The following is a 129730-nucleotide window of genomic DNA, read 5'->3' on the forward strand; positions in this document are numbered from 1 at the left end:
TCTCTCTCTCTCTCTCTCTCTCTCTCTCTCTCTCTCTCTCTCTCTCTCTCTTTCTCACATCCAACACTCAGGATTGAACCTAAAGCCTCATACATGCTAGACAAGTACCATGTCCCTGAGCTGTGTATCCAGTCCTCTTTTTAATTTTTATTTTGAGATAGTCTCTTACTACACTGCCTATGCTGGCCTTGAACTTTGTACCTAGGTTGGCCTTGAACCTATGATTCCTCTGCCTCATTCTCCAGAATAGCAGGATTGCGAGCCTGTGCCACTCCTTTCCTTCCCTGCTCCTTCTTTTCCCCACTCCTCTTCCTACCCCCTGCCCCACCTCTGTGCCTGGAATTGAACCCGTGGCCTTGCATGCTAGGCTAAAGGCTAGACCACCACCACTGACCTATACCCTTACTTTGGCATATAGTGTCACCATATAACAAAGTAATCCCCTGATTATTTTGAGCCTAGATCTCACTGTGTAGCAGGTGCATAGTATTTTGTAGTTCATCTTGACCTTGAACTCAAAATCTTCCTGCCTTAGCTACGCAAGTACTGGGGTTACAAGTCACTAGCTCTGTCAATGGTTAGATCTTCTGTTTATACTTAGGACAGAGCATGGCTCCCTTAGGTCATGGGTCATCACACCAATTGGGGGCGTAGGGATGGAGGGTTTGAGATAATTAGATGTCCCACAGGTAGTGGTCCTTACGTGCAAGATTTCCTCATATTTAGCCTCCATGTCCTCCACGTGGGCACGAAGCTGTGCCAGGGTTCCGTCTTGCTTTCTGAGGGCTTGCTCAGCCTCTTCCCTTGCTGTCTTAGCCTCTCTTTGGCAGGTTTCTAGGGAACAGGGCAGAAAGAAAAAGAAGACAGGACAGTGACACTATATACCAAGAACAGTAACCAAAATACCTAAAGAAGCAGCGTTACAGAGGCTGTTACAGCCGTCCAGGGTCATCTGCTTTCCTGAGGTCTCTGTAGACTTACTGAGGTACATCGGGGGCGTAGAGGGCTTGAGGCAGAAGATGGGTCCAAAGTCTGCTGTTTGTTACTTACACAGTATGGGACAAGTCTCTCTGAGTCGCCATGTCTTAAATGTTTGGCTTCATTTTGTTTGTTTTATTTAAGACGGGATCTTATGTAGCCCAGGCTGGCCTTAAAATCTCCATGTAGCCAAGGATAACCTTGAACGCCATATCGTTTTGCCTCTCCCTCTCAGGGTTGGTATTACAGACTTGTACCACCTAACATGGTTCAGTGTTCAGTTTATCTTTATAAATTTATTTTTAATTTTACATCTCCGTTTTTAAAACAATTTCCTCTTTCTCCTCCTCCCCCTCCCCGCCCCCGTGTGTGTATGTGTGTGTGTATGTGTGTATTTGCTTGTGGAGTCCAGAAGAGGGCATTGGGTTGGATCCCCTGAAATTGGAAGTATAATGTTTTCAAGTCACCATGTGGGTGCTGGGATCAAAGCCAGGCCCTCAGGAAGAGCAGCCAAGGTTCTCAACTATCAAAACCCCTCTTTCTCCAGCTCCTTCTTTATCTTGAGAGGGAAAATGACTTATGCTCCTTATGTTTGCTGTGACCTTAACTGTGAACATGGGTGACAAGGCACCACATACAGAAGGGGCTCAATAAGTGTTGACTTTTATTTTGAAAGAAGGCCAAGGTCAGAGATGGAGTCCCTGTCCTGTATATAAAGTAGCTCATGAATATTTATATCCAAATCAAAGATATTTTACAATAAGAAAACTTTGCAATAGGATGTGATGGCTCACACCTAAAATCCTACAACTCAGGAGACTGAGGCTGGAGGATCACTGTGAGTTCAAGGCCACCTTGGGCTTCTGAGGAATAAAAAAGACTTGGGAGGGGCCTGGAGCAATGGCTCAGCAGTTAAGTGCACTGGCTGCTCCTCTTGCAGAGGACCTGGGTTTGGTGTACATGGCCCACAGCAGCTCCAGTTTCATGGGAACTGATGCCATCTTCTTTTTTTTGTTTGTTTGTTTTGTTTTGTTTTGCTTTGGAGACAGGGTTTCTCTGTGTAGTCCTGGCTGTCCTGGAACTCACTCTGTAGACCAGGCTGGCCTTGAACTCAGAAATCTGCCTGCCTCTGCCTCCCAGGTGCTGGGATTAAAGGCGTGCGCCACCACTGCCCGGCATGATGCCATCTTCTGACCTATGTTTTATTATTTGGTTGGTTTATTGGTTGATTTAGCAAGTAGAAATGTGAGGCTTTCTACCAGGCTTTGAGGATACTGAAGTAAACTAAGTCTAATGTTTTCTGTAGTTTGGTTATAAAAGTTGGCTAAACTAATAAGGAATATGGTTTGCTTAATACAGACAAGGCAGTGAAAGGGTTAACTGCTGGACTTGGGGAGATTAAGCAAAGGGAGAAATGGGGTGACACTTACCTCTCTTTACCTCTGTCTTAGAGGCTTTTTTTTACTTCCTTCTTTTTTAGATTTATTTATTTCGTTATTTTATGTGTATGGGTGCTTTGCTTGCATGCATGTATGTGCACCATGTGGGCGTCTGTGGAGGTCAGAAGAGGACCTTAGCTCCCCTCTGGCTGGAGTTACAGGATGGTTGTGAACCACCATGTGGGTGCTGGGAAGCGATTTCGAATTCTTCGTAAGAACAAGTGCTGTCAACTACTGAGCCAACTCTCAGCGAGGCCAACTCCAGCCCTAACAGAGAGGTTTGTGACACTGAACTCTGTTCAGAGGAGAACTAGGGTGACGGTGACCCTAGTTAAAGCTCAGCCAACAGACTACAGACATCTAGACTAGAGCCTTCAAAGTCCACTCGTCCATGCTGGGTCTCGTTACTGAGCCTGGGAAAGAAGGGGTGAGGATGGGGAGCTACCTAGCTGCTCCTTTAGACCTCTCACTTCCTCTTCCAGCTGCTTGCTTCTGGTCCCCAGCTCCTCTTGCAGGGCTCGACGCTGGCGTCTCATCTCTGAGGTAGGAGCCATAGGCAGCAGGGACCAAGGTAGGGATGGACACATGAAGAGAGGAAATAAAGTTACATGTAGGGAAAATCTCAGCGGAGGAACAGAACTAAGAAACTTGGGAGGAAATAAGACCCCCTCACCCATATCTGTTTAGGGGGGATTTTGGTAATCCACATTTTCCCAGGGATCTATCTTTGGTTCTCAGGACCCTGCCTATGCAGGGCAGGTAGAGACTAGGTATGGCAGCTGGACTCCCTCTTCGTTTCCCTTCCTTGCATTCCCTGACCCTCTTGGTTCCAGGTCCGTCTCCTGCCCACCTGATCAAACATACCTGCATATGCAACCTTCCCTTCACTTTGGGTTCTTTCCAGTTCCGCTTCCAGCCCTTGTACTCTCTGCCTCAGCCTGTCTTCAGAAGCCTTGGCTCGGCGAGCCTCTTCCCTCTGTAGAGCTGTGAACAGTCTCAGAACCCTGGCTGAGGATCTGATAGAATCAATCACCATAGCCTTGAACTATGTTCTTTTTGGGAACTTGGCAGTTGTCAGCCTCTTATTCAGTGTCTCTCACCCCTGGCCCCTTGAAACTCATAGAGTTTTCATTCCTACAGGGTCAATAGCCTCTCCATGTGTTCTGGCTACTAAAAAAAAAAAAAAACAATGGCTTTCCTGAGCTTCTGGTTAGTTTCATGGTAGACTGCTTGCCTAACATGAATAGGGTTGTGATTACACTCCCAGAGTCAGGAGGAGAACAGTTTCTTCATCAATCTTTACTGCCTAGCCCCTCCTCACAATCTTTGTCAACAGAGAATGGCTGGCTTGGTTTAGCTCTGGATGTAGTTCAAACTTCCAGTTCCCCGAGAACCCAGAAATGCCCCATGTGCCGTGGGCTGCATGGCTAGTTCTATGTCAACTTGATACAAGTAGAGTTATCAGAGAGGAGGGAGTCTCAGCTGAGAAAATGCCTCCATAAGATCAGGCTATAGGTAAGCCTATAGGGCATTTTCTTAACTAGGGATTGATAAAGAGGGCCCAGCCCATTATGAGTAGGACCACCCCTTGGCTGGTGGTCCTGGGTTCTATAAGAAAGCAGGCTGAGCAAGCCATGGGGAGCAACCCTTGTAGTAAGTAGCACCCCTCCATGGCTTCTGCATCAGCTCCCGTCTCCAGGCTCTTGCCCTGTTTTGAGTTCCTGTCCTGACTTCCTTCAATAATAAACAGTGCTTTGGGGGCTGGAGAGATGGCTCAGTGGTTAAGAGCACTGACTGCTCTGCCAGAGGTCTTGAGTTCAATTCCCAGCAACCACATGGTGGCTCGCAACCATCTGTAATGAGATCCGATGCCCTCTTCTGGTGTGTCTGATGATAGCTACAGTGTACTCACATACAAAAATAAACCTTAAAAAAATCAAATATTAAAATAAACAGTGCTTTGGAAGCACAAGCCAGATAAACCATCTCCTCCCCAAGTTGCTCTGGCCATGGTGCTTCGTCACAGCAGTGAGCACCCTGGCTAGGACCTGTCATTGCTGCTGTGGCCTGAGGCTCCATGCTTCTTACCTAAGCGGTCCTGAAGCAGCTCCTTCTCTAGCATCACCAGCCTGTGCTTGGCCTCAGCCTCCACACCTGTTGTGGCAAGACCACAGAGTCTCAGGCTATGCTGCTCTCAACACTACCCCATCTTCCTCCCACAATTGTTCTTATGGGATGAAGATCACTGAGTGATGGACGCTCAATGGGAGAATCTGACAAATTCACAGCTGAGTCTTCACTTGTACTTGGTGGGTGCTCAAAAGAAGGGTGTCATAAAATTATGACAAAGGCAAAGGGCTAGATGGGGCTCCAGGGGGAGAGAGGCATTCTCTGGTTCCCCAGCCTGGCAGAATCTGGACTCAAGATTCTGAAGAAGGGCAAGAAAGCTTCATTTTAGCCAACTGTGGTGGCACTACCCAATCCCAGCACTAGGAAGACCTGGAGGATATGTTTGAGGCTCACCTGGGTTCCATAGTGACCCTGTGTCAGAGGAAGAAAAGACAAAACCAAAACAAACACACTCCATCTTGTTGCCCAGGGGGCTTGATTCCCTCTGAGGATCTCTGTGTGGACTGTGGATGTGGACATACAGGGGCACCTTCACCCACTGTGACTCACCAGGACTGAAGTTCTTTTTCTTTGTCCTTGCTCCAGCTTTTCTCCCCTTTCGTTTGGCTTTAGGTGGCATCCTGCCGTCCTGGCGAAGGGAAGACCTTCTATGTAGGTCAGTGTACAGACATGCTTTCCTGATTCTTACACTGAGTTGGGAGTCTCTGGAGCCTCAGAATTCTAGTCTCCCAGTGCATCTTACACTTTCCAGAAGCTTCGATTCTTGGTCTCCTGGGACCCTTAGGGAGGGCTGGGATTGGTGAGGGAGAATAATCCTACGTGTAGCAGTTAGCCTCTTAGAGAAACTTCTGGACCTGGTCCCTTCTCTCTCCCCAACGTGTATACTCTCCCCCTTCCTACCTGCAAGACTCTCTCTTGCTTGTGTGGTGTCTCCCTGGGAAATGACACGCCAGGGGTGGGGGTGGGGTAAAGAGAGACCCAAACAGATAGAGCCTAGGGAGGAGCCTGGGTTCTGGGAGCCAATCCAGGGCGCAAAACTTCCTCAAGAGGCAGGACCAAGAACTGGGATGTTGGGTTTTCTGGAGACTGCACGTTGCCCAGGCAACTGGGAAACATAGGCAGGTGGGTGAGCTAAGTCAGCTCATACAAAGGGAAGCTTCTCTTTTTACCTCCATATCCTAGCTCTAGAGAAGAGGCTTTGGAGCGGAATAGGTATTATTCATGTCTACACAGGCACTGCCTGTGGTCTGGAGACTCTCCAGGCTAGGAATCTAGAAATTTACGATCTGGAAGAACAGTGTTTTACAGACCTAGAGGAAAGGCAGGGACAGTAGCCATCATGGCTACTTTATATCCGGAGGTCTCGCGAACGCAGTGACGTTATTTACTTTAAAACTGAAGGTTTGCTTCAAAAAAGGCCACTATGGTGTGTGAGGGAAACGCATTGTGACCCAGGTAGTTGCAAGTTTTCCACTTAACGGAGCCATGGACTTCAGAATGCTGACCCAGAGAGAGCGGCACAAATTAGGCAGAGTCAGTCATGATGGGTTCGCCTTCATTTTGCTCAGATTGAATTTCTTGGTGTATAAGTTTTGTAGCTCCTGAAACCCCTAGACTTCAGTGGTGTGTTTACAGGCCTTTTTATTTTCTCTCTCCAGTCAATCTTGCCTCCTCCCTCTTATTTCTTTATGAGGTTTAATCTGCAGACAGGTGCAGCCCCCAGACACCCTGCAGCATAAAGTTGGTTAGGGCTCCCTCTAGTGGACTTGCTTGACCTCCTGCATCTCCTAAATTTTGCAGTTTAATTTCTTGGGCAGTGTTGGGTGAGATCCCCTTTACAGGGTGCTTTTTAGGATCTTATGTATAATTAAAATTTGATTGTGGGCAGGGACTATGTATGACTGGTAGCCTGCTACTGCCATCCCTCCAGCTGGGAGAGATCCATCTGGAACTGTGCCATGGCTGGGTACTATAATGTCACCATACATAGAATTTAAACATGCCTTCCTCCCTGTGGATTATGGAGCCTACAGATCCTTTTTAGGCATGTCTGTCTATTCTAGTCCCTGAAAATGTTGGTCAATTGCATATTATCAGAAGCAAATCTGCTGAAACAGCCACAAGATGTGGTACTATAAAATCTCTCTATACAGAGAAACCCTGTCTCGAAAAACCAAAAAAAACAAAATGAAATGAAATAAAAAAATAAAATAAAATAAAATAAAATAAAATAAAATAAAATCTCTCACCTGTACAGAGCAAGCAGAATATTAATGCTGTTTATTTAACCCTGTGGCACTTTAGTTACTGTAGAAAAGAGTGTTTTTATTTTTAATTATATTATATATGTGTGGGTTTGTGAGCACAGTGCTGGAAAAAAAGGGCTACAGGAGAGCATTGGGGCCCCTTTGGAGTTGGAGTTACGGGTAGTTGTGAGTCGCTCATCAGTGTGGTGCTGGGGACCAAACTCGAGTCCTCTGCATGAGCAGTACTCACTTTTAACTGCTGAGCCATGTCTCCAGTCCCATTCTCTGGACATTTTATAGAGTCAAGAGTCCTACTTGTCTTTGTGACGCTTCCAGCCCCTGTAATGTAGGCTGGTGACCCCGTGCACTCTTCCTGGATGTGGAGAAATAGCATTTTTCACTACGCTTTCACGTATTCTCCCTTCAGAATCTCTCCTCCCTTCCCTAGAATACTGTGAGAGTTCCTGCCCTTTCCTTCCCAGGAGCATCCCAGGGACTTCTTTCCCTGAATCGCTGTCACTCGTGTTGGTGCTTGGAAGGACACATTGAGGATGACAGAACACAAGCTACACCTCTGTGTTTTAGGAGACCATGCATTTTACAAACATGTTCAGTCAACCGACTCTCAGGTGCAGGATCAGGATGTGGTTTGAGGTCAAGGTGAAGTGGAGTTAAAAAAAAAAGAAAAGAAAAAAGAAAAGGATGCTGTGTGTCACGTGATGAGCTGGTCCCAACGGAACCCAGAACAGGGATGGCGTTTTGCTCAGCAATTCAGCCCCATCTTTCGAAAACAAACCAAACAAAGCCTGTGAGAAAAAGGCCAGCCCTCCCTTCTCTTTCCATTCACATCAGTTTAGAAGCAACGATAGGAAAGACCATTTCAGCAGACCTCGCTTTCTCTGTTAGATTGGGTGGGGGTGGGGGGGACAGCTGGAGACATACGTCCAGTAGCTAAGGGTACGTGCTGCTCTTCCAGAAGAACCATTCAAGTGCATACACACATTCGGATTGTTAAAATTACATCTTAAAAATTTGTATTGCGTTTAGCGTGTTTGTGCATAGGCACAGTCAATCACAGAGCACATTACACGTCAGAGGACAACTTACGGGAGTTGGTTCTCTTCTTCTTCCGTGTGGCTCTTGGGGATTGAATCCAGGTCATCGGGTCTGGCAGTACGCACCTTTACCAACTAAGCCGTCTTGCTGTCCTTTGGATAAGATCTACCCAAGAGGGCTTCTGTTTGCTTGTCTTTTGAGAAAGGGTCTTACTGTGTAGCTTTGACTGACCTGGAACTCATGTTTCTACCTCTGTTTCTTCAGGGCTGGAATTAAAGGTGTGCTCCAGCCACACCCTGATCTAGACAAGAGTTTTGAGGAGATATATAGGACGGACAATCATTCACTTTTATTCAAATATGAGATTGGTTACTTACACATTAAAAGAAATGTGGCCTCATCAAAGATACAATGGCCTTGACCTACAGCGCAGGTTCTCAACCTTCCTAATGCTGTGACTCTTTAATACAGTTCCTTGTGACCCCCCCACCATAAAATGATTTTTATTGTTGCTTTATAACTGTAATTTTGCTATTGTTATGAATTATAATGTAAATATCTGTGTCTTCCAATGGTCTTAGGTAGTCCCTGTGATCCTCTTAGGTGATCACAGGTTGAGATCCACAGGCCTACAGGAACTATGAGCTGAGCAGAGTGACATACTTGCATAGTCCCAGCTACTTGGGAGGCTCTGGTAGGGGGACACTTTGAACCAGGTATTTAATGTCAGCATGGGAAACACAACGAGACCTGTCTCCAAAAGGAAAAAAAAAAAAAAAAAGGGAGAGTGGGAGAAAAGAAAAAGGAAAGCAGCCATTGCTTAGGACAACGGGATGATAAAAACATTTTTCTGATTGTGTCTCTGACTGCACAGAAAGAATTACATGGAAGAAAGTCTGTTTCAGTGTGGCCCATGCATCTCGCTTTTTGATTTTTACAAGATTGGCCTGGGTTCAGCCAATAAGTGTGAGGCGCCAATCCATGGCCCTGGCCTGAGGCTTTTTCCATCAGTGTGTCTGCAAAAGGTCCAGTCTTCTAGGAGAAAATAGGAGGGCAGCAAAGGCTACTGCAATCCAGAGCCAGGGAGCTACCACCAGGAAGTGGAGAGCCTGTCTACTGCTGATGCCTGGAAGGGTCAAAAAGGGTGATGGCAAAGCTCGGAGGGCTTGTTGGATGGGAAATTGGTCTGGCAAGGTTAGTGGAAACAGGTGGGGTGTGTGTGTGTGTGTGTCCTTCTCAGCAGGAAACACAGCTTTGCAAAGGCCTAGAGATGTGTGGTTCTCAGATTTCTGGAATTAGAAAACTGTGCCCATCTTCTCTGGGCTGGATTCTGAGCTATTAAAAAATACATATAAAACATAGTGTGGTTTTCAGTTCCTCTCTTTGCTTCCCTCTGGGGGAAAAGATCTCCTCCGTCCTTGGCCTCTTCTCTTCTGGTGGACAGACAGGAGGTTAGGGGTATGGAGAGGTCAGGGTATGGGGACTGCCCTCTGAAGATAAGGATGGCACTGCTGACCCCTGCCTGGGGGCCATGACAGGCTTTCAGTGATTGGGTCACTGTCTTTTGTGACTTCTGATAGCTGTCCTTCTCCTAGGATATCAGCACAGGAGTCAGTGTCAAGGTATCCTGATGGATGCTCAGGTTCCTGGCAAATCCTCCACCTTTCTCTTGGTTAGCAGAGAGATGGCAGCCTCCGGACATCTGAGCCAGCAGTGAGGGTTCTGGAACAGAAACGACACTGAGATTAGATGCAACTCTTGGTGATACTGTGTATATAGCAAATTCTGATGGGCACTTAACAGCTACATTTACAGTTTACGTCAGAGTTTTGCTGGGTTTCAGATTGCCTCCTCCTAGTGATTCAGTGCCGGTGCTCGGTGGACTCACTCTTGGAAATCTTTATTTTAATTTTTAACTTTGAGACGAGGTCTCTCCGGAGCCCTGGCTGTCCTGGAATTCACTCTGTAGACTAGGCTGGGCTCAAACTCAGAGATTTGACTGTCTCTGACTCCTGAGTGCTAGGATTAAAGGCAAGTGCTTCCCCTGCCTGGCCAACTCAACTGATGTTTGAAGAATGATCTAGGTCTTAGAAGCATCCTCCAGGTAGAGGGAACACACTCAGCGATGGTGAAGAAAAGGTTGCTGTTGTATTGTGTGACTTGGTAAGTTATCCAGCACAGGATCTATGTATCATAGGGTAGTATACAGTTTAAGTAAGACTGTGACTTGATTTTATTACAGATGCAGCAGTGGGGAGGGTTTAAAAGCTTGGTTTGAGCCGGGCAGTGGTGGCGCATGCCTTTAATCCCAGCACTTGGGAGGCAGAGGCAGGTGGATTTCTGAGTTTGAGGCCGGCCTGGTCTACAGAGTGAGTTCCAGGATAGCCAGGGCTACACAGAGAAACCCTGTTTCGAAAAAACAAAAACTAAAAAACAAACAAAAAACAAACAAACAAACAAACAAAACCCCCTTGGTTTGTGTGTGTGTTTCTGTCAGGCTACACTTTAGGAATCTTATGGTGACAGGATGAAGTGACAGTGTCAGTGCGGAGGATTTCAATAGTCCAGGGGAGTTAGAAGGAAGGCCTGCAACTAGGGAGGGGCACAGGCCTTACAAAGTTTTGATGGTAATTTTAGAGCGATGCCTAGATTTTTCTTTCCTTTTCTTTCTTTCTTTCCTTCCTTCCTTCCTTCCTTCTTTCTTTCTTTCTTTCTTTTTTTTGTTTTTTGTTTTTTGAGACAGGGTTTCTCTGTGTAGTCCTGGCTATCCTGGAACTCACTCTGTAGACCAGGCTGGCCTAGAACTCAGAAATTCGCCTGCCTCTGCCTCCCAAGTGTTGGGATTAAAGGCGTGCACCACCACTGCCCGGCTAGATTTTTCTTTGGTAGATTCTTGTATTTTTTTTTTCTAGGTAGAAAATGATAAAGGTCTGGGCATAACAGTGCATGTCTATGATCTCAGCACTCAAGAGGCAGAGGCAGGAACATCTTTGTAAGTTTAAGGCCAGCCTGCTCTACAGAAACAGTTCCAGGACAGCCAGGTCTACATAGACCCTGGCTCAAAACAACAACCCCAAACCCAACACCACCAACAAAACTAAAACAAAGAAACCGATAAACGGGCAGTCTGTTGGCATGAAATGCTAAAAACGGTTCAAAAATGTCTTAGGTAAAGATGATTTGCAAACCAAAGTTGTGGGACTGAATAGTTCTGCAGTTCAGTGACAGTTTTCTTCAAGAACTGGATAAGCTCAACAACCTACAGAGGTTTGGTGGCAGAACTGAGTACTCAATGACTCCAAACGGTTTTGGAGGAAAAAAAAAAGATTAGCAAATCAAGGCAGGGTATTTTCTTCTTCTTTGGAGAAGAAGTTCCTATTTTCAAAGTTCTTCTAGTGAAGTCTGAAGATTAGGGAAGTGAAGGTGACCGGGAGCTGAATTTCTGTTCCCTGTGTGCAAGTGGCCGGCGCTCACAGCTGTCTCACAGCCTCTGAGGGCGGGGCCTCGTGCTGGCAGGGCACTCCGCTGAGCTATAGAATATCTTTAAAGTACATATTCAGTTCCCAGAAAAGGAATTACTCTTCAGAAAGAAAAAGATCAAAAGGAAGTTACTTGTTTTTTTTTAAAAGGTTAAAAGGTCTGGAAGAAGCGCTTGAGACGCGAGTGTCCCTAACCTAAAACCTTTCTGGGACTTAATCAGTCTGCAAAACGTGGCAGCACCGGAATTCCCAACCTTTGATGGTTATAAACACCAAGGAGATTTTTTAATCCCTGCACTCGGGAGGTAGACGCATGGGTATCTCTGTGAGTTCAAAGCCTCTCTGGTCTACACAGCAAGTTTCAGGGCAGCCTAGGCTACATGGTGAAACAAGATGGTGGAGTAGGGATATAGCTCAAGGTGGGGTGCTTGTCTAGGATGTGTGAGGTCGTAGGTTCAATTCCAATCACCACAAAAACCAAACCAAACCAAACCAAACCAAACCAAACCAAACCAAACCAAACCAAACCAAACCATAGCCGGGCAGTGGTGGCGCACGCCTTTAATCCCAGCACTTGGGAGGCAGAGGCAGGAGGATTTCTGAGTTCGAGGCCAGCCTGGTCTACAGAGTGAGTTCCAGGACAGCCAGTGCTACACAGAGAAACCCTGTCTCCAAAAACAAAAAACAAACAAAGAAACAAAAACCCACTAAGGGGTAGAAAATGAACGTTGGCTTTCCTTCTCCATCTTCCCACAATATGAGGCAGATAACTTGAAGCTCAACATGACTCCTTCCATCCCTACCTGTCTTGATGCGAGCACAACCATGACTCACTCCCAGAGGCAACAAGCCCAAGCCAACAAAGAACATGGACGGCAAGGCTTCTCTTCTGCTTAGTGCGCAGGTTCTACCTTGGACCCCACCTCTTTCCTCCCACCCCTCGCTCCTCCGGCAGAGGGCGCAGGCACTGAGGTTTCCTTTGGGCTCCGCCCCGGGAGGCCACGCCCCGTCGCGGAGAGTCGGGGCGGGGAGCAGTGGGCGCGGAAACTTGGTCGAGGCTTTCCGGGAGCCGCTGGGCACGCGGGTGCGCGCGAGCTCGTGCGCCAGTTGGAGGGTCGCTGCGGCGTTCCGGGCTTGCTCGTCTCCGGCGCGCGCGCCCGCGTTGCGCTGTCCGCGCTCGGGCTCGCGCCCGCGTCCGCGTCCGCGCAGGGGCGCGCCTCCGGGCGGGCGCCTCCCTCTCACTCCCTCGGCTGCGAGCGCCGGCGGTGGCTGCCGGAGAGGCCCCTCCTTCTCGCCCCGCTCCATTCCCTCGCTCGCGGCCGAGCGGGCTCCCGACCCTCCGCTGGCCATGGCCGGCAACGTGAAGAAGAGCTCGGGCGCCGGCGGCGGCGGCTCCGGGGGCTCGGGAGCGGGCGGCCTGATCGGGCTCATGAAGGACGCCTTCCAGCCGCACCACCACCACCACCACCTCAGCCCGCACCCTCCCTGCACGGTGGACAAGAAGATGGTGGAGAAGTGCTGGAAGCTCATGGACAAGGTGAGCGGCCTGCGGGCGCGCGCGGCGCCGGGTGGGCGTGGGCGGTGGGGCGAGCGCGAGGGCTGCCGTTGGCAGTTGGGAACGTTTGAGGTGTGGGGGAGCCAGACAAAGTGGGGGGGGGGGGGGGGGGAGGGCTGGTCACCGCGCCACCCGGGCGGAAGTGCGATGGGGGGTGCGGAGCTTGGGGATGTGGGTCGCCGAGCGGGCCCCGGAGGTGGGCCTGAGGGATGTGTGTTGGATGGATCTGCCGGCTGGGGCTCCGGGTTGGAAGAGGAGTCGCCCAGGGTCAGGAGGTGGCCGGGCTGACTGCGGTCAGGGTGAGTTTATAGGGTGTTTTTTTTTTTTCTCATTAAGATGTAGCACACAGATCAAAGAAAAGAGGTGGGTTTTTAAATGGTGGTAGGGATGGAACTTCCCTTCGCCGCTAAGGATGGCTTAAGTTTTTTGTCTTGCAAAGTGTTGGATGTAATCCGTTGCTGCTGCCGAGATAGGCACTGGTTAAACCACAAGTTCTGGTTAGAACCATTATCTTTCGAAAGGTGGACTGGCTGGGCGAGCTCAATTGCAGTCTGACTTCTACAGAACTTCCTCCTCGCACTCGGTGCTTTTCGCCGGGTTGTAGTGTTTGATTTTTTTTTTGTAACGGGCCTACCTGCTTATTATTTCAGGACCCCTTTGATAGCAGTTATAAAATCAGGTGCGGGGGTGGGCTTCCTTATGGGCTTGCCCTTTAGGTCTGTCATTCAGGAGAATCTTACTTCCTTACGGTTGTGCCTGTAGGTTGTAGTCTTGTAGTTGGCCCCAGTCCTTAAAAGTGAACACACAGTCTTGTTTTCACATTTTGTTGGAAGTCAGTGCTCTGTTTCCTTCATTTTTACCAGTTATTAATTTTTCAATATTCCTATTGCAGACAAACGTGATTAGGAGCCCCCGGCATGTAAGTGGATGGTGTTATTTCCTCCGGGGTAAATTTGGTTTTCTTTGGTTCCTCTCTGGGCCTAGGTTCCTCTTCTGTAAAGTTCTCTATGGGTTGTTTTGGACTACAAACAGCCAGTAAAATTATTACGAAGCACTTGGCCAACGGAACTGCTATATAAATACTTAATAAGTCCTGTGTGAGAATTAACACTCTTGCACTGCATACCAGTGGTTTCAGAGCCACTTTTCCAGGGCTGATTTTTTTTCCCTACATTAAGTAATTTGAATTGTGGGAGCCTCTCCTCCTTGGTCCCAATTGGTATTGCAGTTAATGGCATAAGTATGCTGATTATTTTGGTGTTGTGGGACTGACTTTATTGGAAATTAAAAAACCACCATAAAATATGGTGATATCTTGTTTTTCTTTTTAAAAATTTGTATCTTATTGTATTACTTTGGATATTTTGTGTGCATGTATGACTGTGTACCGCGTGTATACAGTGCCCTGGAGTCCATAAGATGTTAGAGCCTCTGGAACTGGAGTTGTGGATGGTTGTGAGCTACCTACCGTATGGGAGCTGGGAATTGAACCTGTGTCTTCTGCGTGAACAACAAGTGCTTTAACCACTGCACAGTCTCTCCAGGCCCAGTATACCCAAGGCTGCCTGGAGATGCCAGGAAATGAATCCTTGTTTTTGTTTGTTTGTTACTCATTTTACATCCTGCACACCACTGCCCTCCTCCTGGACATCCCCTCCCCCAACCTCCCCCTTCCCTTCTTCTCTGAGCAGGTGGGTGTCACCCCTCGGTATTCCCCAACTCTGGCACCTGAAGTCTCTGCAAGGGTATCTTTCTCTCCCACTGAAGGCAGCCAAGGAGCTATGAATTCTGGGGATGCTGCCTTTTGTGATCAGGCAGGAACCCTGAGTGACAGGGACGCCAACCCACCCACAAAACTTTTGACCCCAACATTCATCCATGTTTGTTTCTTGTGACAGGCTTTCACTATATCTCTCAGGCCAATCTGGAACTCACACCAGTCCTCCTGCCTCAGCCTGTCATGTGCTGCTTAGATCCATGCAATGACATCTTTGCAAAAATATTGTCTTTACAATCTGAGGTTTGTGGGTTTACATTTTGGAAGCTTAGCTGTTGGGGACTCCTGGTAGAGAAAAAGAGTTTCATTTCTAGTTAGTTTCCCATATAGGATGTGTGAGTGGGTTCACTGTATTGGAGTGATCCTGATTAGTGACTTCCGTAAAATAAGGAGCTTTAAAACTATGTTTCTGCTAATGACAGATAGATTATAGCTGGTCACATTCTACACAGCAGTCCAGTAAACCCTCCCTTATTCCGTTGTATGCTCTTTTTGTTTTTCGAGACAGAGTTTCTCTGTGTAGTCCTGGCTGTCCTGGAACTCACTCTGTAGACCAGGCCGGCCTCGAACTCAGAAATCCCCCTGCCTCTGCCTCCCAAGTGCCGGGATTAAAGGCGTGCGCCATCACTGCCGGGCCATCGTATGCTCTTATCACTCGAGAGTATTGAAATTTGAGTTTTTCTAGGGATGTTCAATCACTTTCAGTCTCAAAGTTTTGATTGAAACTGTTTAGATTTTGGTCATTTCAAGGACAGCAGGCTTCTAGCTTTACCATTCTAGTCTAGGAAGGCAGGATGTTTTATTCTTCAGTGCTTGTCTCTTGAGGATGGTTTCAGCAGTGTGTCCTATAACAACACTTCACTAATTGTGCTGAAATGAAAGCCCAGTCCTTTCCCAACTTAGGCCTGCAGCTTTGTACTACTTTTCAGACTTCCATTTTTTCGTAATCCTTCCGGATTGTTACTTAATATCTAGTACTTGCAAGTTGCAAGATTCCTTTACCCTTGATGTTTTGGGGTTTCTTTTTATTTTATTTTTTTAAAGATTTATTTATTTATTTAATGTATATGAGTACACTGTAGCTGTCTTTAGACCCACCAGAAGTGGGTATTTAGATCCTATTACAGATGGTTGTGAGCTACCATGTGGTTGCTAGGAATTGAACTCAGAACCTCGGGAAGAGCAGTCAGTGCTCTTAACCACTGAGCCATTTCTCCAGCCCCTTTACTTTATTTTTTAAGGTCTTTTAAGAATATACATTATTGTGGCTGGGCGGTGGTGGGGCACACCTTTAATCCCAGCACTTGGGAGGCAGAGGCAGGCGGATTTCTAGTTCGAGGCCAGCCTGGTCTACAGAGTGAGTTCCAGGACAGCCAGAACTACAGAGAGAAACCCTGTCTTGAAAAGCCAAAAAAAAAAAAAAAAAGAATATACATTATTTTGGGTGTATGTGTGTGGACTTTTTATGCATTCCATAGCCCGTGTGTGGCCATCTAAGGACAGCTTGTGGGAGTCAGTCACTACCTCCATCAAGTGAGTCCCCTCGTTACCACTTACTGCCCCTCCCCCGTCTTTAATTGGGGTCATTTTACCTTTTTGTTTCATATGTATGCATGTTTTCCCTGTGGGTATTCTGTGTATGCAGCTCATGTGTGCCTGCTGTCTATGAGAGGGGCAGGAGGAGTCCGACTCTCCTGGAACTGGAGGAACAGCCTGATGTGAACTCCGGTGCAGGTGCTGGCAACTGAACCCAGGCCTGCTGCTAAGAGTAGCCAGTGCCCTTAACTGCTGAGCTATCTCTGTGGCTCCTCATTGCATCTTTCTGACTGACGTGTGAGATTCTGTAGCTGAGTCCTGAGTCATCACTTCATCCCTGTTTTGTTCTTGTGAAGATTAGGTGTGTGTTATTCCAGCCTGCTCGTCACCAAGCTAGCCCTGGGGACCGCTGGTCTTCTCCTTCCTCCAGTTTTGGATGTCTGCTGCTGATCTAAGCTGTGGGCTCTGCTCAACACAGGCCCACGTGAGACTTAAGCTTGTTGGGAAAAAAAAAAGATGCTTGTGTTAGAATGCCCTCTAAACAAAAATAGATATGAGCACGGTTTTTGTTTGTTTGTTTTTTTTTTGGTTGTTAGCTCCCCCCCCCCTTGTTTTACCCTGTTATTGTAGTAAACATTTGCAGAATTATTTCTCTGTAAACAAGCTGGCTAGTACTTCAAAGACTAGGCAGAGAAGAGAGAATGGAAAGAAGTTTCAAATGGTCTTAACATGTAAAATTTAAATCACCAAGATATTTAATTTAGAGAGATGTAAAATGCCATTGTAAAAGTACAGCCGGAGTTGTCAGACATTTCTGGTAAAGGGAAAGATAGTAAATGTTTTGGTCTTGCTGGTTAGCATGCTTAATCCCAAATCATTTGTTGTTATTTTAAGGTTTTAAACTTAAAAAACTATTCTTAGCTTGGAGATTTTTCTGAGGAATATGCAGTCTTGCAGGCCATAATTTTCTCCTCTAAAGTGGTAGGTTCTTAGGTATCACTGTAGCCCAGGCTGTCTTAGAACCGTTGTGTAGCCCAGGCTGGCCTTGCTTGAACAGCAGCCCTCCTGTATTACAGGCAGGCATCCCATATGTAGTTTTCAGTTTTTTGAGATTAAAAGAAGTATTTTCAAATAAGGCTGGTTTGGGGGCAGTGAGACGGCTAAGCAGATAAAGGAAAGACCCTTGCTGCCTGTCGAGTTAGTCTGACGACCGACTGTTGTTTGAGCCTAGGATGCACAAGGTGGAAGGAGACCCAAGTCCTGCACGCTGTTCTTGGAACACGGCACACATACAGGCACACGTGCACACGCTCAATAATACAAATGAAGAAAGTGATTTCCTTTCCTTATGCCATCTTTCCTCGGCCCTACCTGCTCCCTGCTCCAAAAAGAACGTGGGGTAAATTAGTATATTTGGAAGTTAAATGTCTTTAGTGTTTTCACTGGACTCGTTGCCCTTCCCGCCTTCTCTCTGTTACCTCCTTCCATGCATTTGCTCGCTGAGTTCCAGGCAGGTGCTAGGTATTAGGTTCACATGCTCGCTCCGGGGGATTGGGAGTGGTAAGGGTCTCCTGAAGTGGTCTCTCCAGAGAGACCTGGGGTCTCTAAGGTTTTAAACACAAGACATAGTTGTTCTCAGTTTATCTTAGTCTCTGAGGCTCTTGGGCGTCTATCCCTGCTGGTTTTTTTTTTTTTTTTTTTAAAGATGTGCTCTAAACCTGGAACTTATATAAATCTGTCTGTCTCCATTTACCAAATGTTGGAATTAAATGCACACCACCACAGCTGGTTGGCTTTCCTCTTGAACCTCACTGTGAGTATTTTTGTTTGCACACTAGATTGACCTCCCATTTTGTATGATTCTCCTGCCTCAGGCTCCTGACGGTCACGGTTATAGCCGTACATGGGCCACCATGCCAGGCAACCTCTGAAGCTTGTACACTCCACAAGGAAAGCAGCAATAAGTTAAGGAAGCTAATCGGCTGTTACACTGTTCAGTCAGGGGATCTGTACAGTAGCAGGTACTCTGTAGGTTTTTGCTAAATTAAATTACTCATATCTAAAGGAATTAACTCAAAGGAAAAGGCCTGTGGGTGGGAATTAATTAATTAGCTGATTGATTTATTTTGCTTTGTTGTGGAAGAATTTATTTTAGCCACACTAAGTTTATTTCTTGTCAAAGCTCTTTATTGGTGTCATCCTTGTTTTATAGTTAGGGTCAGAGGTTAAATAATCTCCTAACTTGGAATCCAGGGTTAACCTATTTCCTAAGGCTTCAAAAGTTCTTCTGTTTACTTCCTTCTCAGGCATACAACAAATTCTTAATCACAGAAGCCATTACAGTGGTGCTAAAAGGGATATTTGTCAGTCACAGCACCCATAGATAATGCTGGCCTCACAAGATAGTCATGGAGCACTTACTTAACTTCATGGGACAACACGCTACTGTCGTGATGGTGCTGACACAAACCCCTCTGTGAGGGCAGTCACATAGAATTACTCCAGTGTGTGATACTTGGTAATGATGACAAATGACTGTGACTGGTTTATGTATCACGTTACTAGACTATATTTGATTATTTTAGTGTCTGTGTTCCTTCTAGTGAAAGTTAACAAATGGTATGCAGTGTCACGCTGGAAGCAGCCTTGTAGATGCTGTATTTACAGCCACTCTTACTGAGTGAAGAGTGAGCATCTTGACTAGCTATGTCATCTAGGTTTGTTTGAATAGGTACATGCTAACGTTCAAACAGCAAAATAACCTCCAGATGCATTTCTAGGAGAATCGCGATTGTGTTTACAGAGAGACCTAGGTTCTCAAGGATTCGTCTCAACCTGGCTCTCATTTGTTCTGTGTGAAGCTGTCATTCTCAGTTGGTAGTAAGGTAGTGTTTAACTAGTGCCACTCCATGAAGTCGAGGGTAGCTCCTCTCCAAGAAGTCTCACCATATGGCTTCAGCTGGAGTGGAGCTCTGGAACTCACTGTAGTTCAGGCTGGCCTTGAACTTTTCAGTCCTCTTACCCATGCCTCCCAAGTGCTGGGATGGCAGACATGTCAGCTATGCCTGGCTTCTGGCAGCTATTTTAAAGTTAGAGTTAGTGGTTCTTCAGATTATTTGTATTGGTTACTTTGTGTGGTGAACATGGATGAGTGTACACAGTATTTTCCCATTATGCTTAATTAATGTCGTCTGTGTTGGCATTTATCATTCCCAGGATAAGGGGAAGAGATGAAACAGGGACTCTTTGCTGCCAGGCTGGTTTTGAAATCCAAATGATCTTTTGCTTCACACCACTTCCTGCCCTCTCAGGTACTCGGATCGTAGGTGCATGCAGCCCTACCCAGCACTTTTTCCCATTTTTACTTTGACTTTTTTTCAAGACAAGGTTTCTATGTAACGCTAGCTGTCCTTAGAACTTGATACCAGGCTGGCCTTAAAACTCAGAGATCCTACTGCCTCTGCCTCCCCAAGTTTGGGATTAAAGGTTTGGGCCACTATTCCCAGCATATCACTTGTACCTTTTATTTTTTACATTTTTTTGATTTTAGAGAGAGGCTTACATTTCGTAGCTCAGCTTGGCCTCGAACCTTCTGATTCTTTGTCTTTCAAGTGCTGGGGCTTTAGATGTTTGCCACCATGCCTGGAAAACGTGCTCTTTTGTTTATGTGTAGGACTGCCCCAGAGGAAATGAGATTCTTCATTTACTCCACATGTATGCGATTTGAGGCAATTAAATATTTTATATGACATGTTCAAGTTTGAAAGGTCAGAAATAGGATTAAGGGCCTGGAGAGATGGCTTAGTGGTTAAGAGCACTGGCTGCTGTGTCCCAGGACAGGAGTTTGAGTCCCATCACACACATGTCTTTAACTTTATCTGATGTCCTTTTCTGGCCACCATGGCACTAGGCATGCACTCTGTACACAGGTGAATAGGCAGGCAAAACATTTGTACATACAAGATAAAAAATATTTTAAAGTAGGTTTAAATCAAGGCTATACTTTTTGATGGCTCTTACTATAGAAAAATTTGCTTTTGATGTGTGGTTAGCTGGCTCTGTACATACAATAATAAAGTGGTAAATCATGATCACATTGGTCCCTGAGTCTTTCCCCTTAGAATTCATGTTGTATTCAAACATAAACTGTGAAAAAAATTATTTCCTTAATGATTAACCTGGAACATTCAAAGAAAAGCAGATTGAGTTTTAGTTTGAAAACAGAGCCTAAATTTTAATCACGGTTTCTAAAGAGGTTGTTAATTCTGATGTCCATTAGGTTTGTTAGGAGGGGGATTGTAACAAGCAAGTCATTGTGAAGTGTTTTCGTGATTAGCACATTTTGTGCTGGAAGGAAATAGGTGGGAGTTGTCGGCTGGGAGCACTGGAGAGCTGCCCCAAGCTGTCCCCCAGTGTGCCTTCCCACAGCAGCTTCCAAAAAGGGGAGAGGGTTCTAATAACGACATTTGTGTCATGTCCCTGGAGACGCAGGCACAGCTGAGAGCGGTGGCGTCACTACTTACACATGGCCGTCAGAGTCAACAGCGATGGGCTGGGACTGTAGCTCACTCAGTGTGTTCACTCAGCAGTGTGCTCACTCAGCATGCTCAAAGTCTTGGGGTCCACCAGGGATGGGGTGGCGGTGTGGGGACAGGACATGATAGCAGTGGTAACACAGGACTCAGGAGTGACTCTGGATCTTTTTACTCTGGATCTTTTGGAATGGCTGATGCCAGAGGACCTGAACTTACTGATGACTGGCTCCGATTCCTCCAGGTTTGGTCTGCATGGAAGGCAACTTTGAACAAGGCTAACCTGCTGGTGCCGCATTGAGTAGGATAGGGTCCACATTTTTTGTTTTTGTTTAATTTTAGGGATAGGATCTTATGTAGCCCAGGCTGGCCTCACACTTTGAGCAGTCCTTCCACTGAGCTCTCGAGTGTTAGGTTTCTAGGCGTCGAGGTACCATCCTCAGGACTGCTTCCTTCCTTAGATCTGTGTTGAACAGCTGTGTGGCTCTATAGCACTTTTTTGAGAGAGAAAAATAGAACTGATGAATCATAAAAATGCATAGAAGAAAATGTAGAAGTCCTCGTTACTCTCACACTCCTAATGAACACCCTCTCTAGAAGTATCTAGAGTTCATCCACCTCTCTAGAAGTATCTAGAATTCATTCCCCTCCCCCCCATCCTGTTTCCCAAGTGGCTCTAAGAGATTTGCCAGAGAGCATCATATTTGAGACATTTACTGCATTTATTGACTTATAAACAGTAAAGATTTTAGCATTTGGTTCCTTTTATTTTTCTCCTCTTCTAGTACTGGAGATGAAAACCAACGTTTCGAGAATACTGTGTAAATCCTGTCTAGCCGAAGATTTACTCCAGACCAACAGTGACACCACACAGGATCAGTAATTAGTCATTCTTTATATCTTGGAGTCGTTTATAATTTCCCATCTTTTTTATAACTCAAGAATCTTAAAATACTGTGTCTAATAGCTTAATGTACTAAACTTTTTTTTTTTTTTAATAAGTCTTTCTGTTTGTAACTGTGTGTGTGCATGTGCTTGCAGGTCAGAGGCAAGCCTAGGGGGTCATTCATTCCTCAGACTCTTTCCACCTTTTCTTACCTTCTGGAACTGGCCTTGTAGGCTAGGCTAGTTATCTTACACAATCCCAGATAGCCCCAGGTACTTCCTCTTTCTTCCTGCCCAGTGCTGGGATTACCCCTACGTGACATTACACCTGTTTTTGTTGTTGATGTTCTCAATGTGGATTTTGGTGGCTTGAATTAGGTCTTCATGCTTGCAAGGTAAGCACTGTACCAACTGAGCTGCAGTTCCTTTCCTGATTTTCAAGTGGCTCTCGAACTGGTGGACTGGTGAACTAGTGCTCCTCAAAGTTTAAACAGGCGTTTAGAGGGCTTGTTAATGGGAGAATCTGGTAGGTCTGGGGTGGGGCCTGGGAGGGGGGTTGTTAATGGGAGAATCTGGTAGGTCTGGGGTGGGGCCTGGACTCTGCATTCCTGACCCCACAGTCTAGTTGGCCTAAGGATCACACTTGATGTAGCAAGACTCTATACCACAGTTGCTTTTATTTAGAAAAGCTTGATTTATTTATTTATTTTTCTTTTTGTTTTTGTTTTTTTTTCTTTTAGGTTTTTCAAGACAGGGTTTCTCTGTATAGTCCTGGCTGTCCTGGAACTTACTCTGTAGAGCAGGCCGGCCTCGAACTCAGAAATCCGCCTGCCTCTGCCTCCCAAGTGCTGGGATTAAAGGCATGCACCACCACTGCCCAGCAAATTTTCTTTTACAAATTTGCTACATTTCTGAGGTTTTCCCATGTCTTCATGTCTCTAAAAAAGCTTTCAACAGACTGTGTGAAATTTTATGATATGGGTAAATTTGTTTAGTCTCTGCTTCCTGAGTTGTGGGATTTAAGATGTATACTACCACGTCTGGCTATTTTTAGGTTTTAATATAGGGAACAGTTTCTGTCTTGACATAAGGTTTCACATTTAGAGGTAGCCTTAAAACACTGGCTCTTGCCTCCAGTTCCTAGGCACTGGGATTAGAAGTGTAAGCTACCACTCCTGACCACGTTTCTAAGAATTTTTTTTATCTTTTTAACTTTAAATTTTTTTTTGTTTGTGTTTGTGTGTCAGTATGAGTACATGCTTGTGTATGTTGTATGTTATATGTTTACACACAAACACATAAATACACACACATGTACACATGCCCATTCATCTTTAATTCCAGGAAGCAGAGGCAAGCGGATCTCTGTGAGTTCAGAGCCAGTCTGCACAGAGTGAGTTCTAGGACAGTCAGAGCTATGTAGAAAGACCCTGTGTCAACAACAACAACAAAAAAAAGATGGGGGCTGGAGAGATGGCTGGGGGCTAATTAAGCTGATTGGCTGCTCTTCCAGAGAACCTGGGTTCAATTCCAATTCCTGTTCTGGGGGACCTGACACCCTCACACAGACATACATGCAGTCAAAACATGAATATATATAGAAAATTTAAAAAATTATTAAAAAAAACAGTACACACACATATTTCTACATGTACACACGTGTGTTGGCACTTTTTTATTTTTTATTTTTTGGTTTTTCGAGACAGGGTTTCTCTGTATAGCCCAGGCTGTCCTGGAACTCACTCTGTAGACCAGGCTGGCCTCAAACTCAGAAATCTGCCTGCCTCTGCCTCCCAAGTGCTAGGATTAAAAGCTTGCGCCACTACCACCGGGCAGTGTTGACACTTTTTTACAGTCACAGTTTTATCAAATGGAAACTCGCACCCAAGTGTTGGAGAGTGAAGATAGTTCAGTACTCACATTTAACAGTCGTGATGTGTGTGAGTGTGGAATGGGCTCTGAGGACTCTCTCAGCGATCTTGAGCCAGACTTAATTCCTGAGGAGACAAGAGGATTGGGAATAGAACTTCTTTAGTGCCCTAATCTGAAGTTGCTTTTTGAGAGCATCCAAAAGGTTTGCTAATGTTCCTTAATCTCTCCTTTGTGTTAGCATTTGGCTTGAAAAGTTACACTGATTAATTCTGCATAGTTATGTTTTTCTCTTTAAAAGTAGAGTATGTATAAAAACTTAACCGTAAATACTTTTTGAGCCTCAGAACGTATTTTTTTCAGGTGCTGTGATAAGTGAAATGGATGAGTTTTAGTGGTGGTGTGTGGTAACATGCTGCTGGGTAGCACTGGACAAGAACAGAGAGTTAGCATACAAGAGCCCAAGCAGAGCTCTGATCGATCAACACTGGAGGATGGTAGTTAGAAGAAAGGCTTCTTCCTTTGGGCCCTAAATTATCTCGTGATAGTAGGTTTTTATGGAAAGTGTAAGTTGCAGATTTGTTTCTGGAAAATGGTCTTCAGTTCTTTTTTTTTTTTTTTAAAGCTTCTCTATGTATTTACACTTGTAAAACTGTTCAGTCTTCTCTGGTTCTGAGAGGGTAGGGCTGTGTTTTTGAGATAGGTCCATTCACACTGTAAGCCTCTCTCCATCTCCCTGGTGCTGGGTTACTGGGTTACAGGTTGTGCTCTGCCATGCCAGCTTTCTATCATGTGAAGTTTCTGTGGATTTTATTTTTATTTTTTTGTAAAAACCACTTATTTTTACTTACGTGTATATATGTGTGTGTGTGTGTGAGTGCAGGTGACATGAGAGCCAGAGGCACGGGATTCTCCTGCAGTTGAAGTTACAGGTAGTTGTGTGCTGGGAATTGAACTCCTGTCCTCTACCAGAACAGTAAGCGCTCTTTACCGCGGAGCCACCTCCCTAACCGTTTATTTCTTTTTGTGAGAGTCTCTTATAGTTGAGGTGGCCTTGAAATCTCGGTCTTCCTGCTTTTGCCCTCCCAAGTGCAGGGATTACAGTCCATGGATGTGCTAACCTTGGCTAACATAGCCAAGCCTGGCTATCATATTTTAATAGACAGTAGAAATCGACCTAATGCTTACATTTACAAACAAAAATTGATGTTAAAAAAGATGAGTATCTGCCCATTTTAATGTCTATATACTTACTGTCTAAAGCCACCAGATGAGACCCTGGACTGGCCTTTCCTACTGTGTCTCCTGTACTTGTGAGCAAGATTGTTTCAAAACCGTAGCCGAGTTTTACATTTCTGTACTGTGTATAACTCCACTTAAGAAACATTTGTTTTTGTAGTGTAGCAATGTGTTCCTTAAAAAGTGTGCATGTGTTTGTGGGTGCATGCGGAGGTCAGGACAGCTTTTGGGAGCTGGGTTTGGCTTTCCTCCCTGTTGAGGCAGTCTCGTTTCTCCTGTGCTTCGAACTCTAGACCAGCTGGTCTAGGAGCCTTGGGCAGTTCTCGTCTCTCTCTCCCATCTTGCTGTTAAGAACACCAGGATTAGAGGCAGAGACAGGCGGATTTCTGAGTTTGAGGCCAGCCTGGTCTACAGAGTGAGTTCCAGGACAGCCAGGGCTACACAGAGAAACCCTGTCTTGAAAAAACCAGAACACCAGGATTACAGAGCGCAGCACTGAAGCTAACTTTTCATGTGGGCTCCAGGGATGGAACTCGGATCAACACACTTGTATGCCAAGCATTTTACCTGCTGAGCCATCTCTCTGGCTCTGAAAGTTTTATTCATTTTACAGAAAAGCTTGTAAATGAAACATGTCTTATAGGGAACTGAAGGCGGTGGGGAGTGGTGAAAAGGGCTTTACTCACAAATCCGAGACACAGGATCTGAGCCCAGTACCCATGGAAGGAGCTGGGCACTGTGGTACTTGTAGTTCCAGTGCTGCGGTGGGCAGACAGGAGGATCCCTGACACTGCCAGCCAGCCTAGCCTACTTGGAGAGTGAGACCCAGACCAGTAGGAGACTGTCTCAAAGAAGGCTGTCTGAGGCTGTCCTGGCTTCCACGTGTGTATTATGTACACACATAGTGCATACATTTAAAAAATGCTGTCACTGGACAGTGGTGGCGCACGCCTTTAATCCCAGCACTTGGGAGACAGAGGCCAGCCTGGTCTACAGAGTGAGTTCCAGGACAGCCAGGGCTACAGAGAGAAACCCTGTCTCGAAAAACAAAACAAAAGAAAACAAAACAAAAAAAAACCCTGCTGTTATGGGCAGGTTGAATTTTATGGAGAAAAAACATTTATTTAAAAAATTATTTTGAGTAAGTATTGTAACACAGAATATTTTCAGAATATTTGAGTGCTAAACATTTGTTTTGAGAACCAGGGATACAGTTAAGAAGACAACAAATAAAAGCACTTGCCCTTAGAAAACAGGCTTGGATATACCTTTTCTGTCTAGTTGGAAATGTAAATTCCTGACTGGTGGAGAAACTCATATTTAGAACAAAAGTAGGCACTGTTCTCTGGGGCTTCTCACTTTATAAAAATACAGTGACTTTTAAAAACTTACTAGTTGTGTCTGTGCGAGAGCACACACATGTGCATGCACACCCTGTATCATACATGTAGGGGTCAGGTGGCAGCTTCTCTTCTCCCACCATGTGGGTTCCAGGCTTGCAGGTTTCTTTCCCATCTGAGCCATCTTGTTGCCCCCACCCCCAGATGTAGCAGTTTTTAAGCATGGTGTTCCTTCTCTCTGTTGTGATCATAGCGGTTTCCAGTGTTTTCTGTCTATTGACTATTGAGCCTTGGCAGAAGCAGAGAGAAGGGAAGCCAGTCAGAAGCTGTTATGATGGAGCATGTGGCAGCTGTACAAAGACATTGTTGGGTTTCTAGAGCTAAGCACGTGACGTTGACATTGTTCTGAGGGACTCTAAATATATAGCTAGAAATTATAAAAGACAGCCACTTTTGGAGGATATATAAAATAAAATTTACCAAATAGAGGGTAAGGCTAAGCAGAAATTTTTCTTATCCTTCAGGGCTTCTTGTTTGTTTTTAAAAAGACAGCGTCTTGCTATATTCTGGGCTCACTTGGTACTCACTGTGAGCCCAGATCGGCCTCAGGCTTGTCAAAATTCTCTTGCCTCAGCCTCCCAGGTTCTGAGTTTACAGGAGTATGCCACTAACACCCAGCGCTTTTAGGAAAATCAGAATTCTTTTTCTTTCAGAAATATGCTAGTTTGTTTCTCTTTTGTGGTTTTTCGAGACAGGGTTTCTCTGTGTAGCCCTGGCTGTCCTGGAACTCACGCTGTAGACCAGGCTAGCCTCGAACTCTCGAACTCAGAAATCCGCCTGCCTCTGCCTCCCAAGTGCTGGGATTAAAGGCGTGCGCCACCACCGCCCGGCTCTTTCAGAAATATTTTGATGAATGATTTTTTTTTTTTTTTTTAAATTGAGACAGGGTCTCTCTTTGTAGTCCTGACTGTCCTGGAACTCACTGGGTAGGTCTAGCTAGCCTTGAACTCACAGAGACCTGCCTGCCTCTGCCTGCTGTGGTTAAAGGTGTGGGGCCTCCATGCGGGGCTCTGTAAATGACTTTTAAAGCCCAGTAGTGTGCATTTGTGCCTAGGAGGTTGGTTAACTGACTGCCAGTGAAAAATTGTCTAAATCATAGAGGCTCTGATGTGTGTTAACTGTTCACTTGAATTATTCATGGAGGACCTTTTTGGAACTCCTTTTAAAAGGCTGCAAATGCTTAGGCCATTTTCCTTCCTTGGAGAGTACATTAACATTAAGAATACACCTACCTCTGTTTTCTTTACGGTCACGTTAATGCTCTGTAGTGGAGGATTTGGAGTTTAGTGGAATGCTGATTTTCCTGCTGATGCAGTGATTCATCTCAAAAACATTTTGGAAAAAGCAGATGTTTAATCTTCAAACCTTTTTATAAGGTCATATTTTAATAAAGGACAAATAACATCTGAGAAGTACATTGTATGGGACTGGAGAGATGGTTCATTGGTTAAAAGCACTTGCTGGGTTTTGCCGAGCACTTGGGTTTGGTTCTCAGCACCCACGTGGTGGCTCACAACTGTCTGTAACTCCAGAGTCAGTGCTTCCAAGGCCTTGGATGCCTGTGGTACATGTACATTCATGCCGATAAAACACTCACACATAAAAGAGTCTTTGTTTTTTAAAGTGCATCATACAAGTTTTAAAATGCACATTGAGTATTTTGGAAGCCAAGAATGATGGCTCCTCCTCAGTCTTGTAAATCCCAGTGTGAGGCAGGAGAATTATTACAAGTTTGACTCTGGGGTACAGAGTGAGATTCCAATTCAAAACAAAGCAAAAAAAAGTAAAGAATAAAAAATAAAAAATAAAAATAAAAAAGCAAAGAATTTTATAGATTTTTGTGTTGAGGTATGAAGCTGTCTGGTTTTAGTTCATTTTCAGTAAATACATTGTATATTGATTGTAGGCTGGGCATTCTGTGTAATGCCAGAGAAATTTTAGTTTAAATTTTTTTTTTTTATTAAGGAACATGTATCTTCCCACCAACCCTAAAGATGATAGGTATATACTACATTTTAACTTCAACTTTAATAAGAAATATGCTAATAAATATCTTTTTGAAAGGTGTGTGTGTGTACCCAAATAAACCAAAAGGTAATTTCAAATTCTCCTGGAGATGGAGTTACAGGCAAGCTTGGGGGTAAGAACTGAACTCCAGGCCGGGCGGTGGTGGCGCACGCCTTTAATCCCAGCACTTGGGAGGCAGAGGCAGACGGATTTCTGAGTTCAAGGCCAGCCTGGTCTACAGAGTGAGTTCCAGGACAGCCAGGGTTACACAGAGAAACCCTGTCTCGAAAGAAAGAAGGAAAAAAAAAAAAGGGAACTGAATTCCAGTCCTTTGAAGAAGCAAGCCCTCGTAAGCAGTGAGCTACGTCTCATGCCACACAGTGTAAAGTAGGAAGAATGTATGAGTACTCGGGTATATATATAAATGTATGTGTCTTTTTCTCATTGTCTACTTGTATTTACATGTATGTCTGTGCGTGTGTCTGTGTGACATGCGTACAGGGGCCCATGGAGGCCAGAAGAAGGATTCAATCCCTTGGAGCTGGAGTTACAGGGATTCAGTACTGATGTGGGTACTGGACACTGGCCTCTGGTTGTGCAAGAGCAGCAAGTATTTTTAAGTGCTGAGCCGTCTCTCCAGCCCTAACGTGAATGACTTTGCTGTTGTTAGTGTTCTAATTTAGGTTCTGTGTACGAGGGAGTTTTTGGCTTAAATGTATGTGTGTGTATCCTGTGCATGCCGCAAGCCCACAGAGTTTAGAGGAGGGCTTCAGATTCTCTGGTTGTTAGCCAAAATATAGGTGCTGGGAACTGAACCTGGGTCTTTTGTAAGAACATCAATTAGTAGTCTTAAGCCCCGAGCCATCTCCATCTTCAGTCCCCCAATGTTGTGAATATTTTTGGTTAAACCGTGTACTTGGCTTGATTTTTTCCCCCCTTCCTGTTTTTTGTTTTGTATTTGTTTTGTTTGAGACAGGATCTCACAATGACGTCCAGGCTATCCTGGGACTTGTGTATATTAGGATGACCTCAAACTCACAGAGCTCTCTACCTGCCTCTGGAATTAAAGGCATGAGTCACCACTACTCCTGTCTTGGCTTCTTTTTTTTTTCCTCTTTTTGGTTTTTCGAGACAGGGTTTCTCTGTGTAGTCCTGGCTGTCCTGGAACTCACTCTGTAGACCAGCCTGGCCTCGAACTCAGAAATCCGCCTGCCTCTGCCTCCCAAGTGCTGAGATTAAAGGTGTGCACCACCACTGCCCGGCCCTGTCTTGGCTTCTATCTTTGAAAGGGTCAGTGCTTTTGCAGAGGGTTGGTTTCCCTGTTCTTGTTTTACCTATAGTATTTTGCCTCTGTCTTGGTTTCTGTAGACTGTAGGACTGAGAAGGTAGCTGGCACAGGCCAGGGCAGTAGGATTAACGTTAATGGCTTCTGGGAGTCAGCAAACGGTGATGTGAAGTCTGTCATTTTGCCTTTTGCCTATATTTTTATTTTAATGCACAAACTGTTAAACTCCTGAATACATGCAATCATGGAGAGGCTAAAAGACAGGTTTGGTATGCTACTTAAATTGGAATGCAGCAACAGTTCACCAGTACAGTCGTACTGCTGGTCAGGTAGGGGTGTGTGTGTGTGTGTGTGTATGTATGTGTGTGTGTAGTTTTGTTTTGAAATAGGATCTAGTTATACCCTAAGCTGGCTTTGGACTCCTGATCCTGTTAAGTCTAAGCTTCTCCTGATGTACACCACCTCGTTTACCTGACTTCTAGTCTAGTTTCCTGAGTCAATGCAACTGCGGTTCATGCCATTGCTCCTAGCGACCACTGTGTCCTCCTCTTAGGTCTCCAGGTGAGGTTGTGTGGAAATGGGAGGGGACCTATATACATCACATGCTTACTTCATTGGTAGTCGGGAGGGCCCTTCACCCACAGTTTATGAGACAGGTTTTATTTCTTTATAGTTAAGAGTATTGAGGCCCAGAGCTTGAGTTTATTCAAGGTAAATGACTGACGCCGAGTATTTTGATATGGTTGGTTGATAGAATCTTAATAAATACTTAAAATGATTTAGTCCTTTTAAAAGCTAATTGAAAACCTAAGTTTAGCCTTTGTCTTATCTCCTAAGCAATTCCTAAGCAAGTCCATAAATTTCTTAATTGCACTTAGTGCCTTGTTGGCTGCACTTTAATCTAATTGACCTTTGCATCCTTCATAGTCCTCAGGTAAGTCTCAGCTCATTGGTACCTCAGGACTGTGGAGGTAGGTGTCTTGTCGGCTGTTCTGCGGATTTTACAGACTGGACTTTTCCCTGGCATTTCAGCTCTCGGCATAAACATCACTTCATGGAGACCTGCTGTAACGCACCCACCCAGCACTTCATTATATTATCCTTCTTAACTGCCCAGAACCCAGTATTTCCTTTGTTGACAACCCTCCTCCCCACCCCACCCCACGCCTGATAACTTCTATCGGATTCAGGGACCTTTTCTTTGCACTTCCTTTCCCAGAATGACATATATATTGCGAAAAATTGAAACAATCGGGCTCAGTTTAACTGCCTCTGTGTCTGTGCATACACTTCTGCTGTCTAAACTCAGTGTTCCCCCTTCTTTCAGTTTTAGGAGGTGTCTGTCTGTTTAGATAGTGTGGTCCTTCTGACCCACATTTCAGGTTTCATTCTTATTGTTTTACCAGAAGCTTGTTATTGTTCTCTTTCTTTGTTCTCCGTGTGAAACATGTACAGCTTCCTCTGAAAACAGAAACCTGCTCTGGGGATGGCTCAGTTGATAGCGCTTGTCTAGTGTCTATGATGATTCAGGTTCTGTCCCACACGATACACAGGGAAGCACACAGGGAACGGTGTGACATGCCGTGACAGTGGCCCAGACAAAGTTTTCAGTCACAAAGCTTTTGTGTTTGGTCTTTGTTGAATCCTTTCCTTCAATTGGCACATAAAAATAATACATATTTATGGCATATGCTAAGTTACAGGTTGCTTAACATCAGTTTCCTCGCTACCATACTTTAGGGTGCTACCATGTAACAATTTTTATTATTATAAAGTATATTCTGAGTTGTCATCAACTTTACAATAAGGTTTTGGAATGTAACATAACTTGGGAATCATTTGTTTTGTTAATATGAAATTTTAACTGTTGAGCTCAGAATATAGTGGTGTTCTGAATGGAGCCCTTTTTTCCTGGCTAAGTTGTTCCTTTTTTTAGTACTTCATAGAATGAACAGCTTGCAGAAGTAATGTTAAAATACTTATGCATCGAGTTGGGAGTGGTGGGACACGCCTTTAATCCCAGCATTCCTAGCTCTATTAGAGGCCAGTGGATCCCTGTGAGTTCAAGGACAGCCAAGGCTACACACAGAGAAACCCTGTTGGAAAAAATAAAATAAAAAATATTTATGTATCTTTATTTGCTAGCCTTATACAGGGCTATTTTCCAAGAGTATACCAGAAATGATCTGCTGCTATATATTTAGTGTACATATTAAAGGGATAGTTTTACAGCCTATGTATTGTGTTTTCACTTGAAGAGCCCATGATGGTTGGCTATTGGATTTTTGTTTGTTTGTTTGTTTTTATGGAGTCAGCATTTTTATATAACCCAGCTTGGCCGGGAATTATTTGCTTCTTTCTGCCCCTGAGTATTGGCGTTATACTGGGAGTATTCTAGGTGTGTGCTGTCACACCTAGCAGCTGGGATCTATTTTAAGGAAACATGTCTAAGCACGTGTATCACCTTGATACTTGTAGTCATGAAGGGTTGAAAACAGTATAATTCAAGTAAAGTGGATAGCTAAGATATATTTATTGAATGAATAGTTTAGACATCACAAAAGCATTTATAACGTGCTTTGGGGACACAAGGTCTTTCTGCAAGAAATCTTGAGTTCCGTCCTAGTGCTTCCTTCCCTTCTCTCTTCACCCCTTATTCTTCCTCTTCCTCCCTTTTTTTGTTTCTTGAGACAGAGTCTTATCCCAGGCTGGCCTTGAACTCTTGATCCATCTACTTCCACTTATAGGAGTGTGCCACTACATCCAGATAGTAATCCAGATATTTACTTTATTTTACATTTTCTTTTTGCAGTTTTATAATTTCAACACTCAGTGGTTAGTTCTCTGTACTGACTGTAGTTTTTGTTTGGTTTGGTTTTTGTTGTTGTTGTTTTAGCGGTAATGGGGATGTAGATTAGCCACGTATCTAGATCTTTTGGGGTGAATCCTTCTGTGTTTTCTGGACAACTCCATTATCACTCCTTGTGGTCCAGACAGCTTTGTGGAGCCCGGTATTTTTGTCAATATCTGAAGGCCCCCGTCTTCCTCATTTCTGGATTTCCCGCCTTGTTTAAACTATGCTTTGTAGTCCAGGCAGGCCTTGAGCTTGAAGCAGGCCTTCGACAGACTTCTGACCTCTGCTGTTATAGACACAAGCCACCGCTCTTAAACTAATGTGTTTCTAACCAGCGACACCGACAGCAAAGTTGGAAGAAACAGAGCATTTATCTAGGCCAGTAGTTCTCAACCTGTGGGGTGTGACCCCTTTGAGGGCCACATAGATATCCTGCATATCAGATATTTACATTATAATTCTTAGTCGTATCAAAATTAGAGTTATGAAATAGCGATGAAAATATTTTATGGTTGTGGGGATCTCCACAACATGAGGAACTGTATTAAAGGGTCACAGCATTAGGAAGGTTGAGAGCCACTGATTTAGGCAGTGAGAAAATTTAAGGTTAAGCTCTGAAAGACGAAGCAAGCTCTGAGAACTGAGTCTTGTGTTGAGGAGGACAAAACACAGGAAAGGGCCTGGGAAACACTGGGTCGGCTTCCACAAGACCTGAATTTTAGGAATAAGAATGAAACAGAAGTATATCAGTTTTTATAGGGAAGGAAATCCAGCCTTTACTCTGCTACTCTGTATTGGATTAAGATGTTCTAGGATTCCTGATGTTGGTAGTGTGGCTGCCTGCTAAAAGGAGAAATAATCGTTTTTGAATAGCAGTATCCACAGTCAAATTGCTTATAATTTACACAGCAGCCAGCATTTAATGAACAAAAAATAACTAGATATATGAGAAGATGCAACTGAAGACCAGTAGGAGACATTGACTATAGAAACAGGATACAGAAATTACCAGTCAGGGACTTGAAATATACCTATTATTCATGTGTTACAAAAATAAAAAAAATAACTTGCAAGGTCTTTTGTGTGTATAGACCTAAGCCTTGCACATAGGTTGTACAATGTTTCAGCACTGAACTATGTCCCCAGCGGTAAATTGATTTTTTTTTGTAAGAATTGTGAAATGATATAGGATCCTAGAACTAAAAACACAGAAACTGGTTATTAACTGTTCATGGGTACTACTAGCCAGATGGTTCCATGTAGGTACATCACTTGACAGGAAGCCTGGTAACTTGAGCTGAAGAATTGGATCCCTGAGACCCACATGATGGAGAGAGCCCAATCTGGAAAGTTCTCTGACCTCTATAAACATGCTATGGCTACACTAGTGTAGTAGAAAACTTTAAGTCAGTGGGTAGATTTAGGAGCATAAATTAGGCTGAAGAAAGAAGTAGAACGTAAGTCAAGGAAAATTCCACCCTGAGGTGCTGAGACAAAAAAATGGGAAGTCGTAAGTATACATCATTCAAGTCCAGAAGAGTTCTGAGAAAGAAAAAGATTCTACCAAGAAGTTGTCTGGGAAGTCTCTTAATAAAAACCACAAAACTACAAATTAGGGAAACTTTATCAGCATCAAGCAGAAAAATACAAAGCAAACACGAGCTATTACATTATAATATACATTATAATGTAGCACTGCTGAAAGCTGTTCTGGGAAGTTGGTTAATTCCTAGGGAGACATGCACAAGCATCTACTCATTCCAAATGGGGAACCGGCAAAATCCAACATGGTAATCCAACGAGTTGGTGTGTAGTTTAATTTTATGTGTTTGAGTGTTTTGCCTGCATGTATATCTGTGCACCACCTGTGTGTTTGGTGCCTGTGGAGGCTGGAGAGCGTGCCCACAGGAAATGGGGTTACAGAGGAGTATGAGCTGCTCTGTGGGTCCTGGGAGTCTAAAGGGAGACTCTCTAGAAGAGCAACCAGTGCTCTTAACCACTGAGCCGTCTTTTTAGTCCCAAACAAGTAAATTTTATTGGAGTCACTTACAAGAGTGTGGGTGAAGAATTGCTTAGAGAAGCAGAAATGACTCAAAGATACCTATATCACCAAAGCCCACCCCAGCGTGGGTGGCAGCTTACAAAATCTGGATGTCTGCAGGTAGCTCAATAGATTGGCGATATTCTTTCTTGGTAGCTCAGTTGGTGGGCCTCTGCCTCTTATAGACATCTCTCCGCAGTTTATATATGCTGGGGAGGAGGTCCCAGTAAATTTGGTCATTTTCAGAGACTTCCTGAAGCCTTTGAGTTATCTTCTTTCATTTAACAATTTTTTTGTTTTAGTTTTCTGTTGTTTTGTTTTTGTTTTTGAGGTGGTAACTCAGGAAGGCCTAACTTGAGATATTCCTGTCTCTGCTTTGCGGGTATTGAGATTATGGGTATGCATAACCATTCTTGGTCAATGCCATTCATTTTAAATGGCAATTTAAATTGTTTTAAAATTATTTATAGCCGGGCGGTGGTGGCGCACGCCTTTAATCCCAGCACTTGGGAGGCAGAGGCAGGCGGATTTCTGAGTTCGAGAGTTCGAGGCTAGCCTGGTCTACAGAGTGAGTTCCAGGACAGCCAGGACTACACAGAGAAACCCTGTCTCGAAAAACCAAACCAAAACCAAAAAAAAAAAAAAAAAAACCCTAAAATTATTTATAAAGTACTTAGGAGTTCTGGTTGGGATTTTACTGATTTATTACTTTGAAAAAGTAACAAACAGACACACACACACACACAAAATCAAGGTCTTACTATGAAACACTGGCTGGCCTGGAACACACAGAAATTAGCCTACCTCTACTGGGATTAAATGTGTGTCCCACTATATCTAACCAAGGGGTGGTGTTAATATGCCCATCTGTAATCCAGATTAATTAATTACTGGATTAATTACTGGATTAATATTATTTTTAATATTTACATAGTTTAATATTTTTAATGTTTTTTAAAATCAATTATTGGCTTTCTTTTCACGGACAGTTACATATCCATAAAGTACATTTTTGTTTGCTTTTGTTTTTTGAGACAGGGTTTCACTGTGTCCTGGATCTTGCTCTGTACTCCAGGCTGGCCTGCAGTTCAGAGATCTTGCCTGTCTCTGCCTCCTGAGGGCTGGGATTAATGGCATGTGCCACCGCTGTCCAGCTTACATTTGTTGATTTTTATTTTTGAAAATTTAAAATTTGGGCTGGAGAGCTGTTTCAGTTTTTAAGAACATTTGTTTTTACAGAGGACCAGGGTCCTGTTCCAAGTACTCACATGGTGGCTCACACCCTTCTGTACCTCCAGCTCCAGGAGATCTCATGCCTTCTAAACTGCACATCAGCACAAACATATACACATGTAACTAAAATAAAAATATAATTAAAAAACAATATGGCCGTCTAAACTACACCTACACACACACACACACACACACACACACACACACACACACACGAACACTCATGGTACTTTTCTGTTGCTGTGATACCATGACCAAAGGCAACTTAAAGAAGAGAGGATTTTTTCTTACGGATCCAGAGGGATGAGAGTTCACCATGGGTGGGGCAGAGAGATGACAGTAAGTGGCAGGAATAAGATAAGAGATGGAAAGCAGAGAGACCAAACTGGAAGTTGGGCACAGTGATATACTCTCAAAGCACACCCCAGTAATGTATTTCTCTAGCAAGGGTACGCCTCCTAAACCTCCCCAGACAGCACCACTGACTGGGGACTCCACGTGTTGAAATACCTGGGCTTTGTAAGGGGCAGTTCTCATTCAGACCACCAGTGATTGTGTGCAGGTGTGGGTGTAGGCACGCACATGCCACACTGCCTGTGTGACGGTCAGCAGACATGCTACGGGAACTAGTTCTCTTTCCATGTGTACTCTGGGGATGGAACTTAGTTGTCAGGCTCCATGTCAAGCGCCGTCACTCACAGAGCAGCCCTGTAGGCTCTAGATGGCCATTCTTTTTTTGTTTTGTTTTGTTTTTGGTTTTTCAAGACAGGGTTTCTCTGTGTAGCCCTGGCTATCCTGGAACTCACTCTGTCACTCTGTAGACCAGGCTGGCCTCGAACTCAGAAATCCACCTGCCTCTGCCTCCCAAGTGCTGGGATTAGAAGTGTGCACCACCACTGCCCAGCTAGATGGCCATTCTTTGGATATTAATGTGATCATATATATATGCATATGTATTATATGCATGTGTACATGTATATGTAGGTGTAGTGTATATATTTTCTTTGTTGTTTTTAGCAGAATGGGTTTCATTATGACATCTTCTGTAGGCATAAATTTTTTGCAATCTACTTTTAATAAGGGTTCAACCTCTTCTCTAGTCTACCACTCAGCAGAGGTAGTGGAAGAGAAAAGTTATCAAGATATGGGGGAAGTGGACCTGTTCAGCAATAGTTCTTTGGGGGTGAGCTCGATCCTCTTTGGCAGCATTTCAGTCAGTAACAAACACCAAATATGACTCAGCAGCTTCAGTCTAGCCCTCTAGGCAGGCAGACACCATGCACGAACTAGCAGCTGTAGTTCAATCCTGAAGAAACCGAAAGGCTCACCAACCAGCCTGAGGTAAGGACGTGAAAGCAGCAAGCTGTCACAGGAACCTCATGAGCAGTTCTTCTGCAAGTTTCTCTCAGGCGTCACCACTAGTAGAGATCAACAACCCTATGTAAGGGGAACCAGTACATATGTGTTGTTAGGGAAGAATAGCAAGGCGAAGCAAACCAAACCAAACCAGTGCTCAATAGCAGTCTCCCACCGACTGTGTGGTCATATTTACACTCCTTTGTCAAGCGTCCTTTCACATGTTTGCTGTAGCCAAACATCCTTTCCCCTGTGTCTGCTTCAGGAAAACACCCTTTCTTTCGACTTGTGTGCCCCAGCAAAACATCATTTGACATAACTGGCTTTCAAACTAGAAGTTTCCACTTCGTCTTCATGTGTGTTTTTCTTGTTTAGACTAATTTTGAGAGAGGTATTTGAAGAAAAAAAAAAAACACAAAATGCCAGACGGTGGTGGCGCACGTCTTTAATCCTAGCACTTGGGAGACAGAGGCAGGAGGTTTCTGAGTTCGAGGCCAGCCTGGTCTACAGAGTGAGTTCCAGGACAGCCAGGACTACACAGAGAAACCCTGTCTCGAAAAAACAAAGAAAAAAAGAAGAAGAAAAAAAAGAGAGAGGCATTCATGATGCAGTTAGGCTAATGTATTCTCATTGCTATTGTAGTAAATGCACCCTAATGTACGTATCTATAATACATGCGTGTGGTTATGAGGATAGCACCCATGCTCTATATTGATACGTGGGTTATTCCAGTTTTTGTGATGATCTTGTTCTACAGGCTTTTTTGTTTGTTTGTTTGTGTTTTCCAGACAGGGTTTATCCATGTAGCCCTTGCTGTCCTGGAATTCTCTCTGTAGACCAGACAGGCCTTGAACTCACAGAGATTTGTCTACTTTTGCCTCCTGAGTGCTGGAATTAAAGGCGTGTGGCACCACTGCCCAGCAGTCTGCACATTCTTGATGTGTATCCTAGTATAGTTTTCTAGGCATGGAACTTTGTGTTCATAGTGTACAACTTTCTAAAGTTTATGTATTAAAAACTTTTTTTTTTTTTTTTGCTTGTTTTGAAACAAGGTCTCTTCGCTTTCTTGCTGGCCTAGAACTAACTATGTAGACTGGGCTGGCCTGGAACTCACTGAAATGGGCCTGTCACCTCCTGGGTGATGGTATTAAAGAGTACCACTATATCCAGCTCATAGTATGGAAAGTTTCAATCTGACAGTATTGCTGAGCTGTTTCCATGTTGTTTGTGTCAGTTTAGGTTGTTCTGGGTAGAATGTGCTTTTTGCTACATTTTCTTGCCGTTGGTTGGTATGGCTAAATATTTGTGTGACATGGCTAGTTATTTGTCTGATTGTGATTGTAGGGTTTTCAGTCTAAGGTGAAGATTGTGGTTGGGCACCATCTTGTGTCTTTTGTTACTGATACTATCTTTTGTGAGGCTCCTGTTTTACGTCTTGATGGCTTGTATATTGGAGGTCTTTCTTAATGACCTGTAGGTGTTGTTTATCTAGCCTGCATAGATTTGTTTGGATATATGCTCTGGATATGTATATGCTGAGGTATCTTCTGGCTTTTTAATGATGTTACTGTTCGTATGTTGTCTTTCTTATGTCTTTCATGTTTATTTTTTAGTTAGGGTCTTCTGGAGCCTGCTGACTGCTCATGATCCTCCTCCAGCAAAGCCCTACATGCTGGGATTTATAGACTTGTACCAACACGCCCAGATTTTTTATAATTTCTTTTTTTTCTTTTTGGTTTTTCGAGACAGGGTTTCTCTGTATAGCCCTGGCTGTCCTGGAACTCACTCTGTAGACCAGGCTGGCCTCGAACTCAGAAATCCGCCTGCCTCTACCTCCTAAATGCTGGGATTAAAGGCGTGCGCCACCACCGCCCGGCTATAATTTCTTGTTAAACAGAAGTTATTTCTTTTTCTTTGCCTCTCTCCACTTTTGAAGTAGTAGAATTTAGATAATATTTTCCTTTATGGTCTATCGTTTTCATGAGTCTTTTTAAGGAAAGCCTTTTTTTTTTCTCTCATGAAGTCATGAAGCTAGTTTTCCTGTACTATAAAGCTCTCTAGATTTGCCTTCCTTATTCAGTATTCCATTACGGATACTCGATTATTCTAACAATTCTATTTTTTTTTTAAATATTTATTTATTTATTTTATTGATGAGTACACTGTAGCTGTCTTCAGACACACCAGAAGAGGGCATCCAATCTCATTACGGATGGTTGTGAGCCACCATGTGGTTGCTGGGATTTGAACTCAGGACCTCTGGAAGAGCAGTCAGTACTCTTAACCACTGAGCCATCTCTCCAGCCCAATTCTATTTTTTTACACATGAGACTTCCTTGATACAAATGGACAATTTGTGCACAATCCATGTCTGTGTGGTCTCTTTCTGAACTTTTTGTCTAGTATTGTCTTTTCCAGACACAGGAAGTACTGGCATAGACTAGTCAGTAGGAATAAATACAGATAACCAGTTTTTGTAAGAAGTAGAAGATGGACGACCATTTAGAAGATTGTTATGTTGTATTTATAGTATAGATTTAATTTTGAGTCTAGTGGCACACTGAGGTAATCCTGGCACTTGAGAGATGAAGGCAAGGAGGATAGCCTCTGCTACAAGAGACATCAAAAAAGCAGAAGCAGGGGCTAAAGAGGAAACTTAGGAGTTAGAAGCAGGAGCTGCCCTGGTGGACCTGGGTCTGATTCCCAGCACCCATATGTTGGCTGTGACTCCAGTTCCAGTGGACCTGACTTCCTGGCCTCCGTGGGTACTGTCACACACACTGTACACAGACATATGTGCAAGCAAAACACCCAGACACATAACATAAAAATAAAGTGATAAAAAAAATCCAAAAACAAATGAGCAAAATCTAGTTTTAAAAGAGACATACCTACTTAAAATATAAGATCTCAGAAAGTTTGAAAGTAAGAGATGGGAAAAAGAAGCAAAATCTGAGAATTGTGGATTTATTCATAAAAGTTTGGTCCAGCAAAGTGGCTCATAACTGGCTATTACTGTAGTCCTGGCTCTCTTCTGGATTCTGTGGGCACCTGCACTCACATGCACGTGTTCCAACCCATGCACACACACACATATAACTTAAGTAAGTCAGGAAGCCCCTCTCTTTGTAGGAGGGCCACGAGGACAGAATAATTGCCTATGGCATTGGGTTATAGGTCATTCCTTGTCCTCATGTGTCTTTCATATTTATGCAAGCAGCACATATTTCATAGCTCATGAGGTAACAAGGAACGTTGTCCTTAAGGTCCTGAGTAACAGTCTTTCTTTCCCCTTTGTTGCAGGTAGTGCGGTTGTGTCAAAATCCAAAGCTGGCACTCAAGAACAGCCCGCCATATATCCTAGACCTGCTGCCTGACACCTACCAGCATCTCCGCACTGTCTTGTCAAGATATGAGGGGAAGATGGAGACGCTTGGAGAAAATGAATATTTCAGGGTGTTCATGGAGAACCTGATGAAGAAAACAAAACAGACTATCAGCCTCTTCAAGGAGGGAAAAGAAAGAATGTATGAGGAGAATTCCCAGCCTAGGTAATGGAGACATACCACACAAATATTAACTCAGGTCTGTGACTGTCAGAATGGGAAAGCTAGCAGTAGTTGAGCTGCTTTGAATTTTATTTTTTATTTCTGTTTTTTTCGAGACAGGGTTTCTCTGAGTAGCCGTGACTGTCCTGGAACTCACTCTGTAGACCAGGCTGGCCTCGAACTCAGAAATCCGCCTGCCTCTGCCTCCCAAGTGCTGGGATTAAAGGCAAATGCCACCACTGCCCGGCTTGAATTTTATTTCAATGGGAGTAGAAAGCTAACAGTTGATAGAAAGGGTCTTGGTAGGCCTTTGACCATCACTGGGTCAGGTAGATTTATCTGTGAAAGAGTGATTTACACTCCTGAGAAAGGTTGCAGGCAGTAGACCTTGAAATCTCTAACGATAACAGACTTGTGGGTAGATGGGCCTTTGAGAGAGGCTGAGCTGAGGTTGAGGAGAAAAGATCCAATCTTTGCAGAAGCCGCAGCAACTTGATAACTCGAAAGTGTCAGATAAGAGTAAAACGGCTAGTGCTTGATCCTTTTTGTTTTTAAGTGTGTGTGTGTTTGTGTGTGCGTGCGTGTGCGAGCGTGTTTTGGGGATGGACCCAGGGCCTGCATGCTCAGTAACTGCCCTGTCATGGAATACAGTTAGCTTACAGCGCATGTTACTAGCTTGCCTGTTGTAAACAGAAAAGATAGGCCTACCTCTGCTCTTCTGGCTCAGCCTCTCACAAAGTGGATACAGTAACTTCTTCCTGAGGAGTGCTTGAATTTCTAAAGGCATCAGGCACTATGCATGGTTCCCTTAATGACCTGAATGGGTTCCCTGTAGTTTCCTACTCTTTTGGCTTTGTTGGCTTAGATTTGGCAATTCCATCTTATTAAAAATTTTTTTCATATCACTTTTACATTTACCGTAACAGATTAATCAGGTATAATGCAGAACATCAGTCTTTTCTCTTTAGAAGGTTTCTGGTGACTAAGTTCAGTCCATAAAAACCTGCCTTTTGGTTTATATGCAGATGTGTTTTATTCCTACTAAATGTTTAGACTTCTTATGTTAAAATCATAAGGACAGGAGAGATAGCTCAGGGAGTAAAAACTTTAGTGCTGGCTAGACACTATAGTGCACACCTTTAATCCCAGCACTTGGGAGGGAGAGGCAGGTGGATCTCTGAGTTCAAGGCCAGCCTGGTCTATAGAGTGAGTTCCAAGACAGCCAGGGCTACACAGAGAAACCCTGTCATGAAAAACAAAACAAAAACTTGAGTGCTGGAGGGTGGTAGAAGCAGAAAGAACCCAGGGGCTCACAGCCAGGCCAATTTAAAGGTTCAGTGACAGACCCTGGGTACACACATTCGTGCACAGACACACACACACTCTCACACACACTAATGTGCGGGGAATAGGCCCCAGTTATAATGTACGTGCATACACATAAGACTTTAAGTGGTAGATCACTCTTACAGCATGCACAAGGGCCTGGGTTCAATCTCTGCTCAATCGTTTTATATTGGTTTTTGTTTCTTTTTCCATCACTAGTGTGACTAGAATATTGTAGTTTGATTTAAAAATCAACCTAAGTCATTAAGTAGCAAAACTTAAAAAAATTTATTTGCCAGCTCTTATAAACTTAGTTTCTCTCTAATTTTAGCAGGTAAGAAGAAAGTATACATTGAAATACAATGTAATATGTCAAGGATTTAATAGAGATATGTAATGTAGTTTTTGCCTTTGGATTGCATCAGAGGTGAGACAGAAAATGTTAATCTGAACTAGATTTTGAAGGATGAGTAGGAATAGTCTAGGCCAGTGGTTCCTAACCTGTGGCTCACTACCCCTCTGGAGTGTTGAACGACCCTTTCACAGGGGTCATAGATCAGATATCCTGCATATCAGATACTTACATTAGGATTCATAACAGTAGTAAAATTACAGTGACTGAGTAACAATGAAAATGATTTTATCCTTGGGGGTCATCCTAACATGAACAGCATTGGGAAGCTGAGAACCACTGCTGTAGGCAGAGGAGTCAGCCTTTAACATGCTAGTAAGAACCTGCCGCCAACTGTGTGTTGAAAGAATGTGGGAAGTCTGGTTTGGCAGGAGTTAGATGACAGGAATGACAGGAGTTGGATGAGGGGAAGCACAAGGGAGTCGGGGTGTGAGGAGCAGTTTAACTGTAGACTGCCTCTTGCAGACAATCAGTCGTCTACAACGGTTCCTACCTTTAAAAAAGGAGCAATTAGATATATATTGGGGCCAAGTCAGGCTCCTGTTGTTTGTTCAGGCTGCTCCAGATTCTGGGGCTCACACGGTCCTTCTGTCTCCCTTCCCTGAGAAACTGAAAACATAAGCATGCCATTGTACACATCCAAATACATTAAAAAATTTTAAATGCATTTATTCTTATGTGTCCGTGCAGGTTCACATGCAAGCACGCATATGTAGTGTGTGTCTGTGTGTAGACTGGAGAACGTTTTGCTGGAGTTGGCTCTCTCCTTCCACCAGGTGGACTCTAGGGATTGAGCTGAGGGCATCAGGCTAGGCAGCAAGCCAGGAAGCTTGTGGCAAGTGTCTTTCGTTACCTGCTGAGCCAACTTGTCGGCCCTAAGAGCATTTTTTTTTTTTTATAATGAAATGGAAGCTGCATTTTCCATTCTTCTTAGAGCATACTGAACAGTGTTTGGTGTGCTTCCTCTAATAACTGTCTTAATTGCTGTGCAGAGACTCCCATGACCACCATATACCTATGGCCACCATAGGCTCAATAGGAAGTAGCACTATTAAGAGGTGTGGCCTTGTTGGAATGGGTGACTTTGTTGGAGGAAGTGAGTCACTAGGGAGATGGGCTTTAAATTCTCAAATGCTTAAGCCAGGCCAGTGCAGCATTACATCTCTTATAAAGGAGAAGATTTAACTGGAGCCAGCTTATGGTTTGAGAGTCCATTACCTTCGTGGAGGGAAGCATGGCAGCATGTAGGCAGACATGGCGCAAGAGAAGGGGCTGAGCTCTGCATCCAGGTTGGCAGGCTGGATGTAAATGCTGCACTGGCCTGCCTTAAGCATTTGAGAATTTAAAGCCCACCCCCCTAATGACTCACTTCCTCCAACAAAGCCACCCATTCCAACAAGGCCACACCTCTTAATAGTGCTACTTCCTATTGAGCCTGTGGTGGCCAGTTTCTCTCAAATCAGCACAATGACTGAGAGCCAGTATACTGGCTAAGTAGTTAAACTCTAAAGCCAACTTGTGTAAGTTTTAATCTTTTCTTAGCCACCTTTTTAGCTATGTTATTTCTATTTCCTCATCCAGTGAATGAAATAAGAATGCTTTCATTGTGGGTTGTCGAGAGCTCTTTCGTCTACATTTTTGGAGAAGGGTCTCAGGAATCCTAGGCAGGCCTTGAACTCACCACAGAGTGGAGAATGACTTGACTCTCTCTGCTCCTTCTGTCTCCACCTCTGGAGTCACAGGCATGCAGCGTCACACCATGTTATGTGGTGCTGGGGATCCAGCCAAGGACTTTGTGCATGTACTCTACCAAGGAGCTACGCCCTCAGCCCCAACTTTTATTGTCTTAATTATGGTTTTTATTATAGAGTAAATATAGATTACTATATTGGGTTGTGTGTCATTAATATGTAACACCACATGAAGCATGTAATTTGACCTGGCTAAAATAAGTATTTTCATATGCATTTTCAATGACTAAATATAAATATATACTATATAATAAAGTATATAAATTGTTTTTATCCAAATTGGACAGTTTCTTATAAGTGAATACCTTTACTATTAATTTCTGTCTCAATTCCAAAGTGTGAGTCATGGGCTTCTGGTGTATGCTTTGACTGCTTCCAGACTTCTTTGGTTTGGTTTTTATCTTTTATGTGTATGGGTGCTTTCCCTGCATGTGTGTCAGTGTACCATAGGTATACATTGCCCACAATGCCCAGAAGAAGATGTTGCACCCACCTCTGGAACTGGAGCTACAGTTGTGAGCCATCATGTGCTGGGCATTGGACCCATGTCCTCTGGAAGGACAGCCAGTGCTCTTAGCCACTGAGCCCTCACTCCAGCCCCAGACTTTTAAAGAGACAGTGATCCACATTTGATCCATGGATTACAGAGCTCTGTGATGATCCAGAGTCATCTGTCTGGAACGAGGGAACCTCAGTGAAGAGAATTGTCTTCATCAGATAGGCTGGTTCTGAAGCATTTTCTTGATTAGTGGTGGATGTGGGAAGGCCCCACCCACCTACTCTGGTCAGTACCACCCCTAGGCAGATGGTCCTGAATTGCTTTTTTTTTTTAAAGCAAGCTGAGTAAGCCAGTAGGCAGCACTCCACCACGGCCTCTTCAGATCCTGTCCTGACTTGTCTCAGTGATGGCCTGTAGCCGTGGGTCTCAAACTTCCTAAGGCTTCAGCCCTTTAATACATTTGCTCATGTTGTGGGGGATTTCCTTTTTTTTTTTTTTTTTTTTTTTTTGGTTTTTGGTTTTTTCGAGACAGGGTTTCTCTGTGTAGTCCTGGCTGTCCTGGAACTCACTCTGTAGACCAGGCTGGCCTCGAACTCAGAAATCCACCTGCCTCTGCCTCCCAAATGACGGGATTTAAGGCGTGCGCCACCACTGCCCGGCTTGTTGCCATTTCCTAACTGTAATTTTGCTACTGTCATGACAATAGAACTTTGTCAAAGTGGTCGTGGCCCACAGGTTGAGAACCACTGGGCTATAAACTGGAAGGTAAGATAAACATTTTACAGAGATTCTCCTGCCTCTGGCTCCTAGGTGCTGGGATCTAGGGTGTGTGCCATTATACCTTGCTTTTTTCTTTTTTATCATCGCAGCAGTAGAAAGCACAACAGAAAAGCTCTTTTAAAGTATACAGCTCCTTCCATTTGGTTGTATTTATAAAGTCATACAACTGCTACAACAAATAACTTCGGAACATTTTCAGTGTTCCAAAAGGAAATCCTATAGCCGTTAGCAATTTTTGTCAAGCTTGCCTCTAGCCCAGTCACTAATATTTATTTCTGTATCTGTAGATTGGACTGATACAGACATTTTATATAAAACACATTTCATGTAAGTGGAGCTGTATAATGTTTATGACCATTACTTAGTGTCTGCTTTCTTTAATTTAGTGTGGTCTTACAATTTGTCCATATTTATACCATGTATCCATACTTTCCTTTGGGCGGGGGGCTGGGGGAGAGAAGCTAGCTGAGACAGGTGCACTGTAGCCTAGGTTGTCCCAGAACTTGCTATGTAGCCCAGGTTGGTCTTGAGTGTTCAAGTCCCCCCACAGCCTCTTGAGGACTGGGACTACAGGTGTGACAGGTGTGAGCTCCCGTGCACACTCCTTCATTCATTTTGATAGTTAATTTCACTCTGGGAATATTTTGTTTATAGAATTTGAGTTTACAGCTTTTAGCTGTTATAAGTAATATTGCTGTGAACACTTGCACAGTTTTCAGTTCTCTTTGCTCCATCCTGGGAGGGGAATTGCTGAGTTATAGAGCAATTGGTGTTTAACTTTTTGAGGAAGCTTCAGACTGTTTATTCAGCGGCCTCAGCATCCCCTCTGACCGTGGAGTAAGGCTCCAAGGCTCACCAGCACGGCTTACTGGAGCCATTCTGCAGGGTGGAAAGCAGTGTCTGGAGGTTTTCAGTACATTTCCCTAGTGAATCGTCTTTTCATGTGCCTGCCTGTCTTTGAAGAAAGATCTATTTAAATCCTTTGCTTTTTTGTTAATTTAAATTTTACTTTGCTTTTACTTATGTATACATGCATAGTATGTGGTGTCTGGAGGGAGTTGGATTCCCCAGAGCTAAAGTTATGAGGCTGCTGGGAGCCATCTTGGTGTGGCTGATCAGACTCAGGTCCTCTGGATGAGCAGGAGGTGCCTTTAACCAAGAAGCGCTCTCTGTCCTGCTCCTTGTTCTTTTGTTATTGCTTTTTCTTTTGAGACATCTTACAACTAATTAACTACCTATGAAGATGAGGGTGACTTTGAGTGCTTGATCTTCCTGATCTACCTCCCAAGTTGTACACTTAGAGCTGTGCAGACCCCCCCCTCCCCCAAAGTTACTGTCTTTTTGTCATTTGCTTGTTTTGAGATGGGGTCTCCTATGTAGACCAGGCTGGCCTGAATGCTGGAATTAAAGGTGTAAGTCACCACATACCTGACCTTAGCTTTTTGTTTTTGTTTCAGTACTGGAGACTTCATGGTTTTTAGGCCTTCTTGCTCGTTTTAAAATTGTGTTCGTCTTTTACTATTGAATTGTAAATATTCTTTTTTACATAGTCTGGCTACTGAACTAGTATCCTATTATCTATGCTGAGAGAAATGATTTGTAAGATTTTGTTCTCATTCTGTTTGCCTTTTCATTCACTTTAATAATAGCTTTTGAGGAAACAAAATATTGAAGTTTTGATGAAGTCTAATAGTGCTTTGTACTTTAAGATGGTGCTGTAGGCGAGGCAAGTGTAGAGCTGCATGCTCACTGTCCAGCATGCTGGGAGCTGTAACAGGGGCATGACTGTCAAGTCAAAGCCAAACTGGGCTTCTAGGACAGCCTGTGCTACAGAGCCTTTGTCTCCAAGCTCCCTTCCCTCCATATTACCTAATTCAAGGTTTCTCTGAGTAACAGTCCTAGCTGTCCTGGAACTCTATCTCTAGTCTAGGTTGGCCTAGAACTCATGGAGATTCTCCTGACTCTGCCTTCTGAGTGCTGGGATCAAGGGCTGTGTTTGTTGTTGTTCTTGCTTATTAGTTGTGTCTTTTCTTATCAGTTTTAGCTCTGTGTTTGTTTGGTTATGAGTTCATTTACTTATTATAGGTTTTCCTTTATGAAGTAAAGGTCCAGATTAATTCCTGGACATACACATATCCCTTTGTTCAAGTACTGTTTGTTAAAAAGACTGTCCTTTCTTTGTTCTTGTCAAAAGTACATTGATCATAATGTAAGGGTTTATGTGTAGACTTTGAATTCTGTTATTAACTACACATCTGTCTTGAATTTGGTGTCACACTAGCTTATTTTTTTTTCACACTAGCTTATATCATCGTGCTTTTGTAGAAGTTTGAAGTCATCAGATGTGAGTTGAGGCCATATATACGACTCAGCAGTTAGGGCCCATGTTGTTCTTCCAGAGAACCAGGGTTAAATTCCCAGCACCTGTATGGGGTGGCTCACAACTGTCTCTAACTCCAGGTCCAGGGTATATGACACCCTTTCTGGACACTGGACAATGTACTTACTACATGTATAAACACATACATATACACATAGATTTTTTTTTTTTTTTTTTGGTTTTTCGAGACAGGGCTTCTCTGTGTAGCCCTGGCTGTCCTTGAACAGAGCTACTCACTCTGTAGACCAGGCTGGCCTTGAACTCAGAAATCCGCCTGCCTCTGCCTCCCAAGTGCTGGGATTAAAGGCATGTGCCACTATCACCCGGCGATAAAAAATTTTTAAACCAGTAATTTGAAAAGTAAATACCCAATAATAGAATAGAGAGGGAGAGGAAAGGAAGAATATTCAATCAAAGAACATGGACTTCATCTATAACCTAGGATCAGGCTGTCAGTTTTAGAAAAGAATGTGCAGAATTCTGATAGGTGTGTTTAATAAATAATTCAGTTTGCTTTTTAAGTTCTCGGGATTCAGGACATGGGCCTTCTTCACTTGCATCTCTTTCCTTTCTCTAGTGGCATCTTGTGGTTTTCATTGTGCACATCATATTTTTAAGCCTATAGCGCTGGCTATTTCCAGGCAGTTTCCCATTTGAGTCCTAATGGCTGGGCACACCTTTGAACCTTGAGTTCATTGCTATCACAGTTTAATTTATTGCTGACACAGTTCTAGACTGTTCATTACTCATACACAGACATAAAATTGATGTTTATTGACACATGGTTCCTGTGTTCTGCAACCTTGCAGTTAGCAGTTGTTCAGCAGGTTCCTCGGGCTTAGAAAGACATGCATGCCATGTGCAAACAGAGAGTTGTGCATCATTCCCATCCTGGTTACTTCTTTTTCTTTCCTACTGATGCTGGCAGGATTTATGTCGGCCGAACCTGTGTTGAGTAGAAGTGGCCAGCACATCCTTCTTCCTGGTGTTCGGAGGCAACTTTGTAATCTTTCACCTGTCAAGTATGAAACTGGATTCTCTGAAATGGCTTTTCTTGAGTAAAGAAGTTTTCCTCTACTTCTGGTTTGCTGAGTTTTTGTTTTAATTTTAACTCCTAAAGGGTTTTAAGACTTTAAAACCCTTCATCCTTTCTTGATTTTCCTTGAGGGATAGAAGAGTTTTAGTGAAGGGAAATGCAGTACAAGGATCTTGATCAAAAACTAGTTTGAAGAGCTTATACCAAGGTAGAAATTTGTCTCCTTGTGGAATCTCAGAAAGATGTAAGCCTCAGGTACATCTGACTGCAGGACTGAAATGTTGCCAGGGCCCTCAGGTCTCCTTGTGTGACTTCCACTCTCTCAGTGTACATTAGATCCACATTGCAGTAAAATGGCGTTCTCTTTCTTAGGAGCTACTGCCAGAGCAAGGGGCCTGACTGTCAGGTTGCTTTCTGATGCTGGCTTCTTAGCACAGTGTCAGCAGCACCCTTGGTCATAGTTTCGGCGTGGTGAACTACAGAATGACGATCATGCCTGACTAGAAACTGAAAGGGGCTGGTTATAGAGTGTAACTGCATTTTAAAAACTGCCTCATATTCATTCATTATAGATTATACTTTCTGTTAAGTTATTCTTACCTTTTTATGTTATTAAATTTTTGCTTATCTTGTATAATTTGGAAAAATTCAGACCTAACTAAAAGCCCATTTGCTAAGTACTCAGTAGAAGACTAAGGTAGTGTTGAGTGCTTTGTGGTAGCACTGCTCCAGGGACAAGACAGAGCAGGGGTGACGGAGCTGGGTGACGGAGCTGGGTGACGGAGGAAGCTGTCTTTTCTTTCTTTTGTTTTTTTTGTTTGTTTGTTTTGTTTTGTTTGTTTGTTTGTTTGTTTGTTTTTGTTTTGTTTTTCGAGACAGGGTTTCTCTGTGTAGCCCTGGCTGTCCTGGAACTCACTCTGTAGACCAGGAGGGCCTCGAACTCAGAAATCCGCCTGCCTCTGCCTCCCAAGTGCTGGTATTAAAGGGCGACCACCGCCCGGCCTGATCTGTGTTTTCTTAAGAATTTGCAAAGCAAGGTTTTATTTTGGTCTCACAGGGTCTCACAATATAGACCTTAGCTGGCCTGGAACTCAAAGAGAACCGCCTGTGTCTGCCTCCTGAGTGCTGAGATTCAACGAGTGTGCCTGTCTCAAAGCACGTCCCTTAGTTCAGTCTTGGCATTTTCCTCCAAATGACTGGTGATACTTCACAAACTGGATCGTGTTTGCACGTCTATAGTGCTTTCTTAGAACATGTGCTAAATGCTACTGATAGATAGTCAGCTACAGCCCTCTCTGTATTTAAGAGTTTAGCCTTGGTGAGAAATGAATCTTAGTTATATTGGGAACATTTTTCTTGTATTTTGCAGGGGGTGGGAACATGTGCCTGTGTCTTTTCAGTCACACAGAGAGATGATCATGACCGGCTTTTAGTGGAAGGAATAGAAGTGGGCAGAATGTGTTGTTTTAAAGGTATCATACCAGGTCTAGTGGCTTGGACGGGTGTCTGAGGGAATAAGTGGAAAAGACAGTGGAAGCTGCTGAGGTTTCAGACAAGGGCAGAGCTTGTGACCTGGTCGGTATTTTACAATGACGTATCAGTTGCCATCTGTAAACCAGATGAAGGTTTGTGGCAGCGGCAGTAATGGAAGTAGACAAAGGAGGAGGAAGTTGAAAGAAAAACAGATAAGAAATGGATTAGAGCTAAAATTAGTAAGAGCTGACGTGTCGGGCAGTGTGGAGAGTGTGGAGAAGGATGAGAGAAGAATTGGACATGGCTTCTAGTCTCACTAACTCTGCTGACAGGCCACGTGTATGCTAGCAGAGAACTCAGGAGACAAGTACAGGAAGAAGCCAAGAGTTTCAGACAGGGTCTCAATGTGTAGCGTTTTTTTGGCCTGGAATTTACAGAGATCCACCTGCCTTTGCTTCCCAAAGAGTTGAGATTAAAGGCTTACACTATCACATCTAGCCAGATTTGAAATTTCATGAGCCATTTAAAGAGAAGTTAAATAAACAATTGTCAATGTGATTGGGCTTTAGGACTCAGAGGGAAGACTTAGAATAGAGAAAGAAATTGGGTTCAAGGGGTCTTTTAAATTCATGAGAGCAGACAGTTTTATCTGAAAGAAGGGGAGATGGAGAGAGGGCTCAGTTGGTCAAATTCAGTCCCTACTCTCTGTGGAAAGGGCCATGGAAAAGTTCTGGGGTTGAGGAGTTAGAGACATCCAGGTCCTAATGAGAGACTGTCACAAAAAATAAGATGGAGCTTATTAAAAACATGAGCTGGGCATGGTGTTGAGTGCCTTTAATCACAGTACTCAGGTGACAGGGGCTCTCTGTGAGTTGGAGGCCAGTCTGGGCTACATAAAAAGGAAGGAAGGGGAAGGTAAAGGAAAAAGAAAAGAAAGATGGATCCCAAGGAACACCTTTGAGGCTGATCACACACAGGTTTAGAGTATTTATATGGACCTATATTCCTAGATAGTCAGTTGGCCAGGAAGCTCATGAGAGAGGTGTGTGTCATAGTCAACTGTTAGGGAAATGTAAATCAAAACCACAGTGAGGTACTATTTCACACCCATTAGGGTGTGTGTCTCAGAAAAGGACAGTAGAACATACTGATGAGGACATGGAGACTGGAATCATGCTTCATTAATGGATCTGACAAAACTGTGTGGCCATGTAGAAAAGAGTAGAACAGAGAATTAGCATATTATCTTCTAACTTTCTTATATTTCTAAGAACTGTAAGCAGGAACGTGATCAGATATTTGTATATCCATGTTCATTGCAGCAGTGTTTGTGACAAACAGAAGTGGGACACAGTCCACATTTATCAGCAGATAAAGGGACAAACGAAATATTGATGTACGGTTACACTATGTCTGGGTGTTTATCCAAGCTTCTGAAGTAGGCATTCACAGAGATTCTCGAGCATAGCGTTCACTACAGGACTATCAATAGCTAAGTTATGGAACAAGCCGAGGTGTCAACCAACAGGAAGTAAGAAAAGTGCGCCTTTTGCACAGTGAAATGTTTTCAACCGTAAAGAAGAATGTTCCGAAAATTTAAATACCCATAGGAAGGGGTAAAATTCATATACAAGCTACAACACAGATTAATTGTAAAGACATTTTGCTGATTGAAAGAAACCAGATACAAAAGGATGTTCTATGATTTTACTTGTGAGATATTTGGAATGTGAAAATTTTACAGACAAGTATAATAGAGTTATTGGGAACTGAAAGGAGGGAAGGCGGTTACTGCTTAGTGGTCATACAGCAGGATAGGTGAAAAGTTCGGGAAGTGGGGCCAGGGAAGCACAGTCCTGAAATTCCGGCACTTACTGTGCTGAGGCAGGAATATCATTGCAAGTTCAAAGCCAGTGTGCACTGCGAGGCTAGGGTCTGTCTTAACAAGCCAATCATCGCCGGCATTGTAGCGCCCACCGGTAGTCTCAGCACTCAGGAGGACCAGAGAAACGGAAGGTCATTCTCTACTAGACAGCGGGTGTTAGCCCAGCCTGGGATACATTATCACATGATGTTCTGTCTCAGAAAGACAAGGATGGGGGAATACAGTCAGATGCATATATACATGTGTAAAATTATCCAAGAGAAAGCAATAGAAAAGAAAAAGGAAACGTAAACAAATCTGGAAATGGATAGTGGGGATGGTTATATGACATTGTTCATGTTGTGTGCTGGAAACGGCTTAGATGGTTTTAAGAAAAAAGGCCTTTTAAAAAAAGCTTGTGTCACTGTTACATTGCGTAAGTACTTTCCTCAGGTCGGCCATGTTGCGACAGACCTTGGTGTTCTCATTGTGCCACATAGACTGTCTGAAGAAACAAAGCACTTCATCGTGGATCTAACGATAATTATTAAAGACGTCTGCTTCACTAAGGAGATTCAGAAAGCGCGCGCGCGTGCGTGCGTGCGCGTGTGTGTGTGTGTGTGTGTGTGTGTTTATAGCGTACATGTGCCATGGCCCATGTAACTTAAGTGAGCAATTCATTGTAAAGAATACAGCTGCTGACTGCATGAATAGTTTGGTGTGTTGTCTTGATTTTGTCTGGAACCAGCAGTCCCCACTGTTTCCTGGCTGCCATGAATGTGGATGACACTAGAGTGGAAAAGGCAAGTCATGAGTGTAACATTATTATGGAAGTAATTTTAGTATTTCAGACTGTCTGGAAGGGTCCTGAGAACTATTGTATTCATATACTTCTAAATTAATTTATTATATGTTTGCACATAACGTCATGGCACACATGTTGAGGTGAGAAGGGCAGCTTGAAGGAGTAGGTTTTGGCTCTTCAGTATGTGGGGTCTAAGGGGTCAAACTCAGTTGGTTAGGTTTGGTGGCAAGTGCTTTTACCAGCACTGATCTGTCGCCTTAGCCCAAAGCATAGGTTTTAATAGTGTTAACATTCTATGGTAGTTGCTTGAGTGTTGTTGAGTTTCAGTTTTTATCACACTTGGGAAAGCTGTTGTCACTATTATTTTCAAGTTTTTTTGTCTCTTCTATTTCTCCTTCAGGAGAGCACTTGCGTGAATATTTGGCTGCTTGATGTTCCACTGGCCACTGCTGCTATATCCATCCCCTCCCCAGGGTTTTCTTTTGGATTGCTTCTGTTACTTTCTTCAGCTTATTGTTGGCTTCTTCTAAAGCAGTGGTTCTCAACCTGTGGGTTGTGGCCCTTTCACAGGGCCACATATTAGATACCTTGCATATCAGATATTTATATTATGAATCATAACAGTACCAAAATGACAGTTATGAAGAAGCAAGAAACTAATCTTATGGTTGGGGGTCACCACAACACGAGGAACGGTATTAAAGAGTCCCAGGATTAGGAAGGTCGAGAAGCACTGCTCTAAAGTGTTTGCTGGTAATCTTCCCATTTAAATTTTCATTTCTGAGGCTGAAGAGATGGTTTAAGAGCACTGGCTGCTCTTTGAGAGGACCTGGGTTTGATTACACACATGGTGGCTTACAGCTGTCTATAACTCTAATTTCAGGGAACCCAATGCATTCTTTTTGGCTCAGAGGGCACTGTGTGCACATATGGTACATAGACATACGTGTAGGTGAAACGTCTGTACACACAAAGTAATAAATAAATAAAAAGGCTCAGTGGTTTAGAGCACTGGCTGCTCTTGCAGAGGACCTGGGTTCAGTTCTCAGCATCCACATGGCAGCTGTCTGTAACTCTGGTCTCAGAGGTCTGGCACCTCTCTCTGACCTCTGTGGGCACCAGGCACACACAGGGTGGATGTCAATACATGAAGGCAAAGTACCCATACACATGAAGGTAAATAAAAAGAAACTTCAGTGTCTTATTAGAAATAATAGAAACTTTCAGCTTTTGAGGTTAGATTTAGTTATTTTAAATTTGTATTATTACTGCATGTACGCAGTATGAAGACATGCTTTGACACTGTGAGAAACTGGAGGCCAGCTTTGTGGAGTCAGCTTTTTTTCCCTGAGGTTGAACTTGCCAGGCTTTCCCCACAAGTCTCTACTTGCTGAGCCACCTCTCGGGCCCTGGATTTGAATCGTTCTCTGTCTTCCAGATACTTCCATGTATTAAACTTTTTATAACTTCCACGCACATAAGCTCCAAACGTTGGCCCCTTTAATGTTGAGCCTTAAAAAAATATTTGAAGGGCTGGAGAGATGGCTCAGCGGTTAAGAGCACTGACTGCTCTTCCAGAGGTCCTGAGTTCAAGTCCCAGCAACCACATGGTGGCTCATAACCATCTGTAATGGGATCTGATGCCCTTTTCTGAAGACAGCTACAGTGTACTCATAATAAATAAATAAATAAATAAATAAATAAATAATAAAAACATTATTTTATTTTATGTGTGTTGGTGTTTTGCCTGTATACATGTCTGTATGAGGAGTCCTTAGAACTGGAGTTACAGTGTGAGCTGCTATGTGGGTGCTGGGAATTGAACCTGGGTCCTCTGGAAGAACAGCGAGTGCTCTTAACTGCTGAGTCATATCTCTAGTCCCACCCCAGCCCCCCTTTTCTTCTTCTTCAGGTTTTGAGACAAGATTTTTCTGTGTAGTCCTGGCTGTCCTGGAACTCACTCTGTAGACCAGACTGGCCTCAAACTCAGAAATCCACTTGTCTGTGCTGAGATGAAAGGCGTGGGCCACCACAGCCTAGCTCTCTTTTCTCTTCTTGTTGTTTGGGGTTTTTGTTTGTTTGTTTGGGAGGCAGGGTTTTTCTACATAGCCTGGAACCTACTATATAGACTAGACCAGGCTGCTTTCAAACTTTGAGAGATCTGCCTGCCTGTCTCCTGAGTGCTGAGATGAAAGGTGTGCACCGCCACCAGCAGGCAGCACCTTTGAAACATGTGATTAAACACTAAAGTACACAAACTGGGAGAAGTTAAAACATGCTGTAATGGACTTTTTAAAGGCCTGTCTGCTGAACAGAGCATATTCAGCAGTGTGTTTTACATAGGAATGTGCAGTCACATAACAGTTCAGTCAAGGTACTTCTGGTTAGAATACAGGCTTGACGCTGCAGGTAGGAGACCGTGAAGAAACTGTTCTGCTTGCCCAAGTGCCAGTGATGCTTTGTAACCCAGAGCACTATAGAGAGACGAGCAGCGAATGTCAAGTAGGAAGTGCACAGGCTTTCTTTACTCTAATTGTGCCGGCTAAGAATTGCTCTGAACCCCGCAATGCTTGTGAGATCTACGTCTGCATTTAAATGAGAGTGTGTTAAAGAACTAGCTCAAGTTGGTCACAGAAGGCCCTTGCCAGCCGGGAGGTATACAGAGCCAGCGAGGCTGACGGGATGCCCGAGAGAGTTAGCAGGAGAGTTAGCAGCAGCGCCACCTACCTTTTCACTTCCATTTGCCGTGAACCGAATTTGAAAACATTCCAGAAAGCTGAAGTCCAGTGTATTGTGTTAATTGAATAAAAAGCTTTCACTGGTGCTTTTTCTTTTCCATTTTCTGTAAACTTTGCCTCTATTCCTTTTATATGTAAAACAGTCCTCCAGCCTAATGTCTAACAAGATGTATCTGGGTGGTCGTAATTTCAGTTTTTAGATTTTGCATTCCTTAACTTGTATTGTTGTTTTTAATGGTATTTTTTCTGGTTATTTATTGGAAATAATTAGGTCTTCAGTTTTCTCTGTTAAGGTGGGCCAGATAATAATGAGGCCATTTTTTTTTCTCCTGCTCTTACCTTCAGAGAGCACAATTGAATAGCAACCTAGGAAAGGGCTTTCCCTTGCTGCTTCTGTTAACAGTAGCCTTAGTTCTCTTGTCTTTAACTTTGGCCTAGATAAGGCTAAATAACTATTTAATTGTTAGTCACTGCATCAGGAATGTGTCGATTAATCTCCCGGCAGACCCCATTTCATGCACAGTTTTAGTCCTTTTACTCAGGGACATTGCGACAGGTTAGAAAGAATACGAGAGATAAGGTACAGGCAGTGTAGAGGAGGACCTGGTGCCTGACGGGGAAGCGGGGTTCCCTGGGTGGGATTCCTCTGCCATGTACCTCGAGTCTCTGAGGAGGCACTCTTGCTTCTGGTGTGTGGTGGTCTGGGGACTGAGGGGAGCAGTGGGGACACACACACCCTGGGTTCTAATTGCCAAGCAACATAGATCATTTAATCAGATTTAGGAATTGGGATGAGATAGATGGTGGTGGGCTGTACAAAGGTAATAATGGACTGACAGGAAGACAGCACAAAAAGAGGAAGATGCTTTCCTCTGCTGTAGTCTGTTATTGCAGCAAATTCTCTTAGTGTGTGTGTAAAGCTAAAGTGTCCCTGTGGGGCTGGTTGTACCTTAGTGGAGAAATGCTTGCCTAGCATACATAGAGCCTTAGGTTTGATCTGTCGGTTGAAAACAAAACAAGTGTGGAAAGGCACACATCAGATCAGAAGTTCAAGACCATTTCTGGCTACATACTGAGTTCCAGGCCATCTTGATAAATGATAGAGATAAATTTAAAACAAAACACATACGCCTAAAAAAAAAAGTATTCTTGCATAAAACCTAATTTATAATTACGTATTTTGTGATACTGGTGTGTGTGCACGCGCATGTGTGTAGACTAAAGAGATAGAATGCTTGCCACACAAGCAGTGAAGAGCCAAGTTGGATCTATCGCCAGGTATGGCGGCTCAGGTTTGTGATCAGTACTAGGGACACCAGTCTAGCCAAACTGGTAAGCATAAGGTCCCAGTGAAAGACCCTGTCTCTCACCCACAAGGTGACAGCTCCTTGGTAACACCACCTAGGGCTGACCTGTGGCCTCCACACAAACACATTCTCGCACAAAAAAAAAATCTGTGTTTTTACTACTTAACTAGATTAGTGATTCATAGTCGCTTTAGATTTCCTGGGTTCTAGGCAGTGCTAGGAATATAACTACGACCTCGTAGATGCTAGACAAGTGCTGTATTATCCAGCTGCCTCCCTCCACTGTGCCTGTAAGCAATCAGAGATTTTTAAAAAGTTGATAGATGAAAATAACATTTTTAAAAAATGTACCTTATGTATATGCTTATTTTTCCTGCACGTGTATAAGCATACCGTGTACATATCGTGCCCCTGAAAATAACTTCTGTTTTTTGGGGACAGGGTTTCTGGGTGTAACCACCCCTGGCTGTCCTGGACTCACTTTGTAAACTAGGCTGACCCAAACTCATAGAGATCTACCTGGATCTGCCTCCCAAGTGCTGGAATTAAAAATGTGTGCCACTATGCCTGGTTCTGAAGAGAACATGTTGTTTCTTTGTTTCATATCCTATGATTATGCAAGTAATAAAATGAATTACTTTTATATTCATGAACAAACTTCATGCAAGATAAAAATAGACTTGTGGGGGCTGGAAAAGATGGCCCTGGGATCGGGAGTACTAGAGGACCTGGGTTCATTCCCAGTACCCATATTGTGGCTCACAACCACCTGTAACTCTAGCTTCGGAAGATCTGACACACTTTTCTGGCCTTCTCAGGCACCAAGCCTTCACATGGTACACAGATATATATACAGGCAAAACACTCATATAAAATAAAAATAAATTTTAAAAATTAAAATAAGCTTTTGCAGGGAATATTCAGTACAAATTCCTTTGGAAAACTGTGACTAGCCAGGTGGTGGCACATGCTTTTAATTCCAGCACTCCAGAGGCAGAGGCTGGCAGATCTCTAAGTTCAAGGCCAGCTTGATCTACAGAGTGAATTCCAGGACAGCCAGGGCTTCACAGAGCAACTCTTGTCTTCAAACAAAACAAAACAAAACAAAACAAAAACAAGCATAAAAGAGCTGTCACTGGTGATGTGTGGACACACACACACATATGTAGAGGTGTGTGAAGGATGGTGAGTGGGTTTAGTATCTGTTTTGGAGCATCAGCAGATGGACTCAGTAAGCTGTTGCTAGCAGTACCAACACGCTCAGACATTCCTTCCTGGAATGTCCTCTCTATTCAAACATTGATTCCTATGGGCATATGGTTTCTTCCTTAATTGTGTTAGTATGATGCAGTGGTAATGATCATCCCCTACTGAAATTAACTCTTGCCCTCAACTTGTTCCTGCCTATTTATTTTGTGTGTGTTATGTTATGTTGTGTTTTGTTTTGTTGTTGTTTTTAATCGATTAAATGCAGTAAAATATCTGGTATAAGTTCTGGTACCTAATAAGCCCTTTAAAAGTATTAGCTTTTTTTTTTCCTTTCAGCCCTTCCAGGGGACCAGAGTTCCAAATACCCATGTCTGGCTGCTCACAACTGCTTGTGACTCCAACTCCAAGGGTGTCCAGTTTTGGCCCCTTGGGTACCAAAACACACATGATGTATACCCTCACACACATACACTTAAATTAAAAATAAATATAAAAATATATGAACTCTTATCTGGAGAGGTAGCTTAGGAATACTTGTGTAGCCAGCCAAGAGGTTGTGTTTGTGAGCCCTGCCATGGGTGAAGGTGTGGTTGTTCTGTTGTTGAGAATACCCTCTTTCCAGTTGCAAAGTCTCATTTAGGCTCATCCCTCCTGTCAGGCTTGAGTCCTGCAGTGTCTTATTTATGACTCCCATGCCTTTCATTGGCCACACTCTACTGAGTCATCTCTCTCTCTGCCTTGGTGACTTCCTCTTTCTATGCCTATGGCTGTCATTTACAGCATTGAAGCAGATCTTACTTCCCATTGTCCACAAGCGTTAAGGACATCCTACTGCATTTGTGAAATCCCTTAATCTTTTAGCTTTCAGTTTTATCCTGCTTCCAGGACTGTGCTGTGTCATGTGGTATGACCGTATGCTGCGTGATACTGCCCAGCCCCTCCCTGGGTTGCTCAGAGGGAGCCGTTGCTTCACTTGGACTCCTTTGTCTGTAGAAATCCCATCCATTCTTTCAAGTCTAGAAAACTTCCTAAGTTATGTAAAATTGTAAAGTATATGTGTGGTCCGTTATTCTAAATTGATGAGAAGGCCCCGATGATGAAAATTCTCTGGCTTTGGTTTAAGACTGATCTAAAAATGCCACATTCTTTCCCAATCTTTGGGGACAGAAAAACTTGGTAGCAGTAGTTATTATGAGTTCAGGGAACTCATGTGTTTAAATAGAAATTGATGTTTAATATGTTATGTACTCAGGAATTAAATAATTAATCGTAACTGGATAGACTTTTTACATATTTGATTAGGTTCTATTATAACTGTCTCCTGCTCAGTGTGATTTGTCTCTGTATTTTTATTTTATTTTTAAGTATATGCCATTAGTAGCTATAAAAGATGCTTCCTCGTTTGTCCTCTGTGAAAGGAGGTTTTGAAGATTGCTTAACTAACTATGTTCCTCTTAGTTTATAGAATTAGTCTTAAGGTGGAGGCAGTGACGGTGCACACCTTTAATCCCAGCACTTGGGAGGCAGGTGGATCTCCAAGTTCAAAGCCCTCTGAAGTTCTAGGACAGCCCAGACTACCCTGAGAAACTCTGTCTTGATAAACAAAGAAACCAAAACAAAAAAAAGAAAAGAAAGAAAAAGTCTTCGGAAGCTGGTACAGAGAAACAGTAACCAATATTATGGGCTAATAGGCTAATAGGCTTTCAGCTGCAGACAAGTCCTGGTCTCTAAGAGACAGCACAGGACATGATTCTTGAGCTATTTTGTTTTCTAGCTACACTGAAAAAAACCAAGGGTACAAACCTCTAAAATGTGTGTCAATGGTGGCTTTGATCCTTGAGATAGGGTCTTCCTATGCAGCCCATGGTGCTGGCCTTAAATTCATCTTAAATTCATGATCCCCCTCCTAGCTTCTTGAATATTGGGACTACAGATGTATACTACCACATCTGGCCTATGCTTTAATTCAAATGTATAATATTGTCTTAAAATTTAAGTGAATTAGTTGCAAAGGAATTAGGAAAAAAATATACCCATGTAAGTCTTTTTTGATAATAGCTTCACAGTGAAGAAGCATGGTTATGATTACAATAATTAAGAGATCAGAGTGATACCAGCAAGATACCATGACATGTGTCAAAGGTATCCATTACTGCTTTTTTTTTCATGAATTCATAATCCTAGTTAAAAAAAAGAAGCATGTATGTCAGATATGTTGAAGGCATTGTACAAAAAACTGACTAGTGTTCTGGAAAACAGCTGTCATGAAAAAACAAAGAGTAAGAAACTACCATTGCAGAAACTGCCACGGCTTATGATGTCCAGGGTTGGGTGTGGGAAAGTATAACCTGGAGAAAATGTTGGGCTTCATTAAGAGTACTGTCCTAGGGCTAGAGAGATGGCTCAGTGGTTAAAAGCACTGACTGCTATTCCAGAGGTCCTGAGTTCAGTTCCCAGCAACCACATGGTGGCTCCCAACCATCTGCAATGGCGTCTGATGCCCTCTTCTGGTGTGTCTGAAGAGAGCAATGGTGAATACATAAATTAAATACATAAATCAGAGAGAGAGAGAGAGAGAGAGAGAGAGAGAGAGAGAGAGAGAGAGAGAGAGAGAGAACACTGTTCTAATGCTGGTTTCTTGGGTTGGTTGGTTCAAAAGCATGTGCCATATTGTTGAGTGTTGTGTAGTCTAATTGAAGATGGTAGAGTGCTGGAGGAAACAAAGTGGATGAGAGGTAGGTGGATGGGAACTGTGGTCTTCTTCAGTCGCCATTCAGAGATTGGAAAGACCTAACAAGAAATAAGTAATCTGTAGATCTAGAGTGCCACACACTTTCTGTTTCTGCCCCTGAAGAACTGTCATCCAAATGGTGGAAGGAAGACAGTTATCACACAGCAGGTATGATAGAGCCCTGAAAAGTCTAAACAAGATGTTACAGTTTGTTCAGAAGAATAGGTATTAAATATGGATGAGTGACTTTTCTCTTCTCTACCCATGGAGGTAGGATCTGAGAAGATTGAAGACCAGGCAAGGTTCCATAACCATAGTCATTGGTTGGAATAATGTGTCCAGCTCCTGAATCACACAGATCAGTTCAGACACTGACAAGCTCATGGAAGGACTAGGGCGGGGCTCAGTGAGAGCATTTTCATGCACAAGCCTCTAGGTTAGTTAGAGCTCCATCACTGAAAGGGAAAAAGGTGACCATCAAGAGATACATAGACTATTGATGTAATTCCACCATGAAAGGCATGAGGCTTGGAAAGGAGAGAATGTTTTGGGAGAACACTGAGTATTGTTTAGAAAGGTGACTTAGGATATGACCGTGAGTATTTCTTGCTGGCTCTTAGCCAGAGTTGCATGTGACAGGAGTAAAGGATCTGTATTTAAGATTGATTTGGGAGCTAGAGAGATGGCTCAGTGGTTGAGGACACTTGCTGCTCTTGGATAGGAACTAAATTCAGTTCCCATAATCCACACGACTAACAGCTGTCTGGTACTCCCGTTCCAGGGATCCTGCTCCTCCTTCTAGCACATCAAGTAGAAATCTAATTGTGCTGGAGCATTCATTCGCTCAGTTGCGGAGGACTTGCCTAGTGCACACATGCACAGTTAGGTGATTCAGTAGGAGTATAAAGTGTGAAGGGCTTGTTGGAGATTCATGTGGGCTGCTCCCTTCCATCCTTGGCAAATTAAGTTAGTGTTTCCTTTAACTGCTGTTAACATATACTGGGGTGGGAATATCACATAAACCGGACCATGAGCATGGTATTATATACACTCTTTTTTGTTTTGTTTTTCAAGACAGGGTTTCTCAATGTAGCCCTGGCTGTCCTAGAACTCATTCTGTGTACCAGGCTGGCCTGGAACTCAAAGAGATCCATGTGCTGGGATTAAGATCCATCTGCTGGGATTAAGATCCATGTGCTGGGATTAAGATCCATGTGCTGGGATTAAGATCCATGTGCTGGGATTAAGGGGTGCACCACCATGCTCAGGTGATATGATGTATGCTTAATGGGGAAAAATCACTGATAAGATATATTGATTAAAAATCCCTTTCACATTTTATATTCACATGCGTTTCTCTGCGTGTATGGATTTGGTTTTGCTATATAACTCATACTGACTGCTTCTGAAGTAGAGATCTTCCTGTTTTAACAAGTGCTCGGCTATAACAGATGTGTGCCCGACTCCAGGCTCTCTCTTTTAAAAGACCAACTTCAGTAGATAAGAGTTAGCAGCACTTCATTGACTTCCTGTTGAAACAAGTCCTGTGGTATCTATTTTTAAAGTTGGTTAGTGTGTGCTGAGTTGACAGCTCAGCTGATGCTGTTACTGAGTTATGACTGTTTTCTCAGTCTGTTCTGAACTGAGCATTCTTGGATGACACTAGTGTTCCATGGAAAGGTTTTGGAATTTTAACAGCCGAAGAACTGCAGTCACCACTTGAAACGGCACCAGAGCATGAAGGACTGACAGGCACTGGTCATTTCACTTTTAAAGACCATTACCTAAGTGGGTCTCCAACACTTATTGTTAAGGTAGCTTTATATCTGAATTTATGTTTAGAATACTGAAGACTTCCTGTATTTTATTAATGAAGTTTCCAATTCTAAGAGTTTTTAAAATTTTTCACACTTATTTGTGTTGTGGTGGGTATGTGCTTGTGACAACTGTTGTGGTAGGATCAGAGGACAACTGTTGTAGGTGTTTCTACTGTGTGACCAGGGCATTATGTTTGGTATCAAGTACCTTTATCTGCTGAGTTATCTTTCTGGCCCCAATATCACAGGCTTGTTTTGTTTTAAAGATAATTTTGTAATTATATTTATGTACAGAAAACTTAGCAGTATACATTTAACCCAGTTTAGTGATGCGTTCTTTAGCCTTTGCCCTCTCCAGCTTGGCAATGCGAGCCACAGACTTAGGACCCAGGATGTTGCCTCCCAGTGGCTCGGATCTCACTGTATCTGTTGCATCTCATTGTGACTGTCGTTGCAGTTGGACCTAATAGCTTTTATTTTTGCCTTCCAAGCTAACCTGTGTGAGGGCAACAGTGGTGCACATCTTCCTGTGGTCCAGGCACCCCAGCCTGGTCTTTCCCTTGATGATGCAATAAGGGAGCCCCATCTTTCACTACAGGGCAGGCAGGAACCACCAGCTCAGTGGGGTCTATGCTGTGGGCAACCATCAGCTGAGCGTTCTTGTTCTCCACCAAAATGGCAGCTGTATTGCTCCCTGCTTGGTCTCTTGTCAGCAGCTTTCTTCTCAGCACAGGCCAGTACTTTGCTTCTCCTGCTTTGTCTCTAGCCTGTACTTACTGGCAAGCTTAAGCAGCTGGGTAGCTGTTTGCCTGCCCAGGGCCCTGGGGCAACTGGTTAATTGGCAGGAGGTACTTTGAACAACGTGTGAGATCTCTTTTGGGCTGGATGTCCTGCAAGCTCCCTGAACACTGCTGCAAACTCCTTTAATACCCTTTACCTGCGCCCCATTGGTCCCAAGAAAGCATCTCTTCTAAACAGCAGTTCCCAATTGGCTGGCATTGTGTACACCAGCTATTCTTAAGAGGTCTCTCAGGCAGTCCTCAATTAGGACTTCCTGCAGGAGATGCTTTTAGGCTGCACAGCCCCCAGTATTTACATAGAAGTGGCCCCACTGCTCCTGCTATATTTCCACCCCTTTGTTTTTAGGTTTTGACAGCCCAGTGGGAGCTTGGGTGCCATTGCCTCCACATTGTTGACCCCACCTTGAAGGATTCCAAGTATACTAGACTATGTCTGTCTTGGGTTGTCCTGTCTCCCAGGATCTTACCTGTTACTACCTGCCCTCAAAAAGGTATCAAATCAGAGGCATGTCACACAAGGGGGAGATGAGAAACAGCCTACGTGGTGGCCTCATGGATCTCTGCCGTCCGTGCTTTGATCACTTCCATAGTGGGGCCACAATCAGGATTTTCGAGAACCATCAGCAGCTGGAGGGTCACCTTATTTATGGGGCACTGCCTGGAGATATGCTGTGCGAGACACTTAAACAAAATAATTACTCGTATGACAGTTCCTCCCATCGTAGCATAAGCAGCTATCCATGAGGGGTCAAACAGCCTCTTAATATTGTCCCACACTTTCCCCAAGAATCCAGCATCCAGGGAGAGCACAGATACCCTGGTTACATTGAGGTTGGCTATGTTCTCCTTTAATAGCACAGGATAGTTAAAGAATTTGTCTGACCAGGCACCTTTAAGATATCAAGCCAACTCTTGTCAGCTTCTTCAGTGGCTTTATGTGCCTGGTAAGGACTTAGGCAGATTGAGTGAAAACTGGGGTCGCATGCCAATAGAGACATGTCCCTACCAAGGGCCAACTTCTGCCAGTAAGTCAATCTGTTGTGAATTTAGTGCCTCCTGTGCCTGCAGCGTCTCAGCTGACTTAGAGACTACAGCATTGACAGTCTCTGCTGTAGTGGCTGTCAGGGTCAAGGCAACAGCAGCTGTTGTTGCCCCTGCAATGCCTGCAGTGATAGCCGGAATGATGGCAGCTGCAATACCAAAATCCCTCTTTCCCTGGTGTAGGGGTTGTAAGTGAGTCTGAGCCAGAGTGACAGCATGGAAGTGGATGGCATTTACCACAGACATCCAAATAGGCTGATTCCCTTACCAGGATAGCTAGCCTGTGTTGAACACTCCATCCAGCAGGTGGTCAGGAGACATTTCTCGTTAAAGCAGTCAAGGCTATCTCTGACAGTGTCAGTAAGTAGGAACAAGAAGGGAAGTAGGACACAGACTGGGGTGGCTTTCCAGCCAGCCAGACTGCCAATGGTCATACCACAGGGGTTGCCCCAGTCCACATTTTTGCCGACCTGTTTATGTGGAAATATGTCCCATTAAAGAGATGGCCAACTTTTAGGAGAGTAAGGGGGTGTAAATCAAGATCATTAGAGGAACTACATGAATCCCATTTGCTCATAATGGAGTCCCTATAGGGAGTGATACTGGAAGCATCATGTGAGTTGAACCTCCACATGCCAAGTGTGACGTTAGATGACAATAGTAGGTAGTCCCGGGCAAATTTTATACCCAGTGTAGGCTGGCAGTGCTCCCAAGGGATAGGAAATCCCATGAAAGTGGGTACTTGAGGGATCCTTGGACAGCAAGGCAGCAGTGGATGTGACACGCTTGGGGGATCCTTTGGGGGATTTGTAATCAGTAAGGGAACATGAAGTTCCACGAGTAACATGGGGCCCTAAGTTCGATTACCATGAAAGTCCCCTGTGGTCATATTGTGTAACACGATACAAAGGCTGACAGAGGGGACATTGGTCGTAAAGCAGAGTGTTCCCTCCGTTGGCCAGCGGCCTTCTAATCGTTGTATAGTAGTGACCAAGTCCACGAAGGGCAAACCCAGATTCACATTGGAAGAGAAAAGGACAGGGTAGGCTGGGGAGTTAACTGCCATAAGCAAAAGAATGGAGGACAGGGGCACCAAAGCCCAGAGCTCACTGGCCCTCCCAGGCTGAAGAAAAATTAATAAAAACAGGATGTACATGTGTCTCTCAGTCCTGGTCTTCTGGCTCCTTCATTGCCCGTGTATGGCCAGTAAGCATGTCAAAAGTAACGTTAAGGTTATATTCCAAATTAATCCTAGCCTGATTCTCAGCCAAGTCATGATATGCAGACCTCCAATTAAGCAACACAGTGGGGTTAAGCACTGCCTTAAGGAGATTAGACCAACCGTAATAGTTCTGGAAGTGCATGGCCCATTGCTTCAATACTTGTTCAAAATAAGGAGAATCTGGGCCAGAATCATTAGCAGCTTTTCTGATTAGTAACAAGTCTGCCAGAGGAGTGGAAATCCAGGGCCTAAGTCGTCGCATCAGGGCCAAGATTGACAGGGAAAGCCTCATAATATACCTGAAGAGAATGAGGCCCCGGGGAGAGGCAGACCAGTACAAGGGACAGGGATCACAGGAGCGACCACCACAGGAGTGACTGCTGGAGGTAGAGTCCCCCTAAATCACGCCAGGGGTAAGCTGGGGGTACCTCCAGTGGGGCAGGAACAGAAGGGCCAGTGAGTGAGGAACCTGGGACAGCGGTGCTAGAGGATGGCTTGGAGCCTGAGGGCTGGAGCAGAGGCACCCTCCTCCTTATTGCTGAAATCAACCTGTTTGCCTGGAGAAAGTGCGACAGGGCCAGTAATGGGAAGGTGAATATTAGCCAGTGTTTGTTATGGCCCGCCACCGCTTCCTCTGGGGAAGAATTCTTCCGCCTGGCGATGACTACAAGGAGGATGGGGACAAAGAACAAAGGAAGGGGTAATCCCAGACTGTAGCTTGCGATTGCAGGCAAGGAAGAGAACAGGCATCCAGAGGTCGGGGCCCAAATAGCAGCCTCCTCCCAAAATTGATCCAGGTCGTGAGACCACGAGTAACTAGAAGGGTTTTCAGGGCCCTAATATGGGGTTCCTTGATGGTAGAGGGGAGGGAACCCATGATGATGAGCACAAAGGAAACAAAAGATGAACAGATATGACAAATATGACCGAAGAGGCTACGAAAGTCACAGTGTGCTAAACAGGGGACTCCTTCAGTTAATTGTAGCTCAGAGGGCTTATGGCTGGACGGTGTACCCAGGATGGGGAAGGCTTCAGAAGCCGATCCCTGGAACCATTGCTTGGGAGACCAGCCCCTTTATCAGGTACTAGGATGAATCCAGACCTAAAGCGAAAATGAGCAGACAAAGTCAAAAATGATAGCCCCTGCACGCTCACCTAGACAAAGACAAACAAGAAAGAAAAGATGGCCGCAGGCTCCCCACACCACACTCACCGAAAGATAAACAAAAAGATGGCTGCCGCTCGCTAACCCTCGGACCAAACCACGACAAAAGTGAGGTCACTGGGATGGACAGACAGAAAAGACAATGAAGACACAGAAATGAGGTCCATGCACTCACCTTCGAGGGACCCACAACATAAAACACTAAGGGGCTAACTCACCGAAGAAGCAACCGAAGAGGGCACAACAGCAGCGCCGTGAGAAGAGCAAATGAGGCCGAACCACGAGCAGTCCTAGCAGCAACAGCCAAAAAATGAGCCCCCAGAAAAGGAGGTTCACAAGCATCCTCAAAATGAGGACGATGAAGTAGTCCATCCACAATGCTGGGCGCCAGATGTTCCCTGTGCCCTACTTTACCTGCCTTTGGGGGTTGGAGGTGAGGTAGGGCTGAGTCAATAACACAGACTTCTTGAACAGGTGAAGAATGCTGCCAGCTCATCTGACCGCTCCTCCTGCGCCTCCATTGGTCCCAAGAAAGCATCTCTTTTAAATAGCAGTTTCTGATTGGCTGGCTTTGTCTGCACCAGCAATCCTTGCCTCTCAGTCTCCTGCAGTAGATACTTTTACAGCTGGAGGGAGGGGGCAGTGTTTACATAGACCCTACCGTTCCTACTAAATTTTTTGAAGATTTATTTTTTTTATGAGTACAGTGTAGCTGTCTTTAGACACACCAGAAGAAGGCATCAAATCTCATTACGGATGGTTGTGAGCCACCATGTGGTTGTTGGGGATTGAACTCGGGACCTCTAGAACAGCAGTCAATGTTCTTAACTGCTGAGCCAACTCTGCAGCCCTAACTTTTTTAACCATTTTCTTACCTTCCACTTGTTTGAGATAGGGTCTCTCTGCTTCTGCTGGCCTGGAGCCTTTGAGGACTCTCTTGTCTCCATCCCCCATTGCCTTAGGAGCGGAGGACACTGAGGTTCTGAGATGACAAATAATCAACTAGGCTTGTCTTTTTTGTGGGTTCTGGGGTTTCAACCTCAGGTCCTTACTCTTACACAGAAAGTACGTTTATTGATGTCGCTTCAGGTCGTCAGACATCCAAGTGTAAGGCACTGGTGAGCTTTTGTGTTTCTTCTCCAGTCTTGGGAAGTTAAACAGCTTAGGTTCAGATTACTGTCCCACCTTCAACTTGAATGGAACAGTATATATCTACCTTTTTATAGATGGGACTATTTGTGCTTCCTTTGATCACATCAGATGTCAGACCCACCGAGGTTAAGTGACTGGCCAGGGACACTGCATGTTGACTGTTACTATAAATGTGACCGAGCAATTTGGAAATGTATCACTATCAAAGGAATTTCACAGAACTGCAACCTTGGCTCTGTCACGGCCACTTTCACTGCTTAGAGATGACCACATTGCTTCCTGTGGAGGCTCTTCCTCTCTCTTATGCTCATACTGCGGCCATCTTTTTCTTCTGGAAATTTATATCATTTCTGAGGATTGAGGCAGTTTTACTAACGAGAGAGTGTTGCTACTCATCTTTTACTGAAGGGGGGGGCAGGGTCTCACCCTGGCAGGCCTTAAATTCACAGAGATTTACCTGCTTGCCTGCTTGCCTCCGCTTATTCAATGTGGGGTTTTGTTTTGTTTTGTTTTGTTTTTCCCGAGACAGGGTTTCTCTGTGTAGCTCTGACTGTCCTGAAACTCACTCTGTAGACCAGGCTGGTCTGGAACTCAGAAATCTGCCTGCCTCTGCCTTCCAAGTGCTGGGATTAAAGGCGTACATGCTGGCCCAACATAGATACATTTTCTTTCATCATGGCCTTCTCTAAAGAGTGTTCACCCTGTTCCTTTGGGACAAACTTTACACTGAGCCTGGAGTTAAGTTGGTGACCAGCGAAGTCCCTGTCTCTGCGCTTCCCAGTGTACTCGTGTTAACTTTGTGTACCATCATGTCCAGTTTTTTACGTGGGCTCTGGGGATTTGAACTCATGTCCTCATGCTTACAAGACAGGTGGTTTTAACCTGCTGAGCCATCTCCCCAGACCCGAATTTTCACTTTCAAAGATCAAATAGGAACTGTAATTACCCATTTAATCCTTTAATGTACTTTTGTTTTATGAGCAAAGTCCCTTATTAGATGATATTATACACAATATGATTGTTACTTCAGATCTAAGTCAGGCAGACTAGAAATAATGTTGGGTTTTTTGGTTGTTTTTTTTTTGATGTTATTTGTTTGCTTTTAATTTTATTTTGTTTTGGTTTGAGACAGGTTCTTACTTTGTAGCTTTGGTTGGCCTAGAACTTGCTATATAGATCAGACTGGCCTCAAATTCATAGAACTCTGTGAGAGTTCTGTCTCCCTAGTGCTGAGACAGATTAATCTTGACTTTTAAAAGGAGTCTTAGCTTGGTAGGTCTGTCACTAAAGCATTTGTGAGACTGAGGCATGATGGTTGCTGTGTATTTAAGACCTGCCTGGGTGGTGGCCTACGTCATTAATCCCTGGCAGAGGCAGGTAGAGATCTCTGTGAGTTCAAGGACAGCTTGGTCTACGTAGTGAGTTTCAGGATAGCTAGGGCTAATGAAAAGACCAGTTTCTGTTACATAGTGAATATCTGGCCGGCCGGCCAGGAAAGACCTTGTCTCACAACCACAACCCTCCTCTGCCAACAATGATTGACACTTGGCTGGGTATGTGTGTAGCTCAGGAGCAGGAGGCTCCCTGTGCAGGCCCCAGGCCCTGGCTGAATCCCCAGCACTGAGCACTGATGAAGCAAAACTGCCTCTGAGCTTAGAGTCAGCAGTTGATCATGGGCAGGTTCTGAGAAGTGAAGGGGTGAGGAAGTGGAGGGCTGTGGAGGCCGTGTGCAGTTCCTAAGATGTGGACGGTTAGAGTTAAAAGAGGGACAGAAGGGCCTTCCTAATTCTGCTACAGAAAAACTGTGCCGCTCGTAGCTGTTGAGAGTCTGCAACAAAAAGTTCCGTCTTCAGCATATGACAGAAGATGAAGTGATTGTGTTCTCTGTTGGTCTGAAGAAGATAGAGTGTGGGAACTGCTAACCTCTGACAGGACTTGGACTAGTACTGCATACCTAGCAGTGTGCCCAGATAAGCTGTCATGCTTCATTGCTCTGTTTCCGGGTTAGATTCTGCTAAAAATAACACTGCATACACTGAACCACAAGTCCAAAAGCAAGTGTCGCTCAGCAAAATTCCAGATCAGAACTCTTAGAAAACTCTGACCCATGGGTTTCTAGAGACGTACTGTTTGCTCTTGAGAAGTTTGTTTGTGGTATACATCTGGTGGTTTTTAAGAAATGTCTGCTGACTTGGAGGAGAGGGGCTGCATTTTTGAGTAGGAAAATGTCTTAAATTGATTTTGAGTAAGTATTTTAGTCAGCACTTTGAACTAATCTTCAGGTAGCTGGTGCCATTACATCCTTGTTGTGGTCGATAGCTTTCCCCATCTTGTGGCTTACTTCATAGATTTATAAAAGCTTTCTGTCCATTATTATTTTGGTATGCATTTTTGTTTCTGATTCTACACAGTACTATACCTGGTAGATTTTTAGTGGAAAAATAATTTGGAGAGCAGAAGATAGATACCAACTTGCTAAGAGTCTTTATGTTCCCTCAGGTTTAGCTTGAAGGTCACCATTTAGAGAGGCCTTTGAGACTTAACCACCTTAACCACCTTTGTTGAACATTTTTAAAAAATAAAATAAAATGAATTTGATAATGCTAGCATGCACTTTTAATCCCAGCATTCTGGAGGCAGAGGAAAGCAGATTTCTAAGGCCAGCCTGGTCTACAAAACAAGTTACAGGACATGCAGAGGGCTACACAGAGAAACCCTGGCTCAAGAATTTTTTGTTTTAAGTTTAATAAAAATGAAAATATCTTTAGAAATGTAAGATTGGATCTTCGTAGGACTAAAGTAGCAAAGAATTTGAATTAGAATAACAACACAATTCAAGGAGAATTGACAACATATTGTCTTCAAACTTGACAAAACAGATATGAGAGTAAGAAAATGGAAGAAGCCAAAATGTTTGAGTTTGTGGGACATAAGAGATGTATGTTGTCATTAAATACAGGGGCATGAAGAAAAAGCAGGTTAGAGAAGGAACAGTAACCCGATGGTTTGTTCAAGTGTTGTTGTTAGTGGTGGAGAAGTAAAGTGAACAGTTAAAAAGCTATCAAACCCCAAATAAGGGATTTATAGGGTGTGTGCGTGCCTGCGTGCATGCGTGCGTGCATGTGTGTGTGTGTACACACGTACGTACGCACGCACGCATATGCACCTGCCCACTGGCAGAGGCTAGAGACACTGGAATTACAGATGGTTGTAAACTGTCAGATGTGGGTGTTGGAGTATGTGCTCCTGACTGCTGAGCCATCTCTTCAGCCCTCTTCAAGATCGTGTTCAAAGTCGTGATGTCACAAAGAAAGAGAGGAGACTGTAGAGAATGAGAACTAGCAGGAAGCAAAGGCTTGGAAGTATCTCAGGGTTTGGATAATTTTTACAAAGTCTGTGGTGAATATTTAGTGAGTATTTGTTAGGTCTGTAGATTTAAGTGGTTATTATTGATAATGCTTTGATCTTGAATGAATTACCTAATATATTTTTTAATCTAAAGAACATTTCTGCAGAGCAGGAAATCCTACATGGATACTGCCTTTTTATTCTGATTGTGTGGTTGTGGCTGTCCAAAGTTTTTATGTTTGCTTGGTGCATCTTCTGTCTCCCTAAAAGTAAATCTGTCCCTGTTTGCTTAAGCGCAGATACTGACTGTGGTGCTTCTTCTTACGTGCTCTGTGACATTTGAATGGAGAGAGATGGAAGACGTTATTTTCATCTTTCATCTGTTGCTAGAGCAGAATAATCCTTGAAGCCCTCCCTGCTCTACATGAAGAGCAGGAGGTACTGTCAAAACATATTCCTCCTGCTCCTGGTTTGGAGTATTTCTGAATATTATTGACCAAAATAAATTTATTTTCATGTTCATGTTAGGTAACTTTGTATGGTAAATTCAGTGCACTAAAGAAATATCAGTAATGTTACATTTTAATTATTGTTCTTTGTTCATTTGTAGGCGAAACCTAACCAAATTATCCCTGATCTTCAGCCACATGCTGGCAGAACTGAAAGGAATCTTTCCCAGTGGACTCTTCCAAGGAGACACTTTCCGGATTACTAAAGCAGACGCTGCAGAATTTTGGAGAAAAGCTTTTGGGGAAAAGTAAGTCTCTAAATACCTGTCTGTGAAAAGCCAAAGCTCACATGAGGAGATATCTGTTTAGAATTTTAAATTATGAACTATTTAAAAGACAGTGGGTCAGCAAGGTGGCTCAGCAGGTAAAGTGCTTGCCACACAAACCCCAGCCCGTGTCAAGATGGAAGGAAAGAACTGACTCCACAGAGTTGACTCTGATATCTGCGTGTGCACCGTGGCATTTGCAGTCTGCACTCACACATAAATACACACCACCACCAACAGTAACAATATACTTTTTTTTTTTTTTTGGTTTTTCGAGACAGGGTTTCTCTGTGTAGTCCTGGCTGTCATGGAACTCACTCTGTAGACCAGGCTGGCCTTGAACTCAGAAATCTGCCTGCCTCTGCCTCCCAAGTGCTGGGATTAAAGGCATGCGCCACCACACCCAGCTTTTTAAAAAAAAATGTGGGGGCGGGGGCAGGGACGATGGTGCATGGCCGGGATCCCCGAATTTGGGAGGTGAAGGTAGGAATGTGAGATTAACTAGCCTAGCCTCAGCAACATCCCAACAAATAAATAAATAAAAATATTTAAAACATGGGAAAGTGCCAGATGATCATGGTGTACGCCTTTAATCCCAGCACTCAGGAGGCAGAGGCAGAGGACAGCCAGGCTACGCAGAGAGACTCTGTCTCAAAAAGACTGTAAAAACAGAACATGGACGGGCTTTGGGGAAGCTGTGCAGTATTGACTTCCTGGCTTTGCTAGGGACACTTGTTTCTCCCATCTCTTGAGACAGGGTTTCTCTGTGTAGCCCTGGCTGTCCTGGAACTTGCTCTGTAGACCAGGCTGGCTTTAAACAGAGATCCGCCTGCCTCTGCCTCACGAGTGCTGGGACCAAAGGTGTGCGCCACCGTGCCCAGCTTTCTCCAATCTTTTCATTTTAAACTCTTCATTGATTGTGAATTTCATGGCATATACCCCAGTCCACTCATCTTCCAGTCCCTTTGTTTCCTCCCTCCCTCCCCCTCCAAAAGAAAATCGATCTCATTGTGGGAGCTGCCGTGTGTGTCACAGTTCACACATCTTTCCTTGCAAGGGTTCGTTGGTCTGTTAACACTGGACCCTTACCACCCCCCCTCGGCTATCCTAGTGCTGCCCTGTGGTATGAAGCTCCTCCAGCTCTGGAGAGACAGGAGCGGGTGCCTTCATGTGCTCCAGAGTTTATAGGTGGGGTGGGTGTTGGGGTGGGCCATCTCAAAGCCCTGAACTTGGGTGGTAGCTGAGTTGGTCAGGCCTTCAGCTTCCCTGCACACATGCGCACCACTAGGCTAGCTCCCTCAGTGTTGCAGCTGGCATGGGGCAGGGTCAGCTCCCCCACCCCCACAGCATCATGAACAGCTCTCCTGAGCTACCCAGCCATGGTACTACCGCCAAGGAGAGATGTGGCTAGCTCTGCATAGTCCTTGGACATCAGCAGGGTCCCAGGTGACAACCGAGAGCAGGAATGTTTGCATGCTTTTGGTGGTAATACGAGCCAGAAACATTGACACAGACCCCTGCTGCTGTATGGCAGTGGACCCAGCCATGGCTGTCAGCATCAGCATGTGCTGGCACTTCACCATGGCCTCAGGTGGCAGGGCAGGCGGCAGGCTGTTCGTCTTCACCCCCAACCCCTCCACCTCACACCCTCCCAACCCCCTTGTCCCCAGTACAGCCTCTGTTTTTAGTGTTCAAGCCCTTCTGTTTCTCTCCCATCTTTCCACGACATGCTTGCACATCCGAGTGGCTCCAGCTGTGCGCTGGCCACATGGTGGGCAATCCTCTGGATGTCCTTCTGCTTTCTCTAATCTTTAAACAAATAAAACTTCAGTTTAGATACTCGGTGTTCTTTGAATATTCTTCCGTTTCTCTCCCTGTCTATTCTGTTAACGGGCATTTACATTATTGGTTTAATTTTTTTTTAACTATTTGTATATGTATGTGTTTATACCTGTGAGTGCATTGTCTTCAGAGGCCAGAAAGGGTTTCAGATCTCCTGGAGCTAGAGTTACAAGTTACAAGTGGTTGGTTGTGAGTTGCTATGAATTGAACTTGTGTCTGAGGGATGTTAACACTGAGCCACCTCTTTAGCCCTACATTTCAAATTATTTGCTCTTGCAAACAGTGAGCAGTGTCATACTTATTTTTGTAAGTTAGACTCTCTCCTTAATTACATAGCTAAGAATGTTATTGGTAAATTGTGGAGTTTTACCTGCCCCCTCCACACACACACTAAGTATTGCCTAATTGCTTTGTATGAGTTGATATTCCTCTTTTTTTGGTGTTTTACAAGACAAGGTTTCTCTTGTGTGTAGTCCTGGCTTGTCCTGGAACTTGCTCTGTAGAACAGGCTGGCCTGGAACTCACAGATTTGCCTGCTTCTGCCTCCCTAATGCTGGTAAGAGTTAGTAATAGTTCTATACAGCATTTGCCTAGACTCTAGGCCCTGAGTTCAGTCTCTAGCAGTGAAAAAAACAAAACAAAACTAATTATAACTAACTACTAATTATAAAAATGTTAGCATGGTAGTTCACACCTGTAACTCCAACACTTGGGAAGCAGAGACAGGAGGACGTTTGAGGCCAGGCGGCAACACAGAAGTTTCTGGCCAGCTTTTTTGTCCCTAAAAACCAAGGAAACAACAACAAAAAAAAAAGCACTAATGTCTGAGCTAAAATTATGAAGATTATACTCCTGGTCTGACATGCATAATGCCCTGGTTCAATTCCCAGCACCACAAAAATAAAAGTCTATTATACAAAATAAGGACTGGTGTGATTTTTCAAAGCTCAGTTAAATAGGGTGGCACACCTTAGTTCTAGCACTTGGGAGGCAGGGACAGCTGGATCTTTCTGACTTCTAGACTAGTCAAGCCTACATAGGGAGACCTGCTCTCTTAAGAAAAGTTTAGTGTAGTGGTCTGCACCTCTCCTCTCAGCATGGCGAAGCTGAGAAGGAGGATGGAAAGCGAAGGCTGACCAAGGTCTCCATGGGAAAACCATGGGAAAATAAGGCCTGAGCTCATCTCCCTTCTGTGCTTCTAGAACAGATGCTGTAGGAAGCTGAGGAAGGAATCAATATGTGATAGTTTTGGCCAGGAAATTGTAGAAAGCCATCTCTGTTACTCATTAAGACGTTAACAAACATCCTTTACTTCCTTCTTTCTGTTCTTAGTCTAAATATAATTTGGCTTCTGTGGGAGAATTGCTGTTACTATTGGGAGCTTAATGTGTCTTGCGTGCTGTTGTTTAATGATAGTAGTGTGTACAGTTGCCTGTTCTCACCGTGCCTTCTCACCCATCCCTACCAGGACGATAGTCCCTTGGAAGAGCTTTCGACAGGCCCTGCATGAAGTGCATCCCATCAGTTCTGGGCTGGAGGCCATGGCTCTGAAGTCCACTATTGATCTAACCTGCAATGATTATATTTCTGTTTTTGAATTTGATATTTTTACACGGCTGTTTCAGGTATGATTCTAAAGTCGTTGGCTAACCTGCTGCTATTTTTCTGAGGAGAAAAAAAGATAAAAGCTGAATATGGTGGCTTGCAATTATAATCCTACCACTTAGGGAGTTGAGGCAGGAAGATTGCTGAGTTCAAGGCCAGCCTAGGCTATAGAGTGAGTTAGAGGCAAGCTAACAGCACCTACTGTTCTTTCAGAGGACCCTGGTTCAGTTCCCATGGTGACTGTAAATAATTCTAGGTGATACAGTAGCCCTGTTCTACCTTGTGGGCATCCTACATACATGTACTATGCATACATACTTGTAGGCAAAATACTCCTACACATAAGATAAATTATATATATGTATATATGTGTGTATGTATCAATCATAACTCATTAGACATGATGGATGGCACATTTCCTGTAATAGAGTACATGGGAAGCTGAGGTAAGAGAGTAAATAAAAGGTCATGGCTAGCCTCAACCACAGGGTAAGTTCCAAGCCTAGCCACCAGATATGTGTCTGCATGTGTGCGTGTGTACACACACACACACACACACACACACACACACAGAGTAAGACATCTCAAACAAAACAAAATTTTAAATGGCTATATAATCTTTCTTCTTGTGTAGTTATGGTTGTACTTGAATATTCTTTCACATTGTTGTAATGTCACAGAACTGTCAGAAAGGGATATAGTTTATCCCTTCGGGGTAGGCAGGTGGTGGCAGAGATAGTCTATTAAGAACGGGGGGGGCCCCCGGGCGGGGGTAGAGACTGCCGTTGGGATGTAGTATATGAGAGAAGAATAAACAAAAGAAAGAGAAATGAAAATATAGAGGATCAAAAGTTTAATGCCAATTAAGAGAAACCAACCCAATCTTGGATATTTACATTTATGTAGTGGTCCTTTTTTTGAGGACCAAAATGGTTGAGAAGGTGACACGTGTTGAGAAGAGACCCTGTGCCCATGTTCTGGATAAAAGCCGTGTGTAAATATAAATGTCATCCAATAAAAGTTTGAGACATGCTTTCTTTTTTTTTTTTTTTTAATTTTTCGAGACAGGGTTTCTCTGTGTACCCCTGGCTGTCCTGGAACTCACTCTGTAGACCAGGCTGGCCTTGAACTCAGAAATCCGCCTGCCTCTGCCTCCAAGACATGCTTTTTAAAAAGAACAAAAAAGAAAAGAAAGGCAAGGAAGGCATTCCCCAGAGTGGAAGTGAGCCTGAAAGTTGGGGAAGGTCCTGGCCTCAAAGCCTATTCTTTTATTTCTTTGGTGCATGTTTCCAACTTGTTTTTCTGTTGTTCAACTCTTTCTTTTTTTTTTCCTGGAAACAAAATCGTATGTAGCCCAGGGTAGACTCAAGTTTGTTATGTAGCCAGTGTCAGCCTTGAACTTCTGATCTATCTGTTTCTACCTCTGGAGTGTTGGGATTACAATATGTACCACCATACCTGGCTCCCTGTTTCATTCTAGATTGTTAACCCTAAAATGCATTGGTACTTGAATGTGTGTGTGCCAGCTTGAATAACGATTCCTTCATTAAGGGCTTAATAATTTTATATATATATATATTTCTTTTTTTCTGGGTTTAATCATTATTTGACCTTAATACTGGTTAGAGTTCCTGGGCAAATTTTCTTGTGTATCAACTTCTCCCTATACAAGGCAGTTTGTATTCTTAGCTCTCCAAGTTTCTACTCTCCCAAATAGATTTGTCTTCCCATAGGATGTCAATAGAGACTTTGGGGACAAACCTGAATTTATAACTGAGAGTTGAAGTTTTTTCTTTTTGTTTTTCATTGTTCTAAGGCTGATTATATGTCTGAGCCAAATGGTCTGTGATTGATGTTTTCTTTCTTTAGCCCTGGTCCTCTCTGCTCAGAAATTGGAACAGCCTTGCTGTCACACACCCTGGTTACATGGCTTTCCTGACCTACGATGAAGTGAAAGCTCGGCTCCAGAAGTTCATCCACAAACCGGGCAGGTCAGTGCGTGAGGCAGAGAGGCTCTTCTGACTGGCTCTCATGACACCACTTAGAGTTGAAGGAACATCATTCTATTGGTTCCCCAGGTTCCCCAGTGGCCCAGATTTAGGGATAGGATTCATCTGTCAGAGGACATGACTTAATTAAATCCTGTGATTTAGTAAATGTTTTTAAGCCAATCTAGAATGGGTTTTTTTTTCTTGGTAGTCCCAGTGTACAGCTTAGAAGGCTGAAACAGGAAGGTGGTTTGAGACTACCCTGAAATATATCACAAAACCCTGTCTCTAAAGTTAGAACAGTGAGGGTTAAATGTCTTACTTCTGCTCTGGAATCATTAGAGGAGTTGATTTTTTTCAAAATTGGAGATTGAACCCATACCTGTAAGCATACTGCGTATTCATTCCCCCTAAGCTGTGCACCAGGCCCTTGAAAAGTCACTCTCAATTCTTTTCAAGTTAGCATACAAAGAAAAGAGTCTCGTTATTACAATTTTATGCATTGTTTTTATTCCTGTTCATCACCCCCTACCCCATAGCAGTTATTCTTAACGGTCTTTTTGATTTTTGTCTCTATCTTGCCTTCTATCGAATATCAGCATATATATATTGAAACTTCTGGTCATCTCTGTTCTCAGTTACATCTTCCGGCTGAGCTGTACTCGTTTGGGTCAGTGGGCTATTGGGTATGTTACTGCTGACGGGAACATTCTGCAAACAATCCCACACAATAAACCACTCTTCCAAGCGCTGATCGATGGCTTCAGGGAAGGCTTGTGAGTACCACTGCTTTCTGCCTTCTCTCAGAATCTAGGAGCTGGAGGACTTCACCGCCTCTTTGTTAATGGCTTCTATTGCCTCTTTCTCCTGCAGGTGAAACTTTAGGAATGTGGTAACATGCCACCTTGCTTTGGCCTTGAGGTTGAAGCAGCTTTGCTCGTTTGAGGGGGGGTTCTCTCAGTAAGAGATAGGCTTTCTTTGTGGTTTTAGTTATTATAACAAGTAAGCTTTACCTCTTTTTCCAAATAAACTTAGTTTTAAAGCCAAATTAGAATGAAAACCTATGCAAAGATGAAGACATTCTTCAGCTGCTTATTTAAGTAGTCAGTATAAGAGTGATTAGATGTTCCAATGAACAGCAAACCTCGGGGGGCCTTCAACCTAGTTTTAGTCTGGTTTAGCAGTTTTTCTTCAGGCCTTGGGCTTTTGTGATGTAGTCTAATATTTATGGCTAAGTTCTCACTCCTCAATTATCATTCCTGTGGGAATTACAAATTCATTTTCAATCAGTAAACACTGAAGATACCGCTGTGGGTTTCAGAAGAGGAGCTGTGATCTGAAGTGACTAGAATTGATTTTCTATTATGTATCGTCTCTACATTAACACTGGGGCAAAAAGACACGCTGCTGCTAATACTGGAGCAGTCTGGTGCTAGAAACTGCTTATAGACACCTCAGTGGCTTCCTTTGCTTCCTATTACAGCACTTGTAAATTGGTGTCGAATAAAGTTGTTAGTCAAACGCAAATGAAGGGCAGGCTGTGGTGGCATGCACCTACAATCCCAGCACTCCAAGAACTGGACTAAGAGGATCGTGAGTTTGAGGCCAGCCTAGGCTACATAATAAAGCCCTCCCTTAGTAATCAAAAACGGTATTTATGACTCGTGGCCATTAGTGGAAATAAGGTTGACAAACTGACTCATCTGCTAGTTGTTTTGATATAACCTGGAGGCCACACCCCAGTGATAGTTACTTAAGTTTTGTTTGAGATAGGATCTCACCATGTAGCACTGGCTGCCCTAAAACTCATGTGAACCTGACTGGCCTCCAGCTCAGAGACTTGCCTGCCTCTGCTTCCCAAGTGCTGGGATTAGAGGTGTGTGATACCACACCTGGCTTCTTCTTGTTTCTATTTGTGTGTATTTTTTGCCTGTATGCATGCCTAAATAGGCACCACTTGTGTGCCTATTATCTGAGGACACCAGAAGAGGGTGTCAGAATCCTGGACCTGGAATTACTGTTGTAAGGCTCCATTTGGGTGCTGGTAATCAAACTTGGATCCTCTGGGCTGTAGTGGCACAAACCTTTAATCCTAGCACATTGGAACTAAGGTCTCTTGAGTTTAAGGCCAGCCTGATCTACACAGTAAGTTCCAGGACAGCCAGGGCTACGTAGTGAGACCTGTCTTAAAATAAAAACAAAAACAAAGAAACAACAAAAAGTCCTCTGGAATAGCAGCCAGTGCTCTAACCAAAGAGCTATCTCTTCAGACCCTTGTTACTTGTTTTTCAAATGTGGTAGCTTTCTCGTGTCTGTTTTAGCTTGCACTGATAAATTAACCTAGTTGAAACCCCAAGGATGGTTTATATTTGTCTCTTTAAAGCTATTTGTTTCCTGATGGACGAAATCAAAATCCTGACCTGACAGGCTTATGTGAACCAACTCCTCAGGATCATATCAAAGTAACCCAGGTAGCTGCACTTTGTTTTCTAACTATGGGCTGCTGGAGCTAAGCTTTTGGATGTATTTGCAGAACTCAGTATATAGTGTAAGGAATTGCAGCTGGTAGATTTTAAACCATTGACTAGTGAATGAGCGTGCGTGCGTGCGTGTAGTATTGTGCTGCGTGTGCATGTGGAGGTGAGCATCAGGTGTCTGTTAGTCACTCTTCTCGGGCTATTTTGGAATGGCTCTTTTACTGAACCCGGAGCTGACTGATTGGCTTGGGTGGCTGGCGGTCAGGCCTCTGGGATCCCTTTGTCTCCGTCCCCTAGCAGTGGTGTTCCAGATGTGTATCACTACACCTGGCTCTGAGGTGGACGCTGGGGACCTGAACTCAGGTCCTCATGCTTACACAACAGGCAGTTTTTCTCCGGTCTGTGCCATGTCTTAAACACCTACTGTGGCATTTTAATTGACAGTTCTTGGTTTTCCGGTTGCTAGCATTTTGCCGATCATTCAACACATTCTCATTTTTCTTTCACCAAAGGAACAATATGAACTATATTGTGAAATGGGCTCCACATTTCAGCTCTGTAAGATATGTGCCGAGAATGATAAGGATGTGAAGATTGAGCCCTGTGGGCACCTCATGTGCACGTCCTGCCTCACGTCCTGGCAGGTATGGTACCCAACGCCGTGCTGCTTCCATGGGACCATTCTGAGAGTCAGTATTGTGTGGACTTTAGAGATAGAAAGGATGGAGTAAGGTTAGCTTTTTAAATCCCTTTCTCTTCTTGCTTGTGTTTCTCCCATTTTGTTTTTTTCAAGGTAGTGCCTCATTTAACCAAATCAGTTTTGGAAGATGACCTCAAATTCTTGTTTCTTCTGCTTTGATCTCCCAAACGATGGCATTGCGAGAGTGGGACATAGTGCCTGACTTGCTTCCTTTTCTCGATTTTTTTTTAAAGATTTATTTATTTTATTTATATTAGTATTCTGTATAAGAGTCTTTTAAGAGGGCATTATATCTCACTACAGATGGTTGTGAGCCACCATGTGGTTGCTGGGATTTGAACTCAGGACCTCTGGAAGAGCAGTCAGTGCTCATAACCGCTAAGCCATCTCTCCAGCCCCCTTTTCTAGCTCTTCTTCTGGGCGCTGAGGAATGACTCTGAGACATGCTAAGTACTCTCTAAGCTGTATCCTCACTGATGTACTTTAATTCCTGGGAACTGTATCTTCTAGTAGATAAGTATGTTAAGCCCTTTCAGAAGTATCTGTCACTGTCATCTGTTCTTCTGCAGGAATCAGAAGGTCAGGGCTGTCCTTTTTGCCGATGTGAAATCAAAGGTACTGAGCCCATCGTGGTGGATCCGTTTGACCCCAGAGGCAGTGGCAGTCTGTTACGGCAAGGAGCAGACGGTGCTCCTTCCCCAAATTACGACGATGATGATGATGAGCGAGCTGATGACTCTCTCTTCATGATGAAGGAGTTGGCGGGTGCCAAGGTAAGGGGGCGTTGGAGATACAGCTTGGTGTTAGAGTGACATCTTGTTCAGCATTTCTGTTACTGTGATAAAACATTAAACGTCCTAGAACTGGAGTTGCGGAAAGTTGTTAGCCACCATGTAGGTGCTGGGAATTGAACCTGGGTCTTCTGGAAGAACACGGCTCACCACTGAGCAAGTCTCTAGTCCTAGTAGCTTTCATCAGGAAGACAGTGTAGGTGCAGGTGAGACACTGTCTAGCACAGGGAGACAGTGGATGTTGTTTCAATGGTTGGGTATGTTTCTTCAATATTACATGTATTTGGTAAAAAGAAAGGAAGGTTTGGTGGCACATGCCCTTAATCCCAGCACTCCAGAGGCAGGTGGATCTGTGAGTTCCAGTTGAGCCTGCTCTACAGACTGAGTTCCAAGACAGCCAAGGCTACATAGAGAAACTCTGGATTTGGAACCTTGTAGAAATTACAAAACAAACGTCTTCATCTGTGTATTGATTGCCACTTGATTATCTCTGGTGGTTTGAATGAGAATGGCTTCCACAGCTCATGCATTTGAATTCTTGCTCCCTAGTTGGTGGAAGGATTGGGAGGTGGGGCCTTGTTAGAGGAGCTGTGTCTGCGAAGCCCAGTATCCTTCTCGGTTAGCTCTCTCTGCCTCCTGGCTGTGAGCTCTCAGTTACTGCTGCAGCACTCTGTCTGCTGCCATGTGCCCTGCCATGAAGGCCATGGACTCAAACCCTCTGGATCAGTGAGCCCCAAATGAAATGCTTTCTTTATGCGTTGTCACGGCAATAGAACAGTAACTAAGGTATCATCCCACGGTTCATTTAGTCTTAAGGATGTATAGTTTCAAGGCTTAAACACGTTGGTATATTGTGCAAGTCTGTCTGTGGGTTAAATTTGTAGCAGAACTGTGGGGCAAATGCTGTGGCATTTACACTTTATGAGAGCTGTGGTAATAACAGGTGTGGCGGTACAGACTTAGGAGGCTGAGGCAGAAGGACAGTGCCTCCTGCCCACATATACATATTTAAAAATCAATTCAGGCCAGTGTAAGCTACACTGAAAGGCTTTTTTAAAAAAATAAAACCTTGTTAGTACTGAGGAAAATAATTAAGGGGGGGTACACATAAGAATTCCACAAAGAGGCCGGGCGGTGGTGGCGCATGCCTTTAATCCCAGCACTTGGGAGGCAGAGGAAGGTGGATTTCTGAGTTCGAGAGTTCGAGGCTAGCCTGGTCTGCAGAGTGAGTTCCAGGATAGCCAGGGGTACACAGAGAAACCCTGTCTCGAAAAACCAAAAAAAAAAAAAAAAAAAGAATTCCACAAAGATAGTAGTATTTCAACTTCAACTTCATTTCTTCACTGAATGACAGATAGTGTTTTCTTATTTTATTCTTTGTAACTTTCAGTTTATTATGAATTAACTTTTAGAAGATACTAAAATCACACCATAGAGGTGTATAAAAGCACGGGCCTGTTCTTCACACTTTGGTGGCTGTCATTTGTTTTGTGTGTATGTGTGTGTGTGTGTATATTGAGCCCGATCGAGGCACTTGGCCTCTACCACTGAGCCCCATCATCGATTTGAGGTTTTTGGGTTTTTTTCTTAAATATATTTCTGTTGTATAAAGTGATGATTTGTTTTTTTCCACAACCTTTTTCTTGAAATAATTATTTTTCAAGTTTTCTAGAGAAATCAAATTGGCATCAAATCTGTCACTGCCGAGTAAAGAGTGCTCTCAGGCATCCCCTCAGGAGGCTGTGCCAACAGACCAATGCTGTAAACATGCTGGATGGTAGTAGTTAGTATATAACAGAGTGTTGTGATCTGAGGAAGTCATCTGTGCTTTCTCCGTCTGGACTGTCATTCTCTAAATGTCTGCTTTTCTGTCAGCCTGAGGCTTGCTTTCCCCGTCCCCTCCTGGGACATGCATCTCCTCTTTTCAAAGGCTCGTTTCTTATATCCTATGCTTTTCTTTTTCCATTTTTGAGGAAAATACGTCCTTAAAAGACATTTCCAGGTGTCTGGGGAGATGGCTCAGTGGTTAAGAGCATGTGCTACTCTTCTAGAAGAAGACCCAGGTTTGATTCCCAGTATCCTTGTTAGGTGTCACAGCCACCCGGGACTCCAGTTCCTGGGGTCCAACTCCTCTGACCACTTTATGGTTACCTGCATTCACATACAGATGTCTCCATACAGACGCATAGACATATTAAAAACAGCAAAAATAAATCTTTTAAAAATCTCTATAAAAAGGTGAAGCTGTAACTTTTTTTGGGCCTTTGATGTCATAACATTTTTATTCAGACCTTTGGCATGCTGGCTAAATTTATGCCAGCTTGACACAAACCACAGTCATTTGAAAGGAGGGAACCTTGATTGAGAAAATGCCTCAGTAGATCAGGCGAGGGTCACCCTGTGGGGCATTTGGTGATTGATGTGAGGGCCCAGCCCAGTGTAAGTGGAACCATCCTTGGGCTGGTGGTACTAGGTTCTATAAGAGAGCAGGTTGAACTAGCCTTGTGGAATAAGCCAGTAAGCTGCCATCCTCCACGGCCTCTGCTTCATCTAACCCTGCCTCCAGGTTCCTATCCTCTCCTAACTTCCTTCAGTGATGAACAGTGTTGTGGAAGTATAAGCTGAATAAACCCTTTTCTTCCCCATGTTTGGTTTTCCTGGCATTTCTTCACAGTGATAGTAACCTTAACTAGAACAAGTGTCTAGTTCTAGGATTCTAGTTACAAACATTCAGCTCAGGGAGCTGGAGAGGTGCTCAGTGCTTTAAGGACCCTTGGTGCTCTTCCAAAGGATCTTAGTTCAGTGCGCAGTGTCCTTGTGAAGTGGCTTACAACCAACTACACTCTATTTCAGAAGGATCCAGTACCATGCTCTGTCCTCTGTGGCCACCTGCACTCGGTCGGCATCCATTCACACAGACAGACAGACAGACAGACAGCCTCTCTCTCTCTCTCTCTCTCTCTCTCTCTCTCTCTCTCTCTCTCTCTCTCTCTCTCTCTCTCGCACACACACATACACACACACACACAAAATGAAAAAAAAAAAAGAAATAAAATTTTTTTCAGCTTATCTCTAAGTCACAAGAGCTTCATGGACTTCTGGGTCCAAGGCTTTGCTCTTTCATGACCTTGCTGCTCTTGCTGTGAACCCTGGTGCTTACTTTTCTTGTTCTTTATCCAGTTTCCATGTTTGCCCTACCCTTGGTTTCTTAGAAAAGTGAAGGGTGTCACAGTGCCCAGCTTAAGAGGCTGATTATTAAAGTCAGCTTTGGATTGATGATAGGACAAAGGAGAAGCTGTAGCTTTGATGGGCTCAGAGGAAGTCAAGTGCTGGACTAGACACCAGTGGCTACAGATAATATATAGCTGTTGTCCTTAAGTGTGATTTATCTATATTATTTGTGTATGTATTTTTGTGCATGGTTGTATGTGGGTGGGTGGGGGGTGGGTGCCATGGCACTGCTGTAGTGTTAGAAGACAGTTTTGTAGAGTCAGTTCTCTCCTTCCACCGTCACATGTGCTCCAGGGCTTGAGCTCAGGTTACCAGGCTTGCAGAGCAAGCACGTTTACCTAGCTTCAATCTGGACAGTATCCTTTTTTTCGCCAAAGAAGAAGAGATAGAGTATTATAGTAATTTTAAAAATTGTAAGGTGGGCTCTTTACTGTAGAACTGCCTTTCTAAATGAATCTGCCAATAATCTCTGTGATTGAGAGCGGTGATTACATAGTCCAGGGTTTCAAAACTACTGTTTTTAGAGATCTGTAGGACCCAGCACCTATGATCACATAGTATCTGCTGTCTGTAACTTTAGGAATAAGAGATACTCTTCCCTAAACAAGAGTAACCCATTAAGGTCTCATCGGTTCTAGGTGGAAAGGCCTTCCTCTCCATTCTCCATGGCCCCTCAAGCTTCTCTTCCTCCAGTGCCACCAAGACTTGACCTTCTACAGCAGCGAGCACCTGTTCCTGCCAGCACTTCAGTTCTGGGGACTTCTTCCAAGGTAAAGCACTAACCATTTCTGCCCTTTGCTGAGCCTCTGTTGTGTACTCGTGGTTCTGATTGGCTTGTTTCTGTCTTGTTTTCATAGGCTGCTTCTGGCTCCCTTCATAAGGACAAACCATTGCCAATACCTCCCACACTTCGAGATCTTCCACCACCACCGCCTCCAGACCGGCCTTACTCTGTTGGGGCAGAAACAAGGCCTCAGAGACGCCCCCTGCCTTGTACACCAGGCGACTGTCCATCTAGAGACAAACTGCCCCCTGTCCCCTCTAGCCGCCCAGGGGATTCATGGTTGTCCAGGCCAATCCCTAAAGTACCAGTAGCTACTCCAAACCCTGGTGATCCTTGGAATGGGAGAGAATTAACCAATCGGCACTCGCTTCCATTCTCATTGCCCTCACAAATGGAACCCAGAGCAGATGTCCCTAGGCTTGGAAGCACATTTAGTCTGGATACCTCCATGGTGAGTCCTAAATTTTAAACCATTTAGCCTAGTAGTATCTGTGGGCAGTATTTTATAGTCCGAAGTGTTTGGTTAGACTGGGCATGATGGTACACACCCTTCTTCCCAGCACTTGGGAGGCAGATGCAATTGGATTTCTGAGTTCAACGCACCCTGGTCTACAAAGTGAGTTCTAGGACAGCCAGGGCTGCAGAGAAACCCTGTCTTGGGGGTGGGGGTGTTGGCATGCATGGTTTTGGTCTGTATCCTAGGCTAGCTTCAAATTCTTGATCTTTTTGCCTTTGCTTCCTGAGTAACTGAGATTACAAGTATGCACTATTGTGCCTGGTTTTGGGTCACAATTACTTGATAGGTTTTATATAGAGGTCAGAGATAGCATTAATCCCTAACCCATGAGAAGTATGTAAATTAAGGGCTGATGGGAAGGCTCAGTGTGCCGGGTGGTGGTAGCGCACGCCTTTAATCCCAGCACTTGGGAGGCAGAGGCAGGCGGATCTCTGAGTTCGAGGCCAGCCTGGTCTACAGAGTGAGTTCCAGGACAGCCAGGGCTACACAGAGAAACCCTGTCTTGGGGAAAAACAAAACAAAACAAAACAAAACAGAGAAGGCTCAGTGTAAAGACATCTCCATCTCAGTTTGATCCCTGGAATGTGGTAGAAGGAAGTGAATTTGGAAGGAGGTCTGCTTAAGGAATACCTCAAGCCAGACTGTGATCCTGTACTGTAGTCCTCGTACTTGGGAGGCAGAGGTAGATGAAGCTCTTGAGTTCAAGACCAGCCTTGTCTATGTAATAAGTTCTAGGCCAGTTACAGTTACCCAATTAAACTCTGTTTCAGAGACAGAGACAGAGAGACAGAGAGAGAGAGAGAGACAGAGAGAGACAGAGACAGAGAGAGACAGAGAGAGAGAGAAAGAGAGAGAGAGAGAAGGGGAGGGAGGGGAGAAAGAAAAGAGAAGTAAGGAAACACCCAAGAGCTGACACTAGCTCAGTAGGTAAAGACACTCGGTGGTGACCCCGTTGACGCAAGTGTGATTCCTCTGGACCCATGGAATGAAAGGAGAGAAGAGAGTCCTGGAAGTGTGACTTTCACACATACATATACACACTCAATAAATACTTTTTGTCTTTGGGTTTTTGTTTGTTTTAAGAGACTAGGGGGCTAGAGAGGCGGCTCAGCAGTTAAGAACACTTGCTGCTCCTGCAGAGGACCTGGGTTCGATTCCAGCACCCACATGGTGTCCTACACCTCCCTGTAACTCCAGTTCTTGGAGATCCAGTGCCCTTTTCTGGCCCCTCTGTCTGGTACCAGTGATGATGAGGTGGGGGTGTTTTAGCAGAAGGGACTAGCTGGGTGACTGGATCCTTTGGAGAGCATGAAAAGGATCCAGTACGGCTTCGAGACAGGCATCAGGTGAAAGAGAGGCGTGCTCTCATAAACTGATGGTGTGGACCTAGTTAACAGACACCAGTCTGATGGGTGAATTGACAAGGAAGTTGGAAAGCTGAGGAGGAATACAGTTAAAGGCTGTAATGACACTCAGATGGCCATTTGTTGGTTCCACAGAAGAGATCAAGACGTTTGAGTGGCACCTAATGATGTAGTATTGAGGAAGAATGACCATTTTGACTTTAGGTATAGATTTATTGATGATAGAAGTGGTATTTCTGTGGAAAACTTACTTTGTCTCATCGTGTTTAGAATTAGAATGAAGAAGATATTTCCTAGCTTTTCCTTTCTAACTCTCCCACCTGATATTATTTGAGAATCAGAATCCTTAAACAACAATTCTGTCAGAGTTGCTAATCCTTAGATTTTGAGGTCCGCGTTTATGTTAATTACTGTGATTTTTTTTTTTCTAGTAAGTTCAGTAAGAGGAGACACTCAGCTGTAGGTGGGAAACAGAAGTTCTTTTCAGACCTTTTCTTACTTTGCAGAATATGAATAGCAGTCCAGTAGCAGGTCCAGAGAGTGAGCACCCCAAAATCAAGCCTTCCTCATCCGCAAATGCCATTTACTCTCTGGCTGCCAGGTAAGCGTACTGCATCTGGATTTCATTCTCTGCAGTGCTTATTTTTTTCTTTCTTTCTTTTTCATAAGACAAAATCTTCCTAGGCAGACTCTGATGGCCTCAAACTCACACCGGGTTTAGAATGGTGAACCTGGTGTGGTTGGTGCATACCTATACCCTACACAAGAGGGATTAAGACAGTAAAACAGTTACAAGTTTACAAGCTAGCAAAACTTATCAAAACAAATAAGAGGGCTCGATTGTTCAGATATTTGCTGTTCTTCCAGAGGACTTGAGTTAGAGTCCCAGCACCCAGATGGAGCAACACAGTCATCTGTAACTTTAGCTCTGGGCATCTAATGCCTCTGGTCTCCTTGAGCACCTGCAGTCATGTACACATGCCCATTTGCAGACTTTCATATATTTCATGTTTCCTTATAACTGAAGTCAATACAAATCTTAAAAGCCACCTCACAAGTCTCCTACTTGGGGTGCTGTGATTTCAGTGTTTTGTCGTGCTTTCTTTTCATTTTTTCTTCTTTATACATGTATGTAGGTCAACTTTGCTGAGTCTTATCATTTTTGTTAATCTCTTTGGTTTTTCGAGACAGAGTTTCTCTGTGTAGCCCTGGCTGTCCTGGAACTCACTCTGTAGACCAGGCTGGCCTCGAACTCAGAAATCCGCCTGCCTCTGCCTCCCAAGTGCTGGCATTAAAGGTGTGCGCCACCACTGCCCGGCTTTGTTAATCTTTTTAATGAATCAATTTGTTTTTCTTATATTTCTATGGCAAATGCCCTTAGTCTTAGCACCTGGAAGGCAGAAAAGGCTAGATCTCTAAGTTTGAAGCCATCCTAGTCTACATAGTGAGTTCCAGGACAGCTAAGACTACAGAGTGAGACCCTGTCTCAAAAAAAAAACCAAACACCAGTGGGACACAGTGGGACCTAAAGAGCTAACTCCAGGACAGCTGAGGCTACACGGAGTCACCCTTTCTTGGGAAAACCAACCGACCAAACAGAACAAAAATGTATACTGTTCTCATAGAAAATATTATGTGAATACAGAGGCAAATAAATGGAAGCCCTTCTGTTGATTATTTAGAATATGCAAAAAAAAAAAGGTGAAAGTGAAAAGACAGACAGACACTGAGGTTTATTCAAAGGCCTATGAGGCAGGACTGTTTTGTCTGCAGTCAGTATTTCGTCTTAGTCTCCTTTCATAAAGTGGGATAACAGGGTTTGTTTATAAGTTTTTTATTTTAATTTTGTGTGGATGGCTGCTCTACTTGAATATATGCCTGTGTGCAGGCAGCGCCCGTGGAGATGCACCAGAAGAGGCAATCAAATCTGGCAGTGGAGTTAGAGATGGTTGTGAGCTGCTGAGTGCTGGGAATTGGACCCCAGTCCTGGAACAGTAGCCAGTGCTCTTAGTCTTAACCACTGGGCCATGTCTCCAGCCCTGCGGGAAGGGAAGCACTGAGAACTCCGTTGTCTGCCGCTGCAGCACCGAGGGCTCGGAAGAAGGGCCCAGGGCTGTGGTCAGTGCGCAAGGTCCTGTGCTGGACCCTGCACGGCCCCATCCACCCAGACAACCTGCACCAAGAGTCAGAAGTCCAGGATCCACTCAGGACGCTCGCAGCCAGATTACTTTTTATCTCTTTATTTTAGATTTTCCTGGTAGGAAATATTAAAGAGAAAAGGCAGTTATACTTTTGACAAACTATGTACCCTGCTACCGTCAGTAGGTTTCATATTGTTAGACATTTCTAGCATTCTGTTAGAAAGCTGCCTGCTGTTCTTTTTTTTTTTTTAATTGTTTTCTTTTTCTTTTTTTTCCTCTCTCTCTCTCCTCCTCCTCCTCCTCTTCTTCTTCCTCCTTCCTCTTCCTCCTCCTCCTCTTCTTCCTCTTCTTTTTCCTTATAAAAGAAATCTCCTTATAAAAAGAGCTTTATACAAAACTTACTTGTAAGTTGAATATACTTCCCATTCTACTTTTAACATTTGGATGAGGTGACATTTGTAGTTGCTGCTTGTTTCCTACTTGCCGTGGTCTGTGGAGATGATAGCACCCTAGACGCTATTTATTTTGTTTTGTCAAACTGAGCTGTTTCAGTTCTAAATCTGTTTCATACTTGAAAGTTTTCCAGCTTAATTCTTTTTTCCTTCTTCTTTGTTTTTAAAACTCTTCTAGGCCTCTTCCTGTGCCAAAACTGCCACCTGGGGAGCAAGGGGAAAGTGAAGAGGACACAGAATATATGACTCCCACATCTAGGCCTGTAGGGGCTCCGAAGCCAGAGCCCAAATGGTCTTCAGAGGCAACCCAGAGTTCACGGTATGCTCACAACAACCCCATTTGGAGCCAAGTGTCTGCTGTCTTTTACCTGCTTGCTTACTGATTGCACGTACTATCACCTTGTCAGAAGTAAAGAGGTAATCAAATCACCTCAGAGAAAGAGAAATCTAGACCCTGGCGCATAGGGTCTAATGTGGATAAAGTTGTATTGTTTCCACAATGGCACAGCGTCCTCCAGAGCACGCACATCTGATCTTGTCACGGGTCAGTCATGGTACTGGTGGAAAGAGAATGTGTTATTTTGAAAGAACTGGGGTCTAGGACAGTTAGAAACAGGTTAGTAGTCTTCTTAAATTTGCAAATAACAGAATTTTGTTTGTGAAGACCTTTGTACTTCTTTGTGATTCAGAGCATGTGACTGTGAGCAGCAGATTGACAGTTGCACGTATGAAGCAATGTATAACATTCAGTCCCAAGTGCTCTCTGTGGCAGAAAACAGCGCCTCTGGTGAGTAGCCTGTCTTCTACCTAACAATTGATAGGCCTTATGTCTGTAAATGTCAGTACCTGAGAGTCTGAGGCAAAAGGATTGCAAGTTTGAGGCCAACCTGGCCTGCATAGCTAAGACCTTGTGTGGAGAATAAAAAGCAAAGGAGATCATAGGGTCACTCTGTAACGTTTGGTTGAGATAGCTTAAACCAAGGAGAAAATTATTCTCAGTACTCTTTGTTAAAAGGTCTTTGATTTGTGGACAAAATGGACGCCACCTGTCTTTTATTTCCTTCTCAGACACTAGTTCCTGTTTTTTTCCTCCTCTCAGGGCCTGGAGATAGTTATATAGAGATATCTGTTATATGGAGATGGCTGTTATATGGCTGTTATATGGAGATATCTGTTATGGCTGTTACATAGAGATATCTGTTATATGTCAGCACTAGCAGCTCTTGTAGCCCCGTTACATTGATGAGATTCTTTTGTGTGTGGGTGGTAAATACTCAATCCCCTTGTTAAGCAGTTTACCAAAGGGAAAGGCCGAGAAGCCTTCTTCACACACAGCTTCTGACCGATCTTCTCAGGTGAGATGCACAGAGGAGGCTCTAAGATAACACTAGAGTGTCTTGCATCAGTAGCTATTAACCGTAGCAAAAAGTTAACTGTTATGTGTTCAACAAGCAAGCTGGTGCAGGTTTTACTCTCTCCACAGGACCTCAGATGGTATTTCATCCATAGTGGGCATTTGAGTAACTGTTGAATGAAATAAACGGTTGTATGCACACATGAATAAATAAATGGATGCCTCTGGATTGAAGTGTGTTGGAAAATGATGTCAGGAGAGGACAGTAACTTACACCAACTTTCTTCTAGGAGAAGGGAATTTGGCCACAGCCCATAGCAGTACTGGCCCCGAGGAATCGGAAAACGAAGATGATGGCTATGATGTGCCTAAGCCACCTGTGCCAGCTGTACTGGCCCGCCGCACCCTGTCTGACATCTCCAATGCCAGCTCCTCCTTTGGCTGGTTGTCTTTGGATGGTGATCCCACAAGTGAGTGTCCAGGCTGTCTTGACTAGTCCTGGATTGTTGTCTAACCTCTGCTTTATAATGGAGCATCATGACTTTCTCTGGTGTCAGTAATAGAAGTAGTGAATAGAAGTAGTGGTCTGTGTCCTGTATCTAGTGTTGGAAAGCTAGTCCTAGGTCCCGCATTAGGAAGTGAAACTGGGCAGGCTGTGCTTAGACCACAGCTCCCCTATAGAGGAGGGCGGGGCTTCTAGTTCCTTTGAGTCTGCATGTAACTCTGGGAGTTAGGCTTGATGGAAGCGATGCTATGCTCCTTCCCCCCCCCCCCCAAGCTCTGTCCCAATGAGGAAGAAGTGTGCCGCCCTCCAGTACACATTTTATGGGCCTAGGCCAGCCCCATCCATCTCTAGTGTCCAGGGCTGCTCTTGTACCTGTGGCTGCCTGATAGAGCAGCAGCCAGAATAGCTGTCTCTTTGGAAATTGAAGACAACTAGCGACTTGTTGCCCATCTCGGTGGCTTCCCCAACCAGTCCAGCTTGCTGCTTCCTCTCTGCAGTTTAAGCTGTTATCTTCTTATTTGTAAGAGTAGTTTAGTGAGTGTTTGAACCTATTACTAAGTATCACACACAGTGTAGGTGTTGAATGCTTTTCAAAGTCACCATTGCATTAATAGAATGGGTGCATGGCATATTTGGAAGGTCCTTTACTCTGGGATAGGAGTCTAGATCTAGCAATCCAGTTTTTAGGCCAGCAGCAAAACACTTAACCTTGCATGTGTGTGTAGCCCTGGGCTCAGTTCTAGTACCACAGGCTGAGAAAACCCAGACTTCTGCCTGGCATGGTGGTTCATAGCTGTAATCTCAGCACTTAGGAGACTGAAGCAGGAGCATAGCTGTGAGTTTGAATCCTGTCTGGGCTATAGAGTGAACTCCTGTTTCAGAACAACCAAAAACCAGAACCCCAGCCTTGTGACAGAAAAGGACACTATTAACATTATTAGTAACTACTGCTACTGCTGTTCAATGTGAGCTTCCCAAGATTTGCAGATATTTTCTTTCCTTTCAGACTTCAATGAGGGTTCCCAAGTTCCTGAGCGGCCCCCCAAACCATTCCCTCGGAGAATCAACTCAGAACGAAAAGCAAGTAGCTATCAACAAGGTGGAGGTGCCACTGCAAACCCTGCAGCCACCGCCCCCTCACCACAGCTCTCAAGTGAGATTGAACGCCTCATGAGTCAGGGCTATTCCTACCAGGACATTCAGAAAGCTTTGGTCATTGCCCACAACAACATTGAGATGGCCAAAAACATCCTCCGGGAATTTGTTTCTATTTCTTCTCCTGCCCATGTAGCCACCTAGCACATCTCCCTGCCATGGCTTCAGAGGACCCATGAGCCGGGCTCTTACTCAAGGAGCACCTAGGAAAGCAGTGGCTTCTTTTGGGACGTCACAGTGAGGTCCTGCCTTTTCTGTGGGGATCAACACATATGGTTCCAAGATTTCAAAGCAGTGGAATGAAAATGGAGCAGCTAATGTGTTTCCTTCTTGTATTGGTCTTAAGAGTGTTTCTGTAGCCCTGCAGTCTCCATTAGAAGACAGTGGGGTTTTGTTAAATGGTAACCTACCCCAGGAGCAGCACAGAGAGCAGTAGAAGTGCTGTCCTGTGGCCCTAGTTAAGGACTTAAGACTTTCCTGTTAAGGGTGTGTGTCTCTGTGTCTGTGTGTCCTGTCGTTATAAGATTATCCTGCTGTGTGTGAATCCAGGCAGGGAGTTAGCACAAGAGCTTCAGAAAGGAATCTCTGAAGACTCCCATCTACTGTGGTATGGCACCTAGCCCTGCTGGATAGTATAACCTCAGGCCTCCCCGGTGGCTTAGATTATCATGTACTTAGCTATGTTTTATAGTGCTAGAATACCCCTGCTGTCCTTTCCCTTGGAAACTCCTCACTCCACCTCCTCCTCATTGGTATTCTGGAGGCTTGCTGTGACCAGTCTGACTAAAACCAAGCAGCTTAGAGGATGGTCTTTCTAATGTGTGATGGTGTTGGTTTGTTTCTTTCTAATGTGTGTTGGTGTTGGTTTGTTCAGTTGACTAGGTGGGAAGGACAGAACTATTCTGTGGTTACAGTTAGAATTGATGCTAGCACCTAACACTGGTCACTCCAAAGTGCTGTTTCTATAGGAATGTTGGATTTGTTTTTTTGTTTTTAAAGAAAGTTTAATTCTCCTAGTTACCTAATGATTGGTTTGAGATAGAGGCCTTCATATACATTCCGTGTCCTCCCCAGGAAATAGCCTGTGGGAGTCTGTTGCCTTGATGCCAAGGTATATGTCTCTGATGTAGGTCATGAGTCTTTCTACCTAACAGGAACAGAACATGTGTTTCTGGGCATGCTTTCCAGCCCAAAACCATAGAGCTTTTAGGAAGCATCAGTCATGTATACTATTTAGATTTACAGTAAACAGTAAGAACTTACCTGAGTCTTTCTGGCCAGTGGTTAACTTCAGGTTAGGAATCTCTCCCGTGAATAGGAGCCAGGTTAGCTTTTCAGAAATGATTTCTTTCTTTGCCCTCTAAGGAACAGAGATAACACCACAAGTGAGCATACAGCATTTGCTTATAACCAGCGCCTTCTCTAGAGTGGTGCACCAGAGATGTGGTTGTTCATGTGCCTAACGTGTGCTTTGGAATGGTTTCTCTTCCTCTCTCCTTGCCTTTTTTATTGGGTCCTAGATAGAACCACCGTGTCATCCACCCACAGCCTTTAGACATCATTCACTGAAATTCTTTAGTCAAAGACAATTTGGGACAACGTAGTAGTTTGTGTATTTATGGGTTCATCGAGGAGATCTAGGGTTGTTTTGGAGATCTGTTTCTAAGTCATTAGTGACCTCTTGGGTTCAGTTTGTTCTCTGACTGGAGTCTTGCTGGCTTCTCTGGCAGTGTTGCCTTTTCTCCTGTTGAGTATGAGCTGGCTTTTACATGAATCCTCTGTTCTTTAGGTCCAGACAGAAATGACCCACCAAGAATCTGCTTTCTTTCCAGTCTTAACATCTTTGCAACTAAAATCTTTTGAACTCTTCTTTTAGTTTCTAGATGCTTCAAGGTCTGGATTTTATCCTCTTGCCTTAAGGCTATTCTATTCCCAAGGCAGACACTGTGGTGCTTTTTATTGACTTGCTATGGTTACCCAGTGCCTCTTCTACATAGCAATGAGTAGAAAACAATAGCTTATCATCCACAAAAAGCTTGTGACATCCAATTTTGTGTTCATTTGAATATTGAAAGCCTAAGCCAGGCTTGGTGGCATCTCAGCACTTGGGAGGGAGATGATGGCACGATGATCCGGAGTTCACTCCCAGCTCAAAGCTCCTCAAGACCCTGTCTCAAAAAAAACAGGGGTTAAAGAGATGACTCTTCAGTTAAGAGCAACTGTTCTTGCAGAGGACCTAGGTTTGGTTCCTGGCACCCATGTAAAAGGTTTCTCAGATATGTCAGCAACTCAACAACCATCTGTAACTTCAGTTTAAAGGAATCTGATGCCCTCTTCTGTCCTCTGTGGGCATCGGGCACAAATATGATGTGCACACATATGATGTGCATACATACATGTGGGCAGAGCATTAAATAAATACATATTAAAAATTAAAAAAATAAAAATTAAAGGCCTTACAAGAGAACCAGGGAAAAGCTACCGGCCCTAATCTGTCTATATTGGAGTGTTTTTTTTTTTTCCTTGTAGATATTACCTAGAATCTGAAGATCTGTCAGGAAAACCAAGCATTGGCTACGTACCTTTTGCCTTTTTTGTGTGTCTTTAAGTCTTCTCTGGAGGCTAAGGATATAGCTCAGTTGGTAGAGTACTTGTCTAGCTAGCATTCACAGAGCCATGGTTCAGTCCCCACACTGCACAGAACAGTGGGCTAAGGTACACCTCTGATCCTTAGCACTCAAGAGGTGGAGACAGTCTCAGAAGCTCAAGGCTACTCTTGCCTACATAGCAAGTTTAAAACTAGCCTGGGCTACATGAAACCCTGCCTCCAAAAGAAAACAAAAACCAAATCTGTGGAGATTACTGCCCATACTGTCTAGGAAAATGACAGTCTTGTCCTGCCCTCTGCTGAGCATGGCGTGGGGAGTGATAGGTGGGTATTCAGTCCCTGTGCTAGACAGGCACATTTTTGATTGACTTGGGTGTTGGTTTATCAGCTATATATCTGCAGGCACTAAGGTTTGAGGCCATTGTGTGCAGACCTTTCCTTTGCTCTCAGGACACACTGGGGCCCATGCCTTGTCCTATTAGGTGTCCTTAGGAAGGTTTCATGCCACTCATTTCTGATAGTCTCCAAAATTTGAATTTCTTTTTCCTGTGAAGGCCAATTTCCTGTTTTTCATTTTCCATTTGTATGGCAAATTTGAATTCTTTGACTCTTCCTCTGAGTTTACCTAAAACTGCCTTTCCATGAACAAGCTTCATTTTGCCATTTTTGGCAAGCCCACCCCCTTCCCCTGTTCTGTGTTACAATTAGGAAAACCTCTTTAATGTTTCTCCTTTTTTCTCAACTTCCTTAACCTATTCAACACAGGCCCTTGCTCTTTGTCATTGTGGATTGTTTTATGTGCCACCTTATTGACGGGTCACTGTCTTGCCAGGACTCCAGGCAAGGCTTTAAGTCCAGTCCCAGAACTGGGTTTTTTAGCATCCCTCTCACTGGCCTTCTAAAGTGAAAAGTTTTTAAAATGGTTTTAAAAACCTGTGGGTTCTGAAGTATACCTCTTTCTAGTTAACAGACTCGGCAGCTTAGCATCTCAGCTTTTGCATGTTAATATTTATTTAAGCAGCAAATTGACCCTGGCTGGCCATTCTCCTTATCCCTCTTTCTCCTCCCAGCCCTGCCCTGCATACTCTGCTATTTTTGTCTTTCTCTTTCAATTCAGACATGCCTATCACTGGACCACAATGTCTGATAGTAGTACTGGCATTGGTTGGCTGAGATGGATAGAAGGCACTATTCTTCATATTTAAAATATTTATTTCCTCTGTAGGAAAGTAAGAGATATTTTATGGCCCAAGTATCCAACTTACAAGTTAATTTTTGTACTATAACTTGCTTGCAGACCAAACCAGGGACCAGCTGTGTCTTCCTTTTATGGCGCCATTAACAAGACCCAGTCTTTCTGTGATGGTTAGCTATGACACAAGTGCTGAATGCCCTCCTACCTCACGTCCTGAGATTCAGAAGGCTACCAGCCTTCTCAGACCTTCCTTTTTTCTGTTGACCTTTCTGAGTCTGGAATGATCACTCCATTGAATAGAGTGTTCCAACCTGTGCCCTGGCTACAGATGTTTGAGTGATTACTGTGTGTCAGAGACGCCGGCTGTCTGTTCTTTCCTGCCACCTCATGATGCTTTGCGGGGCTTGGGAAGTTACTGTGGGCTGTCCTGAACTCTTTTTTGCATTTGACTGTGCATGTGTTTATTCCCAGCTCTCTATTGGAGCTGTTCTTCTCTTACAGGGTATTCCACTTAAAACTAGCCCCTGTCGTCTTCCTGTGGCTTTGATAAATATTTGGGAGATTCTGTTGTGTATACCTCCTAGATTTATCCATTTTTGCTACAAAGTTTAGTGCCATCTCTTCGGTGGGTGCTGAGTCCACTGACTGAGTTGCACAATAGAGCGCTAAATGTTTAAGCTGAGGTCGCAACAGTCTTCTACCCAGGCCAGTGCCTTTTCTATCTTTTTACTGAGCTGCTTCTGTCCCCAGTCCTTCTTGTTGGAAAGATTTTGTTTTACCTTTCTGGGACTGTCACCATCTCCCATACAGTTTGGAGTTTCTTTTCCTATTATTCAACAGTCTTTCTAAGTAAGTCTGTCTATGAGGGGGTGAAAGGGTGGGAAAGGGTGAGGACTGATTCTCAGTCTGCTCTTGGAGGAGCCAGTCAGGAGCTGGGACTGTCCACAGAAGCCTGCCCAGAGCAGCTTATTAGAAGTACCAGAGCTCGCTGTCAGTGTTAGCCTCTGGCACTTGAAGTTTCAAAATGCAACGGAAGTGCTCTAGCACTACAAAGAGCATCTGGTTGCAGCTTTGATCTCAGTCCACTCACACGGTCAGTCTTACAGGAATGCACGGAAGACTTGTTTCTTGTATATTAGTAGGCTGGAAAACTTTAGACTTTGTCCCTCCTCCTACTTGACAGCGTATTGGTATACGTGACAAAATATGTTCCCTAGTCTTTGAGTTCATGTGATCTTCTTATGATCAATGCAGTTCTGTAGACAAACTCGAGGATTCCTGGAAAGAACAGGAGAGAAAGTTATCCCTGTGTGTTAATTCCATGGAGCAGACTGGACGTCCTGCGGGAGACTGTGCTGGGCCTGTATCTCCTGAGGCCATCTGTGCACCAACCTGGAAGTCATGGAACAAGCCTGCCTTGTTGGCTTTGGGAAGTAGAAGTAGGAGAATTGTGAATGTTAGGCCAGCGTTGGGTCCATTACACTCTGAAGAGCAGACTGAGCTCTCTCAGTGTCTTGCCTGTTCATGGAGACTATTTTCTCCTCTTGTTTCCAGCATCAGGGAAGCAGCAGCAGCATCTGGCACATGCATGGAGGTCTCTTCACGTGCACATCACTGATGGAGTTGTTTCATTGTCAGTGGGACTTCTGGCTCTTCTGTTGTAGTTTCCTTTAAGTCTAATAGTTTGAAGGTGCGGTCTTTCATGGCGGGGCAGCTCGAGGCAGGACCATGAGGTAATGACTGGTCATATTGCACCTGTAGTCAAGAAACAGAGTGCTTGGGTATATTCTTAAGAAAGAATACACTCAGCAAGAATAGCGATTTGAGGGTCCATTTCCCACTGAGCCTTATAGGGAGGGAGAACAGAGAAATTATGGTGAACCGGGAGCTTAGGAGAGATATGCAAAGAAACTTGCACAATAGAAGTTAAGTTGCTGTTCTGCTGGTCGTCCCTGTTTTTAACTTAGAGTCACTGTCACCTTTGTTGCTTCTTACTTTTCTTCTCCTTAGGAGTCTTGACACCCGAGATTGCTGTCCTCACTCTTGAGGCCGCTCTTCTGTCCTTGGGTGGCATTTCTTAGCCTCTACTCAACCTCGGGTCTCTTTGATGTTACTTAGAGTGCAGATCATGGCTTCCACCGTAGCTAGTAAGTACCTTTTGGCTCGGCTCTCTTCTGGTTTTAGTGCTGAATTCCTGTTTATTCTGTGGGCTTTTGACCTGTCGTCTGCATCCCCATCCTCTTTGTCTTCCTGTAGGGGAGCCTACAGTGATGTTCTTAGCTTTACTTTTCCTAGGTACCACTGAGACATTTGCTAGAATGGGAATATTTTCAGTGTCCAATAGAACTTGTTCTTGTGTGCTTCTTAAACTGGCAAGCTACCTGTGTCTTCCCTGTCTGGTTGCTTTTTCTCTAGTCCTGTAATTAGTGTGATGGTTTTGGTTTCTTTGTTTGTTTGTTTGTTTGCTTTTGTTTTCTTGGGTTTTTTGTTGTTGGGTTTTTCTTTGTTTGTTTTGTTTTTTTTTAAGGTGTTGGAGAAGTAAAACTATGCTTCTGCTTGCTTGAATCATTGGAATCCCATCTTCGAGCCTGTCCTGAGTTTTGAGGCATATCAAACATACTACCCTGCTTTTAACTTCTAAATATTCAAGTCATTTGGCAAACACAGAAGTAACCTACTAATCCAAAGATACACATTGAGCCACATAGGAAGGGCAAGAGCAGGTCATCAGACTTTGTATTTAATGTCTAGTCTAGGCTCCTGAATGAAAAACAGAGGGATAGTAGTGCCGAGTGCCTTCACAGTGTTGCAGGAAATCTGGGTTGGTTGCAAGAGAAAGTACCAGTAGTTCTTGGTTCCAGTAAGTAGCACAAGAGTTGAGATGGAGCGCTAGGGACAGGCAGAGCTCTGCTCAGTGTTTTATGTCTGATGAAGAGCACCATGGGGAGGGGCCAGCTGCTAACCAACAGCTGTTTGCAGACCTTGCAGCCTCTTCCCTGTTTTAGTGCTTGAGAAAAATGTGGCTGAGCACTCCTTGTGTTGTCCAGAGCCCAGGCCAAGTGCCAGCCTCAGATCTCCCGCTGATCTGGCCGCTGAACAAGTCAGCAAGAGTTCTGATCACCTGCCCCTGTACTGATTCAGTGCTACGACAGAATGTGAGAGGCAAACCTGCGCATTGCCTTGAATTTCCTTTCCTCTAACCCAGAATGGAGGAGGCCATTGAAGAGGATTGCTCAATGCATGCTGTGCACAGCTTGTCAGACTCACACTGCCTCACCACAGACGCCCTCGAGTGGGGTGTGGCGCCTGTGCTGCTCCCCCTGCTACCTCTTACCCAGTAGTGGAGAGGGTGACCACGGTTTGGCTGTATTTAAGTGGCAAGTGAATTTGGGGCCCTTCGCTCTCTCCCCTGCTTTCTGGGCTAGCGAGCCTGCCTTGTAGTGCATGAGAGGAGCCGCCTCCTGACCTTCTCCTCAGCACCTTACGTGGGAAGTCTGACCTCTGCTGGAAACATGCTGGGCATGACAGCTGTGAGGCACCTCCCACATCTGCTTTCTGGCTGTGCTGACTTGGGATTTTTAACCTTATATATCTCTTTCCTTTATTCAAAACAAAACAATTTTTAGCACACTGAAAAAAAAAAACCCAAATGTTTTGTGCCTTTCTAAGGCAGCGCTGTACCCCAGGCTGCATCTTAGGACTTAATATGGAAATACCGGAGTCTGAGCTCCTCTGCCTTGAATATCTTTAGCCCTGGAGTTTTGGGGACAAGGATGTCTGGCTAGAGAGGTGGCACATTAGGTGTCTATCGTCTCCTTTCTCTGCCATGAGGCTTCACTGGAAAAGAGCAGCATTTTACTCTAGCATCCCGTGGTTGGTTCCAGGCAGCAGTTCGTGTTCAGGTAACTGCTCTGGGTGCCCCACTCACCCACCTCCGAGAACAGTGCCCTGCAGAGCAGAGCTCTAGGGTGGACTCTGGGAAGAGGAGATGGTTCATTTGTTGTCTTTTCATTTTGCTGGATCTTGAACCAGCTTCAACCTCCTGCCTCTCCTCAGACATGGCTGTCCTTTGATTTGAAGGCTTCAACCATAAAGCATTAAGTGGCGGGGGCCATCGCAGGTCCACCTGCCCCCAGGGAGGGGCTGTGGAACCCTGAGGCCTGTCGGTCATACTGTCATAGGTTTCAACCACAAGGTTTTGTACCCTCCCCTTCTCCCTGGTTCTCCCCTGCCTGTGGCTAACAAAGACCGGGGGACAGAAACAGTTCTTTTTAAGATCTGCCTCATTCGAGATTTTTAAATTCTTGATTTGGGTGGGACAAGAGAGAACTTGATATTTTCCCCAGAATAGAGTCCCAATTTGTATATCAGTGTTAAGAAAACAAAACACACACTTAGGTGAGATTCTCATGGACTATTTTTAAAATATTAATATAAAAAGATTTCTATTAGCAGTATTTGATCTCTCTCCTGTAAGAGCAGACAGGTAAATACTGCTGCAGAGTAGCAGAGCTTTAAGACTCTCCAGTCCATGTTGTTTTGCCAGTGTACTGATGTGTAGAAGTCTGTTATACTAATTAGAGGTCTGTTATACTAATGTTATTTATTAATTTTTTTCATTTCCATACAGTTAACTAAAGAGCTTTTTCAAGCATCCGTGTCTGTAAAGAAATATTTTTAAATAAAATTTCTTTTGTTGTAGCACACTTGAGTTCTGGCTCATCTGGGGCTAGGGGGACTTACACAGGGCAGCTCTGGGACTGATGGCGGTGATGCAGGTAAGCAGATGCCCAGGAGGGGGCAGAGCGCCAGCTAGCATTTAGTAGCATGCGGCCCAGCTCTGGATACTCTAGAGGTACAGAGCAGTCTTCAGGGAGCCTGTCCCTTCTGTGAATACACCTGTGGTTTTGGAAACCCAGGTCTGTCATTCATGATGAATGGAAAGCAGTATCATGCTTTTGGGACAATAACTTTATTTTTCTAACACACATATAAAAGGAAATAATTTGCAAATTTACAGACAAAACCATATATACATATATATGTATATACACATACACACACACTCACAGTCACAGATACACACAAACCTCAAAAGCTTCTGCCAGGCCAGGTTTTCATCTCCTAAGTCCCATTCTCCCACTTGGGCTCTCTTAGGACCTGGGGCCTAAAGCTCACATGTAGAAATTTGGTGCTAACATACCTAGAAGCCTAATCCCCATGAACAGTAGACCTCCTCTCTGTCCTGTCTCTTATCTTTCCGTTTCCCATTACCCACTAATGCAGTGCAGGAAGCTTGGGCTCAGTAGCCTTCAAAGAAAACAAAACAACACCACCACCACAAATCAGAAAGAGTACCCAGCTTCCTTACTCAGGGATGTGTCTGAAGGACTTACACCAGTTTCTGACTTCCGCCCAAAGGAAAAATGTTCCAAATGAGACCCTGAATTAGTAGCAGGCAGGAAGGTACAAAAGCAGCCACCCCCGGACTGTGAGGTTCTCAGAAGGACCAACGTGAACAGAATAATGTGACCATGTGCCCAGGTCCTGTATCATGTGATACAGCTAACATGAAGACAGCCTGTGAGGGGAAAAGCTCAGAGAGGCAAGCCCACACAGCTCATGGCAGGAGAAGGATTTCCAACCACTGGCTGTGTAAGGGAGGGGGGGAAAAAGCCCTGGGAGACAGGCCCCTTGGGAAAAGCATCACTCAGTGGACACAGAGGAGGACTTGGTCTCTAACCAGGCCTCCATGGCCAAGTGAGATCCTCCAAGATGACTCTTGTCCCAGCTCTTAGCTCTCTGGACCCAGTCTGCAGGGAAACTGAGTCAGGATCATCCCCGCTGTCCTTCCAGAAGCTTTAGCTTGGGGTAAAGACTGAGCATGGAGCCGGACACATCGGTGAGTCAGCTAATGCCTCAGATCGATGTATTTCCCTCCCTGAAAATGGGTCGAGAGAAGCAACCATGGAGAGCCAATAAGGTTTCCAGCGTGAGCACCAAACAGACAAGCAAAAGCTGATGGACTGCAACATCCCCTAAGGCAAGCAGCAGAAATGAGGAGAAGGAAAAGACAGAAGTCCCCCAGCTAAGTCTCTACTTTTAGCAGAAGATGGGTGGGGCACTGTCTTTCTCTAGGGTCCCTCTACCGTTTGCCTTATCCTGCCATCTGTGGTAATGTTAAGGTAGGAGAAGCCTACTCCCCATCTCCAACCAAGTATGAAGGACAGAAAGAGTTAGTGTTCGGGAACAAGTACCATTAGCCCACTACCCCCAATTCCTGAAAAGGGGGATCAGGCCCTGGCCTCAGGAACTGCCTCCTACCTGGTCTCCTGGAGCCCTCTTGTCACCGTTGCTGCCCTGAAGGAGAGCCATCTCTTCTGGGAGCTTATCTGACTTAACTTCAACTACAAATTCACTCTTACGAGTCGGGGGCAGCGTGCTGGGAGGAGGGAGGTGAGAGGTTGGCAACATGGGGGAAAGGGGAAGGGGAGGGCCTTTTGGGGTGGATACTCCGGTGCTTTGGGGCCAGCTCAGGGAGGGAGAATTGGAGGAGATGGTATGATTGGTGGCAGCTGGGTAGCGGACAGTAAAAAACGGGTCCAGTTTCTGCTCTCAAGGGGTAAGTGGGCGCTGGGTAGGCAGGGGGAGAGCCTTATGAGGCAGCAAGCTGGACAGCCGAAAATGGGGGAGGGAACGAGGGCCATGAGTCTGGCTTACATCTCTTGCTTTCCTGAGCGTCCACATGGCAGTTTGCCCTTCTTGTAGAAGAAGTAGAGAGCAGCACCCAGGACAGCAAGCACCAGGGTACACACGATCACAGCCACGATGACCACACCTTTGCTCTCTGGCTGTGGCAGCTTTTTCTCTGTCAAACAAAGACACTTCTAGTCATTCCCTGTGCCAGGCTGTCACACTGCTGTTGCTACTCCACCCTATCCAGCTGAAGGGGACAGATGGGCTGTTACCTTTCTCAGTGGGGGAGAATGGGTACCATGGAGCAGGCCTGTTGTTTTGCCAAACCCGGCTTACCTGCGGAGGTGCTGTTGGCTCTGGTGTGAGGACTGACTGTGGGGGTGCTGAGGCCAGTGGTTTGGCTGGAGTCAGGTGTGAGGGTGGTTAAAGTGACTAGGAGGCAGAAGGACGAGGGGTTAGTAGCGCACGTTAACGTTAATGCCCGAGCCTGGGCATGCCCCTGCCGTTGTCTGCAGGGTCCCGACTCTCACCCAGCTTCAAAACGATGATGGTGGTATTCGAGCCCAGGGAGTTGGAGGCTGTACATTCTGCGCCTGTCTCCAGAAGCTGCGGGGTCACAAGGACATTCAAGGTGCTCACTACTGTCTGTGGATCTGGGTTCCATTCTGTTGCCTAGAAGTAAATGGGCCACTCAGAGGGCGGAAGCATCTCTGGCCGGCCGGGCCTCAAGGCCTAGGCAGGGATTAAGAGAATGAGGAGATGAAGTAAGCCTGCTCACCGAGCCGTTGACATTCCAGGAGATGGTGGGCTGAGGATGTCCTGAAGCCTCACAAGACAGATTCAGCACTGCATTCTCTTGCACCCACACTTTCCTCTCCTTTAATGCCATCCATGGGGACCCTTGGGGGCAGGGAAGGGTTAGGAACCCCCCCCAAATAGCCTGCTCCCGCTCCCCACCACAGCTCCCACAATACAAGCTGGCTTTTTTGGGCCTCCAGCAGCTCAAAACCACGCAACTCAGGGTGACCTGGTCACTGTACAAAGGACCTCACCAAAAATGCCCACGTTGACCAGCTGTGTACGATTCAAGCCAGGAACTCTGGGGACAGATGCCATGCAGAGATAGCTTCCGCCTGCTTCCCTGTTCACGGGGTTTAGCTGGAGGACGGGCCCCTTTCCCAGCAGCTGGCCTGTCTAGGGATGAGAGGTGGGTCAGGGGTCTGAAAAGGAGCAAGCACTCATCACCCACAGTCCCAAAGGCATCTGGGTACCTTGGCTCTCAGCCACTCAAACTCAAGGTCCTGGTTGCTCTCTGCCTCACAGGTCAGTGTAAGGCTGTCCCCTTCCTGGACTTCAGGGGCAGTTGGAGTCACTCGAACGTCAGACACATCTGAAGGCATAGCAAGAAATGTCAGCCTGGACAGGAAGAGCCAGTTCCCCCTTTCCCCAGGCCGAGCCTCCATCTGAGGGCCTCACAGTTGACCAGCAGCTCCAGGGGGTCACTTGACAGTGTGATCATAGTCTCCAGGTCCAGGCTCTGACATTGGTAGAGCCCACTGTGGTGCTTCTGGGCAGGCTCCAAGGATAAGAGCCCATTTTCATCTGTGCGTTCCTCATCCATCTCCCCAGTGTTGGGGTTCTGGGGGAACACAGAGGAGTGAGGGTGAGCTGATGCCCTCCTCTTTGCCTGTACCCATATGCCCCCTCCATGCACCCAGCATGGAGCGCTCTGTACCTTCTTGTTGATAGTGAAGTCGGGTTGAGGGTTGCCATCAGTCAGACACCTGATTTTCACATAGTCCCCTTCCTTCAGCAGTCCCACAGGCTCAACTTCCACCCACACTTTTTCTGCAGGGTCTGTTGGGGCAAAGGAAAGAGGAAGGCTCTCAGTCCAAGAGGTGGAAGTGGCCCCCTGGATTTGACTCAGAGGGACTAGCAGGAGTTCCCACCAGGCCCATTCCACTCCACCACCCACCCACCCCAAAAAACATTCCAGAGGAGTGATCCGGTCAGCACTCACAGAAAACAGGGACGGTGACCTCCTTCGATTCCTTCATGTGGTTCCCACTGGGTAGCCGGTAGCTGAGTTCACAGTAAAACCGGGCATCTTTGTCCTCCTTAACTAGCCGTGCATTCAGAACACTCTTCAAGGTGTACAAGCCACTGGACTCTACAATCTGCGATGACTGGATATGAACGCCTGGGCAGGAGGAGGAAGCAAGGCCTGGCCTCAGCATCCCTCAGGCTTCCTCCCCTGGGGATTAGCAGGGAGGTTTCTACAGGACAGGCCCAGAGTCAAACACAAACTGGTGACCCTTCAGCCCAGCACTTTTTTTTTCTTTTTTTTTTTTTCTTTTTTTGGTTTTTCGAGACAGGGTTTCTCCGTGTAGCCTGGGCTGTCCTGGAACTCACTCTGTAGACCAGGCTGGCCTCGAACTCAGAAACCCGTCTGCCTCTGTCTCCCAAGTGCTGGGATTAAAGGCGTGCGCCACCACTGCCCGGCTCAGCCCGGCGCTTTTAATTGCTTGGTATTTACCCTAGGAAGGCGTTTACACCTTAGCATATATACAAGGATGCTGCCAGCAACACCCCAGAGACAAAGAAAAGTGGGATTAAGCGAAAGGAAAGGCTGAATGGCAGAGCAAGTTTTTAAACACGTGAAAGGCATTCGGTTCAACCCCCAGAATCCGAAGCACAAGCCCCAAGGTGATGAAACATTGAGACATTAAATGCTAACGGAAGGGCGGAAACTCAGCCACGTCCTACACAATACGAAGATAGGAAGCAAGGTGAGTCTATCTGAACAGACTGACCTGGAAAGGTTACACAAAGGGATGTGCGCCCAGCATTACCACAGAGGTCAGGGCTTCTCTGCTCAGCACTATTGATGTCTTGGGACATAATTAATCCTTTGTGGCGGGGCTCATCCTGTGCGCTGTAGGCTGCTGGGCTGTACCTCTATGAATCAGATGTCAATAGCAGCCTCTCTGTTGGTGACAACTACTAATGCCCACAGACACTGCCAAGTATCCCCACACTAGTGTCTATGCAAAACGCACTCCTGGTTAAGACCGTAAAAAAAAAAAAACAAGCCTTGCCTGAGCCAGGAATCCCAGCATTTGAGTGGCAGGCAGAGGATGAGCAGGAAAGTCAGTGAGCTGCTTGAGTTCCAGTCTCAAAACACCACATCCAACCCTCTACACTGTTTATGTGATAGACCCAGAAATAAGGATGAAGGAAAATAACAGTTGATAGCATCAGTCACTTCTGGGAGAAGCCTGGACCAGAAAGGAATTCCTAGGTTTTTTTATAGTCCGAATTTTTATTCGAAAACATTGTGTAGCCAGGCCTTTAATCCCAGTGCCCAGGAGTCAAGAGTCAGGTGGATCTCTGTGAGTTCGAGGCCAGCCTGGTCTATGGAGCATGTTCCAGAACAGCCAGGGCTTCAAAGAGAAAGAAATCCTGTCTGGAAAAAAACAAATTAAAAAAAAAATCCAAAACCTTGTAACAGTTTTCTTTTTAATGTGTACGAATGTTTTGCCTGCGTGTGTATGTACACCACATGCATGCCTTCTGTCCTCAGAGATCAGAAAAAGGCATCAGATGCCCCTGGAAGTAGAGTTGTGAGTCACCATATGGATGTTGGGAACTGACCTGGGGTCCTCTCCAAGAGCAACTGGTGCTCCTAACTGAGCCAATTGTCCAGCCTACAGTCTGAATTATTCAACATCACCTGTGTGGGTTTTGTTTGTTTGTTTGTTTTAGTAAAACCTCTAAAAGATGCTAGATGGTCCTCCTGAGCCTTCTCAGTAAGGGCTACTCACGGTTCTCCTCCTCCAGCAAGCGCCGACCATTCTTGTACCAGATGACTTCGGGAATGGGATAGCCATTCCTCCCCACACAGGTAGCCACCTAAGGAGGACAGGATGAGTGTCTCCTTACTTCTGACAACCAACTCCCTGCCCCTGCTTGGCCCCTGTCCACCATCACTTGACCGAGTGCCTCTCACCTCCCTAAGCTCTTGCCTGTCCACATGGATGCCCACGACATTGGGTTGGATGGTTGGCTCCTCTGGAGCTTCTACAGAGGAAGGGAAATGAACAGTGACCTGGAAACCCATCGTTACTACATGGTCCACACTACCCTGAAGGCAGACATGAGGGGGCACTCACTGAAGACTCGAAGCTCTACATAGTGCTCCTGGAGCGATGGCCGCTTGCTCTTCTTACACAGGAACAACGTTCGCTCATCGTGGGGAGTGACCTGACTCAGGGCCAGGGTAGCCCCTGAGCCGTGGAGGCTCAGACGGTGCTCATATTCGCCAGGTTCACTTCGGCCCTTGCCCTGGTGCACACGGAAAATGAGCATCGGCCTCTCCTTATGAATCTGAGGGCAAGGAGCCGAGAGATGAGCTACCTACCCGGGAGAGACAGTTGCTTCCCCCCGCAAACTCCAAAGGCCAGGCACTCACCAAAAACCATTCCACTTGGCTGAAGTTGCCTGAGGAATGTGAGGAACCGCACTTCAGAATGGCTGTGCTGCCCACCTCTGCCTCCACCAGGTCGGGCGTGGGTGAGGGCTGCTTTTCCTCTCCTGGCACACCTGGGGAAGGGGAGGGGCATGCCCAGGCGGCATTGTCAGCTCCAGCTGCTCTGTCTGGTCCCCTCCCCTCTCCAGGCTCACCGCAGCTGTTCCACTGAAAAGGTCTGGAGAGGGCCCTTCCTCCTCTTACCCTCAACTTCACCATGCCCACACTCCCAACCTGGGGCTGACCTCTTCCAGTGGACTATGAAGTAGAACACAGACAGAGTGCCTGGGTACATCTTAGAAGAAGCTGCTGGAGACAGATAAGAGGAACATGGGCTCTGGGCCAAGATGAAGGCCCTTTGCTCCTGGGCCCCTTCCTCGTCCTGGTGAGCTCAGACTACGGGAATGCAAGACATGTGCCAGGCTGGGGCACACAGGCCCCTTTGTGTGCCCCCCTTCCAGGAAGACGTCACTATTCTACCCTCTGTCCCCCAAATCTTCTGGAAGACACAGTGAGCCAACTCTAGCCAGAGGCTACGATTTATACTCCCAAAGCAGCCTGTCAAGAAACACTGCAATAAGATCTGAAGACCCCATCCAAGTCTATAGGGGTCAGAGTCTCCCCCAGGGGTTAGGTCAAAAATCCAGAGAGTGGGCAGGAGTAACGTCAGTGGTGCCAGCATGCTGCCAGCCCTTTGAAGAGGTGATATCACTAAACACAATCTCGCTGGACACTGGGTTGTCTGGACTGTGAGGCTTCCAGACTGGAGGGGAATAGTCTTCTACCAAGAGCAGGAACCTTGGACCTCTGTGTTCTAAGAGTCAGACGAGCAGGACAGAGTGAGGCTGGGTTTTCTGTGCTACGGTCGCCTAGCTGGGTTTAGCCCTTTCCCCAGAAATAAGGTCAGTCTGGGAGGCACTAGACTGGAGTACCCCAGGGACGTGGTTGGCACTGGGCGAGAAGCCAGCGAAGTGGGTAGTGCTCAGCCCTCCCCTTCCCCAGCCTGACCAGTGGCTGGGACGGGATAAAGAGCCAAGAATAACACACGACACCGCTTCGTGCCATGCAAGGGAAGCCCGGACCCAGGAGCGCCTGTCTACTCGGTGGCTTAAAGAAAGGCTCCGAGGTGCCAGGCTCTCTCCACCTGACTCTAGTCGACCTCCTAAGCTCCTAACTGCAGAACTTCTCTATCCGTCGTCTTCCCCCTGCGATCCCGTCAAACCCGGAGGCGCGAGGAGATCCACACCACCGGCTGCCTTTGCCAACGCCCAGCCCCAGCAGGAGCTGCCTCCTCCCTCCTCCCTCGCTCACCTCCAAACTGGCGTGAGGCCCAGGCGGAGGGGGAGGGGTCGGCGGCCCCCTCCAGCAAGGGAAACTGCCTTTTCCAGCAACAGGCGGGCGCGGGATGTACGGGTTGGGGATGCGCCCCGGCCGCGCCTCTCTGCCCAGGCTCCAGCACCCAGCATCCAGCACCCAGAGCGAGCACCTGCGGGGAGGCCGGACCCGGCGTCCTGCAGAAGCTCGGCCCCACCCCTTCCCGCTCGCTACTCTACTGCAGCAACCCGACCGGGTCCGTTCCCAGAATACGCTAAAAACCTGGGCTGCAAAGCCGCTGCAAAGAAGTTGCACGCACGCCGAGCGCCTAGGAATCAGGGACTCTGGCAAGAAGGAGCGCCCGCTGGGGTGCAGAGCCCTGACTCTGCGTGGCTGCCAGCTCTGATCTCCGGTGCACTCGGGCCGGACACTCCGGCCTCCGTCGAAGACATCCCCCAACTCCCAGCGCCTGGGTCCTGCGGGACGCGCGTCGGTCCCCCCACCCCCAGCCCCCACAACACAAAGAACTCACCCGTGGCGCGGCGACAGCAGCAGCAGACAGCGAACAAGAAGACGCAGACCAGCCTGGGCAGCCCCATGCTTCCCCGACGGAGGACCAGAGCCAAGTGAGGAACTCGCCGCTGTCGGGGGCTGACGTCAGGGGGGCGGGGGAGGGGACCCCGGGCGCCGCCCGGCCCCGCCCCGCGCAGCCCCCCGCCCCCCTCCCCGCGCCCTAGGGGGCGGGCCCCCGGCGCGCCGGCTGGGAGCTGCTGCTCCCGGATCCAAGCTTAGAGGCTGACTCCCGCTTTCTGGCTTGGAAAGGTTGAAGGAGCAATGACAGGTGTCCTGGGGCTCGAATGACTGGCCGAGGCGGCAGAAGCTGGCCCGGTCGCTGTAGAGCTAGCTCTCTTGGACACGGTAGCAGCGCTCACTCAGGTTTGTCCACTACTAGCGGGTAGAGCCTCGGGGACCTCTCTAGCAGAGGAGCAACAGAGCGGTGTCCCTGATGGGGGACTGACTCTCAATCAGATTCCTCTGCCCTGCTGTGGAGGCATAGAGCTGACCCTGGTCGCCTTCTGGAATGACCGCTTCACTGCGGCGGCTGCCGGCTTGGCACTGCTCCAGAGTCTTCGCTGGCCTGGCAGCCTTGGAAGAAGAACTGTGCCAGGTCCCGCAGACCTAGGGGTACTTGCAAGGGGGGCAAGAAAGTTGGAAACGGTGCCTTTGGGGTTAGCCTTTCATATTCGAGTTCCTACAAGTCCCTCTTACCCTAGAGGAGGGAGATACCCTAGAGGAGGGAGGAAGGGGGCTGAATTCACAAGCCCATGGTCCACGCCCTGGCTCAGATAATTCTATCCCGATCCTTTTTGTCTTCCGGTCTCCGTCTCAGTTTCCCGTCACCTAAACAAGGAAAGGTTAATACTTACGAATGTGGGAGTCTACAGCCTGACTCCCAGAAACCTAGTGCTCTCCTTAATGCTTGAAAGCTGCCCTCTCCCCCCTCCCCAACCCTGCACTGCACTACCCAGCCCTCAACCCTCTCACCGGGCTGCTCATGGTTCCGTGACTGGAGGAGTCAGATATATACGGATCAACTGCCTCAGGTTACTGATAACATAAGTCTCCCACACAGCAAGCTTTCTTCCTAAATCCCAACCTCTCCCTGGGTTTTCTAGATTCTTAGACTCAAAAAGACTCTAGCATCGGAGCTTCAGGGAGGGTTTCACATCTGCTAGGACTCTCAGCAGGGATGGGGTCTGGATTTAGGGTAGTGGTCTGTCATCCTGCAGGGAACAGCCTTTCTGCTGCTGCCTGGGAGAGGAGGATTGAGGCAGCCAACCCCAGAGATGGCCAGGTGACTTGAGACGAGGCTCTGGGCTGTGTTCCGATGATGCTGATGACTGGCAAATCAAATCAACCTCATTAGTCAAGTCTCACTGACCCTCCTCCCTGCCCATTAGCCTGCAGACCGAACCATGCCCAGCCTACTGGCCACTGGCTTAGGCTCTTGAGAGAGAGAGAGAGGAAGAGGGCCTGCCTCCTCTGCCCTCCAGAGTGAACTGAGAAGCACTGGCCGCTGGCTCCGAGCGAAATAGGAAGATAAGCATATTCTCTGCAGAGATGGCTAAACGATGCTGTTTGGCTAGGCTCGGCAAGCACTGCGCCCTCTCCCTGTTTCTTCATTTAACACCATTAACTTATCATCCTCTTCTCTGGCAGTCTGAAAACAAAGCCAGCTAACCACCAAGGACAGTCAGTTCTGAATTCTTCCTCTTGATGGATGCCAGGCGGAGGTTGTAGGAGTCGTTCCTGCAGTGAAAGGGAAATAAGATTACAGCCCAGGGTGACATCTCATCCTTCCTGGTGCACACAACCGAAGCAAACAGACTGTAATTTAAGAAGTCTGGCCCCTATATGGCCAGACTATAGAGTAACTTGGGTTCTGGGAGCTTGGTGGCCCAGAGCAAGCTCTTCGTCATTTGTTTCTGTGTCTCGTTTCCTAATAGGGGTTTGAAGACACCCACTGGTGTCCTTACCATTTGAAAAAATGAGCTCTGAAGACCATACAGGGCCAGGCATCCTTCCCCCTGGATTCTGCACTAACCTGAGGACAGGAAGTCTGTGGTGGAATGGCTCCTAAGTTACTGGGATGGTGGTGATGCCTATCGTGTTACTGCCCTTTCATTTCCGTTCTGTGTCACGTACACAAAACACTGTCTCAGCAGACTTTGCAGCCATGAGGGATGGCCTCTATCCTGAGCTGAGAACTTCAGCCTTTCCCATGTTTCTGTGTCAGGAGCTGTTAGCTTATTAGGAAAATCAGAAAGAACAAAAAGCTGAAACCAGCATGTTTATATTCCAGGTAGCTGACTGGTAGATACCTGAGCTGCCGTCTCAGCTACTCCCAGACTCGGAGCCTGCGTTCAAGAGTGATTTGGGCAATGTTGGGAGAACACACCACCCCTTCAACCCACAAGACATTTACTTAGCACTTACTTGGCCTTACAAGTGTCTGGTTTATCCAAAGGAACCTAATATGATAATTTTTAAAGATTAAGGAAAGAATGGAGGAGGAAGAGGAGGAGGAGAGAAGAGGAGATCAGGGGACACTCAACTCAGCTTAGGTATGGTTTATGACGTTTTGAAATTACAAACCAGAGATGGGTTAGGACCCTGGAAAGACTCAAAGGGCTATGAACCAGAACGGAGAGCAGAGAGCATAGAATGGGTGGAGTGGGTGGGTGTAGGACCCCTTCTGCTCATCTATGACACCAGAGAACAGAGCTCCTCCCTTATAAGAACTTCCGTTAAGCCAGGAGTGAAACCGGGAGGTGAGAGGCAGCGTCCTGCAGCTAGGCACACTGAGGCTGAATGGGGGGAGTGGGCATCCCGGAGCGGGCATCCCAGTCCAATCAGTACAGCCTCCCATGTGGTTGGGGCTTTCCATTCCTTATTAAAGTGAGGAAGAGTAGAGTTGGAGGTAAAAAGGCAAGGATACCCGCCCCTTTGCTGGGAAGGATGGGCTGGGCGGAGGAAGGAAATGAGTATGGACGAACTCGCAGCTGTGATGAGGAGATGGGGGTGGGCAGCAGTCTTGGCATCTGAAGAGGTTGAGGAGCCAGGGTCTCCACCTTCCCACTACACACACACACACACACACACACGCACGGACACATCCCTGTCCAGAAAACAGGACCCAGGAGGGGTGGTCGGGGACTTAGAAGAGTAGGGAGATCTATCTGTTCTGGGAGGAGACTATACAGAGTGAGAACCAGGGTGCGTGAGGAGTGGGGGTCAATTGCTCCAGAGAACATCAAGCCAGGAAACCGGATATTAGGGGGTGGGTGGAAGATGTGTAGGAAGAAATTGAATGGAGGGAAGCAGGAGGCCCTACTCCGGCCGGACACGAAGTCGCACTCATGTCCTTCGCACCTGACCCAGGGAACGAGGAAGGAGGCGCACACTGTATCATCGGGGTGCACACCAGCAGCAACATGGAAGAGGGCCGAGGGTGGTTTTCTGGGCGGGGGGATGGGAGGAGCTATTTTTAAACTTGGAAAAACCGTGAGTTCATCTCCACCCTGGAGGCGGCAAAGGCCCTATTGTGCAGGGGTCAGAGACGGGGGAGCCAGAGAAGGGGGTGGAGGGGTTGGTGACACAAAGGCTAGGATTATGTTGGAGCAGAGTGGGGGAGGGGCGTCGGCGTCACAGCTGGCCTACTGAACCTTAGGGTTGCACCGGACTTGGGCTAGGGTGGGGACTTCCACAGGCACAAATCCCGCTGTTGGGGCGCGCTGGGGTCTGCAGCATCCGGTGGTTCATGATGGGGAGGGGGCTGGATAGTGGGATTCCCATCGCCTGGCTTTCCCATGTACTGCTGGGTCTGTTCCCAGGCTCCCAACATTCCAGGACTCCCCTGGGAACTTCAGGCCTCTTCTCTCGGCCCCTTCCTCGCCGTATTGTTGGATATGGGGAGGCGAATGTGAACGAATTTGCTAGGGTATTTGCTTACTATGAACCCTTACAGCCAACAAGATGGCAGTGGATGAGGTTTGTGGACAGAGGTCGTGGCCCTTCCATCCTGCTCCCAGCCCTTATGGGAATATTTAGACTGCCCCTCTTGTCCCTTCTGAGCCTCAGGGGCTCTCCTTGTGGAACCGTCCACGGACCCACTTCGCAGCACCCAGGTTCCCTAGAGTCTCACAGCCGAGGCGGGAAGGCGCTACAGCCGCTCGAAGCTCCGAGGTCCTGCCCGGGGGATGCCGAGGGGAGGCGGGGCATCCGGCCGTCCTCACCAACCCAAACATTACCAAAAATGCTCAGGCGGCTCAGTCGAGTTGGGAGGGGGACCATGGGACTCTCCGGAAACCTCGAATCCGGTCTCAGAGTCTTTTCCCAGCGCGGTCCTCGGCGGTGATTCAGTCGGTCCTGTCACTCCTCTGAAAGGGCGGGGGCAGATCCCGGGGGAGAACAGGGGTGCGGCGCGGCTGTGCCCTAGGGTCCAGGGTCGAGTAGGAACCCCCGGCGGGATTCTGCCCAGGGGCCCGGCGCCCTGCGCTATGCTTAGCGCAAGTCCAGTCGCCAGTGGAGTCCTGGATCCGAGGCCTCTGGGTTCACATTCTTATCCCACTTCCCGGTCCCCAGCATAAATCTGGGGGAAGAAGGATGTCAGGGGCCCAGGCCGGATGCTGGAAGCTTATGCTTACCCCCCAGCCCCCGGGGGAGTTTCACATCCGCTCTCCCAAATACCACCACCCAGGGGGAGGAATGTCCCCAGAGGGCTGCTTAAATTTGACTTTGAGTTGTCCCGGAGGCAGACAAGCTGGTTCACAATTAGGGAGCTTGTGGGAAATCCGGGCGAGTCACATTCTAGATCTACTGGCCCCTGTGTTCTCGGAAGGAGATGTGTACACCCTCAGTCCTTAAGACTATCAACCAGCTTCCAGAAAGGGACCTGACAGGGCTGGGATCTTAAGGTAGTTAAGACTTGAGAATAAAGGATAGTCATAGTCGAGGTGCACCTGCTAGCTTCCCAGACTACATACCTTGACAGTAAGAATTTTGGGGTGTGTGTGTGTGTGTGTGTGTGTGTGTGTGTGAGAGAGAGAGAGAGAGAGAGAGAGAGAGAGAGAGAGAGAGAGAGACATTATAAGAATGTGTTTTCATTTTAATCCCAGATACGGGTTATGGGGCTGCTTCAGACTGTCCACAGCTGACTATGATTTGTCGCCTGCTCTAGCCGGCGACAACAGCCGATAGTTCCTGGGGACTTTTCAGAGGGTATATCAATCCTAGAGCGCAGAAAGATGGGGTGGGTTGGTAGTTGGTTGTTGTTGGTTATGGTTTAAGTAGTCTGAAGCAAAGAAGGAAGAAGTTAGAAGATAGCTTGACTCCAAAGATCAAACTCTTCCCAAGGAACTCGGCCTCTGATCAGCAGGAAGTTGTCCATAAAGTCACCCCTCTTCCCCTCGGTCCTTTTCCCTCTCCTGTCTAGTGTTAGGGCATTGAAAGCGTGGGAAAGGGGGCGGAGAAGGGTGGAAGAAAGGAGAACCCACAAGAAGCTAACACCCGCTATTTCCTACTTCGGGCCATCAGGGGAGCCTCAAAGGATCATGATGTTTGGATCCAAACAGTCTCAGAAGGTGTAGAGCTGCTTTCCTTGAATGTGCCTGTCCCACTGGATGACGGGAGATCTCCACCCCTGTGAGGGAACTGGTGGTTTTGAGACCAGCTTACTACCTAACAAAGAAACTGGACAGGGCTCTGAGGGAAGGGAGAAGCTTGCTCTCCATTCACAGGAAACTTTACAGCCTAGAACTTTTACTTAAGGGTCACTTTGGTGAGCCAAGTTTATCTTGATTTTTACATCAGAAAATGAGAAAAGGTGTGTGTACTCGAACAGGCCTTTCGTCCTAGTGTTTAGGAAGTGGCGGTAAGAGGAGGAGGATTTTTGAGGCCAGCCTGGGTTTATAAAGTGAAACTTTGTCTTTAAAAGAAAAAATAGCTTTTAGCTGGGTGGTTGGCAGCTTACAATTTTAATTCCACCCCTGGGGAGGCAGAGGCAGGTGGATCTCTGAGTTCAAGGCCAGCCTGATTTACAGAGCAAGTTCCAGGACAACCAGGGTTCTGTTACACAAGAAACCTTGTCTCAAGAAACAAAACAGCGACACTCGGAGGAAACTATGGGTAGCCTAGAGCATGCTTTCCTGGTACTTGGGAGGTAGGGAGTTGAGGCTAGCCTGGGCAAGATTTCAAGACACCAAGAGATACCTGACCTAAAGTGACGCAGCTAGTGACAGATGGAACCAGTTTTTAAGACTCTTAAAATGCACACAATGCAGTCTCACATGTGTAATCCCAGCGTTTGGAAGGTGGACACACGAGGACAGCCAGTTCAAGATCATCCCCAGTGACTGTGATCTGAGGTTAGCCTGTTCCCCATCCCCAAAATGCACACTATATAGTTATTTAACCATTTAAACATGAAGTTTTCAATGGTGCTAAGCATATTACTGGGATTTTCTGGCAAAAGCCCCACTCTGGGAATAGCAACAGAGTGGACACGTCTAACTATTCCAATAGAACAGCTAAAGCAATGTGTACAGATGTATGTGGTAATATGTGTCTGTAATCCCTGCACTTGGAAGGCTGAGGCAGGAGGATTGCTTCACAATAGGAATCAGTCTGGGCTACAGAGTAGAACCCTAGGTCAGTCTTCTCCCACTGAAAAGAATGAAAGAAAAGTGGTGGAGGGACAAGAGGTGTTAGCCTAGACGACCACATCTGAAAGTTCTGACTCGGTGTGCCTCAAAGGACTGACAGAGGCCTGGTTGGTCATGATCTGAATGCTGCTTCAGTGTGGTGGTGGGGGTGACAGGGGAGTTGGGGACCATCTGGAGAGGTTGAGGGGAGCAGTGCCCCGTGAGATGACACTGTGCAGGGTAAAGCCTTACCCTCATAAGGGTTGTTTTTTGGGATGGAGGTGGCCTTTCCTGGGAACCTCACTGCTGCGTGGGGCAGTTTTGTTCTCTTGTCATAAAGGTCTTTAGCAGTCAGTCCTGTGAGCCAGGGGTAAGTGGGTACAGATTCAAGGTGGAGTAAGAGAGGAAGGAGTTGAGGGTGTCCCGTGACGCTCCCTCACCCTCAGCTGCAGGCTCGGTATTTCTGTTATCTGTTAGAACTTCTAAATTAGCCCAAAAAACTGAAAAAAAAAAGTTTTGTTTGTTTGTTCGTTTGTTTTTTTTGAGACAGGGTCTCACATATTCTCGATTGGCCTTAAATTCGCTTTGTACCAAGGATAACTTTGAACTTCTGATCTTCTAGCCCTGGTAGCCTGAGTTCTGATATTATAGGTACGTCCCAGCTTGCCTGTTTTATGCAATGCTATGGGTCAAACCAAGACTTCGTACGGGCTGGGCAAGCATTCTGCTAATGAGCTACATTCCCAGCAAGCAGTGAGGGCTTGAAGAAAGGTCAGCCATGAGGAGAAGAGCTGAATCCAAGGCTGAACCCTGTGGGCTCAAAAGGAGGTAGACCAGGGACTCAGAACAGGGAGTGCCAGAGCCTTGTTCTGGGGCCTCCGCCAGCCAGGAGAGTCTTTCTGGATCCCGGGAGGTATCAATGAAAGGCCAGCTGTACAGAAAGGAGCAGGGTCAGTGGGGTGTGGTGGTGTGCACCTGCAGTCCTACTGAGACTGGGACTTGAGAAGTACTTGAGAATATTCCAGAAGGCCAGAGTTGCTGCCTTGCTGCAACTTGGAAGCCAGCCTGTACTACATAACAGGATCCTGTCTAAAAAAAAAAAAAAAAAAAAAAAAGCAAGGAGGGCTGGCCATTCCAGGCAGGGGAAATGGCACCAACACAGAGAGGAAGGGAAGGAAGCCAGGCATGATTACACATTCTTGTAATCCCCCAACACTTAGGAGGCAGAGGCAGGAAAATCAGGATTTCAAGTGTCCCCTGAGCTACATGAGAACCTTTCTCAGAACCAGAAGGCCCTGGTATGGTGGTACTCACCTGTCTTTAATCCCAGAATTTGGGAGGCAGAAGTAGGTGGAGCTCTGAGTTTGAAGCCAATCAAAGCTACATAGTGAGACTCTTGCCTTAAAAGACCAAACCAAAAAAAATTTTTTTTTAAAAAAGAGAAACAAAGAGGAAGGGAAGGCAGAGAGCAGGGCATGTTCAGTGCCAATTGTGTGGAAAGGGTTTGCTGCTGTTGTTTGATTTTGGAGACAGGGTTTCTCTGTATAGCCCTGGCTGTCCTAGAACTCACTCTGTAGACCAGGCTGGCCTCAAACTCAGAAATCCACCTGCCTCTGCCTCCCAAGATCTGGGATTAAAGGCGTGCCCCACCACTACCTGGGTTCTGTGTGAGAAGTTTGCTGTGGGGTATTCACCAGAGAGGACTGCTCAGACATAGGTTAAGCCAATAGACAGTTCTTATTAGCTGGCTAGTGATATGTTCATTGTTTGGATACCAGCATAGCCCCGAGCCTTTCTTAGGGTGAACTTTTAAGCACAGAACCCATATCCTGGGTTGACATATTTCAGTTAACAAAAACAGTTAGCTGTTAGCCAGAAGCAGAACTACAGAAACCAAAAAAAGCAAGGTTAGTACATTTAGAGACTTTCCCAGAACTATATATAGACTTTGATGGAATAGGTCTTTGTTTTCATTTTGACAGGTGGTGCTGTCTCTGTGTGTGAGTTTTATGGCCTGAAAGGCACTTCCATCATGAAGTCAGTTGTGCTAGGATCTAGGACCTGTTACAAAGTTTCTAGGCAGCTATCTGGCTAGAAGGCAGGTGCGGAGGCCAGGGAGTATATGTTTACTCCAGCAGAAAATGTGGGCTACGCTAACAATGCTTGTGTGAACAGGGAGTGTTACATGGCTAGTTAGAATTTCACCAGGGTACATTCAGATGAGGCAGAATTCGGTTATGGGGAAACACCTTGGATTCCAAGAAAAGTTAGGCAATGAGGAACCACTGAGGGCTTTTGAGCAAGAATAATGTGATGAAAGGGGATTTGCCATTACCCCGGTTTCTTGACGTCTTCTTGGCCCAACAGCGCCCCCTCGTGCCGCTCTTTCGAATTGTTCTCTCGTTTTTATGGAGTAGGTGGGAGAATTCAGGCCTGGAATTCAGGATCTCAGAGTTGCAGAAACCCAGGCTTTCTGGGTCCGATTCCACTTTATCCTGAGTGGTGACTCAACACTGTAGCAAAATGAGATGACAGAGGAGGTTCGAGGTACGAAGAGGGCGTGGGGGAGGCCCCCTTCTCTCTCTTTCTACCTCACCCTGTGCCTTTGTAACGGAGTCCACTAGAGAGCCGCTAAGCTGGTGGGGAGTGGGGGACACGGGGCAGGGGATGATGGAGACAACGTCCCTGTATTTGAGAAGTGTGGATTCATAATGAGACAGGCAAGTACGTTTATAATAAAATGTGCCAAGCACCGGGAAGCCGACACATGGGTAAAACAGCTGCTGACGACAGCCGCGTGGGCCAAGAAGGGCAGCCTCCTGGAAGCGTGCCACCTAGCCCCATTCTGAGGGACGGATGGGCAGTGGGGTGTGCTGCTTCGAGGGTAGCCAAGCACGCTCTGGGCTCGAGACTGTTGGTCAGCATCCTGTGAGGAAGGAGGGATGTTAGTGAGGGATGAGGCTGGTTTACAGACGATTTGTAAATTGAGATAAATTATTAACATCAACAGGGCATACACCATGGTTTTAAGGAAGGGAACAATCCCAAGCTGCTTTAAATCCATTAAATAAGTTCAGGCCCCAGAGGGCCTGAACCAAAGAATGCCTTGCTTTCTAAGATTCCATTTCCCTTCAGAGTCCCTTCTCTCCCTTAGATGGCGGAGATTGGAAATGTCTGGAAGGCAGTGTCCAACAACATATAGGGTGTGGCCTTATTTTAGCCATTTGTCCCTGGCATGTTACTGAGGGTTGTTATTTATCTATCTATTTTGCAGCCTCTTCTGGCTCTCACATCCAAATAGAGGTCTTAAAGAACAACTGCATTCATTCCACGGAGGGGAGTGCTACCCAGCTGCCAAGAGAACAGGCACACCAGAGGCAGGATCAGAATGTTGCTTTCTCTCCCTCCACCTTTTTGTTTCCTTCTCTTCTCCTCTGCTCTCCCTCCTTCTTCAATTCCGTTTGTTTGTTTGTTTTTCTTTTGCTCTGTGTGTTTTGAGACAGGCTTGGAACTCCCTGGAAATGCTTCTGACTCGGCCTCCTAAATTCTAGGATTCCAGGCTTGAGACACTATGCCTGGCCTAGACGATAGTTTTCTAATACAGAGCTAGCTGTAGGGCTGGGGAGATGGTCTCCTGGGCTGGGGCACTTGCTGCTGAGCCTGAAGACCTGAATTCAGTCTCCGGAACTCAGGCGGTGGGAGACAGAGAACCAACTCCTGAAAGCTGTCCTCTGACCTCCACATGTAAGGGGAAGGGGACACGGCGACCTGCTGAGCAGGCAGAGCAGCCTAGGCTTGCAGCCCAGTGTTTGGACCAATCACAGCCATTTGTTTGGGCCATACCCACGTCTTGTCTCTCAGCATTGTGAACATCCTCGAGTAAGCCACCAGGGGGAGTCTTTCAGCCCTGACGAAGGTGGCAATGGTTGCAGGGTCACCTAGAGTTCATCAAGGCTTGGGGTAAGTGAACATTCTGATACTTTCCCAGGAGCTTCAGCAATCAGCTGCAGTCTCTGTGTAGTTACCTCAAGGTGTCCGTCAGTGCTCTAGACTGCTGATGCTGGCACAGGATGGACTGGCTGGGAGACTTTTGCTCCGGGGACCCAGGGAGAGCCGCTGCTAGTCATGAAAACTGTCCCAAGCCTAACGTCTTTGCTTAGATACAGGAAAATGATCACTGGTGGGAGTATTCAGATACAAACACATAGAAGTTATTTTTAACACTAAGAGGGATTTTTTTTAAAAAACAGTTTGTAACAGAGTTCACCACCTGCCCAGTGTCCCAGAGAGAGGTGAGTGTTCCTTATATGTGTCAGTAGGAATTCATCAAGACCTATAGAATGTATGATACAATGGGATTGGATGAATGGACAAATTCCAATGCATATTATGGCTTTCAGTTACTAATAATATTAATGTACCAGCATTTGACTCATTGGATGATGGGGGAAAAGCAAACAGATTTTAAGAGTTTGTTTTGCTTTTTTACACTCTAAAGTATTTTTTAAATTTTGCTTATTATGGACTGGAGAGATGGCTCAGCGGTTAAAGAGCACTGACTGCTCTTCCAGAGGTCCTGAGTTCAATTCCCAGCAACTACATGGTGACTCGCAACCGTCTGCAATGGGATCTGATGCCCTCTTCTGGTAGATCTGAAGACACTGAAGACAGACAGTGAACTCATACAGAAAAAATAAGAGAGAGAGAATTTGCTTATTATTATTATTATTATTATTATTATTATTTTGAGACAGGGTCTCACTGTGTAGCTCTGGCTCTCCTGAGACTCACTCTGTGTTTTGCCTGACTATATGCACGTGTACCATGTACATGCTGGTGTCTGAAGAGGTCAGAAGACGGTGTTGGAGCCCCTGGAACCATCTATGGAGTCATAGTTTGTTGTGAGCACCATGTAGGTGCCCTTTATTCTTTGAGACAAGGTCTCAAACTTCTTATGTCGTCAAGGATAACCTTCAAGGATAACCTTAAACACTGGAATCTCCAGCTTCTGGATCCTGACTGCTATGATTATAAGCAAATGCTACCAAGCCAACTTTAAGATTTGTTTGGTGGTGGTGGTGGTTTTTTTTTTTTAAAGACTTATTTATTTATTTTATGTATAGTGTAGACACTATTGCTGTCTTCAGACACACCAGAAGAGGGCATCAGATCCCATTACAGATGGGTGTGAGCCACCATGTGCCTGCTGGGAGTTGAACTCAGGACCTCTGGAAGAGCAGTCAGTGCTCTTAACCACTGAGCCATCTTTCCAGCCCGGTGGTGGAGTTTTAAGACAGGGTTTCTTTATGTAGCTATGGTTGTCCCGGAACTCCCTCTGTAGGCCAGGCTGGATTTGAACAAGTTTTTTGTTTGTTTTTGTTTTAGGACCGGCAACATAGCTTACAGGGTAGAGGCTCCAACAGCTTGTCAAAGCGCACTTACGTGGGAAGCTAGTGCAGGAAGATTGCCTCGAATTTGAAGGCAGTCTGGGTTACATAGTGAAATCCTATCACATGACAAAATAAAGCAAAATATAAGTACTCAAAGATCAATGGTGCTTTCAATAACACCTGAGGAACACTCTGCTCTCACATTGCAACATCAATCCACACTACTCTTCAAATGTGTATGCATATGCATTGCTAGGCAGAGTGAGAAACCCAGTAATCTCAACACTCAGGAGGCCAACTCAGGATAATCAATAGTTCATGGCCAGCCAGAGCTACATAGTGAGATCTACTCTCAAAAAGAAAATACAATTAAAATTTTGAATGTACATTTTAAAAAAGGAAAAAAAACCCCACATACTTTTATAATTTTAATTTTTTCACACTTTATTTTTAATGATGGTTCTTTTTTTTTAAACTGATCTGCAGATTTTTTTAAAGATTTATTTATTATTTTATTTATGAGTACACTGTAGCTGTCTTCAGACACACCAGAAGAGGACATCGAATCTCATTATGGATGGTTGTGAGCCACCATGTGGTTGCTGGGATTTGAACTCAGGACCTCTGGAAGAGCAGTCAGTGCTCTTAACCACTGAGCCATCTCTCCAGCCCTTTAATGATGGTTCTTAAATGCTTTAACCTCCCTTGTAGCCCACCACCCACCAGAGAGAGTAGAAACCAAAGAATATGGGGGAGGGGAGGAAAGTGGACCTGTTTAGCAAGGTTCTATGGAGCAGTTCCCATCTGTGTGTAGCAATTGGCAGTTCAGTTCACTGGTTAGCAGCAGCAGCTCGATCCACTGGCAAATACTTCATGGATCAGTCCAGTTCACCAGAGTTGGGATAGCAAACACGAATCAGCAGCTGAGTCTCTTCCTAGCAGAGAGAGCCAGGCCTCAGCCTCCACACAAGTCAGCAGCCGGAGGCACCAGCAGGAATGCCAGTTCTCAGCTGTACCTCTTTCAGAGAAGCAAAGATCAGCGAAGACATGGGACCAACAAGCGTTGCACAGTTCGCTCTATAAGCAAGCCCAGCTCAGCCCCCGTCATTGTCCGTAGAGTCCTTTTGGCCTTCCTCACTGTCCCTAGAGTCCTTTTGTATTCCCTCCAAACATCACGTGTCCTCCACGGGTCTCGCCTAAGCAGACATCACTCTGTCAATCAGCCCAAGTCCGAGCAGCACATCACCACAAGTTTTTTGCTGCATTTCTCTCTATGGAGTCCTGACAAACGGAGCTCAATTGCACAATGTAAGGCGGGCCGATACATGTGTGTATAATAGCAAAGAATGCTTCATCACGTGTCCTTTCACGTGCTTGCTCTAGCAGAACGTCCTCCTTCTTGCGTCTGCCTTAGCCTTTCACCCGTGTCCACTTCAGAAAAATGCTCCTTCACGTGTTTACCCCGGCAAAACACCATCCTACAGACTTTCCAAAAAACCCTGAAGTTTCCACTTCATATTTTTGTGCGTGTGTAGAACCCAGGCAGCCGTCACAATTCCTGCCGCGAGCTCCCGTGTGAATGTCTCTGCGAGGAGACAAGAGGAACAGATAGGGACTCTCATATTCTTTGAGGACACATTTATACTTCCTACTATAGACTGGCATCTGCAGGTGCACTTTGCAAATAGCTCAACAGGGATGCCACCAATGATTTGTCTGTCAACTCCGAGACTAGGTGAAGAAGGAGCAGAGGGGGAATATACCCCAGCCCCTTGGATGTATGCAAACCCAGCTGCACAGAGGTAGGGAGGGTAAGGAAGATTGCCAACACTTCCCCCCTCAGAGACAAGGCTGGACACCTGACCTGGAGGCAAATCTCTATGATTTTTTCCCCTTTTTGAGACAGATTCTCACTATTGGGCTTTAGCTGGCCTGGAACTTGCTATGTAGAAAAGTCTGACCTCAAACTCACAGAGAACTATCTGCCTCTGTCTCCCAAGTGCTGGGTTAAAAAGCACATCTGGCCTGCTCACCAAGATGTTCACCCTTTCTTCTCAGATTGCTGGCTCTCTGAAAAAGCATAGCTTAGAGTCATTTCCAGTCTGGGCTTATTGGCATCTGTAGCAGGCAATGACTTGCTGTATTTCTGGAACCACAAGCAGGGACAACAAAAGCATCCAAGGGCCTCTTCCCTGCACGGCCACAAACTCGGTGGCTTTTGTATATAATGACTTCATGTTTCAAGGACATGGGTTCTGATGTGCTGTCAAGTAATAAAACATGAGCTTGTGGTGGTGCTCAACGAATACTCAGCCGGCCAGGCCAGAAGGATACAAAGCCAGCCACAAGAGCTTGACCAGAAGGAAAGTGGTTCAGCTTCCTCGTGACATGATGCATTGTAAACAGAGCCGTCACCTCCTAGCCTCCCTTCCTCTGTCACAATGCATGCTTTTCACCCATAGGTGACCTCACTCCAGCAAGGGGTATTTTACATTTGTAAAATTAGGCCTAGCTTTTTTTTTTTTAAAAAAAAAAAAAAAAAGCACACTTGTTCCCCAGGGACAAGTCTATTATTGAGCAGGGTTTTTCCCCAGCATACTGTAAAAAACTCCCAATGCTCCTTGTCCTTGTGAAAATGAGGGTTTTGAGATGGAGAGTTTACATTTTCTGCTAGACCCAGATTGGAATAAAGACCATCTTCTTAAACCAACAATATGCATAAGTTGGGAGGCTGAGGCAGGAGGATTGCCTTAAGTTCAAGGGTTTTAACATTTTTGTGTTGTTTTTGAGACAGGATTTCTCTGTGTAGACCTGATCGTCCTAGAACTCACTCTGTAGAGGAGGCTGGTTTCAAGCTCAGAGATCCACCTGCCTTTGCCTCCTAAGTGCTAGGATTACAGGCATGTACTATCACCACCTGGCTTTTGACACAGGGTTTTTCGTGTTCCGGGGTTTCCTTGACTCTCCTTGATTGTTCTGGTTCTCCTGCCTCTACTTCCCACGTGCCCAGATGAGACACGTGCCCCGCTACTCCCAGCTTCCTCTGTTTTCCAGAAGATAAAGAGGCAGTAGAGGAGCTGGCAAGATGTCTCAGCAGTTAAGAGCACTTTCTGCTCTTCCTGAGGATCTAAGTTCAATTCCCTGCACCCATAGAGCAGCTCACAGCTGTAACTCCAGTCCCGTGGGAATCTGACGCCCTCTTCTGGCCGCCTTTGGAACTGCCTGCATATGGTACATGGACTTTCGTGCAGGGAAAACCCATGGGCATAAAATAAGATGAAAAACATTTAAAAAGAGGTAGTAGGACCTCAAGGTTCCAGTAAGAAAGATATTTCTCTAAGACAGAACCGTTGTTTCCAAAATGAATGTTAGAGTTAATGATGGTTCTGCCCAACTGACAGAGGAATTAACAGGTATTCAATTTTTTAAAGGAATTATTTATTTTATTTATATGATTACACTGTAACTGTCTTCAGACACACCAGAAGAGGGCATCAGATCCCATTACAGAAGGTTGTGAGCCACCATGTGGTTGCTGGGAATTGAACTCAGGACCTCTGGAAGAGCAGTCAGTGCTCTTAACCACTGAGCCATCTCTCCAGCCTATTCAATTTTTTTGAGACAGGGTTTCTCTGTGTGGTCCTGGCTGTCCTGGAACTCACTCTGTTGACCAAGCTGACCTTGAACTCGGAGATCTGCCTGCCTCTGCCTCCTGCGTGCTAGCTTAAAGCTGTACGACATCACTGCCAGACTAATTTTTGTTTTAGTATTTCAAGAGTTTATTTATCAAAAAAACTTCAGCGGTCTGGAGAGATGGTTCAGTGGTTAAGAGCACTTGCTGCTCTTACAAAAGACCTGGGATCCCAGCACACACATGACAGCTGTGGTTTATTAACAACTGTGTAACTCCTGTTACACAGGAGCCTCTAACCTGCCTCTTCTGGCTTCCCTGTGTGCAGGAATGTACACAATGCCCATACATACCTTCAGGCAAAGGGCCCATAGACATAAATAAAAGTAAATAAATCTTTAAAAAACTGTATATGAAAATGTACATGACCCGATTTTAAAACGACTCTTAGCTGGTTATTTTAAGTGTTTTGCCTGTGTGTATATCCGGGCACCACCTGTTTGCTTTGTCCTCAGAGCCCAGAAGAGAATCTCAAACCCTTGGACGTAGAGCGACCCTAGTGAGCTGCCAAGTGGGTGCTGAGAAGACTAGAAGCAGGCCTTCTGGAAGAGCAGCTTGTGTTCTTAACCACTGAGCCATCCTGCCAGCCCTACATGACCCGATTTTATGACATAGTGAATCAGGTCCTTTGTGAGCTTCTCTGCGAATAGGCGCTATTAACTTTGTTCCAAGCCTTCTGTTTCCTCAGCGTTCTTCTGCTGCCCACTGCTTAGCATCTCTACACGGTCAGTCATCCGCTGCAAAAGCTACAAAGGGACGGAGGCTGGCACTTCTCCGTGGACACACGTCTCCCGTAACTTCTTATGCATACATTTCTTCAGCTTCGGAGGGTGGCTGCTGCTCACGGCTCCTCAGTGGGCTGAGCAGCTGTGAGGAGCAGGTGGCCTCGCTCACTTGCTTGCTCTCCCTGCCATGGATTCTTTTACAGAGATATCTTAGTATGTGTGTGACCTCTAACACATGCCTGCTACCGGAAGGGATGCCTGTGGGGAGAGGACAGGAATGAAGAGCAAGTCCTCAGTTGATACACCTCTTCGTTTATCTTTCTCTATATTTGAGACACCAGGTTAGACCCAAATCCATGTTGATCTTTCTGCCTCAATTTCCTGAACTGGGACTGTAGGTATGAGCCAAGATGCTTGGCTCAGAATCTACCTTTGCATATAGTTTGTCCCATCCAGTGCTGGAGAGTGAATTCAGGGCCTTTTCCACGGCAGATAAGTGCTCCATCTACCCTAGCCCCATTTTAAAATAATTTTGACTTTGACCCCGGAAATAATTTCCTTGTTCACACACTCATATACACTCTCACATAGAGACTTTCACAAACACACACTCACAAACACACTCACATACACATTCTCTCTCTCTCTCTCTCACACACACACACACAGCTAGGGTGAGACTTTCACATTACACATATTCACAAACACACTCACATACACATTCACACACACACACACACACACACACACACACACAGAGCTAGGGAAAAAACCTAAGGCTTCACCCAAGCCAGGCAAATGTTCTACCCTACCACTGGGTTATACCCTAGCTTTAATTTGTATAATTAAAAAATAAAATTAAATAAATTAAAAAGATAACCTTCAACTAAAAACTGTCTTGCCGGGCGGTGGTGGTGCACGCCTTTAATCCCAGCACTTGGGAGGCAGAGACAGGTAGATTTCTGAGTTCGAGGCCAGCCTGGTCTACAGAGTGAGTTCCAGGATAGCCAGGGCTATGCAGAGAAACCGTCTCGAAAAACCAAAATAAATAAATAAATAAATAAATAAATAAATAAATAAAATAAAAATAAAAGCTATCTTACTGAATGTTTGCCTAGGAAATGAAGGCGCTCACGGAACACTCTCTTAATTGCACACTCTTGTCCTGGTCTCAGTCCCTTAGCCTCCCTGGAACCTCTAAGAAAGCCCTGTGCTCATCCAGCTGGCCTTTCTCCTACCAAGCAGAAGAAAAGTCCTGCCTGCCTGCAGTCTGGATGCCCCTGGCTGCTAGGGCAGGCCTGGAACGCTTTCTCTTCTCAGTCCTGCAAGGAAAGATAGCACCTCTAGGTATCAGGTTTTCTTTTTTTGGTTTTTTTTTTTTTTTTTTGAGACAGGGTTTCTCTGTGTAGCCCTGGCTGTCCTGGAACTCACTCTGTAGACCAGGCTGGCCTCGAACTCAGAAATCCGCCTGCCTCTGCCTCCCAAGTGCTGGGATTAAAGGCGTGCGCCAACACCGCCCGGCGGTATCAGGTTTTCTTCCGAGCTGGTTCACCAGCCCCCAGAGAGCATACTGGCAAGTAATTTAAACTTCTTCCACCAAATTTGCTGAGCTAGGATTGCCCGCATTACCCACAGCTGGGACTCGGGTCAAGGGCTGCGGCTCATTAAAAGTGGCTTTGGTTTTAATATACCTCATATATCAGGCAAAAGGGTCTGTCCCAGATAGACAGGAACTGCCTTTGGGCACCCAAGGTCTCTTCCTGCTTCTTCTTTTTAAAATTTTTCATTTTAAATATCTACCTAGATACCTATTTAATGTGTATGAGTGCTCTAGCTGCATATACACTTGCATGCCAGAAGAGGGCATCAGATCACATTATAGATGTGTGGTGAGCCACCCTGTGACTTCTGGGCATTGACCTCAGGACCTGTGGAAGAGCAGCCAGTGCTCTTAACCGTTGAGCCATCTCTTCAGCCCCCTCTTCTGACTGTGGAGAACTGGCTGCTTTGTTTTATCATTGTTTTCCAGGAGAGCCAGTTCATTCCTGGCTCTCCTATATCCCCATAGAAAGCTACATGGGTCCCAGGGATTGAAGTCATTAGGTTAGGCCGCAGGCCCCTTTTACAGGGGAGCCATGTTGTAGATCCTGGCTGGCTGTTTAATTGCAACCAATGCGGGTATGGTAGGTGTGATTGAGGGTATAGGGACCCGAGTCCCAGCTGTGGGTAATGAGGGCAATCCTAGCTCAACAAACTTGGTGGAGGAAGTTTAAATGGCTCCAGGATCCACACCTGACTAACTGCAAGCTGAAGACATAGGTTCAAAAACCAAACCAAGCAGGGCGGTGGTGGCGCACGCCTTTAATCCCAGCACTTGGGAGGCCGAGGCAGATGGATTTCTGAGTTTGAGAGTTCAAGGCTAGCCTGGTCTACAGAGTGAGTTCCAGGACAGCCAGGGCTACACAGAGAAACCCTGTCTCGAAAAACCAAACCAAAAAAAAAAAAAAAGAAAAAGAAAAAAAAAACAAACCAAGAGAAACTGTCTCGAAAAACCAAACCAACAACAAAAACAAAACAAACAAAAAACAAAAACAAAAAAACAACAATAAAACAAACCAAACCAAAACCCCACCTGCAAGGCCTTCAGAGATGGTTCAGGGACTTCCTGTCTATGCAGTAAGAAGACTGGAGTTTGAATCTCCAACACCAAGAACTCACTGGCCAGAGAACACAGTCGAGATGGGAAGTGATAGACGACACCAGACACCCTCCTGAGTCTCTAAGGTGTGCACACTCAGCACATGTGTGTGTATTTGCATGTATCTGTGGAAGGTAGTCGCTCTGCTGCTGGGAATTGGGTGCAGGTCACCAGGCTTTCACTCAGCAAGTGCTTTTACCTGTATAAGCAACGGCACAGAGGAACTACTGAACTAGATTGCTTTACTAGATTGCTCCGTGTGCAAAAAGAAAGTTCTATTTGGAATCAAACTGTGAAGACCATCTCTCGGTGTGTTTGAGGGATGGGGGACAAGAAGGGAGAGAGGGGTAAAATGGCTGAAAAGCAAGCAGATTCTATATGACACGGAGGTGGATATGAGGGGTCTGAGCCGATACAGGCTGGCAAGATTGAACTGGAACTAGGTGCCCTTGGCAGAGGTAGTTGACCTTTGGGGGAAAGTTAAGAGAACTTCCTGGTTAACAGAAAGTGATTTAAGAGATCTACTTTTTGACTAAACAGTAACCTTTAGTCTTGTTTACCTGGTAACACCCCCCCTGCTTACCCAGCCAGAATCTGTCTGTCTAAGTCAGCATCAACAGCTCTGCTGTTTTGGACCTGACAACCTGCTCAACCATCTCTCTGGTTCTTTTCCTCTCCTCTCTCTCCTCTCCCCTCTCTCC

The 129730-nt window shown here is 45.4% G+C and overlaps 3 protein-coding genes across 8 annotated transcripts in view; 1 reads left to right on the plus strand and 2 right to left on the minus strand.

Annotated features, from left to right (window-relative positions):
• The window catches only part of Ccdc153 (coiled-coil domain containing 153), a 6568-nt gene extending 1080 nt beyond the window's left edge, over nucleotides 1-5488 (minus strand). For 2 of the 3 annotated variants that reach the window (XM_028783864.1, XM_028783862.1), the window contains exons 1-6: nucleotides 5448-5488; nucleotides 5097-5175; nucleotides 4506-4571; nucleotides 3282-3401; nucleotides 2863-2955; nucleotides 704-834 (exon numbers count right to left, since the gene is read on the minus strand). In XM_028783864.1, the coding sequence (XP_028639697.1) occupies nucleotides 704-834; nucleotides 2863-2955; nucleotides 3282-3401; nucleotides 4506-4571; nucleotides 5097-5166 (480 nt within the window). In that variant the 5' untranslated portion in view covers nucleotides 5167-5175; nucleotides 5448-5488. Of the gene's footprint in view, nucleotides 1-703; nucleotides 835-2862; nucleotides 2956-3281; nucleotides 3402-4505; nucleotides 4572-5096 lie in introns of all 3 variants that reach the window. The other variant, XM_028783863.1, reaches the window with a different exon arrangement.
• Nucleotides 5489-12676: 7188 nt separating this feature from the next.
• Cbl (Cbl proto-oncogene) lies at nucleotides 12677-101491 on the plus strand. 2 transcript variants are annotated; one of them, XM_028783682.1, is made up of 17 exons: nucleotides 12707-12865; nucleotides 13776-13802; nucleotides 40201-40448; nucleotides 71912-72058; nucleotides 75387-75543; nucleotides 77393-77514; nucleotides 78150-78287; nucleotides 79895-79982; nucleotides 80501-80632; nucleotides 81258-81461; nucleotides 85349-85480; nucleotides 85568-85945; nucleotides 87882-87976; nucleotides 90147-90287; nucleotides 90658-90755; nucleotides 91613-91792; nucleotides 92834-101491. In XM_028783682.1, the coding sequence occupies exons 1-17, from the start codon at nucleotides 12758-12760 to the stop codon at nucleotides 93124-93126; spliced, it is 2688 nt and encodes an 895-aa protein (XP_028639515.1). In that variant the 5' UTR covers nucleotides 12707-12757; the 3' UTR covers nucleotides 93127-101491. The 2 variants fall into 2 exon arrangements, with proteins under 2 accessions (XP_028639513.1, XP_028639515.1); XM_028783680.1 differs by lacking the exon at nucleotides 13776-13802 and having other exon boundaries at nucleotides 12677-12865.
• A 248-nt stretch (nucleotides 101492-101739) lies between these two features.
• Nucleotides 101740-109948, minus strand: Mcam (melanoma cell adhesion molecule). 3 transcript variants are annotated; one of them, XM_028783747.1, is made up of 16 exons: nucleotides 109856-109948; nucleotides 107953-108083; nucleotides 107654-107867; nucleotides 107491-107561; nucleotides 107306-107393; nucleotides 105502-105681; nucleotides 105217-105338; nucleotides 104958-105120; nucleotides 104753-104871; nucleotides 104534-104675; nucleotides 104260-104381; nucleotides 104012-104153; nucleotides 103818-103913; nucleotides 103506-103653; nucleotides 103110-103227; nucleotides 101740-102726 (listed from the first exon to the last, which is right to left on the minus strand). In XM_028783747.1, exons 1-16 carry the CDS (start codon nucleotides 109920-109922, stop codon nucleotides 102697-102699), a joined length of 1953 nt encoding a protein of 650 aa, XP_028639580.1. In that variant the 5' UTR covers nucleotides 109923-109948; the 3' UTR covers nucleotides 101740-102696. The 3 variants fall into 3 exon arrangements, with proteins under 3 accessions (XP_028639580.1, XP_028639579.1, XP_028639578.1); XM_028783746.1 differs by lacking the exon at nucleotides 109856-109948 and adding an exon at nucleotides 109321-109370 and having other exon boundaries at nucleotides 101819-102726; nucleotides 107953-108318; XM_028783745.1 differs by lacking the exon at nucleotides 109856-109948 and having other exon boundaries at nucleotides 101819-102726; nucleotides 107953-108411.
• Nucleotides 109949-129730: the final 19782 nt, after the last annotated feature.

This window comes from Grammomys surdaster, unplaced genomic scaffold (assembly GCF_004785775.1).
Source record: "Grammomys surdaster isolate TR1022 unplaced genomic scaffold, NIH_TR_1.0 1164, whole genome shotgun sequence".
NCBI classification, from domain to species: Eukaryota; Metazoa; Chordata; class Mammalia; order Rodentia; family Muridae; genus Grammomys; species Grammomys surdaster.

Excerpts from the sequence above, each read along its gene's own strand:
- Cbl (XM_028783680.1), top strand. The coding sequence starts at position 12,677 with ATGGCCGGCAACGTGAAGAAGAGCTCGGGCGCCGGCGGCGGCGGCTCC. Across the intron at positions 87,977-90,146 it reads ATTTACTCTCTGGCTGCCAG|GCCTCTTCCTGTGCCAAAAC; the intron begins GTAAGCGTACTG and ends AAACTCTTCTAG. Across the intron at positions 90,756-91,612 it reads GGCAGAAAACAGCGCCTCTG|GAGAAGGGAATTTGGCCACA; the intron begins GTGAGTAGCCTG and ends ACTTTCTTCTAG.
- Mcam (XM_028783746.1), bottom strand. The coding sequence starts at position 108,228 with ATGGTGAAGTTGAGGGTAAGAGGAGGAAGGGCCCTCTCCAGACCTTTT. Across the intron at positions 105,682-107,305 it reads CTTGCTGGAGGAGGAGAACC|GCGTTCATATCCAGTCATCG; the intron begins GTGAGTAGCCCT and ends CCTCCTGCCCAG. Across the intron at positions 105,339-105,501 it reads GGTCACCGTCCCTGTTTTCT|ACCCTGCAGAAAAAGTGTGG; the intron begins GTGAGTGCTGAC and ends TTGCCCCAACAG.